General features: G+C 40.2%; 1 protein-coding gene across 1 annotated transcript; it reads left to right on the top strand.

Moving 5' to 3' along the window:
• The first annotated feature begins 35,213 nt into the window (after nt 1-35,213).
• LOC139753524 (glutamate receptor ionotropic, delta-1-like) lies at nt 35,214-104,289 on the top strand. Its single transcript, XM_071670171.1, has 9 exons — nt 35,214-35,398; nt 41,909-42,151; nt 42,658-42,785; nt 80,479-80,600; nt 83,256-83,487; nt 101,448-101,593; nt 102,817-102,915; nt 103,916-104,082; nt 104,172-104,289. Exons 1-9 carry the CDS (start codon nt 35,214-35,216, stop codon nt 104,287-104,289), a joined length of 1,440 nt encoding a protein of 479 aa, XP_071526272.1.
• Nucleotides 104,290-135,469: the final 31,180 nt, after the last annotated feature.

Here is a 135,469-nt window from a genome sequence, read left to right as displayed (position 1 = left end):
CTGTCATGTAATAATGCCCGAAACCACAGCTGCCTTTCCAACTCCTGGCCCGACACAACTTTCCATGGTTTACCCCAGACGCTTCACATGCCCTGATTCATTCCACTGACAGCACGTCAACCCCGGTATACCACATCGATCCAATTCACTCTATTCCTTGCCCTCCTTTGACCCTCCTGCATGTTCAGGCCCCGATCACACAAAATCTTTTTCACTCCATGTTTCCACCTCCAATTTGGTCTCCCACTTCTCCTCGTTCCCCCCACCTTCGACACATATATCCTCTTGGTCAATCTTTCCTCATTCATTCTTCCCATGTGCCCAAACCATTTCAAACACCCTCTTATGCTCTCTCAACCACGCTCTTTTTATTTCCACACATCTCTCTTACCCTTACATTACTTACTCGATCAAACCATCTCACACCACAAATTGTCCTCTAACATCTCATTTCCAGCACATCCACCCTCCTGCGCAGAACTCTATCCATAGTCCACGCCTCGCAACCATACAACATTGTTGGAACCACTATTCCTTCAAACATACCCATTTTTGCTTTCCGAGATAATGTTCTCGATTCCACACATTCTTCAAGGCTCCCAGGATTTTCTCCCCCTCCCCCACCCTATGATTCACTTCCGCTTCCATGGTTCCATCCGCTGCCAGATCCACTCCCAGATATCTAAAACACTTTACTTCCTCCAGTTTGGTGGATGTGCTGGAAATGAGATGTTTAAGGACAATGTGTGGTGTGAGGTGGTTTGATCGAGTAAGTAACGTAAGGGTAAGAGAGATGTGTGGAAATAAAAAGAGCGTGGTTGAGAGAGCATAAGAGGGTCTTTTGAAATGGTTTGGGCACATGGGAAGAATGAATGAGGAAAGATTGACCAAGAGGATATATGTGTCGGAGGTGGAGAGAACGAGGAGAAGAGGGAGACCAAATTGGAGGTGGAAAGATGGAGTGAAAAAGATTTTGTGTGATCGGGGCCTGAACATGCAGGAGGGTCAAAGGAGGGCAAGGAATAGAGTGAACTGGAGCGATGTGGTATACCGGGGTTGACGTGCTGTCAGTGGATTGAATCGGGGCATGTGAAGCGTCTGGGGTAAACCATGGAAAGCTGTGTAGGTATGTATATTTGCGTGTGTGGACGTATGTATATACATGTGTATGGGGGTGGGTTGGGCCATTTCTTTAGTCTGTTTCCTTGCGCTACCTCGCGAACGCGGGAGACAGCGGCAAAAAAAAAAAAAAAAAAAAAATATATATATATATATATATATTTATATATATATATATATATATATATATATATATATATATATATATATTTTTTTTTTTTTTTTTTTTTTTCAAACTATTCGCCATTTCCCGCGTTAGCGAGGTAGCATTAAGAACAGAGAACTGGGCCATTGAGGGAATATCCTCACCTGGCCCCCTTCTCTGTTCCTTCTTTTGGAAAATTAAAAAAAAAAATTGAGAGGGGAGGATTTCCAGCCCCCCGCTCCCTTCCCTTTTAGTCGCCTTCTACGACACGCAGGGAATACGTGGGAAGTATTCTTTCTCCCCTATCCCCAGGGATAATATATATATATATATATATATATATATATATATATATATATATATATATATATATATATATATATATATATATATAAATATATATATATATACATATATATATATATATATATATATATATATATATATATATATATATATATATATATTGCCATAGCCAGAGTATGAACCATTATGTGACATTCATTTTTTTTCATTCATTTCAAGCTAAAAGTTTGTTTTCTAAATTGTTTCTTACATTTTTCATATGTATATATATGTATGTGTGTGTGTGTGTGTGTATGTGCATATGTGTGTGTGTGTGTGTGTGTGTGTATATGTATATATATATGTATATTATCCCTGGGGATAGGGGTGAAAGAATACTTCCCACGTATTCCTCGCGTGTCGTAGAAAGCGACTAGAGGGGACGGGAGCGGGGGGCCGGAAATCCTCCCCTCCTTGTATTAACTTTCTAAAATGGGAAACAGAAGAAGGAGTCACGCGGGGAGTGATCATCCTCCTCGAAGGCTCAGAGTGGGGTGCCTAAATGTGTGTGGATGTAACCAAGATGTGAAAAAAGGAGAGATAGGTAGTATGTTTGAGGAAAGGAACCTGGATGTTTTGGCTCTGAGTGAAACGAAGCTCAAGGGTAAAGGGGAAGAGTGGTTTGGAAATGTCTGGGGAGTGAAGTCAGGGGTTAGTGAGAGGACAAGAGCAAGGGAAGGAGTAGCAATACTCCTGAAACAGGAGTTGTGGGAGTATGTGATAGAATGTAAGAAAGTAAATTCTCGATTAATATGGGTAAAATTGAAAGTTGATGGAGAGAGGTGGGTGATTATTGGTGCATATGCACCTGGGCATGAGAAGAAAGATCATGAGAGGCAAGTGTTTTGGGAGCAGCTAAATGAGTGTGTTAGCGGTTTTGATGCACGAGACCGGGTTATAGTGATGGGTGATTTGAATGCAAAGGTGAGTAATGTGGCAGTTGAGGGAATAATTGGTATGCATGGGGTGTTCAGTGTTGTAAATGGAAATGGTGAAGAGCTTGTAGATTTATGTGCTGAAAAAGGACTGATGATTGGGAATACCTGGTTTAAAAAGCGAGATATACGTAAGTATACTTATGTAAGTAGGAGAGATGGCCAGAGAGCGTTATTGGATTACGTGTTAATTGACAGGCGTGCGAAAGAGAGACTTTTGGATGTTAATGTGCTGAGAGGTGCAACTGGAGGGATGTCTGATCATTATCTTGTGGAGGCTAAGGTGAAGATTAGTATGGGTTTTCAGAAAAGAGGAGTGAATGTTGGGGTGAAGAAGGTGGTGAGAGTAAGTGAGCTTGGGAAGGAGACCTGTGTGGGGAAGTACCAGGAGAGACTGTGTACAGAATGGAAAAAGGTGAGAACAATGGAAGTAAGGGGAGTTGGGGAGGAATGGGATGTATTTAGGGAATCAGTGATGGATTGCGCAAAAGATGCTTGTGGCATGAGAAGAGTGGGAGGTGGGCTGTTTAGAAAGGGTAGTGAGTGGTGGGATGAAGAAGTAAGAGTATTAGTGAAAGAGAAGAGAGAGGCATTTGGACGATGTTTGCAGGGAAAAAATGCAATTGAGTGGGAGAAGTATAAAAGAAAGAGACAGGAGGTCAAGAGAAAGGTGCAAGAGGTGAAAAAAAGGGCAAATGAGAGTTGGGGTGAGAGACTATCAGTAAATTTTAGGGAGAATAAAAAGATGTTCTGGAAGGAGGTAAATAGGGTGCGTAAGACAAGGGAGCAAATGGGAACTTCAGTGAAGGGCGTAAATGGGGAGGTGATAACAAGTAGCGGTGATGTGAGAAGGAGATGAATGAGTATTTTGAAGGTTTGTTGAATGTGTCTGATGATAGAGTGGCAGATATAGGGTGTTTTGGTCGAGGTGGTGTGCAAAGTGAGAGGGTTAGGGAAAATGATTTGGTAAACAGAGAAGAGGTAGTAAAAGCTTTGCGGAAGATGAAAGCCGGCAAGGCAGCAGGTTTGGATGGTATTGCAGTGGAATTTATTAAGAAAGGGGGTGACTGTATTGTTGACTGGTTGGTAAGGTTATTTAATGTATGTATGACTCATGGTGAGGTGCCTGAGGATTGGCGGAATGCGTGCATAGTGCCATTGTACAAAGGGAAAGGGGATAAGAGTGAGTGCTCAAATTACAGAGGTATAAGTTTGTTGAGTATTCCTGGTAAATTATATGGGAGGGTATTGATTGAGAGGGTGAAGGCATGTACAGAGCATCAGATTGGGGAAGAGCAGTGCGGTTTCAGAAGTGGTAGAGGATGTGTGGATCAGGTGTTTGCTTTGAAGAATGTATGTGAGAAATAATTAGAAAAGCAAATGGATTTGTATGTAGCATTTATGGATCTGGAGAAGGCATATGATAGAGTTGATAGAGATGCTCTGTGGAAGGTATTAAGAATATATGGTGTGCGAGGCAAGTTGTTAGAAGCAGTGAAAAGTTTTTATCGAGGATGTAAGGCATGTGTACGTGTAGGAAGAGAGGAAAGTGATTGGTTCTCAGTGAATGTAGGTTTGCGGCAGGGGTGTGTGATGTCTCCATGGTTGTTTAATTTGTTTATGGATGGGGTTGTAAGGGAGGTAAATGCAAGAGTCCTGGAAAGAGGGGCAAGTATGAAGTCTGTTGGGGATGAGAGAGCTTGGGAAGTGAGTCAGTTGTTGTTCGCTGATGATACAGCGCTGGTGGCTGATTCATGTGAGAAACTGCAGAAGCTGGTGACTGAGTTTGGTAAAGTGTGTGGAAGAAGAAAGTTGAGAGTAAATGTGAATAAGAGCAAGGTTATTAGGTACAGTAGGGGTGAGGGTCAAGTCAATTGGGAGGTGAGTTTGAATGGAGAAAAACTGGAGGAAGTGAAGTGTTTTAGATATCTGGGAGTGGATCTGTCAGCGGATGGAACCATGGAAGCGGAAGTGGATCATAGGGTGGGGGAGGGGGCGAAAATTTTGGGAGCCTTGAAAAATGTGTGGAAGTCGAGAACATTATCTCGGAAAGCAAAAATGGGTATGTTTGAGGGAATAGTGGTTCCAACAATGTTGTATGGTTGCGAGGCGTGGGCTATGGATAGAGATGTGCGCAGGAGGATGGATGTGCTGGAAATGAGATGTTTGAGGACAATGTGTGGTGTGAGGTGGTTTGATCGAGTAAGTAACGTAAGGGTAAGAGAGATGTGTGGAAATAAAAAGAGCGTGGTTGAGAGAGCAGAAGAGGGTGTTTTGAAATGGTTTGGGCACATGGAGAGAATGAGTGAGGAGAGATTGACCAAGAGGATATATGTGTCGGAGGTGGAGGGAACGAGGAGAAGAGGGAGACCAAATTGGAGGTGGAAAGATGGAGTGAAAAAGATTTTGTGTGATCGGGGCCTGAACATGCAGGAGGGTGAAAGGAGGGCAAGAAATAGAGTGAATTGGAGTCATGTGGTATACAGGGGTTGACGTGCTGTCAGTGGATTGAAGCAAGGCATGTGAAGCGTCTGGGGTAAACCATGGAAAGCTGTGTAGGTATGTATATTTGCGTGTGTGGACGTGTGTATGTACATGTGTATGGGGGGGGGGGTTGGGCCATTTCTTTCGTCTGTTTCCTTGCGCTACCTCGCAAACGCGGGAGACAGCGACAAAGTAAAAAAAAAAAAAAAAAAAAAATATATATATATATATATATATATATATATATATATATATATATATATATATATATATATATATATATATATATATATGTATATTTTATTCACTTTTATTATTTCATTTAATTTGCTTTGTCGCTGACTCCCGCGTTAGCGAGCTAGCACAAGGAGGCACACGAAAAAATGGGCCAACCCACCCACATACACATATATATACATACACGTCTACACACACAAATATACATAATTATACACCTCAACGTATACATATATATATACACACACAGACATACACATGTATACACATTTAAATAATTCACACTGTCTGCCTTTCTTCATTCCCATCGCCACCTCGCCACACATGAAATAACTGCCCCATCCCCCCCCCCCCCTTATGTGTGCGAGGTAGCGCTAGGAAAAGACAACAAAGGCCCCATTCGTTCACACTAAATCTCTAGCTGTGATGTAATAATGCACCGAAACCACAGCTACCTTTCCACATTCAGGCCCTACAAAACTTTCCATGGTTTACCCCAGACGCTTTACATGCCCTGGTTCAAACCATTGAGAGCACGTCGACCAAAGTATACCACATCGTTCCAATTCACTCTATTCCTTGCACGCCTTTCACCTTCCTGCATGTTCAGGCACCGATCGCTCAAAATCTTTTTCACTACATCTTTCCACCTCTAATTTGGTCTCCCACTTCTCCTCGTTCTCTCCACCTCTGACACATATATCCTCTTTGTCAATCTTTCCTCACTCATTCTCTCCATTCGACCAAACCATTTCAAAACACCCTCTTCTGCTCTCTCAACCACACTCTTTTTATTACCACATATCTCTCTTACCCTATTATTACTTACTCGATCAAACCACCTCACACGACATATGGTCCTCAAACGTCTCATTTCCACCACATCCACCATCCTATGGACAACTCTATCTATAGCCCACGCCTTGCAACCATACAACGTTGTTGGAACCACAATTCCTTCAAACATACCCACTTTTCCTTTTAGAGATAATGTTCTCGAGAGGCAATTCTTCAAGGCTCAAAAAATTTACGCCCCCCACCCCACCCAATGATTCACTTCCGCTTCCTTGGGTCCATACGCTGCCAAAACCACTCCCAGATACTAAAACAATTCACATCCTCCAGTTTTTCTCCATTCAAACTTACCTCCCAATTGAATTGAACCTCAACCCTACTGTACGTAATAACCTTGCTCTTATTCACATTTACTCTCAACTTTACTCTTTCACACACTTTACCAAACTCAGTAACCAGCTTCTGCAGTTTCTCACATGAATCAGACACCAGTGCTGTATCATCAGCGAACAACAACAGACTCACTTCCCAAGCTCTCTCAATTACAACAGACTGCATACTTGCCCCTCTTTCCAAACTCTTGCATTCACCTCCCTAACAACCACATACATAAACAAATTAAACAACCATGGAGACATCACACATCCCTGCAGCAAACCTACATTCACTGAGAACCAATCACTTTCCTCTCTTCCTACACGTACACATGCCTTACATCCTCAATAAAAACTTTTCAGTGCTTCTAACAACTTGTCTCCCGCACCATATATTCTTAATTCCTTCCACATAGCATCTCTATCAACTCTATCATATGCCATCTCCAGATCCATAAATGCTACATACATATCCATTTGCTTTTCTAAGTATTTCTAACATATATTCCTCAAAGCAAACACCTGATCCACACATCCTCTACCACTTCTGAAACTACACTGCTCTTCTCCAATCTGAAGCTCTGTACATGCCTTTACCCTCTCAATCAATACCCTCCCATATAATTTCCCAGGAATACTCAACAAACTTATACCTCTGTAATTTGAGCACTCACGTTTGTCCCCTTTGCCTTTGTACAATGGCGCTTTGCAAACATTCCGCCAATTCTCAGGCACCTCACCATGAATCAGGAATACATTAAATAACCTTACCAACCAGTCAACAGTACAGTCACCCCCTTTTTAATATACTCCACTGTAATACCATCCAAACCTGCTGCCTTGCCGGCTTTCATCTTCCGCAAAGCTTTTCCTACCTCTTCTCTGTTTACCATATCATTTTCCCTAACCCTCTCACTTTGAACACCACCTCCATCAAAACACCCTTCAAATGCCACTCTATCATCAAGCACATTCAACAAACCTTCAAAATAATCACTCCACCTCCTTCTCATATCATCACTACTTGCTATCACCTCACCATTAGTATGTTTAGTATGTTTGAGGGAAAGGAACCTGGATGTTTTGGCTCTGAGTGAAAAAAAGTTTAAGGGTAAAGGGGAAGAGTGGTTTGGGAATGTCTTGGGAGTAAAGTCAGGGGTTAGTGAGAGGACAAGAGCAAGGGAAGGAGTAGCACTACTCCTGAAACAGGAGTGGTGGGAGAATGTGATAGAGTGTAAGAAAGTAAACTCTAGATTGATGTGGGTAAAACTGAAAGTTGATGGAGAGTCATAGGTGATTATTGGTGCATATGCACCTGGGCATGAGGAGAATGATCACGAGAGGCAAGTATCTGGGAGCAGCTGAATGAGCGTGTTAGTGGTTTTGATGCACGAGACCGGGTTATAGTGATGGGTGATTTAAATGCAAAGGTGAATACTGTGACAGTTGAGGGAATAATTCGTATATATGTGGTGTTCAGTATTGTAAATGGAAATGGTGAAGAGCTTGTAGATTTATTGCCTGAAAAAGGATTGGTGATTGGGAATACCTGGTTTAAAAAGAGAGATTTACATAAGTATACGTATGTAAGTAGGAGAGATGTCCAGAGAGTGTTACTAGATTACGTGTTAATTGATAGGCGCGCGAAAGAGAGACTTTTGGATGTTAATGTGCTGAGAGGTGTAACTGGAGGGATCTCTGATCATTATCTTGTGTATGTGGGTGAGTTGGGCAATCTTTAGTCTGTTTCCTCGCGATACCTCGCTAACGCGGGATACAGCGACAAAAAAAATGAATAAATAAATAAATAAATATATATATATATATATATATATATATATATATATATATATATATATATATATATATATATATATATATATATATATATATATATATATATATATATTTGTATATATATATTTATATATATACATATATAAATATATATATATATATATATATATATATATATATATATATATATATATATATATATATATATATATATATATATATATATATATATATATATATATATATTTCTGGATCAGGTGTTTGCTTTGAAGAATGTATGTGAGAAATACTTAGAAAAGGAAATGGATTTGTATGTAGCATTTATGGATCTGGAGAAGGCATATGATAGATTTGATAGAGATGCTCTGTGGAAGGTATTAAGAATATATGGTGTGAGAGGCAAGTTGTTAGAAGCAGTGAAAAGTTTTTATCGAGGATGTAAGGCATATGTACGTGTAGGAAGACAGGAAAGTGATTGGTTCTCAGTGAATGTAGGTTTGCGGCAGGGGTGTGTGATGTTTCCATGGTTGTTTAATTTGTTTATGGATGGGGTTGTTAGGAGGTAAATGCAAGAGTTTTGGAAAGAGGGGCAATTCTGAAGTCTGTTGTGGATGAGAGAGCTTGGGAAGTGAGTCAGTTCTTGTTCGCTGATGATACAGCGCTGGTGGCTGATTCATGTGAGAAACTGCAGAAGCTGGTTACTGAGTTTGGTAAAGTGTGTGAAAGAAGAAAGTTAAGAGTAAATGTGAATAAGAGCAAGGTTATTAGGTACAGTAGGGTTGAGGGTCAAGTCAATTTGGAGGTAAGTTTGAATGGAGAAAAACTGGAGGAAGTAAAGTGTTTTAGATATCTGGGAGTGGATCTGGCAGCGGATGGAACCATGGAAGCGGAAGTGAATCATAGGGTGGGGGAGGGGGCGAAAATCCTGGGAGCCTTGAAGAATGTGTGGAAGTCGAGAACATTATCTCGGAAAGCAAAAATGGGTATGTTTGAAGGAATAGTGGTTCCAACAATGTTGTATGGTTGCGAGGCGTTTGCTATGGATAGAGTTGTGCGCAGGAGGGTGGATGTGCTAGAAATGAGATGTTTGAGGACAATGTGTGGTGTTAGGTGGTTTGATCGAGTAAGTAATGTAAGGGTAAGAGAAATGTGTGGAAATAAAAAGAGCGTGGTTGAGAGAGCAGAAGAGGGTGTTTTGAAAATGTTTGGGCACATGGAGAGAATGAGTGAGGAAAGATTGACCAAGAGGAGACATGTGTCGGAGGTGGAGGGAACGAGGAGAAGTGGGAGACCAAATTGGAGGTGGAAAGATGGAGTGAAAAAGATTTTGAGTGATCTGGGCCTGAACATGCAGGAGGGTGAAAGGCGGGCAAGGAATAGAGTGAATTGGATCGATGTGGTATGCCGGGGTTGACGTGCTGTCAGTGTGTTGAATCAGGGCATGTGAAGCGTCTGGGGTAAACCATGGAAAGTTGTGTAGGGCCTGGATGTGGAAAGGGAGCTGTGGTTTCGGGCATTATTGCATGACAGCTAGAGACTGAGTGTGAACGAATGGGGCCTTTGTTGTCTTTTCCTAGCGTTACCTCGCACACATGAGGGGGATGGGGATGGTATTCCATGTGTGGCGGGTGGCGATGGGAATGAATAAAGGCAGACAGTGTGAATTGTGTGCATGGGTATATATGTATGTGTCTGTGTGTGTATACATATGTGTACATTGAGATGTATAGGTATGAATATTTGCGTGTGTGGACGTGTATGTATATACATGTGTACGGCGGTGGGTTGGGCTATTTCTTTCGTCTATTTCCTTGCGCTACCTCGCAAACGCGAGAGACAGCGACAAAGCAAATATATATATATATATATATATATATATATATATATATATATATATATATATATATATATATATATATATATATATATATATATATATATATATATATATATATATATATATATATATATATATATATTGAAAAGGATCACAATTTTGCGCGTGATCAAGATATTCCTATGAGTCCAAGGGGAAAATGAAACACGAAAAGTTCCCAAGTGCACTTTCGTGTAATGATCACATCATCAGGAGAGAAACAAGAGAGAAATATAACAGTCAGTTGATATACATCGAGGAGACGAAGCTAGAACGCCTTTTGGTAAACATGTGATTGTCCAAGACATACAACGAGCGTTCATAAACTTTTCATTTTACAAATCTTATCAACAATAAAGTTATCTAATTTGTATAGACCATCACTAATATTAAGATTATAATTCTTTGTGTATTTAATGATAGAAGATTCAGTGATATTTCTCCTGGTAATAGAGTTAGAGCTAATGACTGAGATGGCGTTACTGTAGTCAATTCAATGATCATCGTTTTTAACATGATTAAACAAGGCATTTGATTCTTGTCCCGTTCTTATACTATATCTATGTTGCTTAAGTCTAAAAGAAAGATCCTTACTAGTCTGATCAACGTAAAACGTATCACAGTTTCCGCAAGGAACTTTATAGATGCAAACAAGAGAATTTTCTGGTGAATTCCTGATTAAGATATTCTTTATACTATTATTGTTGCTAAAGGCAACATTTACATTAAAGGATTTAAGCAACATGGGAAGCAAAGTAAAATCATTATTAAAAGGGAGAACTAAAAGATTCTTGTTGTCAATGGGAGGTTTGGGCTCAACTCTATAAAATGATTTCTTTGCTAACTTAAGGGATTTATCAATGAAAGATCTAGGGTACTTTAATTTAGATCCAATAGAATATATCTTCTCAAACTCATCATCAATAAACCCTGGACTGCAAATACTTAATGCCTTAAGGAACATAAATTGAAATGATGATAATTTAACTCTGTCATGTTGAGATGAGTAATAATAGATATATTAGCATACATTGGTGGGTTATCTGTATATGCTAAACTTAAACTTGTTTCCTTGTCTATGGATCATGTAATCTAAAAATGGTAACGTACCAATATTTTCATTTTCTACAGTAGATTTGATGGAAGGTGCTAAATTGTTAAGTAAGGGGAGAAATATTTGTAAATTTTCATTTGTTGGCCAAACACAAAGAACGAAATATTTGTAAATTTTCATTTGTTGGCCAAACACAAAGAACATCATCTACATACCTAAACCAAATTGCATTTGAAGGTAAGATATCCTTTCGTAATTTTGTTTCAAAAAATTCCATATAAAGATTACTTAGTACAGGTGAAAGATGGTTACCCATTGCCATATCAAATTTTTGAGCATAATAATCTCCATTAAATTGAAATACACAGTCTTTTATACACAATTTTATCAGTTCAATGAAACTAGACTTTGAAATAGGTAAATGAATATCATCCAAGACATCAAATGAATATTCTAAAAGGTCATCAACTGGAACTTTAGTGAAAAGTGATGAAACATCAAAGCTAACAAGTTTGAAATCAAAATGAACATTGATATTGTTTAGCTTGTTGACTAAATCTACATTGTTCATGATATTAGAATTTGATACCTTACCCACTAAAGGGCTTAATAAAGAAACTAACCATTTTGACAATTTATATATGATCGAGCCTACTGAACTCACTATAGGTCTTGATGGAAAATTTTGTTTATGTGTTTTGATAAGTCCATACATATATGGCAATGAAGGGGGCAAAAATAACAAACTTTTGATAAGAGAAATGTTACCTTTCAACAACAACTTCATTTCTTTATTGAAGTGAGAATTAACTGCTTCTAAGAGATTTTTACTAAGTTTAGAATATGTTGTGTTATCATTTAGAATATCATTGATTTTAGATAAATAGTTACTTTTGTCTAAAATCACAACAGTGTTAGCCTTATCTCCTTTAGTAATATGTATATCCTTGTCGTTTTTTAAGGTGTAAATATATCTTATGAATCTTTTAGGGCAACTAGCTTCCACTGGTTTTGACAAACTGGCATACACTAAACCGTTACAGATATTGATATCATCATTACTTAAATTACTGTATCTTTCTAAATTACAAAAAGACTTTTTGACATCAACACAGCTGGCTTCTCTGTTAGAGCACACAAAACTTAAACCATAGCCTAATGCACACAAGGAATCTTTATCTAGTTGTTTATTAGACAGGTTCACCACAAAAGATGGGTTTGTGTTCCTGGTCCAGTCGCTGTTTTCAATGAGATGGTCCAACTTACGATCTAGTGACACTTGTAGCTTATTGCGTTCTTTTCTTAATTCCTCATAGCAATAGTCCAACATCCGGTTCTTCCAGTGTGTCGGTATTGCCATTTGAAAGGCACGTGTCTTCTCTCTTGAAATGCGAAAAGCCTCATCCATTTCAAGTTTCTTTAATCAAATGTTATTCTTTAAAATAATATTTTGAAATTGGTCAAATGGTCGACCAGACAGCTGCAAAAAAACGTTGAGGTAGGACCGATCTTTGCATCACTTGTTCATCAAGGCATTTCCTAAGGAATTCAAATCGTAACTTCACTTGGTTTGCCTTGATAAGCGATTTGGAGAAAACATGAAAGAACAAGAAAGAAATATAACAGTCAGTTGATATACATCGAAGAGATGAAGCTAGGACGCCAATTGGTAAACATATGATTGTCCAAAACATACAATGAGCGTTCATGAATTTATTTTACAAATCTTATCAACAATAAAGTTATCTAATTTGTATAGACCATCACTAACATTAAGACTATAATTTTTGTGTATTTGATAATAGAAGATTCAATGATATATCTCTTGGTAATAGAGTTAGAGTTAATAACTGAGATGGCGTTACTTCAGTCAGTACAATGATCATAGTTTTTAACATGATTAAACAAGGCATTTGATTATTGTCCCGTTCTTATACTATATCTATGTTGCTTAAGTCTAAGAGAAAGATCCTTACCAGTCTGATCAACATAAAATTTATCACAGTTTACACAAGGAACTTAATAGATACAACCAAGAGAATTTTCTGGTGAATTCCTGATTAAGATATTCTTTATAGTATTATTGTTGCTAAAGGCAACATTTACATTAAAGGATTTAAGCAACATGGGAAGCAAAACGAAATCATTATTAAAAGGGAGAACTAAAAGATTCTTGGTGTCAATGGGCTCAACTCTATAAAATGATTTCTTTGCTAACTTAAGAGATTTATCAATGAAATATCTAGGGTACTCTAACTTAGATACAATAGAATATATCTTCTCAAACTCATGATCAATAAACTCTGGACTGCAAATACATAATGCCCTAAGGAACATAGATTGAAATGATGATAATTTAACTCTGTCATGTTGAGATGAGTAATAATGGGTATGTGAGCATACATTGGTGGGTTTTCTTTATATGCTACACTTAAACTTGTTTCCTTGTCTATGGATCATGCAATCTAGAAATGGTAACATACCATTATTTTCATTTTCTACAGTAAATTTGATGTAAGATACTAAATTGTTGCATAAGGGAGAAATATTTGTAAATTTTCATTTGTTGGCCAAACACAAAGAACATGATCTACAAACCTAAACCAAATTGCATTAGAAGGTAAGACATCCTTTAGTAATTTTGTTTCAAAAAATTCCATATAAAGATAGCTTAGTGCAGGTGAAAGAGGGTTATCCATTGCCATACCAAATTTTTGAGCATAATAATCTCCATTAAATTGAAATACAGTCTTTTATACACAATTTTATCAGATCAATGAAATTAGACTTTGAAACAGGTAAATGAAAATCATCCAAAATATCAAATAAATATTCTAAAAGGTCATCAACCGGAATGTTCTCGACTTCCATACATTCTTCAAGGCTCCCAGAATTTTCGCCCTCTCCCCCACTCTATGAGTTACTCACGCTTCCATGGTTCCATCCGCTGCTAAATCCATTCACAGATATCTAAAACACTTCACGTCCTCCAGTTTTTCTCCATTCAAACTTACCTCCAGTTTGACTTAACCCTCAACCCTACTGTACCTAATAACCTTGGTGTTATTCACATTTACTCTCATATTTCTTCTTTCACACACTTTACCAGACTCAGTCACCAGCTTCTGCAGTTTCTCACATGAATCAGCCACCAGCGCTGTATCATCAGCGAACAACAACTGACTCACTTCCCAAGCTCTCTCATCCACAACAGAATGCATACTTGCCCCTTTTTGCAAAACTCTTGCATTTACCTCCCTAACAACCCCATCCATAAACAAATCAAACAGCCATGGAGACATCACACACCCCTGCTGCAAACCTACATTCACTGAGAACCAATCACTTTCCTTTCTTCATACACGTACACATGCCTTACATCCTCGATATAAACATTTTACTGCTTCTAACAACTTATATCCCACACCATATATTCTTCATACCTTCAACACACCATCTCTATCAAGTTTATCACATACCTTTCTGGAGATCCATATATATATATATATATATATATATATATATATATATATATATATATATATATATATATATATATATATATATATTTTTTTTTTTTTTTTTTTTTTTTATACTTTGTCGCTGTCTCCCGCGTTTGCGAGGTAGCGCAAGGAAACAGACGAAAGAAATGGCCCAACCCCCCCCCCCATACACATGTACATACACACGTCCACACACGCAAATATACATACCTACACAGCTTTCCATAGTTTACCCCAGACGCTTCACATGCCTTGCTTCAATCCACTGACAGCACGTCAACCCCGGTATACCACATCGCTCCAATTCACTCTATTCCTTGCCCTCCTTTCACCCTCCTGCATGTTCAGGCCCCGATCACACAAAATCTTTTTCACTCCATCTTTCCACCTCCAATTTGGTCTCCCTCTTCTCCTCGTTTCCTCCACCTCCGACGCATATATCCTCTTGGTCAATCTCTCCTCACTCATTCTCTCCATGTGCCCAAACCATTTCAAAACACCCTCTTCTGCTCTCTCAACCACGCTCTTTTTATTTCCACACATCTCTCTTACCCTTACGTTACTTACTCGATCAAACCACCTCACACCACACATTGTCCTCAAACATCTCATTTCCAGCACATCCATCCTCCTGCGCACATCTCTATCCATAGCCCACGCCTCGCAACCATACAGCATTGTTGGAACCACTATTCCCTCAAACATACCCATTTTTGCTTTCCGAGATAATGTTCTCGACTTCCACACATTTTTCAAGGCTCCCAAAATTTTCGCCCCCTCCCCCACCCTATGATCCACTTCCGCTTCCATGGTTCCATCCGCTGACAGATCCACTCCCAGATATCTAAAACACTTCACTTCCTCCAGTTTTTCTCCATTCAAACTCACCTCCCAATTGACTTGACCCTCACCCCTACTGTACCTAATAACCTTGCTCTTATTCACATTTACTCTCAACTTTCTTCTTCCACACACTTTACCAAACTCACTCACCAGCTTCTGCAGTTTCTCACATGAATCAGCCACCAGCGCTGTATCATCAGCGAACAACAATTGACTCACTTCCCAAGCTCTCTCATCCCCAACAGACTTCATACTTGCCCCTCTTTCCAGGACTCTTGCATTTACCTCCTTTACAACCCCATCCATAAACAAATTAAACAACCATGGAGACATCACACACCCCTGCCGCAAACCTACATTCACTGAGAACCAATCACTTTCCTCTCTTCCTACACGTACACATGCCTTACATCCTCGATAAAAACTTTTCACTGCTTCTAACAACTTGCCTCCCACACCATATATTCTTAATACCTTCCACAGAGCATCTCTATCAACTCTATCATATGCCTTCTCCAGATCCATAAATGCTACATACAAATCCATTTGCTTTTCTAAGTATTTCTCACATACATTCTTCAAAGCAAACACCTGATCCACACATCCTCTACCACTTCTGAAACCGCACTGCTCTTCCCCAATCTGATGCTCTGTACATGCCTTCACCCTCTCAATCAATACCCTCCCATATAATTTAACAGGAATACTCAACAAACTTATACCTCTGTAATTTGAGCACTCACTCTTATCCCCTTTGCCTTTGTACAATGGCACTATGCACGCATTCCGCCAATCCTCAGGCACCTCACCATGAGTCATACATACATTAAATAACCTTACCAACCAGTCAACAATACAGTCACCCCCTTTCTTAATAAATTCCACTGCAATACCATCCAAACCTGCTGCCTTGCCGGCTTTCATCTTCCGCAAAGCTTTTACTACCTCTTCTCTGTTTACCAAATCATTTTCCCTAACCCTCTCACTTTGCACACCACCTCGACCAAAACACCCTATATCTGCCACTCTGTCATCAGACACATTCAACAAACCTTCAAAATACTCATTCCATCTCCTTCTCACATCACCGCTACTTGTTATCACCTCCCCATTTACGCCCTTCACTGAAGTTCCCATTTGCTCCCTTGTCTTACGCACCCTATTTACCTCCTTCCAGAACATCTTTTTATTTTCCCTAAAATTTACTGATAGTCTCTCACCCCAACTCTCATTTGCCCTTTTTTTCACCTCTTGCACCTTTCTCTTGACCTCCTGTCTCTTTCTTTTATACTTCTCCCACTCAATTGCATTTTTTCCCTGCAAAAATCGTCCAAATGCCTCTCTCTTCTCTTTCACTAATACTCTTACTTCTTCATCCCACCACACACTACCCTTTCTAAACAGCCCACCTCCCACTCTTCTCATGCCACAAGCATCTTTTGCGCAATCCATCACTGATTCCCTAAATACATCCCATTCCTCCCCGACTCCCCTTACTTCCATTGTTCTCACCTTTTTCCATTCTGTACACAGTCTCTCCTGGTACTTCCCCACACAGGTCTCCTTCCCAAGCTCACTTACTCTCACCACCTATATATATATATATATATATATATATATATATATATATATATATATATATATATATATATATATATTTTCTTTGTCGCTGTCTCCCGAGTTTGCGAGGTAGCGCAAGGAAACAGACGAAAGAAATGGCCCAACCCACCCCCATACACATGCCTTGATTCAATCCACTGACAGCACGTCAACCCCGGTATACCACATCGCTCCAATTCACTCTATTCTTTGCCCTCCTTTCACCCTCCTGCATGTTCAGGCCCCGATCACACAAAATCTTTTTCACTCCATCTTTCCATCTCCAATGTGGTCTCCCTCTTCTCCTCGTTCCGTCCACCTCCGACACATATATCCTCTTGGTCAATCTTTCCTCACTCATTCTCTCCATGTGAGCAAACCATTTCAAAACACCCTCTTCTGCTCTCTCAACCACGCTCTTTTTATTTCCACACATCTCTTTTACCCTTACGTTACTTACTCGATCAAACCACCTCACACCACACATTGTCCTCAAACATCTCATTTCCAGCACATCCATCCTCCTGCGCACAACTCTATCCATAGTCCACGCCTCGCAACCATACAACATTGTTGGAACCACTATTCCTTCAAACATACCCATTTTTGCTTTCCGAGATAATGTTCTCGACTTCCACACATTCTTCAAGGCTCCCAGAATTTTCGCCCCCTCCCCCACCCTATGAACCACTTCCGCTTCCATGGTTCCATCCGCTGCCAGATCCACTCCCAGATATCTAAAACACTTCACTTCCTCCAGTTTTTCTCCATTCAAACGCACCTCCCAATTGAATTGACCCTCAACCCTACTGTACCTAATAACCTTGCTCTTATTCACATTTATATATATATATATATATATATATATATATATATATATATATATATATATATATATATATATATATATATATATATATATATATATATATACATATATTTGTTCATACTATTCGCCATTTCCCGCATTAGCGAGGTAGCGTTAAGAACAGAGGACTGAGCCTTCGAGGGAATATCCTCACTTGGCTCCGTTCTCTGTTCCTTCTTTTGGAAAATTAAAAACGAGAGGGGAGGGTTTCCAGGATCCCGCTCCCTTCCCTTTTAGTCACCTTCTACGACACGCAGGGAATACGTCAGAAGTATTCTTTCTCCCCCTTTCTCTCTCTCTCTCTCTCTCTCTCTCTCTCTCTCTCTCTCCTTATATATATATATATGTGTGTATATATATATATATGTGTGTATATATATATATATGTGTGTATATATATATATATATATATATATATATATATATATATATATATATATATATATATATATATATATATATATATATATATATATATATACACACATATATATATATATATATATATATATATATATATATATATATATATATATATATATATATATATATATATATATATATATATATATATATATATATATATATATATATATATATATATATATATATATATATATATATATATATACACACATATATATATATATATATATATATATATATATATATATATATATATATATATATATATATATATATATAAGTTTGTTGAGTATTCCTGGTAAATTATATGGGAGGGTATTGATTGAGAGGGTGAAGGCATGTACAGAGCATCAGACTTGGGAAGAGCAGTGTGGTTTCAGAAGTGGTAAAGGATGTGTGGATCAGGTGTTTGCTTTGAAGAATGTATGTGAGAAATACTTAGAAAAGCAAATGGATTTGTATGTAGCATTTATGGATCTGGAGAAGGCATATGATAGAGTTGATAGAGATGCTCTGTGGAAGGTATTACGAATATATGGTGTGGGAGGAAAGTTGTTAGAAGCAGTGAAAAGTTTTTATCGAGGATGTAAGGCATGTGTACGTGTAGGAAGAGAGGAAAGTGATTGGTTCTCAGTGAATGTAGGTTTGCGGCAGGGGTGTGTGATGTCTCCATGGTTGTTTAATTTGTTTATGGATGGGGTTGTTAGGGAGGTAAATGCAAGAGTTTTGGAAAGAGGGGCAAGTATGAACTCTGTTGGGGATGAGAGAGCTTGGGAAGTGAGTCAGTTGTTGTTCGCTGATGATACAGCGCTGGTGGCTGATTCATGTGAGAAACTGCAGAAGCTGGTGACTGAGTTTGGAAAAGTGTGTGGAAGAAGAAAGTTAAGAGTAAATGTGAATAAGAGCAAGGTTATTAGGTACAGTAGGGTTGAGGGTCAAGTCAATTGGGAGGTGAGTTTGAATGGAGAAAAACTGGAGGAAGTGAAGTGTTTTAGATATCTGGGAGTGGATCTGGCAGCGGATGGAACCATGGAAGCGGAAGTGGATCATAGGGTGGGGGAGGGGGCGAAAATCCTGGGGGCCTTGAAGAATGTGTGGAAGTCGAGAACATTATCTCGGAAAGCAAAAATGGGTATGTTTGAAGGAATAGTGGCTCCAACAATGTTGTATGGTTGCGAGACGTGGGCTATGGATAGAGTTGTGCGCAGGAGAATGGATGTGCTGGAAATGAGATGTTTGAGGACAATGTGTGGTGTGAGGTGGTTTAATCGAGTGAGTAACGTAAGGGTAAGAGAGATGTGTGGAAATAAAAAGAGCGTGGTTGAGAGAGCAGAAGAGGGTGTTTTGAAGTGGTTTGGGCACATGGAGAGGATGAGTGAGGAAAGATTGACCAAGAGGATATATGTGTCGGAGGTGGAGGGAACAAGGAGAAGAGGGAGACCAAATTGGAGGTGGAAAGATGGAGTGAAAAAGATTTTGTGTGATCGGGGCCTGAACATGCAGGAGGGTGAAAGGAGGGCTAGGAATAGAGTGAATTGGAGCGATGTGGTATACCGGGGTTGACGTGCTGTCAGTGGATTGAAGCAGGGCATGTGAAGCGTCTGGGGTAAACCATGGAAAGCTGTGTAGGTATGTATATTTGCGTGTGTGGACGTATGTATATACATGTGTATGGGGGGGGGTTGGGCCATTTCTTTCGTCTGTTTCCTTGCGCTACCTCGCAAACGCGGGAGACAGCGACAAAGTATAATAAAATAGAAAATATATATATATATATATATATATATATATATATATATATATATATATATATATATATATATATATATATATATATATCTCACCCTTACGTTACTCACTCGATCAAACCACCTCACACCACACATTGTCCCCAAACATCTCATTTCCAGCACATCCACCCTCCTGCGCACAACTCTATCCACATATATATATATATATATATATATATATATATATATATATATCCTTGGGGATAGGGGAGAAAGAATACTTCCCACGCATTCCGCACGTGTCGTACAAGGCGACTGAAGGGGAGGGGAACGGCTAGAAACCCTCCCCTCCTTGTAATCTAACTTTCTAAAAGGGGTAACAGAAGAAGGAGTCACGCGGGGAGTGCTCATCCTCCTCGAAGGCATAGATTGGGGTGTCTAAATGTGTGTGGATGTAACCAAGATGAGAAAAATGGAGAGATAGGTAGTATCTTTGAGGAAAGGAACCTGAATGTTTTGGCTCTGAGTGAAACAAAGCTCAAGGGTAAAGGGGAAGAGTGGTTTAGGAATATCTTGGGAGTAAAGTCAGGGGTTAGTGAGAGGACAAGAGCAAGGGAAGGAGTAGCACTACTCCTGAAACAATAGGGGTGAGAGTATATGATGGAGTGTAAGAAAATATACTCTAGATTGATATGGGTAAAAGTGAAAGTTGATGGAGAGAGATGGGTGATTTGAATGCAAAGATGAGTAATGTGGCAGTTGAGGGAATAATTGGTATACATGGAGTGTTCAGTGTTGTAAATGGAAATGGTGAAGAGCTTGTAGATTTATGTGCTGAAAAAGGACAGGTGATTGGGAATACCTGTTTCAAAAATAGAGATATACGTATTATACATAAGTAAATTGGAGAGATGGCCAGAGAGCGTTTGTGGATTACGTGTTTATTGATAGGCGCTCGAAAGATTGCTTTTTAGAAGTTAATGTGGTGAGAGGTGCAATTCGAGGGATGTCTGATCATTATCTTGTGGAGGCGAAGGTGAAGATTTCTAGAGGTTTTCAGAAAAAATGAGAGAATTTTTGGGTGAAGAGAGTGGTGAGAGTAAGTGAGCTTGAGAAGGAGACTTTTGTGAGGAAGTACCAGGAGAGACTGAATACAGAATGGGAAAAGGTTAGAACAAAGGAGGTAAAAGGAGTGGGGGAGGAATGGGATGTATTTACGGAAGCAGTGAGGGTTTGCGCAAGGTATGCTTGTGGCATGAGAAGCGTGGGAGGTGGGCAGATTAGAAAGGGCAGTGAGTGAAGGTAGGAAGAAGTAAGATTATTAGTGAAAGAGAAGAGAGAGGCATTTGGACGATTTTTGCAGGGAAATAATGGAAATGAGTGGGAGATTTATAAAAGAAAGAGGCAGGAGGTCAAGAGAAAGGTCCAAGAGGTGAAAAAGAGGGCAAATGAGAGTTGGAGTGAGAGAGTATCATTAAATTTTAGGGATAGTAAAAAGATGTTTTGGAAGGAGGTAAATAAAGTGCGTCAGACAAGGGAACCAATGGGAACTTCAGTGCAGGGGGCAAATGGGAAGGTGATAGCAAGTACTGGTAACAATAGAAAGAGATGGGATGAGTATTTTGAAGGTTTGTTGAATGTGTTTGATGATAGAGTGGCATATATAGGGTGTTTTGGTCGAGGTGGTGTGCAAAGTGAGAGGGTTAGGGAATGTGATTTGGTAAACTGAGAAGAGGTAGTAAAAGCTTTGCGGAAGATGAAAGCCGGCAAGGCAGTGGGTTTGGATGGTATTAAAAAAAATGGGGTGATTACATCGTTGACTGGTTGGTAAGGTTATTTAATGTATGTGTGATTCATGGTGACGTGCCTGAGGATTGGCAAAATGCTTGTATGGTGCCATTCTAAAAAGGCAAAGGGGATAAGAGTGAGTGCTCAAATTACAGAGGTATAAATTTGTTGAGTATTCTTAGGAAATTATATGGGAGGGCATTGATTGAGAGGGTGAAGGCATGTACAAAGCATCAGATTTCGGAGGAGCAGTGTGGTTTCAGAAGTGATAGAGGATGTGTGGATCAGGTGTTTGCTTTGAAGAATGTATGTGAAAAATACTTAAAATAGCAAATGGATTTGTCTGTAGCATTTATGGATCTGGAAAAGGCATATGATAGTTTTGATAGAGATTCTCTGTGGAAGGTATTAAGAATATATGGTGCGGGAGGCAAGTTGTTAGAAGCAGTGAAAAGATTTTATCGAGTATGTAAGGCATATGGACGTGTAAGAAAAGAGGAAAGTGATTGGTTTTCAGTGAATGTAGGTGTGCTGCAGGGGTGTATGATGTCTCCATGGTTGTTTAATTTGTGTATGGATGGGGTTATTAGGGAGGTGAATGCAAGAGTTTTGAAAAGAGGGGCAAGTATGCAGTCTGTTGTGGATGAGAGAGCTTGGGAAGTGAGTCAGTTGTTGTTCGTTGATCACACAGCGCATGTGGCTGATTCATGTGAGAAATTGTAGAAGCTGGTGACTGAGTATGGTAAAGTGTGTTAAAGAAGTTTGAATGGAAAAAAAGCTGGAGGAAGTGAAGTGTTTTAGATATCTAGGAGTGGATCTGGCAGCGGATGGAACCATGGAAGCGGAAGTGAATAATAGGGTGGGGGAGGGGGCGAAAATTCTGGGAGCCTTGAAGAATGTTTGGAAGTCGAGGACATTATCTCGGAAAGCAAAAATGGGTATGTTTGAAGGAATAGTGGTTCCAACAATGTTGTATGGTTGCGAGGCGTGGGCTATGGATAGAGTTGTGCGCAGGAGGGTGGATGTGCTGGAAATGAGATGTTTGAGGACAGTATGTGGTGTGAGGTGGTTTGATCGAGTAAGTAATGTAAGGGTAAGAGAGATGTGTGGAAATAAAAAGAGCGTGGTTGAGAGAGCAGAAGAGGGTGTTTTGAAATGGTTTGGTCATATGGAGAGAATGAGTGAGGAAAGATTGACCAAGAGGATACATGTGTCGGATGTGGAGGGAACGAGGAGAAGTGGGAGACCAAATTGGGGGTGGAAAGATTTAGTGAAAAAGATTTTGAGTGATCGGGGCCTGAACATGCAGGAGGGTGAAAGGCGTGCAAGGAATAGAGTGAATTGGATCGATGTGGTATACCCTGGTCGACGTGCTGTCAATGGATTGAATCAGGGCATGTTAAGCGTCTGGGGTAAACCATGGAAAGTTCTGTGGGCCTGGATGTGGAAAGGGAGCTCTGGTTGCGGGCATTATTGCATGACATCTAGAGACTGAGTTTGAATGAGTGGGGCCTTCTTTGTCCTTTCCTAGCGGTACCTCGCACACATGAGGGGGGAGGGGGATGTTATTCCATGTGTGGCGAGGTGGCGATGGGAATAAATAAAGGCAGACGGTGTGAATTGTGTGCATGGGTATATATGTATGTGTCTGTGTGTGTGTATATATATGTGTACATTGAGATGTAGGGGTATGTATATTTGCGTGTGTGGACGTGTATGTATATACATGTATATGGGGGTGGGTTTGGCCATTTCTTTTGTCTGTTTCCTTGCGTTACTTCGCAAACGCGGGAGACAGCGACAAAGCAAAATAATAATAGTAATAATATATATATATATATATATATATATATATATATATATATATATATATATATATATATATATATATATATATATATATATATATATATATATACATATTTATATATATAAATATATATATATATATATATATATTTTTTTTTTTGCCGCTGTCTCCCTCGTTTGCGAGGTAGCGCAAGGAAACAGACGAAAGAAATGGCCCAACCCACCCCCATACACATGTATATACATACGTCCACACACGCAAATATACATACCTACACAGCTTTCCATGGTTTACCCCAGACGCTTCACATGCCCTGATTCAATCCACTGACAGCACGTCAACCCCGGTATACCACATCGATCCAATTCAATCTATTCCTTGCCCTCCTTTCACCCTACTGCATGTTCAGGCCCCGATCACACAAAATCTTTTTCACTCCATCTTTCCACCTCCAATTTGGTCTCCCACTTCTCCTCGTTCCCTCCACCTCCGACACATATATCCTCTTGGTCAATCTTTCCTCACTCATTCTCTCAATGTGCCCAAACCATATAAGCGACTACGGGGACGGGAGAGAGGGGCTAGAAACCATCCCTTCCTTGTATTCAAACTTTCTAAACAGGGAAACAGAAGTCACGCGAGGAGTGCTCATTCTCCTCGAAGGCTCAGATTGGGTTGTCTAAATGTGTGTAGATGTAAACAAGATGAGAAAAAAGGACAGATAGGCAATGTGTTTGAGGTAAGGAACCTGGATGTTCTGGCTCTGAGAGAAACAAATCTCAAGGGTAAAGGGGAAAAGTGGTTTGGGAATGTCTTGGGAGTAAAGTCAAAGGTTAGTGAGAGGACAAGAGGAAGGGAAGGAGTAGCACTACTCCTGAAACAGGCGTGGTGGGAGTTTGTAATAAAGTGTAAAAAAGGAAACTCTATATTGGTATGGGTAAAACTCAAAGATAATGGAGAGATATGGATGATTATTGGTACATATGCACTTGGGCATGAGAAAAAGGATTATGAGAGGCAAGTGTTTTGGGAGTGTTAGTAGTTTTGATGTACGAGACCTGGTTACAGTGATAGGTGATTTCAATGCAAAGGTGAGTAATGTGGCAAATGAGGGAATGATTGGTGGACATGGGATGTTCAGCGTTGTAAATGGAGATGGTGAAGAGCTTGTAGATTTATGTGCTGAAAAAGGACTGGTGATTGGGAATACCTGGTTTTAAAAAGAGATATACATAAGTATACATATGTAAGTGGGAGAGATGGCAAGAGAGCGTTATTTGATTACGTGTTAATTGATAGGTGCGCTAGAGAGAGACTTTTGGATGTTAATGTGCTGAGAGGTTCAACTGGAGGGATATGTGATCTTTATCTTGTGGAGTCGAAGGTGAAAATTTTTAGAGGATTTCAAAAAAGAAGAAAGAACGTTGGGGTAAAGAGAGTGGTAAGACTAAGTGAGCTTGGGAAGGAGACTTGTGTGAGGAAGTACCAGGAGAGACTAAGTACAGAATGAATAAGGTGAGAACAAAGAACGTAAGGGAGCTGGGGGAGGAATGGGAAGCATTTAGGGAAGCAGTGATGGCCTTTGCAAAAGATGCTTGTGGCATGAGAAGTGTGGGAGGTAGGCAGATTAGAAAGGGTAGTGAGTGGTAGGATGAAGAAGTAAGAATATCAGTGGAAGAGAAGAGAGAGGCATTTAAACGATTTTTGCTGGGAAATAATGCAAATGACTGGGAGTTGTGTAAAAGAAAGGTCAAGAGAAAGATGCAAGAGGCAGAAAAGAGGGAAAATGAGAGTTGGGGTGAGAGTATCACTAAATTCTAGGAAGAATAAAAAGATGTTTTGGAAGGCGGTAAATAAAGTGCGTAATACAAGGGAAGAAATGGGAACATCAGTGAAAGGGGCAAATGGGGAGGTGATAAGTAGTGGTGATGTGAGAAGGAGATGGAGTGAGTATTTTGAAGGTTTGTTGAATATGTTTCGTGATAGAGTGGCAGATGTAGGGTGTTTTGGTCGAGGTGGTGTGCAAAGTGAGAGGTTTAGGAAGAATGATTTGGTAAACAGAGGCAGTAAAAGCTTTGCGGAAGATGAAAGCCGGGAAGGAAGAGGGTTTGGATGATTTTGCAGTGAAATCTATTAAGAAAGGGGGTGAATGTATTATTGACTGGTTGGTAAAGACATACAATGTTTATATGACTCAGGGTAAGGTGCCTGAGGACTGGAGGAATGCTTGCATAGTGCCATTGTACAAAGGCAAAGGGGATAAGAGTGAGGGCTCAAATTACAGAGGTATAAGTTTTTTTAATATTCCTGGGAAATTATATGGGAAATTATTGATTGAGAGGGTGAAGGCATGTACAGAGCATCAGATTGGGGAAGAGCAGTGGGGTTTCAGAAGTAGTAGAGGATGTGTGGATTAGGTGTTTGCTTTGATAAATGTATGTGAGAAACACATAGAAAGGCAAATGGATTTGTATGTAGCATTTATGAATCTGAAGAAGGCATATGATAGAGTTGACAGAGATGCTCTGTGGAAAGTATTAAGAATGTATGGTGTGGGACGTAAGTTGTTAGGAGCACTGAAAGGTTTTTATCGAGAATGTAAGGCATGTGTACGTGTAGGAAGAGAGGAAAGTGATTGGTTCTCAGTGAAAGTAGGTTTGAGGAAGGGGTGTGTGATGTCCATGGTTGTTTAATTTGTTTATGGATGAGGCTGTTAGGGAGGTGAATGCAAGAGTTTTGGAAAGAGCGCCAAGTATGCAATCTGTTGTGGATGAGAGAGCTTAGGAAGTGAGTCAGTTTTCGCTCCCTGATGATACAGTGCTGGTGGCTGATTTGGGTGAAAAACTGAGCAAGACGGTGACTTAGTTTGGTAAAGTGTGTGAAAGAAGAAATCTGAGAGTAAATGTGAATAAGAGGAAGGTTATTAGGTACAGTAAGGTTGAGGGACAAGTCAATTAGGAGGAAAGTTTGAATGGAGAAAAACTGGAGGAAATGAAGTGTTTTAGATATCTGAGAGTGGATTTGGCAGCTGATGGAACCATGGAAGCGGAAGTGAATCATAGTGTGGGGGAGGAGCCGAAAGCTCAGGGAGCGTTGAAGAATGTGTGGAAATCGAGAACATTATCTCTGGAAGCAAAAATGGGTATGTTTGAAGGAATAGTGGTTCCAACAATGTTATATGGTTGCGAGGGGTGGGCTATAGATAGAGTTGTAAGCAGGAGGGTGGATGAGCTGGAAATGAGATGTTTGAGGACAAAATTTGGTGTGAGGTGGTTTGATCAAGTAATCAATGAGAGGGTAAGACAGATGTGTGGCAATAAAAAGAGTGTGGTTGAGAGAGCAGAGGAGGATGTTTTAAATGGTTTGGTCATATGGAGAGAATGAGTGAGGAAAGATTGACCAGGAGGATATATATGTTACAGGTGGAGTGAACGAGGAGAAGTGTAAGATGAGATTGTAGGAGTAAAGATGGTGAAAAAGATTTTGCGTGATCGGGTCCTAAACATGCAGGAGGGTGAAAGGCGTGCAAGGACTAGAATGAATTAGAAACATGTGGTTTAAAAAGCGAGATATACATAAGTATACATATGTAAGTAGGAGAGATGGCCAGAGAGCGTTATTGGATTCCGTGTTAATTGATAGACGCACGAAAGAGAGACTTTTGGATGTTTATGTGCTGAGAGGTGCAACTAGAGAGATGTCTGATCATTATCTTGTGGAGGCGAAGGTGAAGATTTGTGGGGCTTTTCAGAAAAGAAGAGATAATGTTGGGGTGACGAGAGTGGTGAAGGTAAGTGAGCTTGGGAAGGAGACTTGTGTGAGGAAGTACCAGGAGAGACTGAGTACAGAATGGAAAAAGGTGAGAACAAAGGAGATAAGGGGAGTGGGGGAGGAATGGGATGTATTTAGGGAAGCAGTGATGGCTTGTGCAAAAGATGCTTGTGGCATGAGAAGCGTGGGAGGTGGGTTGATTAGAAAAGGTAGTGAGTGGTGGGATGAAGAAGTAAGATTATTAGTGAAAGAGAAGAGAGAGGCATTTGGACGATTTTTGCAGGGAAAAAATGCAAATGAGTGGGAGAGGTATAGAAGAAAGAGGCAGGAGGTCAAGAGAAAGGTGCAAGAGGTGAAAAAGAGGGCAAATGAGAGTTGGGGTGAGAGAGTATCATTAAATTTCAGGGAGAATAAAAAGATGTTTTGGAAGGAGGTAAATAAAGTGCGTAAGACAAGGGAGCAAATGGGAACTTCAGTGAAGGGGGCTAATGGGGAGGTGATAACAAGTAGTGGTGATGTGAGAAGGAGATGGAGTGAGTATTTTGAAGGTTTGTTGAATGTGTTTGATGATAGAGTGGCAGATATAGAGTGTTTTAGTCAAGGTGGTGTGCAAAGTGGGAGGGTTAGGGAAAATCATTTGGTAAATAGAGAAGAGGTAGTAAAAGCTTTACGGAAGATGAAAGCCGGCAAGGCAGCAGGTTTGGATGGTATTGCAGTGGAATTTATTAAAAAAGGGGGTAACTATATTGTTGACTGGTTGGTAAGGTTATTTAATGTATGTATGATTCATGGTGAGTTGCCTGAGGATTGGCGGAATGCTTGCATAGTGCCATTGTACAAAGGCAAAGGGGACAAGAGTGAGTGCTCAAATTTCAGAGGTATAAGTTTGTTGAGTATTCCTGGTAAATTATATGGGAGGGTATTGAATGAGAGGGTGGAGGCATGTACGGAGCATCAGATTAGGGAAGAGCAGTGTGGTTTCAGAAAAGGTAGAGGATGTGTGGATCAGGTGTTTGCTTTGAAGAATGTATGAGAGAAATACTTAGAAAAACAAATAGATTTGTATGTAGCATTTATGGATCTGGAGAAGGCATATGATAGAGTTGATAGAGATGCTATGTGGAAAGTTTTAAGAATATATGGTGTGGGAGGCAAGTTGTTAGAAGCAGTGAAAAGTTTTATCGAGGATGTAAGGCATGTGTACGGGTAGGAAGAAAGGAAAGTGATTGGTTCTTAGTGAATATAGGTTTGCGGCAGGGGTGTGTGATGTCTCCATGGTTGTTTAATTTGTTTATGGATGGGGTTGTTAGGGAGGTGAATGCAAGAGTTTTGGAAAGAGGGGCAAGTATGCAGTCTGGTGTGGATGAGAGAGCTTGGGAAGTGAGTCAGTTGTTGTTCGCTGATGATAAAGCGCTGGTGGCTGATTCATGTGAGAAACTGCAGAAGCTGGTGACTGAGTTTGGTAAAGTGTGTGAAAGAAGAAAGTTAAGAGTAAATATGAATAAGAGCAAGGTTATTAGGTACAGTAGGGTTGAGGGCCAAGTCAATTGTGAGGTAAGTTTGAATGGAGAAAAACTTGAGGAAGTAAAGTGTTTTAGATATCTGGGAGTGGATCTGGCAGCAGATGGAACCATGGAAGCGGAAGTGAATAATAGGGTGGGAGAGGGGGCGAAAATTCTAGGAGCCTTGAAGAATGTTTGGAAGTCGAGAACATTATCTCGGAAAGCAAAAATGGATATGTTTGAAGGAATAGTGGTTCCAACAATGTTGTATCGTTGCGAGGCGTGGGCTATGGATAGAGTTTTGCGCAGGAGGGTGGATGTGCTGGAAATGAGATGTTTGAGGACAGTATGTGGTGTGAGGTGGTTTGATCGAGTAAGTAATGTAAGGGTAAGAGAGATGTGTGGAAATAAAAAGAGTGTGGTTGAGAGAGCAGAAGAGGATGTTTTGAAATGGTTTGGTCACATGGAGAGAATGAGTGAGGAAAGATTGACCAAGAGGATATATGTGTCAGAGGTGGAAGGAACGAGGAGAAGTGGGAGACCAAATTGGAGGTGGAAAGATGGAGTGAAAAAGATTTTGAGTGATCGGGGCCTGAACATGCAGGAGGGTGAAAGGCGTGCAAGAAACAGAGTGAATTGGAACGATGTGGCATACCGGGGTCGACGTGCTGTCAATGGATTAAACCAGGGCATGTGAAGCGTCTGGGGTAAACAATGGAATATGTGTGGGGCCTGGATGTGGAAAGGGAACTGTGGTTTCGGTGCATTATTTACATGACAGCTAGAGACTGAGTGTGAACGAATGGGGCCTTTGGTGTCTTTTCCTAGCGCTACCTCGCACACATGAGGCGGGAGGGGGTTGTTATTCCATGTGTGGCGAGGTGGTGATGGGAACAAATAAAGACAGACAGTATGAATTATGGACATGTGTATATATGTATATGTCTGTGTGTGTACATGTGTACATTGAGATGTATAAGTATGTATATTTGCGTGTGTGGACGTGTATGTATATACATGTGTATGTGAGTGCGTTGGGCCATTCTTTCGTCTGTTTCCTTGCGCTACCACGCTAACGCGGGAGACAGCGACAAAGCAAAATAATTAAACAAATAAATATAATATATATATATATATATATATATATATATATATATATTTTTTTTTTTTTTTTTTTTTTTTTTTTTTATACCTCGTCGCTGTCTCCCGCGTTTGCGAGGTAGCGCAAGGAAACAGACGAAAGAAATGGCCCAACCCTCCCCCCATACACATGTACATACACACGTCCACACACGCAAATATACATACCTACACAGCTTTCCATGGTTTACCCCGGACGCTTCACAAGCCTTGATTCAATCCACTGACAGCACGTCAACCCCTGTATACCACATCGCTCCAATTCACTCTATTCCTTGCCCTCCTTTCACCCTCCTGCATGTTCAGGCCCCGATCACACAAAATCCTTTTCACTCCATCTTTCCACCTCCAATTTGGTCTCCCTCTTCTCCTCGTTCCCTCCACCTCCGACACATATATCCTCTTGGTCAATCTTTCCTCACTCATTCTCTCCATGTGCCCAAACCATTTCAAAACACCCTCTTCTGCTCTCTCAACCACGCTCTTTTTATTTCCACACATCTCTCTTACCCTTACGTTACTTACTCGATCAAACCACCTCACACCACACATTGTCCTCAAACATCTCATTTCCAGCACATCCATCCTCCTGCGAACAACTCTATCAATAGCCCACGCCTCGCAACCATACAACATTGTTGGAACCACTATTCCTTCAAACATACCCATTTTTGCTTTCCGGGATAATGTTCTCGACTTCCACACATTTTTCAAGGCTCCCAAAATTTTCGCCCCCTCCCCCACCCTATGATCCACTTCCGCTTCCATGGTTCCATCCGCTGACAGATCCACTCCCAGATATCTAAAACACTTCACTTCCTCCAGTTTTTCTCCATTCAAACTCACCTCCCAATTGACTTGACCCTCAACCCTACTGTACCTATTAACCTTGCTCTTACTCACATTTACTCTTAACTTTCTTCTTCCACACACTTTACCAAACTCCGTCACCAGCTTCTGCAGTTTCTCACATGAATCCGCCACCAGCGCTGTATCATCAGCGAACAACAACTGACTCACTTCCCAAGCTCTCTCATCCCCAACAGACTTCATACTTGCCCCTCTTTCCAAGACTCTTGCATTTACCTCCCTAACAACCCCATCCATAAACAAATTAAACAACCATGGAGACATCACACACCCCTGCCGCAAACCTACATTCACTGAGAACCAATCACATTCCTCTCTTCCTACGCGTACACATGCCTTACATCCTCGATAAAAACCTTTCACTGCTTCTAACAACTTGCCTCCCACACCATATATTCTTAATACCTTCCACAGAGCATCTCTATCAACTCTATCATATGCCTTCTCCAGATCCATAAATGCTACATACAAATCCATTTGCTTCTCTAAGTATTTCTCATATACATTCTTCAAAGCAAACACCTGATCCACACATCCTCTACCACTTCTGAAACCACACTGCTCTTCCCCAATCTGATGCTCTGTACATGCCTTCACCCTCTCAATCAATACCCTCCCATATAATTTACCAGGAATACTCAACAAACTTATACCTCTGTAATTTGAGCACTCACTCTTATCCCCTTTGCCTTTGTACAATGGCACTATGCACGCATTCCGCCAATCCTCAGGCACCTCACCATGAGTCATACACACATTAAATAACCTTACCAACCAGTCAACAACACAGTCACCCCCTTTTTTAATAAATTCCACTGCAATACCATCCAAGCCTGCTGCCTTGCCGGCTTTCATCTTCCGCAAAGCTTTTACTACCTCTTCTCTGTTTACCAAATCATTTTCCCTAACCCTCTCACTTTGCACACCACCTCGACCCAAACACCCTATATCTGCTACTCTGTCATCAGACACATTCAACAAACCTTCAAAATACTCATTCCATCTCCTTCTCACATCACCACTACTTGTTATCACCTCCCCATTTACGCCCTTCACTGAAGTTCCCATTTGCTCCCTTGTCTTACGCACCCTATTTACCTCCCTCCAGAACATCTTTTTATTCTCCCTAAAATTTACTGATAGTCTCTCACCCCAACTCTCATTTGCCCTTTTTTTCACCTCTCGCACCTTTCTCTTGACCTCCTGTCTCTTTCTTTTATACTTCTCCCACTCAATTGCATTTTTTCCCTGCAAAAATCGTCCAAATGCCTCTCTCTTCTCTTTCACTAATACTCTTACTTCTTCATCCCACCACTCACTACCCTTTCTAAGCAGCCCACCTCCCACTCTTCTCATGCCACAAGCATCTTTTGCGCAATCCATCACTGATTCCCTAAATACATCCCATTCCTCCCCCACTCCCCTTACTTCCATTGTTCTCACCTTTTTCCATTCTGTACACAGTCTCTCCTGATACTTCCTCACACAGGTCTCCTTCCCAAGCTCACTTACTCTCACCACCTTCTTCACCCCAACATTCACTCTTCTTTTCTGAAAACCCATACTAATCTTCACCTTAGCCTGCACGAGACCGGGTTATAGTGATGGGTGATTTGAATGCAAAGGTGAGTAATGTGGCAGTTGAGGGAATAATTGGTATGCATGGGGTGTTCAGTGTTGTAAATGGAAATGGTGAAGAGCTTGTAGATTTATGTGCTGAAAAAGCACTGATGATTGGGAATACCTGGTTTAAAAAGCGAGATATACATAAGTATACTTATGTAAGTAGGAGAGATGGCCAGAGAGCGTTATTGGATTACGTGTTAATTGACAGGCGTGCGAAAGAGAGACTTTTGGATGTCAATGTGCTGAGAGGTGCAACTGGAGGGATGTCTGATTTTTATCTTGTGGAGGCTAAGGTGAAGATATATATATATATATATATATATATATATATATATATATATATATATATATATATATATATATATATATATATATATATATATATATATATATATATATATATATATATATATATATATATATATATATATATATATATATATATGTATGTATATATATATATATATATTCTTTTTTTTTTTTTTTTTTTTGCTTTGTCCATGGTTTACCCCAGACGCTTCACATGCCCTGATTCAATCCACTGACAGCACGTCAACCCCGGTATACCACATCGCTCCAATTCACTCTATTCCTTGCCCTCCTTTCACCCTCCTGCATGTTCAGGCCCCGATCACACAAAATCTTTTTCACTCCATCTTTCCACCTCCAATTTGGTCTCCCTCTTCTCCTCGTTCCCTCCACCTCCGACACATATATCCTCTTGGTCAATCTTTCCTCACTCATTCTCTCCATGTGAGCAAACCATTTCAAAACACCCTCTTCTGCTCTCTCAACCGCGCTCTTTTTATTTCCACACATCTCTCTTACCCTTACGATACTTACTCGATCAAACCACCTCACACCACACATTGTCCTCAAACATCTCATTTCCAGCACATCCATCCTCCTGCGCATATATATATATATATATATATATATATATATATATATATATATATATATATATATATATATATATATATATATATATATATATATATATATATATATATATATATACACACACACACGACGTCTTATGGAAGGTCACTTATTTCGCAAAGTCGCATATTTGGCTTTTCATCTGATTCAAAGCGGGTGGGAGGGGGAAGGGGGTGCACCCCCACCCACAGCCAACCCGCGCCCGGAGAGAGAGAGGTGTTGCCGGACTCCGCCTGCTTGTGGTTACGCTGCGGGCGGAGACGCACCTTCGGGAGGGCTGCGACGTAGGAGTGCACACTGCGTCTAAGAATGTATCAAAAGGAATGAAATAATCCCTTTTCCTGCTACTGACGGTAGCGCAGCTTTGAAGACACAACGGGTCCTGGGATACACACACACACACACACACACACACACACACACACACACACACACCCACATATATATCTTTCTTTCAAACTATTCGCCATTTCCCGCGTTAGCGAGGTAGCGTTAAAAACAGAGGACTGGGCCTTTGAGGGAGTATCCTCACCTGGCCCCCTTCTCTGTTCCTTCTTTTGGAAAATTAAAAAAAATTAAAGAATTTAAAAAAATAAAAAACGAGAGGGGAGGATTTCCAGCCCCCCGCTCCCTCCCCTTTTAGTCGCCTTCTACGAAACGCAGGGAATACGTGGGAAGTATTCTTTCTCCCCTATCCCCAGGGAAATATATATATATATATATATATATATATATATACATACATATATATATATATATATATATATATATATATATATATATATATATATATATATATATATATATATATATATATATATATATATATATATATATATATATATATATATATATATATATATATATATCAGCAATGACCTTGGCAAAATGCACTTTTGGAGATTCAACAATAAGCATAAATATGATTTATATGATTCATATGCATGAACCTATACAAACTTCATATTAAAACGTATGTTTGTTTTACTTTCCTTAAAATCGTTAGGACGAGTCTGATATGTTTGAATATTAAGACTAAATATGATCTAATGATGGATCACGATGACGGCTTTTCATTCATTTGATCTTTTATTTTCGTTCATGTCATACCGCAGGTGTGAACCAACAGTATGTATAAAAATTTAGGGAAGTATATGTTCAAACTCCTTTATAGTATATCAGTTTGTCAGGTTAATTGAAAAGGAAAATTTTTCTTATATGGAAAGTCTTATTCAAAGTTAGCTAACAGTATCCAATTAACAAAACCCTGAAACGCAGCTTGGAAACAAGATGCACAACTGTTACACCATCAGTATTTCTGTTCAGATACGAACGTAGGAACATCTACGAGGAGGCCAGGAGTGGGCACGTGACAGTGAACGTTTGGGGGTGGCTCTCCTGCATGGTATTGCAGACCCGGCCAGGATTGAGGGCAGGTTTACTGCCGCAAAATGTATTAATATTTTGAAATATTTTTCCTTCCCTCACTCCAGGGGTGGAACTTCCCATTTCCCGCCGGCCCCATTCTCTTTCTCCACGACCGCTGCCCTATCCACACGGCCCGGGCAGTTCAGTAATGGCTTGCTGGCAGAGAGGACCTGTAGTAGCTCGAGTGGTCAAGCAAGGGGTGCGATATGAGCCCCATTGAAAATATCTGGGCAATTATCGTATACTACTGGAAGCCGGAGAGGGAGCGGACACCAGACGAACTTTTGGCCAACATTAGTAATCAATGGGAACTGTTCAGGAACCAGCCTCACCTCGTCCGCAACCATGTCTCCTCTGTGCCACACAGCAAAGTGCTGTGCTTGACAAGGAGGTTGGTTGAACTCGCTACTAAGAAAGTAGATGGGGAAGAACATACTAAGTTGTCTGAGTATCCTACTAACTTGCCTCTATTGAAATTTTCTAAACGTTACAGATGTTTCCGTGAAAAGTATGATAAACACTCTGAATACATGAATTAAGTAACGAATCTGTCACATGTTATCAGCGTAATATGATCGTTTGTCTTAATCATTACGTAGAAGTAAAACAAATTATCTCTGATGCCTCACTGAGTGACTGGGTTAGAGTGGACTGCCAGGGGATGGCAGGGGTCGATGCCAGTACTACAAAACAACGGAGATGTAAAGAAAACTTATGTGACGGTTGCTGTTACCACACTCCTGCAGGAGTTTTATTCTGGCATTGCTGCTCTTTGCCTACTCTCTTCCTGCATCAATATCTTTTTCTTGCTAATCAACATTTCATGACGCAAAAATAAATTGCTGTAATGTTTTATTCTGCTGATGGCATTACAGCACTAAAGATACTATTGTGTAAGGAAAGACTTTGTTAAATACAGTATCTGAATTATTCAAAACTAATGTTTCCACTCCATCCACCAACTGGTTATCAGTGGAGGGTTCTTTATTAAGCCGACAACGATTTTTAAACTATGTCTTTTTAAACTTTATTCCAAGTGGGACTAATGCTGGTAGTTGTGTGGCGCCTCTCATATTCAAGCCCCTCCCTCACCCCAACCCCAAACACCACCACCACCAGCGCACCAATACTCCCACAGCAGTCTTCCGTTCCCTTATGGCCTATATTGTCTTGAGACATAGAGCAGTAGATCGTATGTTCTCTATATACCTCATTTCCCTCAACTGCTCAGAGTGCTGCACTGTTCTAGTTTGAGCTACAAATATTTGAGCTTGAATATGTCAATCCTCAATCAACACTACAGTCACTAGAAAAATGGTTTTTGTCCAGCTTTCATTGTTTGCCAGTGATATGGAGAAAATATAGGACTATGAACGGAAGAATATTGAATCGACCACTCTGGCCTTCTCTCATCAGAAAACTTAGTTTTTTTTAACTTGTTTGATGGTAGTTAGACAAACTAATTGCATGTTGCTAACTCTGATTCGAATTCACCTTAGCTATATCAAGAATAATCCTTATTACCTACCATAAAACCTGAATATGGGAACTCTACTTGACCCTGATATATGAAGCAACAATATACCATAATTATGGCTTTAATATGTTCATACTGCTGTTAGATGATGCACCTGCCTCTTGTAGGCTAAATACAGAATGATAGGTTAAATGGCTCTAGAGCAACTGACCAAGCTTTCCACATAGTCTCCCAGGTGTACGTAGGGGAGATTCCTATAACAAAGTTACATTGTTATAATTAAGGTGAAGTACATTTGAAATGTTACGGTAAACCTCACTTGCAGGTGAGTCAGTGATCGTAATATCTAATCTTATCAACTAATACCAACAAGGATAAGTATGAACCGATCATGATCTCTCTAACACAATATCACCGAGTGATTGACGACCTAACGAAAACGATTCATATCTTATTTTGTTGGATATTCAGGCCAATTGAAATATCAATAAACACAAAGGTAGGGATGTTATTTGTTACATGTAGTTAAGCGTTAGCTATCATACAGGGAAAGGTGAGGTTCTAATGGCAAATGGAATTTACTTTTCTTCAAGCTCTGATATTTAAGAAAATGTAGATTTCAGAGTATTTCCCGTAGTTCCTTTGAAACCTGCCTTTCATAGGGATCATCAACGGGTTTCATGACTGCTATTTATTCACAAGGAACACTTCAGTGGTTCAGTGTTAAAACGCAAACGAGCACACCGATACAATGAGAGAGAGACCTGGGTGGTTAAACACATCCTTTAATCTACTGAGCCATAATGATGATCGTGTAATCAACTGTATGGGAAGCTCGTTAGGTGTATGAGCCACTACAAACGTTGTTGGACATATGCAGAGGATGTAACAGTGATAGAATAACTACTGGAGTGCCGAGTTTATGAGGTGTTGCAGTGATGGTAGTCACTGCGCAAAGAGGTATGTATTAGCTCGTCATTATGTATGTGAAAGGTGAAAAGGATTACAGTTACCAGGATTATGTAGACTGTAAACAAGTCTCTCATTAATCAAAGTCATCTTGTCGTAAAATGATCAACCCACTATCATTATCACCCTTCGAATACGTTGCATTTTTTTAGTTTCCAAATGTAGAAAAAAAACATGCACGAACATGGCAAGAGAGAGAGAGAGAGAGAGAGAGAGAGAGAGAGAGAGAGAGAGAGAGAGAGAGAGAGAGAGAGAGAGAGAGAGAGAGAGAACAGCATATGACATATAATCGTTAATACTTGTTAGAATTCATTATTTCTTTTGCTCTCGTATTTATTACTCACACCTTCGTTTAGCTCTACGATGCAGACATGATGTAATCGTAATCAGGAATCGTAATAATTGGATTCGATTCCATGTTTTGGGAGGGGGAATCATAATCGTACTCGATTCCATTGTCTTAAAATCCAAAGCAATAGTAATCGATTATACTGTAAAAGTTATCGTAATCATAATTACATTATGATTACGTGCCAGCTGTGTAGCGCAAGCTTATGTTCTTCACAGAAAATAGTAAATTTGGGGGAAAATAAGAAATTGGAATAATAGGTCTACACTAAGATTGTAAATGTGACTTAACTATAAAGATTATATATAAAAGTACTCAAGAAAAGTGTATAATCCAAGTGATACACTTAACAGAGGACGGGAGAGCTGAGGATGAGACTCGATTACGTTCAGTTGGGTCCTGTAGCTGGCCAATCAGATATTGTAGGTTTGAAAATATAGAGTTACTTACGTCAAGTTACATTGAATCTAGCTATAATCTTGCGGTTTTGGCCTTATTTTGAAGATCATAACTTTTACTTCTTATTATGCCTGATATTCATAGTCACATTTCAGTCAACGAAACTTCTGTTTGGTCCTGTTTTCCTCTGATAATGTAATTTGTAATCGTAATCAATTACAAACCTTCGGAAGCGTAATCGCACTCGATTCCAACTCTTTGTGGGTGGAATCGGAATCGTACTCACAGTCTTAAGTAATCGTAATCGCTTCCATGAGTGAAGGAATCGTGACATGTGTGCTACGTTGTGTAATTTCACCACTGTCTCTGCTAACCCCCTAACCTCTCTGGCCCTCCCTTACCTCCACCATTATCCCCCCCCCCTCCGGTGCCCCTGTCGCCTGCCTCTCCCTTGTAAATGATTCGGATCTACGAGTCGATCCCTCCGAGGTTCACACCTACCACAATGTTAAGACTGACAACACTAACTGTACCACGCAGGACTGTGAGCAACTGTACATATGAACGCGCACTTTCGTAGAACACATAGCGCCCCTCAAAGACAGGGATTCGAACCTCGTATCATTTGTGTGGTAGCTGAATACTCTAAGCACTCGTTACGAAACGTAAACGCCGCAAGGTAACAGAGTAGAGGTTTGTGAGGCAGATGGCATCAAAGTTAGGAGACTCAAGATCCACTTGGCGAGGAATAAGTATTATTGTCTTACAGTAAGCAGGCATAAACTCCGTCCTTGAAGCGCAAACGACGATAGAGATTATAGATGCAAAGGAGAAGCAGCCTTACACACCTGAGTTTCAGAGAGAAGAAAAACATCGAATGGGACGAGGTAATCAGGTGGTGTTCACCGGAGGGAAAGTTGGAATTTAGCTCGAGTATGTTTAGGAGCTATGGCTATGGTCGTGGGTTTTATCCCAGTCCCATGATGGCGCTCAAGTGATCCCTGGGATCTGTTCAACCCTTCTCGACTGGTGGGACATCTAAGAATTACTAGGTGGATGTACTGTCATAGATTCTTAAGAATTTGGAAGGTAAGGAAAATCAGCAGAATATAAAGATATGAGTTATAGGTTCTCAAGTGTTCTTTATAAGAAAAAGTGATTCTGGGATTGAGGGTAAAAACCATCACCTTGAATGTAGATGATGCAAGGGGAAAAAAAAAGTGATCTGGGCCAGAGAGGAAGTACGCAACAAACGCCGCAGTGCTATCTCACACTGCTCCGCTGCCACTATACCCTACGTGATCCAGGTCAGTGGTTGCCTGCCACCCATTATTGCTATCACAAAATTGCATCAGACAGTGCCACTCACTATGTCTAGAAATTAGTTTGTGTATGGCAGTAATATCAGGCGAAATCAACGAATGACAAAGTCAAGTGTGATTGTGGTCAGTATTCAAAGGACGCGCATCACCTGATACTGAGATCAGATACATAAGGTTACTTGTCAGATAGGATGATCACAGGAGGCAGTGGGTGTGATGGTCATTTCCAAGAACACTTACAGTAACACTCGTCATCAGATGAAGTAAACTCATCAGTTGACACAGGTGGTCAGCTCACATGAAAACACCAGGCAAGTTGCACGAATGAGATAACAATGGTGGTCATACTGATGATACTGATGATCTAATCAGGTGAGTGAATGACGTGACACAAACGACTTGGTCGTATGAACATAACTATCAGATTACGATGATAATCGCATCACGTGCACACAATACATGAGAGTGGATTATAAGATTCAGATCATCTCTTAGACATGAATAGTTCGGATGAAGACAGTAAGCGTTTGACGTTCGAAGAATCAGGTCAGAATATACTCAATATGAGAGGCCATTGTAGGACAAGAAGGAAAATTGGTGGTTAGATTGGATGATGTACATAGGTTATGATGAAAACCACATCAGGTGACTAAATTAGGTGAATAAAGATGCTTAGCTTATGTGAAAGATATATAAGACTCTATCAGTGGGTAAATAAGATGAACATCTTACGTGACGCTGAGGTTGAAAAGCATGCATAGGATAGAGCGAATTGGAATGATATGGTATACTCAGGTTATTGTGCTATGAAATGAATGATTTGACCGTAAAACAGACATGAACAACAGACTACAGTTGATGAGACAGTGTGTCACCCTGCGGTAGTCCTGGTGGGCCAAGTCCACACACATAAGCATCGGCTGGGAAAGTTCGAGGTTACATGCTGGGTGTTGGGTAGGCTAGTCATAGTTATAATGTCATCCCTCAAACAGAGTCGTAATCCAATTATTTGCTGACTAAAGGAAGGATGAACAGAAGGATGTGATTCAGTGGTCAGCAACACCAAGCACTTTGTGACGTTAAGTTGACAGTAATGTTCTGTATAAGCGACGCTCGATAATGGAACCAGCTGACAAGATTAATGGACACTGAAGGTGACAATTAAAAGCTAATCAGGTGAATTCATCATGTGATCACAGTGTCACACATTCAAGTTTGAACAAGGTTAACTCATATTATACTAAATATTAGTGGGGTGAAAATATCGAGTCTCTGATAGTTAAGGTGATAACATCGCTCGACACGTGTTTGATTAAGGAGGACAAATATATTGGTTGACATTCTTGCTTATTGTAAACACATCGGTTGATGTCGGGAGTAAGAGGTCAGGGAATATGAACTAGCAGTCCTGTTCTTGGCTCCAAGATTTTTCTTGTTTTCAATAGTTAGGTTGGTTGGTTATTTGGGAGCTAAGCCTATTAACTACCAGGGTCATTAAGGATGTCATAGTCACTTCATAGCCACCAATAGAGTAATCTTCAATATATTCCTCGAGTGTTTGTGATCAGTCTCATTGCATATATATTCCTTGATTTTCATTTACAGCTGCTGGTCTGTCAGAATATACCATTTGGCTTAGGTAAAGGTAGGGCACACATGTAGCCAGCTCAAGGTAGCAAAAACCATTGTAACAAGAACAGAAGAGGAAAAGTGAACCGACGTTTCGGCGTAAGGCAAATGGATCAAGTTGGACGTTATCTTGGGTGAGTTTATAAGTCAGACTGCTTTCGACTGAACTGAGCTAAGTAAGGATAAAGAGATAAAAACACGCCACCCTAATAACAGAAAATAGTATCATCATTTCGTCGGAAAAATCTTCATTTACATTCATTCAAATAGTTATAAGGCATCCAAATATTGCAATAGACTGCAAATTATGTGCACATTTATGGATAAATGAAACTGAATAAACCTATACGAAAATAACCATTAAAGGTTCTTTTAACCGTACAGTTAGTGTATTGTCTCCTTCGTATTTCGTATATAGTATTTCGTTCTTTTCACTGAATAAAATCATAGATTACCCACCATCCATAACATCGCTACCTAGTAGTATGTTATTCACTATTATCAAGCAAAGTTCTCCTACAGAACCTTCTGCATTGTCGTGATTCATCTATTGGTTACGATGCCATGAAATGAGGTAATCTATGGCATGATCATTAAGGATATTATCTGTGATAGCAAGGGAGATCGGGGGGTAATAGTTCGAAGGAGACCTTGTAATCATTAACAGTTGATATTCTAAGCTAAAGCAGAATCTCGTTCATGTGATAAGATCTCATCTAGATTAATGAAATATATGACAACACATTGTTTCCGCAGGTTCCACCAAGTGTGGTCATGGTCTGTGGGTGACGTATGTATCAAGACCCACCAGGTGAAGGGTAAACTCGTCCCAGACCCCCATCAACTTTACTCTGACTTCAATGGGCGCCATCTGGTGGTCACCACTGTCAATTTCTGGCCATATTTAAAAACCATAACACTCCAGAATGGCACCATCTCTCCAATATCAGGGATTGACTTCAGTGTTATCAACAGCCTCAGTGAAATACTTAACTTCACGTTAGTACAATTAGCTCGTATGTTGAAGAAATCTTGATGTTTAGCGAGGAGAGGAAGGGGTCTTGTGGAATCGTAACATGATACTATGTATAGATGTAGTTTTGACATATGTCAGTGTACTGTTGTCAAATCATGTTATCGATAAGGATGGATTGTGTCAAAGGGAGATTATGGAAGATATTACACTCCTCAATCCCAATTACACATATATCAAACTGATGATGCAATTTGTGTCATTTGTCTTAAGGTAACTCACCTTATGCCTTAGTGGACTAAGGTCATCATTCTTTTTTCGAAGTGTATCAGTTACGTGTATCCAACACACTCGCTCAAACTTTCTTCTAAAACACATTTATGCAAATATACTTCATATGCAAAACGTATGTCTCATTTGCCAACCTGTGTCATAGGAATCTCATAGCTGAAATAATTCTGACATGAGAGAGTAAGGTGCTGTAGGGAGGCATGTGTACAGTGTGACGTGTGACAGTTGTGTGTCTTGGCAGGTACCACATTGTACTTTCTCCTGACGGCAACTGGGGTGGTCCGCAGCCAGATGAAACTATAACAGGCCTTGTGGGGCAGGTGGCCAGATATGAGGCTCACGCAGCAATCTGTGGGGTCACCATTACAGGTACGTCATCCCTTCGTAATAAAGTCAAGTATTCTACAATCTCTATTAACATATCTTAGTGTAGTGTGCACCACTTCCAGCAGCAAACTTCATAGCCTTAAGAATATTTCCATTACAGTTTTCATTTCTTCAACAATATGTTATTTGCATTATTTTCAACAACGTATTGTATATTCTAATATTTGTGGTCCATCTCAAAGAGAAATTACATACACCTTTCCCTGTTCCCAAACTATACCTAACAGAGAGATTATTTCTTTTCATTATTATTAAAAGGGAGAACTAAAAGATTCTTTGTTTTAATGGGAGGTTTGGATTCAACTCTATAAAATGATTTCTTTGTTAACTTAAGGGATTTATCAATGAAAGATCTAGGTCACTTTAACTTAGATGAAATAGAATATATCTCCTCAAACACATCATTAATAAACTCTGGACTGCAAATACGTAATGCCCTAAGCAACATAGAGTGAAAGGATGATAATTCAACTCTGTCATATTGAAATGAGTAATAATGGACAAATGATCCATAGGCAAGGAAATAAGTATTAGTTTAGCATATACAGAAAACCTACCAACGTATGATTAAATCCTTTAATGAAAATGCTGCAGTTAGGAATAATAATACATTAAAGAATATCTTAATCAGGAATACACCAGAAAATTCTCTTAATGCATCTATAAAGTACCATGTGGAGAATGTGATAAATTTTATGTTGGTCAGACTGGTAAGGATCTTTCTGTTAGACTTAAGCAACATAAATATAGTATAAGAACGGGACAAAAATCAAATGCCTTGTTTAATCACATTAAAAACTATTATCACTGTATTGACAGGAGTAATGCTATCTAAGTTTTTAACTCTAATTCTATTACCACCAGAAATATCATTGAATCTTCTATTATGAAATACACAAAAAATGATAATTTTAATATTAGTGATGGTCTATACAAATTAGATAACTTTATTGTTGATAAAATTTGTAAAATTACAAGTTTATGAACGCTTGTTGTATATCTTGGACAGGCGCATGTTTACCAAATGGCTTTCTAGCATCGACTCTTCGATATATATCAACTGACTTATTCTCTCTCTTGTGTCTCACCAGATGATGTGATCATTACACAAAAGTGCACTTGGGAACTTATCGTGTCTCATTTTTCCCCGTGGACTCATAGGAATATTTTTTTTTTTTTGCTTTGTCGCTGTCTCCCGCGTTTGCGAGGTAGCGCAAGGAAACAGACGAAAGAAATGGCCCAACCCACCCCCATACAAGTGTATATACATACACGTCCACACACGCAAATATACATACCTACACAGCTTTCCATGGTTTACCCCAGACGCTTCACATGCTCTGATTCAATCCACTGACAGCACGTCAACCCCGGTATACCACATCGATCCAATTCACTCTATTCCTTGCACTCCTTTCACCCTCCTGCATGTTCAGGCCCCGATCACACAAAATCTTTTTCACTCCATCTTTCCACCTCCAATTTGGTCTCCCACTTCTCCTCGTTCCCTCCACCTCCGACACATATATCCTCTTGGTCAATCTTTCCTCACTCATTCTCTCCATGTGCCCAAACCATTTCAAAACACCCTCTTCTGCTCTCTCAACCACGCTCTTTTTATTTCCACACATCTCTCTTAACCTTACGTTACTTACTCGATCAAACCACCTCACACCACACACTGTCCTCAAACATCTCATTTCCAGCACATCCATCCTCCTGCGCACAACTCTATCCATAGCCCACGCCTCGCAACCATACAACATTGTTGGAACCACTATTCCTTCAAACATACCCATTCTTGCTTTCCGAGATAATGTTCTCGACTTCCAGACATTCTTCAAGGCTCCCAGGATTTTCGCCCCCTCCCCCACCCTATGATTCACTTCCGCTTCCATGGTTCCATCCGCTGCCAGATCCACTCCCAGATATATATATATATATATATATATATATATATATATATATATATATATATGTATATATATATATATATATATATATATATATATATATATATATATATATATATATATATATATATATATATATACGAATAAAGTGTATATGAACGCGCACCTTCATAGAACATACAAAGCTCCATCAGCCAGGATCGAACCTGGGACCCATTGTGCAAGAGGCAGGCATGCTAACCGCTAGGCTAAGGGACTGTATAATAGGAAACAACTATTCGAAATACTAAGTACTCGAATACCCTTCGTCTCAGTATGGTGAGCAACGGGGTCTATCGGTTGTTTCCAAACAGAACACATAGCCAGCTGAAAGCGTTTTACCGAACCTGACTGTACAACTGTAGTATTTCGAATAGTTGTTTCCTATTATACAGTCCCTTAGCCTAGCGGTTAGCATGCCTGCCTCTTGCACAAGGGGTCCGAGGTTCGATCCTGGCTGATGGAGCTTTGTATGTTCTATGAAGGTGCGCGTTCATATACACTTTATTCGTATTCATATAACTCCGCGTTGTACTGTCAGGTTCGGTAAAACGCTTTCAGCTGGCTATGTGTTCTGTTCGGAAACAACCGATAGACCCCGTTGCTCACCATAGTGAGACGAAGGGTATTCGAGTACTTAGTATTTCGAATAGTTGTTTCCTATTATACAGTCCCTTAGCCTAGCGGTTAGCATGCCTGCCTCTTGCACAAGGGGTCCCAGGTTCGATCCTTGCTGATGGAGCTTTGCATGTTTTATATATATATATATATATATATATATATATATATATATATATATATATATATATATATATATATATATATATATATATATATATATATATATGTATTATTGACTGGTTGGTAAGGTTATTTAATGTATGTATGACTCATGGTGAGGTGCCTGAGGATTGGCGGAATGCGTGCATAGTGCCATTGTACAAAGGAAAAGGGGATAAGAGTGAGTGCTCAAATTACAGAGGTATAAGTTTGTTGAGTATTCCTAGTAAATTATATGGGAGGGTATTGATTGAGAGGGTGAAGGCATGTACAGAGCATCAGATTGGGGAAGAGCAGTGTGGTTTCAGAAGTGGTAGAGGATGTGTGGGTCAGGTGTTTGCTTTGAAGAATGTATGTGAGAAATACTTAGAAAAGCAAATGGATTTGTATGTAGCATTTATGGATCTGGATAAGGCATATGATAGAGTTGATAGAGATGCTCTGTGGAAGGTATCAAGAATATATGGTGTGGGAGGCAAGTTGTTAGAAGCAGTGAAAAGTTTTTATCGAGGATGTAAGAAATGTGTACGTGTAGGAAGAGAGGAAAGTGATTGGTTCTCAGTGAATGTAGGTTTGCGGCAGGGGTGTGTGATGTCTCCATGGTTGTTTAATTTGTTTATGGATGGGGTAGTTAAGGAGGTGAATGCAAGAGTTTTGGAAAGAGGGACAAGTATGAAGTCTGTTGGGGATGAGAGAGCTTGGGAAGTGAGTCAGTTGTTGTTCGCTGATGATACAGCGCTGGTGGCTGATTCATGTGAGAAACTGCAGAAGCTGGGGACTGAGTTTGATAAAGTGTGTGAAAGAAGAAAGTTAAGAGTAAATGTGAATAAGAGCAAGGTTATTAGGTAGAGTAGGGTTGAGGGTCAAGTCAATTGGGAGGTAAGTTTGAATGGAGAAAAACTGGAGGAAGTAAAGTGTTTTAGATATCTGGTAGTGTATCTGGCAGCGGATGGAACCATGGAAGCGGAAGTGGATCATAGGGTGGGGGAGGGGGCGAAAATCCTGGGAGCCTTGAAGTCGATAACATTATCTCGGAAAGCAAAAATGGGTATGTTTGAAGGAATAGTGGTTCCAACAATGTTGTATGGTTGCGAGGCGTGGGCTATGGATAGAGTTGCGGACAGGAGGATGGATATGCTGGAAATGAGATGTTTGAGAACAATATGTGGTGTGAGGTGGTTTGATCGAGTAAGTAACGTAAGGGTAAGAGAGATGTGTGGAAATAAAAAGAGCGTGGTTGAGAGAGCAGAAGAGGGTGTTTTGAAATGGTTTGGGCACATGGAGAGAATGAGTGAGGAAAGATTGACCAAGAGGATATATGTGTCGGAGGTGGAGGGAACGAGGAGAAGTGGGAGACCAAATTGGAGGTGGAAAGATGGAGTGAAAAAGATTTTGTGTGATCGGGGCCTATACATGCAGGAGGGTGAAAGGCGGTCAAGGAATAGGGTGAATTGGATCGATGTGGTATACCGGGGTTGACGTGCTGTCAATGGATTGAATCAGAGCATGTGAAGCGTCTGGGGTAAACCATGGAAAGCTGTGTAGGTGTGTATATTTGCGTGTGTGGACGTATGTATATACATGTGTATGGGGGTGGGTTGGGCCATTTCTTTCGTCTGTTTCCTTGCGCTACCTCGCAAACGAGGGAGAGAGCGACAAAGCAGAAAAAAAAGAATATATATATATATATATATATATATATATATATATATATATATATATATATATATATATATATATATATATATATTTTTATACTTTTTTATATATATATATATATATATATATATATATATATATATATATATATATATATATATATATATATATATATATATATATATATATATATATATATATATATATATATATATATATATATGGCCCAACTCACCAACATACAGATGAATATACCTGCACGTCCACACACGCAAATATGCATGCCTATGCATCTCAATTTACACATGTATATATACGCACACAGGCATATGCATATATACACGTGTACATAATTCATACTGTCTGCCTTTATTCACTCCCACCGAAAGCCCGCCACACATGAAATAACAGCCCCCTCCCCCTCATATGTGCGAGGCAGCGCTAGGAAAAAACAACTAAGGCCACATTCGTTCACACTCAGTCTCTAGCTGTCATGTATAATGCACTGAAGCCACAGCTCCCTTTCCGCATCCAGGCCCCACAGAACTTTCCATGGTTTAAACTGGACGCTTCACACACCCTGATTCAATCCTTTGAGAGCACGTCGACCTGGAATACAACATCGTTCCAATTCACTCTTTTACTTGCACGCCTTTCACCCTCCTGCATGTTCAGGCCCCGATATCTCAAAATCTTTTTCCCTCCATCTTTCCACCTCCAATTTGGTCTTCAACTTCTCGTTCCCTCCACCTCTGGCACATATATTTTCATGGTCAATCTTTCCTCACTCATTCTCTCCATGTGACAAACAATTTCAAAACAACCTCTTCTGCTTTCTAAACCACACTCTTTTTTTACCACACATCTCTCTTACCTTATTATTACTCACTTGATCAAACACCCTCACACCATATATTGCCCTTAAAAATCTCATTTCCAGCACATCTACCCTCCTCCTCCCAACTCTATCTATAGCCCACGTCTCGCAACTATATAACATTGTTGGAACCAATATTCCTTCAAAAATACCAATTTTGGCTTTCTGAGTTTATGTTCTCGACTTCCACACATTTTTCAACGATCCTAAAACTTTCGCCCCCTCTCCCACCATATGATGCACTTCCGCTTCCATGGTTCCACCCGCTGCCAAATCCACTCCCAGATATCTAAAACACTTCATTTCCTCCACTTTTTCTCCATTCAAACATGCCTCCCAATCGACTTGTCCCTCAACCCTACTGTACCTAATAACCTTGCTCTTATTCACTTTTACTCTCAGCTTTCTTCTTTCACTCACTTTTCCAAGCTCAGTCACCAGCTTCTGCAGTTTCTCACATGAATCAGCCACCGGCATTGTATCATCACGGAACAATTCACTCACTTTCCAAGCTCTCTCATCCACAACAGACTGCATACTTGCCCCTCTTTCCAAAACCCTTGCATTCACTTCCCTAACAACCCCATTCATAAACAAATAAAAAACCATGGAGACATCACACATCCCTACCGCAAACCGACATTCACTGAGAACCCATCACTTTCCTCTCTTCCTACATGTACACATGCCTCACATCCTCGATAAAAACTTTTCACTGCTTCTAACAACATGCCCCCATACCATATATTCTTAATACCTTCCACAGAGAATCTCTATCAACTCTATCATATGCCTTTCCCAGATCCATAAATGTTACATTCAAATCCATTTGTTTTTCTAAGTATTTCTCACATATATTCTTCAAAGCAAATACCTGATCCCCATATCCACTACCACTTCTGAAACCAGACTGCTCTTCCCCACTCTGATGCTCTATACATGCCTTCACCCTCTCAGTCAATATCCTCCAATATAATTTGATGACTCGCTTTTATCCCCTTTGCCTTTGTACAATGGCGTTATACAAGCATTCCTCCAATCCGCAGGCACCTCACCATGAGTTATACATACATTAAATAACCTTACCAACGAGTCAACAATACAGTCACCCCCTTTTTTAATAAATTCCTCTGCAATACCATACAAACCCGCTGCCTTGCCGACTTTCGTCTTTCACAAAGATTTTTCTTCCTATTCTCTGTTTACCAAATCATTCTCCCTAACCCTTTCACTTTGCACACCACCTCGACCAAAAGACCCTATATAAGCCACTCTATCATGAAACACATTCAACAAACCTTCAAAATACTCACTCCATCTCCTTCTCACATCAGCACCACTAGTTTTCACTTCCCCATTCGGCCCCTTCACTGAAGTTCCCATTTGTTCCCTAGTCTTACGCACTTTTTTTACCTCCTTCCAAAACATCTCTTTATTCTCCCTAAAATTTAATGATACTCTTTCACCCCAACTCTCATTTGACCTGTTTTTCATCACTTGCATTTTCCTCTTGACCTCCTGACTCTTTCTTTTATACATCTCCCAGTCATTTCCATTATTTCCCTGCAAAAATCGTCCAAATGCCTCTCTCTTCTCTCTCACTAATAATCTTACCTATTCATCATACCACTCACTACCCTTTCTAATCTGCCCACTTGCCACGGTTCTCATGCCACAAGCATATTTTGCGCAAGCCATCACTGATTTCCTAAATACATCCCATTCCTCCGACACTCCCTCTTTTGTTCTTACATTTTTCCATTCTGTACTCAGTCCCTCCTGGTACTTCCTCACACAAATCTCCTCCACAACCTCTCTTACTCTTACCCCTCCTTTCACCCCAACATTCTCTCTTCTTTTCTGAAAACCTCTACAAATCTTCTCCTTTGCCTCCACAAGACAATGATCAAGCATCCCTTTAGTTGCACCTCTCAGCAAATTAACATCCAAAAGTCTCTGTTTCTCACGCCTATCAATTAACACGAAATCCAATGACACTCTCTGACCATCTCTCCTACTTACATATATATATCTACGTACATCTCTCTCTTTAAGCCAGTTATTCCCAATCACCAGTCCTTTATCAGGAAATAAATCTACAAGTTCTTCATTTCCATTTACCGTACTGAATATCCCATATATTCCAATTATTCCCTCAACTGCCACATTACTCACCTTTGCATTCAAATCACCGATCACTATAACCCGGTCTCGTGCATCAAAACTACTAATACGCTCACTCAGCTGCTCCCAAAACACTTACCTCTCATGATCTATCTTCTCATGCCCTGGTACATATGCACCAAAAATCACCCATCTCAATCCTTCAACTTTCAGTTTTACCAATATCAATCTATTACATACTCCTACCACTCCTGTTCCAGCAGTCGTGCTCCTCATTCTCTTGCTCTTGTCTTCTCACTAACCCCTCACTTTAATCCCAAGACATTCCCCAACCACTCTTCCCTTTTACCAATGAGCTTCGTTTCACTCAGAGCCAGAACGTCCAGGCTCGTTTTCTCAAACATATTACCTATTTCTCCTTTTTTCTCATCTAGGTTACATGCACACATATCTAGAAACCCAATATGAGCCTTTGATGAGGATGAGCACTGCTCGCGTGACTCTTTCTGTTTCCTGATTTAGAAAGTTAATATATATATGTACATATATATATATATATATATATATATATATATATATATATATATATATATATATATACATATATATATTTTTTTTTTTTGCTTTGTCGCTGTCTCCCGCGTTTGCGAAGTAGCGCAAGGAAACAGACGAAAGAAATGGCCCAGCCCACCCCCATACACATGTATATACATACGTCCACACACGCAAATATACATACCTACACAGCTTTCCATGGTTTATTCCAGACGGTTCACATGCCCTGATTCAATCCACTGACAGCACGTCAACCCCGGTATACCACATCGATCCAATTCACTCTATTCCTTGCCCTCCTTTCACCCTCCTGCATGTTCAGGCCCCGATCATACAAAATCTTTTTCACTCCATCTTTCCACCTCCAATTTGGTCTCCCACTTCTCCTCGTTCCCTCCACCTCCGACACATATATGCTCTTGGTCAATCTTTCCTCACTCATTCTCTCCATGTGCCCAAACCATTTCAAAACACCCTCTTCTGCTCTCTCAACCACACTCTTTTTATTTCCACACATCTCTCTTACCCTTATGTTACTTACTCGATCAAACCACCTCACACCACACATTGTCCTCAGACATCTCATTTCCAGCACATCCATCCTCCTGCGCACAACTCTATCTATAGACCACGCCTCGCAACCATACAACATTGTTGGAACTACTCTTCCTTCAAACGTACCCATTTTTGCTTTCCGAGATAATGTTCTCGACTTCCACACATTCTTCAAGGCTCCCAGAATTTTCGCCCCCTCCCCCACCCTATGATCCACTTCCACTTCCATGGTTCCATCCGCTGCCAGATCCACTCCCAGATAACTAAAACACTTTACTTCCTCCATTTTTTCTACATTCAAACTTACCTTACAGTTGACTTGACCCTCAGCCCTACTGTACCTAATAACCTTGCTCTTATTCACATTTACTCTTAACTTTCTTCTTTCACACACTTTACCAAACTCAGTCACCAACTTCTGCAGTTTCTCACATGAATCAGCCACCAGCGCTGTATCGTCAACGAACAACAACTGACTCACTTCCCAAGCTCTCTCATCCCCAACAGACTTCATACTTGCCCCTCTTTCCAAAACTCTTGCATTCACCTCTCTAACAACCCCATCCATAAACAAATTAAACAACCATGGAGACATCACACACCCCTGCCGCAAACCTACATTCACTGGGAACCAATCACTTTCCTCTCTTCCTACACGTACACATGCCTTACATCCTCGATAAAAACTTTTTACTGCTTCTAACAACTTGCCTCCTACAACATATATTCTTAATACCTTCCACAGAGCATCTCTATCAACTCTATCATATGCCTTCTCCAGATCCATGAATGCTACCTACAAATCCATTTGCTTTTCTAAGTATTTCTCACATACATTCTTCAAAGCAAACACCTGATCCACACATCCTCTGCCACTTCTGAAACCACACTGCTCTTCCCCAATCTGATGCTCTGTACATGCCTTCACCCTCTCAATCAATACCCTCCTATATAATTTACCAGGAATACTCAACAAACTTATACCTCTGTAATTTGAGCACTCACTCTTATCCCCTTTGCCTTTGTACAATGGCACTATGCACGCATTCCGCCAATCCTCAGGCACCTCACCATGAGTCATACATACATTAAATAACCTTACCAACCAGTCAATAATACAGTCACCCCCTTTTTTAATAAATTCCACTGCAATACCATCCAAACCTGCTGCCTTGCCGGCTTTCATCTTCCACAAAGCTTTTACTACCTCTTCCCTGTTTACCAAATCATTTTCCCTAACCCTCTCGCTTTGCACACCACCTCAACCAAAACACCCTATATCTGCCACTCTATCATCAAACACATTCAACAAACCTTCAAAATACTCACTCCATCTCCTTCTCACATCACCACTACTTGTTATCACCTCCCCATTTGCGCCCTTCACTGAAGTTCCCATTTGCTCCCTTGTCTTACGCACTTTATTTACCTCCTTCCAGAACATCTTTTTATTCTCCCTAAAATTTAATGATATTCTCTCACCCCAACTCTCATTTGCCCTCTTTTTCACCTCTTGCACCTTTCTCTTGACCTCCTGTCTCTTTCTTTTATACATCTCCCACTCAATTGCATTTTTCCCTGCAAAAATCGTCCAAATGCCTCTCTCTTCTCTTTCACTAATAATCTTACTTCTTCATCCCACCACTCACTACCCTTTCTAATCAACCCACCTCCCACTCTTCTCATGCCACAAGCATATATATATATATATATATATATATATATATATATATATATATATATATATATATATATATATATATATATATATATATATATATATATATATATATATATATATATATATATATATATATACATATATATATATATATATATATATATATATATATATATATATATATATATATATATATATATATATATATATATATATATATATATATATATATATATATATATCCCTGGTGATAGGGGAAAAAGAATACTTCCCACGTATTCCTCACGTGTCGTAGAAGGCGACTAAAGGGGAGGGGAGCGGGGGGCTGGAAACCCTCCCCTTCTTGTATTTTAACTTTCTAAAAGGGGAAACAGAAGAAGGATTCACAAGGGGAGCGCTCACACTTCTCGAAGGCTCAGATTGGGGTGTGTAAATGTGTGTGGATATAACCAAGATGAGAAAAAAGGAGAGATATGTGGAATGTTTGAAGAGAGGAACCTGTATTTTTTTGGTCTGAGTGACACGAAGCTCAAGGGTAAAGGGGAGGAGTGGTTTGGGAATGTTTTTGAGTAATGTCAGGGGTTAGTGAGAGGACAAGAGCAAGGGAAGGAGTAGCACTACTCCCGAAACAGGAGTGGTGGGAGTAGGAAAGTAAACTCTAGATTGATATGGGTAAAACTGAATGTTGATGGAGAGAGATAGGAGATTATTGGTGCATATGCACCTAGGCATGAAAAGAAAGATCATGAGAGGCAAGTGTTTTGGGAGCAGCTGAGTGAGTGTGTTAGTAGTTTTGATGCACGAGACCGGGTTATAGTGACGAGTGATTTGATTGCAAAGGTGAGTAATGTGGCAGTTGAGGGAATAATTGGTGTATTTTCGGTGCTCAGTATTGTAAATGGAAATGGTGAAGAGCTTGTAGATTTATGTGCTGAAAAAGGACTGGTGATTGGGAATAATTGCCTTAAAAAGAGAGATATACGTACGTATACGTATGTAAGTAGGAGAGATGGCCAGAGACCGTTATCGGATTATGCGCTAATTGATAGGCGCGCGAAAGAGAGACTTTTGGATGTTAATTTGCTGAGAGGTGGAACTAGAGGGATGTGTGATCATTATCTTGTGGAGGCAAAGATGAAGATTTGTAGAGGTTTTAAGAAAAGAAAAGAGAATTTCGGTGTGAAAAAGAGTGGTGCGAGTAAGAGAGCTTGTGAAGAAGACTTGTGTGAGGAAGAACCAGGAGAGACTGAGTACAGAATGGAAAAAGGTGAGATCAAAGGGCGTAAGGGGAGTGGGGGAGGAATGGAATGTATTTAGGAAAGCAGTGTTGGTTGGCGCATAAGATGCTTTTGACATGAGAAGCGTGGGAAGAGGGCAAATTAGAAAGAGTAGTGAGTGGTGGGATGATGAGGAAAGATTATGAGTGAAAGAGAAGATAGAGGCATTTGCACGATTTTTGCAAGCAAATGATACAAATGACTGCGAGATGTATGAAAGAAAGAGGCAGGAGGTCAAGAGAAAGGAGCAAAAGGTGAAAATAGGGCATATGAGAGTTGAGGTTAAGAGTATCAATAAATTTTATGGAGAATAAAAGGATGTTTTGCAAGGAGGTAAATATAGTGCGTAAGACGAGGGAACAAATGGGAACTTCAGTTAAAGGGGCTGATGGAGAGGTGATAACAAGTAGTGGTGATGTGAGGAGATGGAGTGAGTATTTTCAAGGTTTGTTGAATGCGTTTGATGATAAAGTGGCAGATATAGGGTGCTTTGGTCGAGGTGGTGTGCAAAGTGAGAGGGTTTGGGGAAAATAGTTTGGTAAACAGAGAAGAGGTAGTAAAACCTTTGCGGAAGATGAAAGCCGGCAAGGCAACGGTTTTGGATGTTATTGCAGTGGAATCTATTAAAAAAGGGGGTGACTGTGTTGTTGACTGGTTGGTAAGGTATCTAATAAAAAATGTATGACTCATGTTCAGGTGCCTGAGGATTGGCTAAATGAGTGCATAGTGCCATTGTACAAAGGAAAAGGGGACAAAATTGAGTGCTCAAATTACAGAGATATAAGTTTGTTGAGAATTCCTGGGAAATTATATGGGAGGGTATTGATTTAGAGGGTGAAGGCATGTACAGAGCATCAGATTAGGGAAGAGCATTGTTTTTTCAGAAGTGGTGGAGGATGTTTGGATCAGGTGTTTGCTTTGAAGAATGTATGTGAGAAATACTTAGAAAAGCAAATGGATTTTCATGTAGCATTTATGGTTCTGGAGAAGGCATATGCTAGAGTTGATAGAGATGCTCTGTGGAAGGTATTAAGAATATGTGGTGTGGGAGGCAAGTTGTTAGAAGCAGTGAAAAGTTTTTATTCAGGATGTAAGGCATGTGTACGTGTAGGAAGAGAGGAAAGTGATTGGTTCTCAGTGAATGTAGGTTTGCGGCAGGGGTGTGTGATGTCTCCATGGTTGTTTAATTTGTTCATGGATGGGGTTGTTAGGTAGGTGAATGCAAGAGTTTTGGAAAGAGGGGCAAGTATGAAGTCTGTTGGGGATGAGAGAGCGTGGGAAGTTACTCAGTTGTTGTTCGCTAATGATACAGCGCTGTTTGCTGATTCATGTGAGAAACTGCAGAAGCTGGAAACTGCAGAAGCTGGTAGGGTTGAGGGTCAAAGTCAATTGGGAGGTAAGTTTGAATGGAGAAAAAATTGAGGAAATGAAGTATTTTAGATATCTGGGAGTGGATTTGGCAGGGGATGGAAACATGTAAGCCGAATTGAATCAAAAGTATTTAAGTATGTAAGTAGGAGAGATGGCCAAAGAGCGTTATTGGATTACGTGTTAATTGATAGGCGCTCGAAACAGAGTCTTTTCGATGTCAATGTGCTGCGAGTTGCAACTACAGGAATGTCTCATCATTATCTTGTGGAGGCAAAGGTGAGAATTTGTAGAGGTTTTCAAAAAAGAGGAGAGAATTTTGGTTTGAAAAGAGTGGGGAGAGTAAGTGATCTTGGAAAGGAGACTTGTGTAAGGAAGTACCAGGAAAGACTGAGTACAGAATAGAAAAAGGTGAGAAAAAAGGACGTAAGGGGAGTGGGGGAGAAATGGGATGTATTTAGAGAAGCAGTGTTGGCTTGCGCAAAAGATGCTTGTGGCATGAGAAGCCTGGGAGGTGGTCAGATTAGTGAGTGGTCAGGGTAGTGAGTGGTGGGATGAAGAAGCAAGATTAATCGTGAAAGAGAAGAGAGAGGCATTTGGACGATTTGGCAGGGAAATGATGCAAATGAGTGGGAGATGCATAAAAGAAAGAGGCAGGAGGTCAAGAGAAAGGTGCAAGAAGAGAAAAATAGGGCAAATGAGAGTTGTGGTGAGAGAGTATCATTAAATTTTAGGGAGAATAAAAAGATGTTTTGGAAGGAGGTAAAAAAAGTGTGTAAGAATAATGGGGAGGTGATAACAAGTAGTGGTGATGTGAGAAGGAGATGGAGTGAGTATTTTGAAGGTTTGTTGTGTGTTTGATGATAGAGTGTCAGATATAGGGTGTTTTAGTCGAGGTGGTGTGCAAAGTGAGAGTGTTAGAGAAAATGATTTGTTAAACAGAAAAGAGGTACTAAAGGTTTTGCGGATGATGAAAGCGGGCAAAGCAGTCGATTTGGATATTATTGCAGTGGAGTTTATTAAAAAGCGGTGACTGTATTATTGACTCGTTGGTAAGGACATTTAATGTATGTGTGACTCATGTTGAGGTGCCTGGGGATTGGCGGAATGCATGCTTAGTGCCATTGTACAAAGGTAAAGGGAATAAAAGTGAGTGCTCAAGTTACAGAGGTATAAATTTGTTGAGCATTCCTTGGAAATTATATGGGAGGGTATTGATTGAGAAGGTGAAGGCATGTACAGAGCATCAGACTGGGGAAGGGCAGTGTGGTTTCAGAAGTGGTAGAGGAAGTGTAGATTAGGTGTTTGCTTTGAAGAATGTATGTGAAAAATAATTAGAAAAGCAAATGGATTTGTATGTAGCATTTATGAATCTAAAGAAGACATATGATAAAGTTGATAGATTGTTCTGTGGAAGGTGTTAAGAGTATATGGTGTTGAAGGCAAGTTGTTGGAAGTAGTGAAAAGTTTTTATCGAGGATGAAAGGCATGTGTACGTGTAGGAAGATAGCAAAGTGATTGGTTTTCGGTGAATGCAGGTTTGCGGCAGGGGTGTGTGATGTCTCCATGGTTGTTTAATTTGTTTATGGATGGGGTTGTTAGGGAGGTGAATGCAAGAGTTTTGGAAAGAGGGGCAAGTATGAAGTCTGTTGTGGATGAGAGAGCTTGGGAAGTTAGTTAATTTTCGTTCGCTGATGATGCAGCGCTGGTGGTTGATTCATGTGAGAAACTACAGAAGCTGGTGACTGAGTCTGGTAAAGTGTGTGACAGAAGAAAGCTGAGAATAAAAGTGAATAAGAGCAAGGGTAATAGGTACAGTAGGGTTGAGGGTCAAGTAAATTGGGAAGTAAGTTTGAATGGAGAAAAACTGGAGGAAGTGAAGTATTTTAGATATCTTGGAGTGGATTTGGCAGCAAATGGAACCATGGAAGCGGAAGTGAATTATAAGGTGGGGGAGGGGGCGAAAGTTCTGGGAGCATTGAAGAATGTGTGGAAGTCGAGAACATTATCTCCGAAAGCAAAAATGGCTATATTTAAAGGAATAGTGGTTCCAACAAAGTTATATGGTTGCGAGGCTTGGGCTATGGATAGATTTGTGCGGAGGAGGGTAGATGTTCTAGAAATGAGATGTTTGAGGACAATATGTGATGTGAGGTGAATTGATCGTGTAAGTAATAATAGGGTAAGAGAGATGTGTGGTAATAAAAGGAGTGTGGTTGAGAGAGGAGAAGAGGGTGTTTTGAAATGGTTCGGTCACATGGAGAGAATGAGTTAGGAAAGGTTGACCAAGAGGATATATGTGTCAGAGGTGGAGGGAAGGAGAAGTGGGAGACCAAATTGAAGGTGAAAAGATGATGTGAAAAAGATTTTCAGTGATCGGAGCCTGAATATGCCGGAGGGTGAAAGGCGTGCAAGGAATACAGTGGATTGGTGAACGATGTGGTATACCGGGGTCGACGTGCTGTCAATGGATTGAACTAGGGCATGTGAAGCGTCTGCGGTAAACCAAGAAGAGTTCTGTGGGGCCTGGATGTGGAAGGAAGATGTGGCTTCAGAGCATTATATATGACAGCTAGAGAGTGAGTGTGAACGAATGTGACCTTTCTTGTCTTTTCCTAGCGCTACCTCACGCACATGCGGGGAGAGAGGGTTATCATTTCATATGTGGCGGGCTGACGATGGGAATGAATAAAGGCAGATAGTATAAATCATGCACATGTATATATATGTATATGACTGTGTGTGTGTTTATATATATATATATATATATATATATATATATATATATATATATATATATATATATATACGAATAAAGTGCATATGAACGCGCACCTTCATAGAACATACAAACCTCCAACAGCCAGGATCGAACCTGGGACCCCTGTGCAAGAGGAAGGCATGCTAACCGCTAGGCTATAGGACTGTATAATAGGAAACAACTAATCGAAATACTAAGTACTCGAATACCCTTCGTCTCACAATGGTGAGCAACGGGATCTATACTTGGTTGTTTCCGAACAGACACACATAACAAGCTGATAGCGTTTTACCGAACCTAACTGTAAAACGCGGAGGTATATGAATACGAATAAAGTGCATATGAACGCGCACCTTCATAGAACATACAAACCTCCAACAGCCAGGATCGAACCTGGGACCCCTGTGCAAGAGGCAGGCATGCTAACCGTTAGGCTATGGGACTGTATAATAGGACTGTTTAATGGGACTGGCAGCGGATAGAACCATGGAAGCGGAAGTGAATAATAGGGTGGGGGAGGGGGCGAAAATCCTGGGAGCCTTGAAGAATGTGTGGAAGTCGAGAACATTATCTCGGAAAGCAAAAATGGGTATGTTTGAAGGAATAGTCGTTCCAACAATGTTGTATGGTTGCGAGACGTGGGCTATGGATAGAGTTGTGCGCAGGAGGGTGGATGTGCTGGAAATGAGATGTTTGAGGACAATGTGTGATGTGAGGTGGTTTGATCGAGTAAGTAATGTAAGGGTAAGAGAGATGTGTGGAAATAAAAAGAGCGTGGTTGAGAGAGCAGAAGAGGGTGTTTTGAGGTGGTTTGGGCACATGGAGAGAATGAGTGAGGAAAGATTGACCAAGAGGATATATGTGTCGGAGGTGGAGGGAACGAGGAGAAGAGGGAGACCAAATTGGAGGTGGAAAGATGGAGTGAAAAAGATTTTGAGTGATCGTGGCCTAAACATGCAGGAGGGTGAAAGGCGGGCAAGGAATAGAGTGAATTGGATCGATGTGGTATACCGGGGTTGACGTGCTATCAGTAGATTGAATCAGGGCATATGAAGCGTCTGGGGTAAACCATGGAAAGTTGTGTGGGGCCTGGATGTGGAAAGAGAGCGGTGGTTTCGGGCATTATTGCATGACAGCTAGAGACTGAGTGTGAACGAATGAGGCCTTTGTTGTCTTTTCCTAGCGCTTCCTCGCACACATGAGGGGGGAGGGGGATGGTTTTCCATGAGTGGCGAGGTGGGAATGAATAAAGGCAGGCAGAGTGAATTGTGTGCATGGGTATATATGTATGTGTCTGTGTGTGTATATATATGTGTACATTGAGATGTATAGGTATGTATATTTGCGTGTGTGGACGTGTGTGTATATACATGTGTATGGGGGTGGGTTGGGCCATTTCTTTCGTCTGTTTCCTTGCGCTACCTCGCAAACGCGGGAGACAGCGACAAAGCAAAATGAAAAAAAGAAATAATATATATATATATATATATATATATATATATATATATATATATATATATATATATATATATATATATATATATATATATATATATATATATATATATATGCAAGAGGGACAAAGGTAGTGTTCAAATTAAGAGAGTTGTATGTCTGTTAAGTGTAGCAAGTAGGTTATATGGAAGAATTTTGATTGAGTGTATGGTGGCAGGCACAGAGCATCAGACTGGGTTGGAACAATATGGTTTTAGGAGTGGAAGAGGTTCTGTGGATCAAATGTTTGCCTTGATGAATATATGTGAGAGATACATAGAGACAGATGGATTTGTATATTCTATTTATGGACCTGAAGAAAGCACATGGTAGGGTTGATAGAGAAGCTTTGTGGAAGGTTCTACAAATATATGATGTGGGAAGAAAGCTATCAGAAGCAGTGAGGAGTTTCTATCAAAAGAATAAGATGTGTGTGCAAATAGCTAGAAAGGAGGGTGAGTGGTTCTAGGTGAAGATGGGTCTGTGGCAAGGGCATATGATATCACCATTGTTGTTTGATTTGTTTATGGATGGAGTGATGAAGGAGGTAAATGAAAGGGTCTTGGAGAGAGAGGCAGGTGTGCAGTCTTTAGTGAGTGAGAAGAGTGTAGGAGGTGAGTCAGTTGTTGCTTGCTGATGTGAGCTACTGCAGAAGTTGGTGTCTGATTTTGGGAGTGTGTGTGAAGGGAGAAAGTTGAATAAGGACAGGGTTATTAGGTTTAGCAGAGCAGGGAGACAAGTTAGTGGTTAAGATGCAATAGAGAAAAACTGGAAGAAGTGAAGTGTTTTAGATTCCTGGGAGAATAGAACCATGATAGTGGTACTGAGTCAGGGAAGTCAGGAGAAGGGGGTGAAGCTATAGATGAACCAAGGGACTTGAAGCAGCTGGGGGAAATCGTAGATTGGTCTGTGTGGCCTGATTGTGGATAGAGGAAGCTATGGTTCTGGTGCATTACTCATGACAACTAGGGAATGGATGTGAATGAATGAAGCCTTTTCTTTGCCTGTTCTTACCACTACTTTACCAACACAGAAAACAGCAAACAAGTATGAAGGAATGAAGAAAAAAGATGAATAAGAGTATTGTTTTCACAATTAAGACACAAATACTTCCATATTCTCCCACATTAGGCAGCTAATCTCCCTTACACTGAATCTTAATGTGAAAGGTCTGATATTTCTAGATATATACCAAATTGGAGGTGGAAAGATGGAGTGAAAAAGATTTTGTGTGATCGGGGCCTGAACATGCAGGAGGGTGAAAGGAGGGCAAGGAATAGAGTGAATTGGAGCGATGTGGTATACCGGGGTTGACATGCTGTCAGTGGATTGAATCAAGGCATGTGAAGCGTCTAGGGTAAACCATGGAAAGCTGTGTAGGTATGTATATTTGCGTGTGTGGACGTATGTATATACATGTGTATGGGGGTGGGTTGGGCCATTTCTTTCGTCTGTTTCCTTGCGCTACCTCGCAAACGCGGGAGACAGCGACAGAGCAAAAAAAAAAAAAAAAATATATATATATATATATATATATATATATATATATATATATATATATATATATATATATATATATATATATGGGAGAGGTACAAAAGAAAGAGGCAGGAGGTCAAGAGAAAGGTGCAAGTGGTAAAAAAGAGGGCAAATGAGAGTTAGGGTGAGAGAGATTCATTAAATTTCAGGGAGAATAAAATGTTTTGGAAGGAGGTAAAGAAAGTGCGTAAGACAAGGGAGCAAATGGGAACTTCAGTGAAGGGGGCTAATGGGTAGGTGATAACAAGTAGTGGTGATGTGAGAAGGAGATGGAGTGAGTATTTTGAATGTTTGTTGAATGTGTTTGATGATAGAGTGGCAGATATATGGTGTTTTGGTCGAGGTGGTTTGCAAAGTGAGAGGGTTTAGGGAAAATGATTTGGTAAATAGAAAAGAGGTAGTAAAAGCTTTACGGAAGATGAAAGCCGGCAAGGCAGCAGGTTTGAATGGTATTGCAGTGGAATTTATTAAAAAAGGGAGTGACTGTATTGTTGACTGGTTGCTAAAGTTATTTAATGTATGTATGATTCATGGTGAGGTGCCTGAGGATTGGCGGAATGCTTGCATAGTGACATTGTACAAAGGCAAAGGGGATAAGAGTGAGTGCTCAAATTACAGAGGTATAAGTTTGTTGAGTACTGCGGGTAAATTATATGGGAGGGTATTGATTGAGAGGGTGAAGGTATGTACAGAGCATCAGATTGGGGAAGAGCAGTGTGGTTTCAGAAGTGGTAGAGGATGTGTGGATCAGTTGTGTGCTTTGAAGGATGTATGCGAGAAATACTTAGAAAAACAAATGGATTTGTATGTAGCATTTATGGATCTGGAGAAGGCATATGATAGAGTTGATAGAGATGCTCTGTGGAAGGTATTAAGAATATATGGTGTGGGAGGCAAGTTGTTAGAAGCAGTGAAAAGTTTTTATCGAGGATGTAAGGCTCGTGTACGTGTAGGAAGAGAGGAAAGTGATTGGTTCTCAGTGAATGCAGGTTTACGGCAGGGGTGTGTGATGTCTCCATGGTTGTTTAATTTGTTTATGGATGGGGTTATTAGGGAGGTAAATGCAAGAGTTTTGGAAAGAGGGGAAAGTATGAAGTGTGTTGTTGATGAGAGAGCTTGGGAAGTGAGTCAGCTGTTGTTCGCTGATGATACATCGCTGGTGGCTGATGCATGTAAGAAACTGAAGAAGCTGGTGACTGAGTTTAGTAAAGTGTGTGAAAGAAGAAAGTTAAGAGTAAATGTGAATAAGAGCAAGGTTATTAGGTACAGTAGGGTTGAGGGTAAAGTCAATTGGGAGGTAAGTTTGAATGGAGAAAAACTGGAGGAAGTAAAGTGTTTTAGATATCTGGGAGTGGATCTGGCAGCGGATGGAACCATGGAAGCGGAAGTGAATCATAGGGCAGGGGAGGGGGCGAAAATTCTGGGAGCCTTGAAGAATGTTACGAAGTCGAGAGCATTATCTCAGAAAGCAAAAATTGGTATTTTTGAAGGAATAGTGGTTCCAACAATGTTGTATGGTTGCGAGGCGTGGGCTATGGATAGAATTGTGCGCAGGAGGGTTTATGTTCTGGAAATGAGATGTTTGAGGACAATATGTGGTGTAAGGTGGTTTGATCGAGTAAGTAATGTAAGGGTAAGAGAGATGTGTGGAAATAAAAAGTGTGGTTGAGAGATCAGAAGAGGGTGTTTTGAAATGGTTTGGTCACATGGAGAGAATGAGTGAGGAAAGATTGACCAAGAGGATATATGTGTCGGAGGTGGAGGGAACGCGGAGAAGTGGGAGACCAAATTGGAGGTGTAAAGATGGAGTGAAAAAGATTTTGAGTGATCGGGGCCTGAACATGCAGGAGGGTGAAAGGCGTGCAAGGAATAGATTGAATTTGAACGATGTGGTGTACCGGGGTCGACGTTTGTCAATGGATTGAACCAGGGCATGTGAAGCGTCTGGGGTAAACCATGGAAAGTTGTGTGGGGCCTGGATGTGGAAAGGGAGCTGTTGTTTCGGAGCATTATTACACTACAGCTAGAGACTGAGTGTGAACGAATGGGGCCTTTGTTGTCTTTTACTAGCGCTACCTCGAACACATGAGGGGGGAGGGGGTTGTTATTCCATGTGTGGCGAGGTGGCGATGGGAACAAATAAAGGCAAATAGTATGAATTATGTACATGTGTATATATGTATATGTCTGTGTGTGTATATATATGTGTACATTGAGATGTATAGGTATGTATATTTGCGTGTTTGGACGTGTATGTATGTACATGTGTATGTGGGCGGGTTGGGCCATTGTTTCCTCTGTTTCCTTGCGCTACCACTCTGACGCGGGAGACAGGGACAAAGCAAAATCTAATAAAAATATAAATTTTATATATATATTTATTCATTTATTTCATTTGGTTTTGTCGCTGTGTCCCGTGTTAGCGAGGTAGTGCAAGGAAACAGACGAAAGAATGGCTCAACCCACCCACATACACATCTATATACATACATGTCCATAAAAGCATATATACATACCAATACATCTCAACGTATACATATATATAGGCACATAGACATATACATCTATACACATGTACATAATTCATACTGTCTGCCTTTATTTATTTCAATCGTCACCTCGCCACACATGGAATAACAACCCCCTCCCCCCTCATGTGTGCGAGGTAGCGCTAAGAAAAGACAACAAATGCCCCATTAGTTCACGCTAAGTCTCTAGCTGTCATGTAATAATCCACCGAAACCACAGCTCCCTTTCCACATCCAGTCCCCACACAAGTTTCCATGGTTTACCCCAGACGCTTCACATGCCCTGGTTCAATCTATTGAAAGCACCGCGACCCCGGTATACCACATCGTTCTAATTCATTCTATTCCATGCACGCCTTTCACCCTCCTTCATGTTCAGGCCCCGATCACTCAAAATCTTTTTCCCTACATCTTTCCAACTCCAATTTAGTCTCCCAGTACTCCTCGTTCCCTCCACCTCTGACACATATATCCTCTTGGTCAATCTTTCCTCACTCATTTTCTCCATATGACCAAACCATCTCAAAACAACCTCTTCTGCTTTCTCAACCACACTCTTTTTATTTCCACACATATCTCTTACCCTTACATTATTTACTCGATCAAACCACCTCACACCAAATATTGTCCGCAAATATCTCATTTCCAGCACATCCACCCACCTGCGCACAAATCTATCCATAGCCCAGGCCTCTCAACCATAAAACATTGTCGGAACCACTATTCCTTCAAACACCCACATTCCTGCTTTCCGAGGTAATGTTCTCGACTTCCAAACATTCTTCAAGGCTCCCAGAATTTTCGCCCCGTCCCCCAACCTATGATTCACTTCCGCTTCCATGGTTCCATCCGCTGCCAGATCCACTCCCAGATATCTAAAACACTTTACTTCCTCCAGTTTTTCTCCATTTAAAGTTACCTCCCAATTGACTTGACCCTCAAACCTACTGTGCCTAATAACCTTGCTCTTGTTCATATTTACTCTCATCTTTCTTCTTTCACACACTTTACCAAACTCAGTCACCAGCTTCTGCAGTTTGTCATATGAGTCAGCCACCAGCGCTGTATCATCAGCGAACAACTGAATCACTTCCCAAGCTCTCTCATCCACAACAGACTGCATACTTGCCCCTCTTTCCAAAACTCTTGCATTCACCTCCTTAACAACTCCATCCATAAACAAATTAATCAACCATGGAGACATCACACACCCCTGCCGCAAACCTATATTCACTGAGAACCAATCACTTTCCTCTCTTCTTACACGTACACATGCCTTACATCCTCGATAAAAACTTTTCACTGCTTATAACAACTTTCCTCCCACACCATATATTCTTAATACCTTCCACAGAGCATCTCTATCAACTCTATCATAAGCCTTCTCCAGATCCACAAATGCTACATACAAATCCATTTGCTTTTCTAAGTATTTCTCAAATGCATTCTTCAAAACAAACACCTGATCCACACATCTTCTACCACTTCTGAAACCACACTGCTGTTCCCCAATCTGATGCTCTGTACATGCCTTCACCCTCTTAATCAATACCCTCCCATATAATTTTCCAGGAATAATCAACAAACTTATACCTCTGTAATTTGAGCACTCATTCTTATCCCCTTTGCCTTTGTACAATGGCACTATGCACGCATTCCGCCAATCCTCAGGCACCTCACCATGAATAATACATAAATTAAATAACCTTACCAACCAGTCAACAATACAGTCACCCCCCTTTTTAATAAATTTCCCTGCAATACCATCGAAACCTGCTGCCTTGCCGGCTTTTATCTTCCGCAAAGGTTTTGCTACCTCTTCTCGGTTTACCAAATCATTTTCCCTAACCCTCTCACTTTGTACACCTCCTCGACCTAAACACCTTATATCTGCCACTCCATCATCAAACACATTCAACAAACCTTCAAAATACTCACTCCACCTCCTTCTCACATCACCATTACTTGTTATCACCTCCCCATTAGCCCCCTTAACTGAAGTTCCCATTTACTCCCCTGTCTTACGCACTTTATTTACCTCCATCCAAAAAATCTTTTTATTCTCCCTAAATTTTAATGATACTCTCTCACCCCAACTCTCATTTGCCCTCTTTTTCACCTATTGCACCTTTCTCTTGTCCTCCTGCCTCTTTGTTTTATACATCTCCCACTCATTTGCATTGTTTCCCTGCAAAAATCGTTCAAAGGCCTCTCTCTTCTCTTTCACTAATACTCTTACTTCTTCATTCCACCAACCACTACCCTTCCTAGTCATCCCCCTTCTCACGCTTCTGATGCCACATGGATCTTTTGCGCAAGACATCACTGCTTCCCTAAATACATCCCATTCCTCCCCCACTCCCCTTACCTCCGTTGTTCTCACCTTTTTCCATTCTGTACTCAGTTTCTCCTGGTACTTCCTCACACAAGTCTCCTTCCCAAGCTCACTTACTCTCACTACTCTCATCACCCCAACATTCTCTCTTCTTTTCTGAAAGCCCCCACAAATCTTCACCTTCGCCTCAAAAGATAATGATCAGACATCCCTCCAGTTGCACCTCTCAGCACATTAACATCCAAAAGTCTCTCTTTCGCGAACCTATCAATTAACACGTAATCCAATAACGCTCACTGGCCATCTCTCCTACTTACATACATATACTTATGTATATCTCTCTTTTTAAACCAGTTATTCCCAATCATCAGTCCTTTTTCAGCACATAAATCTACAAGCTCTTCACCATTTCCATTCACAACACTGAACACCTAATGTATACCAATTATTTCCTCAATTGCCACATTAATTACCTTTGCATTGAAATCTCCCATCACTATAACCCGGTCTTGTGCATGAAAACCCCTAACGCATTGATGCAGCTGCTCCCAAAACACTTGCCTCTCATGATCTTTGTTCTCATGCCCAAGTGCATATGCACCAATAATCACCCATCTCTCTCTATCAACTTTCAGTTTTACCCATATTAATTCAGAATTTACTTTCTTACACTCAGTCACATACTCCCACAACTCCTGTTTCAGGAGCAGTGCTACTCCTTGACTTGTTCTTGTCCTCTCACTAACCCCTGACTTTATTCCCAAGACATATGTGTGTGTATATATATATATATATATATATATATATATATATATATATATATATATATATATATATATATATATATATATATTTTTTTCTGTTTTTTTGCTTGGTCGCTGTCTCCCGCGTTTGCGAGGTAGCGCAAGGAAACACACGAAAGAAATGGTCCAACCCACCCCCATACACATGTATATACATACGTCCAAACACGCAAATATACATACCTACACAGCTTTCCATGGTTTACCCCAGACGCTTCACATGCCCTGATTTAATCCACTGACAGCACGTCAAGCCCGGTATACCACATCGATCCAATTCACTCTATTCCTTGCCCTCCTTTCACCCACCTGCATGTTCAGTCCCCGATCACACAAAATCTTTTTCACTCCATACTTCCACCTCCAATTTGGTCTCCCACTTCTCCTAGTTCCCTCCACCTCTGACACATATATCCTCTTTGTCAATCTTTCCTCACTCATTCTCTCCATGTGCCCAAACCATTTCAAAACACGCTCTTCTGCTCTCTTAACCACGCTCTTTTTATTTCCACACATCTCTCTTACCCTTACGTTACTTACTCGATCAAACCACCTCACACCACACATTGTCCTCAAACATCTCATTTCCAGTACATCCATCCTCCTGCGCAAAACTCGATCCATAGCCCACGCCTCGCAACCATACAACATTGTTGGAACCACTATTCCTTCAAACATACCCATTTTTGCTTTCCGAGATAATGTTCTCGACTTCCACACATTCTTCAAGGCTCCCAGAATTTTCGCCCCCCCCCCCACCCTATGATCCACTTCCGCTCCCATGGTTCCATCCGCTGCCAGATCCACTCCAAGATATCTAAAATACTTTACCTCCTCCAGTTTTTCTCCATTCAAACTTACCTCCCAATTGACTTGACCCTCAACCCTACTGTACGTAATAACCTTGCTATTATTCACATTTACTCTTAACTTTCTTCTTTCACACACTTTACCAAACTCAGTCACCAGCTTCTGCAGTTTCTCACATGAATCAGCCACCAGCGCTGTATCATCAGCGAACAACAACTGACTCACTTCCCAAGCTCTCTCATCCACAACAGACTTCATACTTGCCCCTCTTTCCAAAACTCTTGCATTCACCTCCCAAACAAACCCATCCATAAACAAATTAAACAACCATGGAGACATCACACACCCCTGCCGCAGACCTGCATTCACTGAGAACCAATCACTTTCCTCTCTTCCTACACGTACACATGCCTTACATACTCGATAAAAACTTTTCACTGCTTCTAAGAACTTGCCTCCCACACCATATATTTTTGATACCTTCCACAGAGCATCTCTATCAACTCTATCATATGCCTTCTCCAGATCCATAAATCCTACATACAAATCCATTTGCTTTTCTAAGTATTTCTCACATACATTCTTCAAAGCAAACACATGATCCACACATCCTCTACCACTTCTGAAACCACACTGCTCTTCCCCAATCTGATGCTCTGTACATCCCTTCACCATCTCAATCAATACCCTCCCATATAATTTACCAGGAATACTCAACAAACTTATAACTCTGTAATTTGAGCACTTACTCTTATCCCCTTTGCCTTTGTACAATGGCACTATGCACGCATTCCGCCAATCCTCAGGCACGTCACCATGAGTCATACATGCCTCGAATAACCTTACCAACCAGTCAATAATACAGTCACCCCCTTTTTTAAGAAATTCCCCTGCAATACCATCGAAACCTGCTGCCTTGCCGGCTTTCATCTTCCGCAAAGCTTTCACTACCTCTTCTCTGTTTACCAAATCATTTTCCCTAACCCTCTCACTTTGCACACCACCTCTACCAAAAACCCTATATCTGCCACACTATCATCAAACACATTCAACAAACCTTCAAAATAGTCACTCCATATATATATATATATATATATATATATATATATATATATATATATATATATATATATATATATATATATATATATATATATATATATTCTTTTTTTTTTTCGTACTATTCGCCATTTCCCGCGATAGCGAGGTAGCGTTAAGAACAGAGGACTGGGCCTTCGAGGGAATATTCTCACCTGGCCCCCTTCTCTGTTCCTTCTTTTGGAAAATTGAAAAAAACGAGAGGGGAGGATTTCCAGCCACCCGCTCCCTCCCCTTTTAGTCGCCTTCTACGACACGCAGGGAATACGTGGAAAGTATTCTTTCTCCCCTACCCCCAGGGATAATATATATATATATATATATATATATATATATATATATATATATATATATATATATATATATATATATATATATATATATATATATATATATATATATATATATATATTTTTTTTTTTTTTTTTTTTTATACTTTGTCGCTGTCTCCCGCGTTTGCGAGGTAGCGCAAGGAAACAGACGAAAGAAATGGCCCAACCCCCCCCCCCCATACACATGTACATACACACGTCCAGACACGCAAATATACATACCTACACAGCTTTCCATGGTTTACCCCAGACGCTTCACATGCCTTGCTTCAATCCACTGACAGCACGTCAACCCCTGTATACCACATGACTCCAATTCACTCTATTTCTTGCCCTCCTTTCACCCTCCTGCATGTTCAGGCCCCGATCACACAAAATCTTTTTCACTCCATCTTTCCACCTCCAATTTGGTCTCCCTCTTCTCCTCGTTCCCTCCACCTCCGACACATATATCCTCTTGGTCAATCTCTCCTCACTCATTCTCTCCATGTGCCCAAACCATTTCAAAACACCCTCTTCTGCTCTCTCGACCACGCTCTTTTTATTTCCACACATCTCTCTTACCCTTACGTTACTTACTCGATCAAACCACCTCACACCACACATTGTCCTCAAACATCTCATTTCCAGCACATCCATCCTCCTGCGCACATCTCTATCCATAGCCCACGCCTCGCAACCATACAGCATTGTTGGAACCACTATTCCCTCAAACATACCCATTTTTGCTTTCCGAGATAATGTTCTCGACTTCCACACATTTTTCAAGGCTCCCAAAATTTTCGCCCCCTCCCCCACCCTATGATCCACTTCCGCTTCCATGGTTCCATCCGCTGACAGATCCACTCCCAGATATCTAAAACACTTCACTTCCTCCAGTTTTTCTCCATTCAAACTCACCTCCCAATTGACTTGACCCTCACCCCTACTGTACCTAATAACCTTGCTCTTATTCACATTTACTCTCAACTTTCTTCTTCCACACACTTTACCAAACTCAGTCACCAGCTTCTGCAGTTTCTCACATGAATCAGCCACCAGCGCTGTATCATCAGCGAACAACAATTGACTCACTTCCCAAGCTCTCTCATCCCCAACAGACTTCATACTTGCCCCTCTTTCCAGGACTCTTGCATTTACCTCCTTTACAACCCCATCCATAAACAAATTAAACAACCATGGAGACATCACACACCCCTGCCGCAAACCTACATTCACTGAGAACCAATCACTTTCCTCTCTTCCTACACGTACACATGCCTTACATCCTCGATAAAAACTTTTCACTGCTTCTAACAACTTGCCTCCCACACCATATATTCTTAATACCTTCCACAGAGCATCTCTATCAACTCTATCATATGCCTTCTCCAGATCCATAAATGCTACATACAAATCCATTTGCTTTTCTAAGTATTTCTCACATACATTCTTCAAAGCAAACACCTGATCCACACATCCTCTACCACTTCTGAAACCGCACTGCTCTTCCCCAATCTGATGCTCTGTACATGCCTTCACCCTCTCAGTCAATACCCTCCCATATAATTTACCAGGAATACTCAACAAACTTATACCTCTGTAATTTGAGCACTCACTCTTATCCCCTTTGCCTTTGTACAATGGCACTATGCACGCATTCCGCCAATCCTCAGGCACCTCACCATGAGTCATACATACATTAAATAACCTTACCAACCAGTCAACAATACAGTCACCCCCTTTCTTAATAAATTCCACTGTAATACCATCCAAACCTGCTGCCTTGCCGGCTTTCATCTTCCGCAAAGCTTTTACTACCTCTTCTCTGTTTATCAAATCATTTTCCCTAACCCTCTCACTTTGCACACCACCTCGACCAAAACACCCTATATCTGCCACTCTGTCATCAGACACATTCAACAAACCTTCAAAATACTCATTCCATCTCCTTCTCACATCACCGCTACTTGTTATCACCTCCCCATTTACGCCCTTCACTGAAGTTCCCATTTACTCCCTTGTCTTACGCACCCTATTTACCTCCTTCCAGAACATCTTTTTATTCTCCCTAAAATTTACTGATAGTCTCTCACCCCAACTCTCATTTGCCCTTTTTTTCACCTCTTGCACCTTTCTCTTGACCTCCTGTCTCTTTCTTTTATACTTCTCCCACTCAATTGCATTTTTTCCCTGCAAAAATCGTCCAAATGCCTCTCTCTTCTCTTTCACTAATACTCTTACTTCTTCATCCCACCACTCACTACCCTTTCTAAACAGCCCACCTCCCACTCTTCTCATGCCACAAGCATCTTTTGCGCAATCCATCACTGATTCCCTAAATACATCCCATTCCTCCCCGACTCCCCTTACTTCCATTGTTCTCACCTTTTTCCATTCTGTACACAGTCTCTCCTGGTACTTCCCCACACAGGTCTCCTTCCCAAGCTCACTTACTCTCACCACCTTCTTCACCCCAACATTCACTCCTCTTTTCTGAAAACCCATACTAATCTTCACCTTAGCCTCCACAAGATAATGATCAGACATCCCTCCAGTTGCACCTCTCAGCACATTAACATCCAAAAGTCTCTCTTTCGCACGCCTGTCAATTAACACGTAATCCAATAACGCTCTCTGGCCATCTCTCCTACTTACATAAGTATACTTATGTATATCTCGCTTTTTAAACCAGGTATTCCCAATCATCAGTCCTTTTTCAGCACATAAATCTACAAGCTCTTCACCATTTCCATTTACAACACTGAACACCCCATGCATACCAATTATTCCCTCAACTGCCACATTACTCACCTTTGCATTCAAATCACCCATCACTATAACCCGGTCTCGTGCATCAAAACCGCTAACACACTCATTTAGCTGCTCCCAAAACACTTGCCTCTCATGATCTTTCTTCTCATGCCCAGGTGCATATGCACCAATAATCACCCACCTCTCTCCATCAACTTTCAATTTTACCCATATTAATCGAGAATTTACTTTCTTACATTCTATCACATACTCCCACAACTCCTGTTTCAGGAGTATTGCTACTCCTTCCCTTGCTCTTGTCCTCCCACTAACCCCTGACTTCACTCCCCAGACATTTCCAAACCACTCTTCCCCTTTACCCTTGAGCTTCGTTTCACTCAGAGCCAAAACATCCAGGTTCCTTTCCTCAAACATACTACCTATCTCTCCTTTTTTCACATCTTGGTTACATCCACACACATTTAGGCACCCACACACATTTAGGTATAAGTTTGTTGAGTATTCCTGGCAAATTATATGGGAGGGTATTGATTGAGAGGGTAAAGGCATGTACAGAGCATCAGATTGGGGAAGAGCAGTGTGGTTTCAGAAGTGGTAGAGGATGTGTGGATCAGGTGTTTGCTTTGAAGAATGTATGTGAGAAATACTTAGAAAAGCAAATGGATTTGTATGTAGCATTTATGGATCTGGAGAGGGCATATGATAGAGTTGATAGAGATGCTCTGTGGAAGGTATTAAGAATATATGGTGTGGGAGGAAAGTTGTTAGAAGCAGTGAAAAGTTTTTATCGAGGATGTAAGGCATGTGTACGTGTAGGAAGAGAGGAAAGTGATTGGTTCTCAGTGAATGTCGGGTTTGCGGCAGGGGTGTGTGATGTCTCCATGGTTGCTTAATTTGTTTATGGATGGGGTTGTTAGGGAGGTGAATGCAAGAGAGTTTTGGAAAGAGGGGCAAGTATGAAGTCTGTTGGGGATGAGAGAGCTTGGGAAGTGAGTCAGTTGTTGTTCGCTGGTGATACAGCGCTGGTGGCTCATTCATGTGAGAAACTGCAGAAGCTGGTGACTGAGTTTGGTAAAGTGTGTGAAAGAAGAAAGTTAAGAGTAAATGTGAATAAGAGCAAGGTTATTATTAGGTACAGTAGGGTTAAGGGTCAAGTCAATTGGGAGGTGAGTTTAAATGGAGAAAAACTGGAGGAAGTGAAGTGTTTTAGATATCTGGGAGTGGGTCTGGCAGCGGATGGAAACATGGAAGCGGAAGTGGATCATAGGGTGGGGGAGGGGGCGAAAATTCTGGGAGCCTTGAAGAATGTGTGGAAGTCGAGAACATTATCTCGGAAAGCAAAAATGGGTATGTTTCAAGGAATAGTGGTTCCAACAATGTTGTATGTTGCGAGGCGTGGACTATGGATAGAGTTTTGCGCAGGAGGATGGATATGCTGGAAATGAGATGTTTGAGGACAATGTGTGATTGGAGGTGGTTTGATCGAGTAAGTAACGTAAGGGTAAGAGAGATGTGTGGAAATAAAAAGAGCGTGGTTGAGAGAGCAGAAGAGGGTGTTTTGAAATGGTTTGGGCACATGGAGAGAATGAGTGAGGAAAGATTAACCAAGAGGATATATGTGTCGGAGGTGGAGGGAACGAAGAGAAGTGGGAGACCAAATTTGAGGTGGAAAGATGGAGTGAAAAAGATTTTGAGTGTTCGGGGCCTGAACATGCAGAAGGGTGAAAGGCGGGCAAGGAATATAGTGAATTGGATCGATGTGGTATACCGGGGTTGACGTGCTGTCAGTGGATTTAATCAGGGCATGTGAAGCGTCTGGGGTAAACCATGGAAAGTTTTGTGGGGCGTGGATGTGGAAAGGGACCTGTGGTTCCGGGCATTCTTGCATGACAGCTAGAGACTGAGTGTGAACGAATGGGGCCTTTGATGTCTTTTCCTAGCGCTACCTCGCACATATGAGGTGGGAGGATGGTATTCCATGTGTGGTGAGGTGGCGATGGGAATGAATAAAGGCAGACAGTGTGAATTGTGTGCATGGTTATATATATATGTGTCTGTGTGTGTATATATATATGTGTGCATTGAGATGTATAAGTATGTATATATGCGTGTGTGGACGTGTATGTATATACATGTGTATGGGGGTGGGTTGGGCCATTTCCTTCGTCTGTTTCCTTGCGCTACCTCAAAAACGCGGGAGACAGCGACAAAGCAGAATAAATAAATAAATGAAATATATATATACATATATATATATATATATATATATATATATATATATATATATATATATATATATATATATATATATATATATATATATATATATATATATATATATATATATATATCATTATTATTATTTTATTATACTTTGTCGCTGTCTCCCGCGTTTGCGAGGTAGCGCAAGGAAACTGACGAAAGAAATGGCCCAACCCCCCCCCATACACATGTATATACATACGTCCACACACGCAAATATACATACCTACACAGCTTTCCATGGTTTACCCCAGACGCTTCACATGCCTTGATTCAATCCACTGACAGCACGTCAACCCCGGTATACCACATCGCTCCAATTCACTCTATTCCTTGCCCTCCTTTCACCCTCCTGCATGTTCAGGCCCCGATCACACAAAATCTTTTTCACTCCATCTTTCCACCTCCAATTTGGTCTCCCTCTTCTCCTTGTTCCCTCCACCTCCGACACATATATCCTCTTGGTCAATCTTTCCTCACTCATCCTCTCCATGTGCCCAAACCACTTCAAAACACCCTCTACTGCTCTCTCAACCACGCTCTTTTTATTTCCACACATCTCTCTTACCCTTACGTTACTCACTCGATCAAACCACCTCACACCACACATTGTCCTCAAACATCTCATTTCCAGCACATCCATCCACCTGCGCACAACTCTATCCATAGCCCACGCCTCGCAACCATACAACATTGTTGGAACCACTATTCCTTCAAACATACCCATTTTTGCTTTCCGAGATAATGTTCTCGACTTCCACACATTCTTCAAGGCCCCCAGGATTTTCGCCCCCTCCCCCACCCTATGATCCACTTCCGCTTCCATGGTTCCATCCGCTGCCAGATCCACTCCCAGATATCTAAAACACTTCACTTCCTCCAGTTTTTCTCCATTCAAACTCACCTCCCAATTGACTTGACCCTCAACCCTACTGTACCTAATAACCTTGCTCTTATTCACATTTACTCTTAACTTTCTTCTTCCACACACTTTACCAAACTCAGTCACCAGCTTCTGCAGTTTCTCACATGAATCAGCCACCAGCGCTGTATCATCAGCGAACAACAACTGACTCACTTCCCAAGCTCTCTCATCCCCAACAGACTTCATACTTGCCCCTCTTTCCAAAACTCTTGCATTTACCTCCCTAACAACCCCATCCATAAACAAATTAAACAACCATGGAGACATCACACACCCCTGCCGCAAACCTACATTCACTGAGAACCAATCACTTTCCTCTCTTCCTACACGTACACATGCCTTACATCCTCGATAAAAACTTTTCACTGCTTCTAACAACTTGCCTCCCACACCATATATTCTTAATACCTTCCACAGAGCATCTCTATCAACTCTATCATATGCCTTCTCCAGATCCATAAATGCTACATACAAATCCATTTGCTTTTCTAAGTTTTTCTCACATACATTCTTCAAAGCAAACACCTGATCCACACATCCTCTACCACTTCTGAAACCACACTGCTCTTCCCCAATCTGATGCTCTGTACATGCCTTCACCCTCTCAATCAATACCCTCCCATATAATTTACCAGGAATACTCAACAAACTTATACCTCTGTAATTTGAGCACTCACTCTTATCCCCTTTGCCTTTGTACAATGGCACTATGCACGCATTCCGCCAATCCTCAGGCACCTCACCATGAGTCATACATACATTAAATAACCTTACCAACCAGTCAACAATACAGTCACCCCCTTTTTTAATAAATTCCACTGCAATACCATTCAAACCTGCTGCCTTGCCGGCTTTCATCTTCCGCAAAGCTTTCACTACCTCTTCTCTGTTTACCAAATCATTTTCCCTAACCCTCTCACTTTGCACACCACCTCGACCAAAACACCCTATATCTGCCACTCTATCATCAAACACATTCAACAAATCTTCAAAATACTCACTCCATCTCCTTCTCACATCACCACTACTTGTTATCACTTCCCTATTTGCGCCCTTCACTGAAGTTCCCATTTGCTCCCTTGTCTTACGCACTTTATTTACCTCCTTCCAGAACATCTTTTTATTCTCCCTAAAATTTAATGATACTCTCTCACCCCAACTCTCATTTGCCCTTTTTTTCACATCTTTCACCTTTCTCTTGACCTCCTGTCTCTTTCTTTTATACATCTCCCACTCAATTGCATTTTTTCCCTGCAAAAATCGTCCAAATGCCTCTCTCTTCTCTTTCACTAATACTCTTACTTCTTCATCCCACCACTCACTACCCTTTCTAATCAACCCACCTCCCACTCTTCTCATGCCACAAGCATCTTTTGCGCAATCCATCACTGATTCCCTAAATACATCCCATTCCTCCCCCACTCCCCTTACTTCCATTGTTCTCACCTTTTTCCATTCTGTAGTCAGTCTCTCCTGGTACTTCCTCACACAGGTCTCCTTCTCAAGCTCACTTACTCTCACCACCCTCTTCACCCCAACATATATATATATATATATATATATATATATATATATATATATATATATATATATATATATATATATATATATATATATATATATATATATATATATATATATATATATACATATATATATATATATATATATATATATATATATATATATATATATATATATATATATATATATATATATGTATATATATATATATATATATATATGTATATATATATATATATATATATATATATATATATATATATATATATATATATATATATATATATATATATATATATATATATATATATATATATATATATTGTTTATGCGTTTTCATAAGTCCATACATATATGGCAATGAAGGGGACAAAGATGACAAATTTTTGATAAGAGAAAAGTTGCCTTTCAACAACAACTTCATTTCTTTATTGAAGTGAGAATTAACTGCTTCTAAGGGATTTTTACTAAGATTAGAATATGTTGTGTTATCATTTAGAAGATCATTCATTTTAGATAAATAGTTACTTTTGTCTAAAATCACAACAGTGTTAGCCTTATCTGCTTTAGTAATATGTATATCCTTGTCTTTTTTTAAGGTGTTGATAGCTCTTATGAATCTTTTAGTTCAATCAGCTTCCACTGGTTTTGACAAACTGGCATACACTTTCTTCCCATGTTGCTTAAATCCTTTAATGTAAATGTTGCCTTTAGCAACAATAATACTATAAAGAATATCTTAATCAGGAATTCACCAGAAAATTCTCTTGGTTGCATCTATAAAGTTCCTTGTGGAAACTGTGATAAATTTTATGTTGGTCAGACTGGTAAGGATCTTTCTGTTAGACTTAAGCAACATGAATATAGTATACGAACGGGACAAGAATCAAATGCCTTTTTTAATGATGTTAACAACTATGATCATTGTATTGACTGGAGTAACGCCATCTCAGTTGTTAACTCTAACTCTATCACCAAGAGAAATATCATTGAATCTTCTATTATCAAATACACAAAGAATTATAATCTTAATGTTAGTGATGGTCTGTACAAATTAGATAACTTTATTGTTGATAAGATTTGTTTATGAACGCTCGTTGTATGTTTTGGACAATCACATGTTTACCAAATGGCGTCCTAGCTTCGTCTCTTCGATGTATATCAACTGACTGTTATATTTCTCTCTTGTGTCTCCACTGATGTGACTATTACACGAAAGTGCACTTGGGAACTTTTCATGTTTCATTTTCCCCGTGGACTCATAGGAATATCTTGATCACGCGCAAAATTGTAATGCTTTCCAATATATATATATACATATATATATATATATATATATATATATATATATATATATATATATATATATTTTTTTTTTTTTTTTTTTTTTTCATACTATTCGCCGTTTCCCGCGATAGCGAGGTAACGTTAAGAACAGAGGATTGGGCCTTTTTTGGAATATCCACACCTGGCCCCCTCTGTTCCTTCTTTTGGAAAATTATAAAAAAAAAAAAGAGAGGGGAGGATTTCCAGCCCCCCGCTCCCTCCCCTTTTAGTCGCCTTCTACGACACGCAGGGAATACGTGGGAAGTATTCTTAATCCCCTATCCCCAGGGATAGTATATATATATATATATATATATATATATATATATATATATATATATATATATATATATATATATATACATAAGGCATGTGTACGTGTAGGAAGAGAGGAAAGTGATTGCTTCTCAGTGAATGTAGGTTTGCGGAAGGGGTGTGTGATGTCTTCATGGTTGTTTAATTTGTTTATGGATGGTGTTGTTAGGGAGGTGAGTGCAAGAGTTTTGGAAAGAGGAGCAAGTATGCAGTCTGTTATGGATGAGAGAGCTTGTAAAGTGAGTGAGTTGTTGTTCGCTGATGATACAGCGCTGGTGGCTGATTCATATAAGAAAATGCAGAAGCTGGTGACTGAGTTTGGTAAAGTGTATGAAAGAAGAAAGTTAAGAGTAAATGTGAATAAGAGCAAGGTTATTAGGTACAGTAGGGTTGAGGGTCAAGTCAATTGGGAGGTAAGTTTGAATGGAGAAAAACCGGAGGAAGTAAAGTGTTTTAGATATCTGGGAGTGGATCTGGCGGCGGATGGAACCATGGAAGCGGAAGTAAATTATAATGTGGGGGAGGGGGCGAAAATTCTGGGAGCCTTGAAGAATGTGTGGAAGTCGAGAACATTATCTCGGAAAGCAAAAATGGGTATGTTTGAAGGAATAGTGGTTCCAACAATGTTGTATGGTTGCGAGGCGTGGGCTATGGATAGAGCTGTGCGCATGAGGGTGGGTGTGCTGGAAATGAGATGTTTGAGGACAATGTGTGGTGTGAGGTGGTTTGATCGAGTAAGTAATGTAAGGGTAAGAGAGATGTGTGGAAATAAAAAGATCGTGGTTGAGAAAGCAGAAGAGGGGGTTTTGAAATGGTTTGGCCACATGGAGAGAATGAGTGTGGAAAGATTGACCAATAGGATATATGTGTCGGAGGTGGAGGGAACGAGGAGAAGTGGGAGACCAAATTGGAGGTGGAAAGATGGAGTGAAAAGATTTGAGTGATCGGGGCCTGAACATGCAGGAGGGTGAAAGGCGGGCAAGGAATAAAGTGAATTGGATCGATGTGGTATACCGGGGTCGACGTGCTGTCAGTGGAATGAATCAGGGCATGTGAAGCGTCTGGGGCAAACCATGGAAAGTTGTGTGGGGCCTGGATGTGGAAAGGGAGCTGTGGTTGCGGGCATTATTGCATGACAGCAGGAGATTGAGTGTGAGCGAATTGGGCCTTTGTTGTCTTTTCCTGGCGCTGCCTCGCGCACATGAGGGGGGAGGAGGATGTTATTCCGCGTTTGGCGGGGTGGCGATGGGGGTGAGTAGGGGCAGACAGTGTGAATTGTGTGTATGTGTGTATATGTGTGTGTCTGTCTGTGTATATATGGGTGTACGTTGGGATGTGTGGGTGTGTATGTTTGGGTGGTTGGACGTTTGTGTGTGTGCATGTGTGTGGGGGGTGGGTTGGGCCATTTCTTTTGTCTGTGTCCTTGCGCTACCTCGCAAGCGCGGGACACAGCGACAAAGCAAAATGAATATTATATATAATAAAAAAATATGTATATATATATATATATATATATATATATATATATATATATATATATATATATATATATATATATATATCCCTGGGGATAGGGGATTAAGAATACTTCCCACGTATTCCCTGCGTGTCGTAGAAGGCGACTAAAAGGGGAGGGAGCGGGGGGCTTTTAATCCTCCCCTCTCGTTTTTTTTTCTTTTTTTTCCAAAAGAAGGAACAGAGGGGGCCAGGTGAGGATATCCCAAAAAAGACCCAGTCCTCTGTTCTTAACGCTACCTCGCTAACGCGGGAAATGGCGAATAGTTTAAAAGAAAGAAAAAAGATATATATATGTATATATATATATATATATATATATATATATATATATATATATATATATATATATATATATATATATATATATATATATATATATATATATATATATATTGTGATCATCGTGTATTTCATCACTATTGTTACATTAATGATCAGCCTAACTGGGGAAGACAACTAGTATCTAATCACAAAGCTGTTTCCCAAATCCTCAACTTTTAATGCGTGCTCTTGCTCCTTTTAGAAAGCCGCGAGACTGTTGTGGACTTTACAGCACCTTACTACTTTGAAGCCGCGACACTAGTTTCCCCCGCACCTAAGGAAAAGAACCGATCCTTTGCCATCTTATCTCCCTTCACAGTCGAGGTATGTGTCTTTAAGGATCTACAGTGTACACATTAATAGTGAGAAAGAGTCATTTTCATCAAGAGGTATATATATGTCATAGACTATGTTTACTTTCAAATTTCATCATCATATATTAATTTCATAATCTGCCCCTGCCCCAGAAGTCCTTTTATCTCTATGAGGCTTATGCAACGCTCAGGAAGCCGTACATGTTCTCCGGCCGGGACTGTCATAAAGTACAGTGATGTGTATTTTTATGTAGAGAAAGAGAGTACAGGGAAATTGAGTAGTACGTACTTAGTGTCTTCGTTGTGGCGATTGTATTGTGGTCATGACCGACCGTGGGATATGCTGAAACGGTGTTTGTGGTATTGTCTGAATGATAAAACTTCAGAGCGTTAGCAGTAGAGTGTGGCGTATTTTTCTGGGAAATGTGATTTCTGGCGGTTGTTTTTTTGGTTGGAAAGAATTCAAAATTGTGTAGTTCTTTTTGGATTGATCCAGTGTGTATGTGTTTGGTCAGACTTATATTTGGTGACGGGGTGGGGGGGTTATGCCTGTGAGTAGTGATTACTGAAGTGGAAGGGGTGGGCCTTTTATTTCTATTTAGGGTTTGGCGTCTGTTGTAGGGTGGCTTGTGTGGGAGAATCTAAAGCTGTTGCGTAAAAGTAAATGCTGAGCATTTTAGAATTGCATTTGGAAAAATCGTTTTTTCGTCATAAAGGCGTCGCAGGTGGGAATGATTGCGTGTAGCTAAGTGAGCCGTATAATGTGTGTAAGCCGACATGCATGTATCGTGTGTTTATTGACTGTTACGTGGCGCGGGAGCACCTAACTGTAGTATTCTGCCTTGGACCAGGTTCTAATTATTGACATTAGGTTTCTGTTTCTTGATGATTAGGGCTTCGGTGATATGTAGGCAACTTGTGTCTTTTTCGCGACGTAGAGTCCCTACAGAATAAACAACTGTCGCATGTGAAGGCAATTGTATGCTTCTTGGTAATGTGTATTTTGCTGGAGCCTTCTTGTAGGTGTAGGGTGAGTGTACAGGTTGTGCCTCCCACATAGGTCATTTTGGTAAGGAACTTACAGTCTCCTTGTTGGCATTTGAATGTATAAACTATGTTGGATTCTTGTTATGTGCCTTGTTTTTATATAGCTAACCAGTTATGATGAGGTCTCATTTTTTCCTGTAGTAGATAACTATCTTGACTTAGTTGTTTTGTGTTCGGTTAATTTTTCTGAGAGGATGACTCGTAACACGCATTCAACAGTCTCGTATGCAGTTGGCATCTAGCTGTAATAACATATCTTATGCGTCGTTGTGTTGCTTAGAGTTTCTGCTGCTGATAGTGTGTTTTGCATTGAATATCTTAGTCGTTTGTTGAAGTCGGAGCTCCTGTAGCCGTTGATGATGAGGGTCAGTTTGATCCGCTGTTCGTCTGTGAGGAAGATACGTCAGTTACATGCAGTGTTATATGTTCGGTGTAACGTTGCTTCGATGCCTCTAGTTATGTAGCGCTGAGGACATTCTCTATTTCTGTATAAACACCAGTCGAGCTGTGCTAGTTTCTTGTGAATGAAGGTTGAATAGCCATCAGCACCGCCGTTCACCATGGCATCTAGGAGCGGCATCTTGTTGTTGTAGATCAAATTATGAGTCAATTTCAGCTGTCTTGAGATGAGCTACTGACGCATATCTAGACGATGCTGGTCAGTCCTACAGGCGCAAGTGACTCATGCTGTATTGAGCCATTTTTTTCATAGCAGATCTAATGATATATTTCTTGTGACTGATACTAGTATTATGATTACGGATGCTTGTATGTACTGACACACACTACAGTTGTCACCATCGACCTGTTTGTTCTCTATAGACGTAATTATCACTTCTGGAGCAGCTGTGGGTCCACTGCTCCACCTAATGACTGATGTTATTCAGTAAATGTATCAGCAGATGTGGGACATCTGCTCCTCCTGCTGAGTTATAGTAAATAAATGCATCAGCAGATGGTGAGGGTGCTTGTGTTGCTACTGCTGTACCTGGTGACTTGTATTATAATCAACTCTGCTACCAGCAGGGTTGACAAACTATCTTCTTGGTCATGGTATTGCTGTGTCTACAACTGTACTTGGTGACTCAACCCTCGTGCCAGTAGGTACAACTAAGTATCTTCCTGGTGTCGGTTCTGGTGGGTCTACTGCAGTACCTGGTGACTCGAGTTATACTAAACCCTTGCACCAGCAGGTGTGATTAAGCAACTTCCTTGTGACTGTTCTGGGTTGTTTGTAGATGTACCTGTTAAACCTTGTTATGATTATCACTTGCCCCAACGGATGTGACCGAGTATCCTCACGATACATTAAGCATTTATCTTAGCAGGTGTAATTGTGTACCTTATTGGTAATGGTATGTGATAGCCTGATGGCGTGCTCCTTTTGCCCCTTGACAGACTTACCTGACCAATTTTCTAATCAAGAATAACTACCTTGTTAATAATTGTGCCAGAGGACCTCCTACAATATGTCCGACTAATGAACATTACTTGTCATAGCAAATGGGAACATTATCTTCCCAGCGGCAATGACAGTAAGCCCTGTGCTCTTTCTCTGCTTATGAAACTGAGACAACAAGCCTCATCAAGCATGACTTAGTTCCACATGTGCTGGCAGGTTTGGCTGTGTATCATCATAGTGACTGTGTTGGTGGGGCCGCTGCTTTACTTGGTGAGTCGTCTACTAGTGGTGTGTACCGGTGAGGAAGAAGGGGCACAATACTCCTTGCAAAGCCTGAGTTTCAACATGTACAGGAGCCTAATGTTGCAGACTAATCTTATGAACTCCAGTCGCTGGTCACTACGCATTATCTCCTTCAGCTGGTATCTCTTCTGCTTATACATATACGGTGAGATAAAGCTAAAATATCAAGCCTATACAGCACCTTTATTACTGATATATATTTATATTCATCTATTCATACTTTGTTACTGCCTCCCGCGTTAGCGAGGTAGCGCAAGGAAACAGACGAAAGAATGGCCCAACCCAACCACATGCACATGCATAAACATAAACGCCCACATACTCACATATACACACTTACACATTTCAAGGTATACATACATACACATACACAGACATATACATATATACACATGCACATATTCATATTGCTACCTTCATCCATTCTCGTCGCCATCCCACCACACACGAAATGTTACCACTCTCCCAACGCGCGCGTGCGAAGTAGAGCAACAAAAAGACAACAAAGGCCACATTCGTTCACACTCTGTCTCTAGCTGTCATGTATGATGCACCGAAACCACAGCTCCCTTTCCAAATCCAAGCCCCACAAAACTTTCCATGCTTTATCCCAGACGCTTCATATGCCCTGGTTCAATCCAGTGAAAGCACATCTACCCCGGTATACCACATCGTTCCAATTCACACTATTCCTTAAACGCCTGTCACCCTCCTGTATGTTCAGGCCCGATCATTCAAAATCTTTCTCACTCGATCCTTCTACCTCCAATTTGGTCTCCCGCATCCCGTTCCCTCCACCTCTGCCACTTATATCCTCTTTGTCAAATTTTCCTCACTCGTTCTCTCATGTGACCAAACCATTTCAATACACCCTCTTCTGCTCTCTCAACCACTCTTTTTATTACCACACATCTCTCTTACCCTTTCATTACTTACTCGATCAAACCACCTCACACCACATATTGTCCTCAAAAATCTCATTTCCAACACTTCCATCCGCCTCCGCACGACCCTATCTATGCCCATTCTTCACAACCATACAATATTGTTGGAACCACTATTCCCTCATACATACCCATTTTTGCTCTCCGCGATAACGTTCTCGCCTTCCACACATTCTTTAACGCTCCAAGAACTTTCGCCCCCTACCCCACCCTGTGACTCACCTCCACTTCCATGGTTCCATCCGCCGCCAATTCCACTCCCAGATATCTAAAACACTTCACTTCCTCCAGTTTTTCCCATTCAAATTTATCTCCCAATCGACTTGTCCCGCAACCCTACTGAACCTTATAACCTTGCTCTTATTCACATTTACTCTCAGCTTTCTTCTTTCACTCACTTTACCAAACTCAGTCACTAGCTTCTGCAGTTTATCATCCGAGTCAGCCACCATCACTATATCATCAGCGAACAACAAATGATTCACTTTCGTGGCCCTCTCATCCACAACAGACTGTATACTTGCCCCTCTCTCCAAAGCTCTTGCATTTACCTCCCTAACAACCCCATCCATAAACATATCAAACAAGAATGGAGACATCACGCACCCCTGTCGCAAAACAACATTTACTGAGAACCAATCACTCTCCCCTCTTCTTACTCGAACACATGCCTTGCACCCTCGATAAAATCTTTTCACGGCTTCTAGCAACTTACCTCCTACACCGCATACTCTTAATACCTTCCACAGAGCATCTTTATCAACTATCGTATGCCTTCTTCAGATCCATAAATGCTACATAGATATCCATGTTTTTCTAAGTATTTTTCACACACATTCTTCAAAGCAAACACCTGGTATACACATCCTCTACCACTTCTGAAACAACACTGCTTTCTCAAGTCTGATCCTCTGTACATTCCTTCACCCTCTCAATCAATACCCTCCCATATAACTTCCCAGGAATACTCAACAAACTTATACCTCTGTAATTTCAACACTCACCTTGTCCCCTTTGCCTTTGTATAATGGCACTATGCATGCATCCACCAATCCTCAGGCACCTCACCATGAGCCATACATACACTGAATATCCTAACCAACCAGTCACCAGCACAGTCACCCCTTTTCTAATAAATTCCACTGCAAAACCATCAAAACCCACCGCCATGCCGGCTTTCTTCTTCCGCAAAGCTTTCACATACTTCTTCCCTGTTTACCAAATCATTCTCACTGACCCTCTCACTTCACGCACCACCTCGACCGAAACACCTTATATCTGCAATTTATCATCAAACCCATTCAACAAATCTTCGAAATAATCGCTACATCTCCCTCTCACTTCACCACTTTTTGTTATTACCACCCCAATCGCCCCCTTCACCGTTGCACTTATTTGTTCTCTTGTCTTACGCACTTTATTTACCTTCTTCCAAAACATCTTTTTATCCTCCCTAAAATTAAATGGTACTCTCTCACCCCAAATCTCAAGGGCTCTCTTTTTCACATCTTGCACCTTTCTCTTGAACTCCTACCTCTTTCTCTTATACACCTCCCAGTCATTTTAACTATTTCCCTACAAAATCCGTCCAAATGTTTCTTTAAGTGGTGTACATGTGGTGTTCAGGGTTGTAATGGGAAATGGTGAAGAGCTACTTGATTTGTGTGCTGAAAAAGGACGGGTAATTGGGAATACATGGTTTACAAAAGAGAGATATCCGTATATAAATAGGAGAGATGGCCAAAGAGCGTTATTGATTACTTGTTGATTGATAGCCGCGGAAAAGAAACACTTTTGGATGCTAATATGCTCAGAAGGGCAACTAGAGGGATGTCTCATCATCATCTTGTGGAGGCAAAGGTGGAGATATGTAGAGTTTTTTAAGAAAAGAAGAGAGAATGTTGGGGTGAAGAGAGTGGTGAGAGTAAGTGAGCTTGGAAAGTAGACTTATGTGAGGAAGTATCAGGAGAGATTGAGGTAGAATGGAAAAATATAAGATCAAATAACGTAAGGGGAGTTGGGGAGGAATAGGATGTTTTAGGGAAGCAGTGATGGGTTATGCAAAAGATGCCTGTGGCATGAGAAAGGTTGGGTGGGCACATTAGAAAGAGTTGTGAGTAATGGGATGAAGAAGTAAGATTGTTAGTGAAACAGAATGAATACAATACATATATATATATATATATATATATATATATATATATATATATATATATATATATATATATATATATATATATATATATATATATATATATATATCTTTCTTTCAAACTATTCGCCATTTCCCGCATTAGCAAGGTAGCGTTAAGAACAGAAGACTGGGCCTCTGAGGGAATATCCTCACCTGGCCCCCTTCTCTGTTCCTTCTTTTGGAAAATTAAAAAAAACAAGAGGGGAGGATTTCCAGCTCCCCCCTCCCTCCCCTTTTAGTCGCCTTCTACGACACGCAAGGAATACGAGGGAAGTATTCTTTCTCCCCTATCCCCAGGGATAATATATATATATTATATATATATATATTATATATATATTATATATATAATATATATATAATATATATATATTGAGTGGGAGAAGTATAAAAGAAAGAGACAGGAGGTCAAGAGAAAGGTGCAAGAGGTGAAAAAAAGGGCAAATGAGAGTTGGGGTGAGAGACTATCAGTAAATTTTAGGGAGAATAAAAAGATGTTCTGGAAGGAGGTAAATAGGGTGCGTAAGACAAGGGAGCAAATGGGAACTTCAGTGAAGGGCGTAAATGGGGAGGTGATAACAAGTAGTGGTGATGTGAGAAGGAGATGGAATGAGTATTTTGAAGGTTTGTTGAATGTGTCTGATGACAGAGTGGCAGATATAGGGTGTTTTGGTCGAGGTGGTGTGCAAAGTGAGAGGGTTAGGGAAAATGATTTGGTAAACAGAGAAGAGGTAGTAAAAGCTTTGCGGAAGATGAAAGCCGGCAAGGCAGCAGGTTTGGATGGTATTGCAGTGGAATTTATTAAAAAAGGGGGTGACTGTATTGTTGACTGGTTGGTAAGGTTATTTAATGTATGTATGACTCATGGTGAGGTGCCTGAGGATTGGCGGAATGCGTGCATAGTGCCATTGTACAAAGGCAAAGGGGATAAGAGTGAGTGCTCAAATTACAGAGGTATAAGTATGTTGAGTATTCCTGGTAAATTATATGGGAGGGTATTGATTGAGAGGGTGAAGGCATGTACAGAGCATCAGATTGGGGAAGAGCAGTGCGGTTTCAGAAGTGGTAGAGGATGTGTGGATCAGGTGTTTGCTTTGAAGAATGTATGTGAGAAATACTTAGAAAAGCAAATGGATTTGTATGTAGCATTTATGGATCTGGAGAAGGCATATGATAGAGTTGATAGAGATGCTCTGTGGAAGGTATTAAGAATATATGGTGTGGGAGGCAAGTTGTTAGAAGCAGTGAAAAGTTTTTATCGAGGATGTAAGGCATGTGTACGTGTAGGAAGAGAGGAAAGTGATTGGTTCTCAGTGAATGTAGGTTTGCGGCAGGGGTGTGTGATGTCTCCATGGTTGTTTAATTTGTTTATGGATGGGGTTGTTAGGGAGGTAAATGCAAGAGTCCTGGAAAGAGGGGCAAGTATGAAGTCTGTTGGGGATGAGAGAGCTTGGGAAGTGAGTCAGTTGTTGTTCGCTGATGATACAGCGCTGGTGGCTGATTCATGTGAGAAACTGCAGAAGCTGGTGACTGAGTTTGGTAAAGTGTGTGGAAGAAGAAAGTTAAGAGTAAATGTGAATAAGAGCAAGGTTATTAGGTACAGTAGGGTTGAGGGTCAAGTCAATTGGGAGGTGAGTTTGAATGGAGAAAAACTGGAGGAAGTGAAGTGTTTTAGATATCTGGGAGTGGATCTGTCAGCGGATGGAACCATGGAAGCGGAAGTGGATCATAGGGTGGGGGAGGGGGCGAAAATTTTGGGAGCCTTGAAAAATGTGTGGAAGTCGAGAACATTATCTCGGAAAGCAAAAATGGGTATGTTTGAAGGAATAGTGGTTCCAACAATGTTGTATGGTTGCGAGGCGTGGGCTATGGATAGAGTTGTGCGCAGGAGGATGGATGTGCTGGAAATGAGATGTTTGAGGACAATGTGTGGTGTGAGGTGGTTTGATCGAGTAAGTAACGTAAGGGTAAGAGAGATGTGTGGAAATAAAAAGAGCGTGGTTGAGAGAGCAGAAGAGGGTGTTTTGAAATGGTTTGGGCACATGGAGAGGATGAGTGAGGAAAGATTGACCAAGAGGATATATGTGTCGGAGGTGGAGGGAACGAGGAGAAGAGGGAGACCAAATTGGAGGTGGAAAGATGGAGTGAAAAAGATTTTGTGTGATCGGGGCCTGAACATGCAGGAGGGTGAAAGGAGGGCAAGGAATAGAGTGAATTGGAGCGATGTGGTATACAGGGGTTGACGTGCTGTCAGTGGAGTGAATCAAGGCATGTGAAGCGTCTGGGGTAAACCATGGAAAGCTGTGTAGGTATGTATATTTGCGTGTGTGGACGTGTGTATGTACATGTGTATGGGGGGGGCCATTTCTTTCGTCTGTTTCCTTGCGCTACCTCGCAAACGCGGGAGACAGCGACAAAGTATAAAAAAAAAAAAAAAAAAAAAAAAAAAATATATATCTTTCTTTCATACCATTCGCCATTTCACGCATCAGCGAGGCAGCGCCAAAAAACAGAGGTCTGGGCCCCTGAGGGAACATCGTCTGCCGCCCCCACCCCCTCTGTTCCCCCCCTGGATAATTATTTGTATATATGTATATATATATATATATATATATATATATATATATATATATATATATATATATATATATATATATATATATATATATATACATATATATATATATATATATATATATATATATATATATATTATCCCTGGGGATAGGGGAGAAAGAATACTTCCCACGTATTCTCTGCTTGTCGTAGAAGGCTACTGAAAGGGGAGGGAGCGGGGGGCTGGAAATCCTCCCCTCTCAATTTTCTTTAATTTTCCAAAAGAAGGAACAGAGAAGGGGGCCAGGTGAGGATATTCCCTCAGGGGCCCAGTTCTCTGTTCTTAACGCTACCTCGCTAACGCGGGAAATGGCGAATAGTTTGAAAAAAAAAAAAAAAATATATATATATATATATATATATATATATATATATATATATATATATATATATATATATATATATATATATATATATATATATAAGACAAGGGAGCAAATGGGAACTTCAGTGAAGGGCGCTAATCGGGAGGTGATGACAAGTAGTGGTGATGTGAGAAGGAGATGGAGTGAGTATTTTGAAGGTTTGTTGAATGTGTTTGATGATAGAGTGGCAGATATAGGGTGTCTTGGTCGAGGTGGTGTGCAAAGTGAGAGGGTTGGGGAAAATGATTTGGTAAACAGAGAAAAGGTAGTAAAAGCTTTGCGGAAGATGAAAGCCGGCAAGGCAGCAGGTTTGGATGGCATTGCAGTGGAATTTATTAAAAAATGGGGGGACTGTATTGTTGACTGGTTGGTAAGGTTATTTAATGCATGTATGACTCATGGTGAGGTGCCTGAGGATTGGAGGAATGCGTGCATAGTGCCATTGTACAAAGCCAAAGTGGATAAGAGTGAGTGCTCAAATTACAGACGTATAAGTTTGTTGAGTATTCTTGGTAAATTATATGGGAGGGTATTGATTGAGAGGGCGAAGGCATGTAAAGAGCATCAGATTGAGAAAGAGCAGTGTGGTTTCAGAAGTGGTAGAGGATGTGTGGATCAGGTTTTTGCTTTCAAGAATGTATGTGAGAAATACTTAGAAAAGCAAATGGATTTGTATGTAGCATTTATGGATCTAGAGAAGGCATATGATAGAGTTGATAGAGATGCTCTGTGGAAGTTATTAAGAATATATGGTGTGGGTGGGAAGTTGTTAGAAGCAGTGAAAAGTTTTTATCGAGGATGTAAGGCATGTGTACGTGTAGGAGGAGAGGAAAGTGATTGGTTCTCAGTGAATGTAGGTTTGCGGCAGGGGTGTGTGATGTCTCCATGGTTGTTTAATTTGTTTATGGATTGGGTTGTTAGGGAGGTGAATGCAAGAGTTTCGGAAATAGGGGCAAAAATGAAGTCTGTTATGGATGAGAGAGCTTGGGAAGTGAGTCAGTTGTTGTTCGCTGATGATACAGCGCTGGTGGCTGATTCATGTGAGAAACTGCAGAAGCTGGTGACTGAGTTTGGTAAAGTGTGTGAAAGAAGAAAGTTAAGAGTAAATGTGAATAAGAGTAAGGTTATTAGGTACAGTCGGGTTGAGGGTCAAGTCAATTGGGAGGTAAGTTTGAATGGAGAAAAACTGGAGGAAGTAAAGTGTTTTAGATATCTGGGAGTGGATCTGGCAGCGGATGGAACCATGGAAGCGGAAGTGAATCATAGGGTGGGGGTGGGGGTGAAAATCCTGTGAGCCTTGAAGAATGTGTGGAAGTCGAGAACATTATCTTGGAAAGAAAAAATGGGTATGTTTGAAGGAATTGTGGTTCGAACAATGTTGTATGGTTGCGAGGCGTGGACTATGGATAGAGCTGTGCGCAGGAGGGTGGATGTGCTGGATATGAGATGTTTGAGGACAATGTGTGGTGTGAAGTGATTTGATCGAGTAAGTAATGTAAGGGTAAGAGAGATGTGTGGAAATAAAAAGAGCGTGGTTGAGATAGCAGAAGAGGGTGTTTTGAAATGGTTTGGGCACATGGAGAGAATGAGTGAGGAAAGATTGACCAAGAGGATATATGTGTCGGAGGTGGAGGGAACGAGGAGAAGTGGGAGACCAAATTGGAGGTGGAAAGATGGAGTGAAAAAGATTTTGTGTGATCGGGGCCTGAACATGCAGGAGGGTGAAAGGCGGGCAAGGAATAGAGTGAATTGGATCGATGTGGTATGCCGGGGTTGACGGGCTGTCAGTGGATTGAATCAGGGCATGTGAAGCGTCTGGGGTAAACCATGGAAAGCTTTGAAGGGCCTGGATGTGGAAAGGGAGCTGTGGTTTCGGGAATTATTGCATGACAGGTAGGGACTGAGTGTGAACGAATGAGGCCTTTGTTGTCTTTTCCTAGCGCTACCCCGCACACATGAAGGGGGAGGGGGATGGTATTCCATATGTGGCGAGGTGGCGGTGGGAATGAATAAAGGCAGACAGTGTGAATTGTGTGCATGGGTATATATGTATGTGTCTGCGTGCGTAATATATATGTGTACATTAAGATGTATAGGCATGTATATTTGCGTGTGTGGACGTGTGTGTATATACATGTGTATGGGGGTGGGTTGGGCCATTTCTTTCGTCTGTTTCCTTGCGCTACCTCGCAAACGCGGGAGACAGCGACAAAGCAAAATAAACAAATAAATAAATAAATAAATATATATATATATATATATATATATATATATATATATATATATATATATATATATATATATATATATATATATATATATATATATATACATATATATATATATATATATATATATATATCTATATATATATATATATATATATATATATATATATATATATATATATATATATATATATATATATATATATATATATATATATATATATATATATTTTTATACTATTCGCCATTTCCCGCGTTAGCGAGGTAGCGTTAAGAACAGAGGACTGGACCTTTGAGGGAATATCCTCATCTGTCCCCCTTCTCTGTTCCTTCTTTGAGAAAAAAAAAAAAAAACAAGAGGGGGAGGATTTCCAGCCCCCCGCTCGCTTCCCTTTTAGTCGCCTTTAACGACATGCAGGAAATACGTGGGAAGTATTCTTTCTCCCCTATCCCCAGGGATATATATATATATATATATATATATATATATATATTCTTTTCTTTCTTTCAAACTATTCGCCATTTCCCGCATTAGCGAGGTAGCGTTAAGAACAGAGGAGTGGGCCTTTGAGGGAATACCCTCACCTGGCCCAATTCTCTGTTCCTTCTTTTGGAAAATTAAAAAAAAACAAGAGGGGAGGATTTCCAGCCCCCCGCTCCATATATATATATATATATATATATATATATATATATATATATATATATATATATATATATATATATATATATATATTACCCCTGGGAAGTCGGCAAGTTAGATCCGTAACTTCGGGAAAAGGATTGGCTCTGAGGATTGAGCCAGTCGGGCCTGTGCAGGAAGCGGGCCTGGGTTCAGGCGCAGGACTGGACGAGGTGAAGGAGGTTGTAGTGGTGGTGTTGGACTTACTTTTGGTGTTGTTGATTTTGTGTGCAAGCCTTCTGCATCATCAGAGCAAGGTTCTTCTTCCTCCTCACCCGCCACCCATTGTTGGCTGGCACATCTCCGTGTTGCCCCTGTACTGTGTTTCTGCTACTTCTTTTTCTGTGCTGCTGCTGATGCTGTTGTCGTATGACTAGGCATACACGCGTGCAGGCAGGGCTGTAGTAGTCAAGTGGTGCAGGCAAGCAAGGCAGTAGTAATGTGTCTGTCTTTGGTGTGGTTGCCTAAGGTGAAGGAAGGGTGTGGAATTTTGTGATGCACGGCTTCTCACTGATGACACCGAGAGTAGTAATAGTCGTAATAATAATATATATATATATATATATATATATATATATATATATATATATATATATATATATATATATATATATATATATATATATATATATATATATATATATATATTTATATATATATATATATATATATATATATATATATATATATATATATATATATATATATATATATATATATATATATATATATATATATATATATATATATATATATATATATATATATATATGTACATGAGATTGCCCAAAACAATCACATGTTTACCAAATCTCGTCCTAGCTTCGTCTCTTCGATGTACATCAACTGACAGTTATATTTCTCTCCTGTGTCTCCCCTGATGATGTGATTATTACACGAAAGTGCACTTGGGAACTTTTCGTGTTTCATTTTCCCCGTGGACCCATAGGAATTTATATATATATATATATATATATATATATATATATATATATATATATATATATATATATATATATATATATATATATATATATATATATATATATATATATATATATATATATATATATATATCCCTGGGGATAAGGGAAAAAAGAATACTTCCCACGCATTCCTCACGTGTCGTAGAAGGAGACTAAAGAGGACGGGAGAGGGGCACTGGAAACCCTCCCCTACTTGTATTTCAAATTTCTAAAAGGAGAAACAGAAAATGCGTCACGCGGGAAGTGCTCATTCTCCTGAAAGGCTCAGATTGGGGTGTCTAAATGTGTGTGGATGTAACCAAGATGAGAAAAAAGGAGAGATAGGTCGTATGTTTGAGGAAAGGAACCTGGATGTTTTGCCTCTGAGTGAAACGAAGCTTAAGGGTAAAGGAAAAGAGTGGTTTGGGAATGTCTTGAGAGTAAAGTCAGGGTTAGTGAGAGGACAAGAGCAAGGGAAGGAGTAGCACTACTCCTGAAACAGGAGTGGTGGGGGTTTGTGATAAAGTGCAAGAAAGGAAACTCTAGATTGATATTGGTAAACCTAAAGCGGATGGAGAGAGTTGGGTGATTATTAGTGCATATGCACCTGGGCATGAGAAGAAAGATCATGAGAGGAAGTGATCTGGGAGCACCTGAGTGAGTGTGTTATTAGGCTTGATGCACGAGACCGGGTTATAGTGATGGGTGATTTGAATGCAAAGGTGAGTGATGTGGCAGTTGAGGGAATAATTGGTTTAAAAAGAGAGATATACATAAGTATACGTATGTAAGTAGAAGAGATGGCCAGAGAGCGTTATTGGATTACGTGTAAATTGATAGACGCGGGAAAGAGAGAATTTTGGATATTAATGTGCTGAGAGGTGCAACTGGAGGGATGTCTGATCATTATCTTGTGGAGGCGACGGTGAAGATTTGTAGAGGTTTTCTTGAAAATAGAGAGGAAGTTGGGGTGAAGAGAGTGGTGAGAGCAAGTGAGCTTGGGAAGAAGACTTCTGTGAGGATGTTCCAGGAGAGACTGAGTACAGAATGTAAAAAGGTGAGAGCAAAGGACTTAATGGGAGTAGGGGAGGAATGGGATGTATTTAGGGAAGCAGTGATGGCTTGAGGAAAAGATGCTCGTGGCATGAGAAGCATGGGAGATGAGCAGATTAGAAAGCGTAGTAAGTGGTGGGACGAAGAAGTAAGATTATTAGTGAAAGAGAAGAGAGAGACATTTGGAAGGTTTTTGCAGGGAGATAATGCAAATGAGTGGGAGATGTATAAAAGAAATAGGCAGGAGGTCAAGAGAAAGGTACAAGAGGTGAAAAAGAGTGTAATGAGAGTTGTGAGGAGAGAGTGTTATTGAATTTTAGGGAGAATAAAAAGATGTTTTGGAAGGAGGTAAATAAAGTACGTAAAACAAGGGAAGAAATGGGAACTTCAGTGAAAGGGGCTAATGGGGAGATGATAACAAGTAGTGGTGATGTGACAAAGTGATGAACTGGGTATCTTCAAGGTTTGTTGAATGTGTTTGATGATAGAGTGGCAGATATAGGGTGTTTTGGTCGAGGTGGTGTGCAAAGTGACAAGGTTAGGGAGAATGATTTGGCAAACAGACAAGAGGTAGAAAAAGCTTTGTGGAAGATGAAAGATGGCAAGGCAGCGGGTTTGGATCGTATTGCAGTGAAATTTATTAAAAAAGGGGGTGACTGTATTGTTGACTGGTTGGTAAGGTTATCTAATGTATGTATGACTCATGATGAGATGCTGCGGATTGGAGGAGTCCTTGCAAAGTGACATTGTACAAAGGCAAAGGGGATAAAAGTGAGTGCTCAAGTTACAGAGGTATAAGCTTATTGAGTATTCCTGGAAAGTTATATGGGAAGGTATTGATTCAGAGGGCGAAGTCGTGTGCTGAGCATGAGACAGGGTAAGAGCAGTGTGGTTTCAGAAGTGGTAAAGGATGTGTGGATCAGATGTTTCCTTTGAAGAATGTATATGAGAAAAACTTAGAAAAGGAAATGGATTTGTTTGCAGCATTTATGGATCTAGAGAAGGCATATGATAGAGTTGATAGAGATGCTCTGTGGAAGGTATAGATTATATATGAGGTGGGGGGGGAAATTAGAAGCAGTGAAGTTTTTATCGAGAATGCAAGGCATGTGTACGTGTAGGAAGAGAGGAAAGTGATTGGTTCTCAGTGAATGAAGGTTAAGGACAGGGGTGTGTGATGTCTCCATCGTTGTTTAGTTTGTTTATGGATGGGGTTGTTAGGGAGGCGAATGCAAGAGTTTTGGAAAGAGGGGCAAGTATGCAGTCTGTTGTGGATAAGTGAACTTCGGAAGTGAGTCAATTGTTCTTCACTGATGATACACCGATGATGGCTGATTCGAGTGAGAAACAGCAAAAGCTTATGACTGAGTTTGGTAAAGTGTGTGAAAGAAGAAAGCTGAGAGTAAATGTGAATAAGAACAAAGTTATTCGGTAGAGTAGGGTTGAGGGGCAAGTCAACTGGGAGGTTAGTTTGAATGGAGAAAAACTGGATGAAGTGAAGTCTTTTAGATATCTGGGAGTGGATTTGGCAGCGAATGGAATCATGGAAGCGGAAGTGAATCGTAGGGTGGGGGAGGGGGGCGAAAGTTCTGGGAACGTTGAAGAATGTGAGGAAGTCGAGAACATTATCACGGAAAGCAAAAGTGGGTATGTTTGAAGGAACAGTGGTTCCAAAAATGTTAAATGGTTGCGAGGCGTGGGTTATAGATAGAGTTATGCGGAGGGGGTGGATGTGCTGGAAATGAGATGTCTGAGGACAGAGTGTGGAGTGAGGTGGTTTGTTTGAGTAATAATGAAACGGTAAGAGAGATGTGTGGTAATAAAATGAATGTGGTTGAGAGAGCATAAGAGGGTGTTTTGAAATGGTTTGGTCACATGGAGAGAATGAGTGAGGAAAGATTGACCAAGAGGATATATGTGTCAGAGGTGGAGGGAACGAGAAGTGGGAGACCAAATTGGAGGTGGAAAGATGGAGTGGAAAAGATTTTGAGTGATCGGGGCCTTAACATGCAGGAGGGTGAAAGGCGGGCTAGGAATGGTGTGAATTGGAACGATGCGGTATACAGGGATCCACGTGCTGTCAATGGATTGAACCAGGGTATGTGAAGCGTCTGGGGTAAACCATGGAAAGTTGTGTGGGGCCTGGATGTGGAAAGGGAGCTGTGGTTTCGGTGCATTATTACATGACAGCTAGAGTCTGAGTGTGAACGAATGTGGCCTTTGTTGTCTTTTCCTCGCACTATCTCGCACACATGTGGGGGAGGGGGTTGTTGTTTCATGTGTGGCGGGGTGGCGATGGGAAATGAATAAAGGCAGAAAGTTTGAGTTTTGTACATGTGTATATATGCATATGTCTGTGTATGTATATATATGTATACGTTGAGATGTATACGTATGTATATGTGCCTGTGTGGATGTGTATGTATATAAATGTGAATGTGGGTGGGTTGGGCCATTCTTTCGTCTGTTTCCTTGCGCTACGTCGCTAATTCGGGAGACAGGGATAAAAAAAATGTTAATGAATATATATATATATATATATATATATATATATATATATATATATATATATATATATATATATATATATATATATATATATATATATATATATATATATATATATATATATATGTATATATATATATATATATATATATATATATATATATATATATATATATATATATATATATATATATATATATATATATATATATATATATATATATAAATATATATATATATATATATATATATATATATATATACATATATATATATATATATATATATATATATATATATATATATATATATATATATATATATATATATATATATATATATATATATATATATATATATATATATATATATATATATATATATTCATTAATATTTTCTTTATCGCTGTCTTTTTTCTTTTCTTTCAAACTATTCGCCATTTCCCGCATTAGCGAGGTAGCGTTAAGAACAGAGGACTGGGCCTTTGAGGGAATACCCTCACCTGGCCCAATTATCTGTTCCTTCTTTTGGAAAATTGAAAAAAAAAAAAAAAAACGAGAGGGGAGGATTTCCAGCCCCCCGCTCCCTCCCCTTTTAGTCGCCTTCTACGACACGCAGGGAATACGTGGGAAGTATTCTTAATACCCTATCCCCAGGGATATATATATATATATATATATATATATATATATATATATATATATATATATATATATATATATATATATATATATATATATATATATATATATATATATATATATCTATACATTACTCATTTTACTTTGTCGCTGTGTCCCGCATTAGCGAGGTAGCGCAAGGAAACAGACGAAAGAAATGGCCCAACCCACCCACATACACATGTATATACATACACGTCCACAGTGGCAAATATACACCAATGCCTATTCATTAGTTTATTTATTTTGCTTTGTCGCTGTCTCCCGCGTTAGCGATGTAGCGCAATGAAATAGACGAAAGAATGGCCCAACCCATCGACATACACATGTATATACATACTCGTCCACACACTCAAATATATATACTTATACATATCAATGTACACATATATATACACACACAGACATATACATTTATACACATGTACATAACTCACACAGTCTGCCTTTATTCATTCCATCGCCACCTCGCCAAACATGATATAACAAACCCCTCCCCCTCATGTGTGAGAGGTAGCGCCAGGAAAAGACAACAAAGGCCCCATTCGTTCACACTCCCTCTCTAACTGTCATGTAATAATGCACCGAAACCACAGCTCCCTTTCCACAACTAGGCCCCACAGAACTTTCCATGGTTTACCCCTAGACGCTTCACATACCTGGTTAAATCCATTGACAGCAGGTCGACCCCGGTATACCACATCGTTCCAATTCACTCTATTTCTTGCACGCCTTTCACCTTCCTGCATGTTCATGCCCCGATCACTCAAAATCTCTTCTCACTCTATGTTTCCACCTCCAATTAGGTCTCCCATTTCTCCTCGTTCCCTTCACCTCAGACACATATATCCTCTTGGTCAATCTTTCCTCACTCATTCTCTCCATGTGGCCAAACCATTTCAAAACACCCTCTTCTGCTCTCTCAACCACACTCTTTTTATTACCACACATCTCTCTTACCCTATTATTACTTACTCGATGAAACCACCTCACACCATATATTGTCCTCAGGCATCTCATTTCCAGCACATCCACCTCAATCCCCTACACCTTACACCTCAATCCATAGCCTACGCCTCGCAACCATACAACATTGTTGGAACCGCTATTCCTTCAAACATACCCATTTTTGCTTTCTGACATAATGTTCTCCACTTCCACACATTCTTCAAGGCTTCTCCATTCAAACTTACCTCCCAATTGACTTGACCCTCAACCCAACTGTACTTAATAACCTTGCTCTTTCTTACATTTACTCTTAACTTTCTCCTTTCACATGCCTCACCAAACTCGGTCACCAGCTTCTGCAGTTTCTCACATTAATCAGCCACCAGCGCTATATCATCAGCGAACAACAACTGACTCACTTCCCAAGCTCTCCCCATCCACAACAGATTGCATACATGCCCCTCTTTCCAAAACTCTTTCATTCACCTCCCTAACAACCCCATCCATAAGCAAATTAAACAACCATGGAGACATCACACACCCCTGCCGCAAACCTACATTTACTGAGAACCAATCACTTTCCTCTCTTCCTACACGTACGCTTGCCTTACAACCTCGAAAAAACTTTTCACTGCTTCTAACAACTTGCCTCCCACACCATATATTCTTAATACCTTTCACAGAGCATCTCTATCAACTTTATCATAGTCCTTCACAAGATCCATAAATGCTACATACAAATCCATTTGCTTTTCTAAGTATCTCTCACATACATTCTTAGAAGCAAACACCTGATACACACATCCTGTACTACTTCTGAAACCACACCGCTCTTCCCTAATCTGATGCTCTGTACATGCCTTCACCCTCTCAATCAGTACCCTCCCATATAATTTCCCAGGAATACTCAACAAACTTATACCTCTGTAATTTGAGCACTCACCTTTGTCCCGTTTGCCTTTGTACAATGGCACTATACAAGCATTCCACCAATCCTCAGGCACCTCACCATGAATCATACATACATTAAACAACCTTATCAACCAGTCAACTGTGCAGTCACCCTCTTTTTTGATAAATTCCACTTCAATGCCATCCAAACCCGCTGACTTGCCGCCTTTCATCTTCCGCAAAGCTTTTTACTACCTCTTCTCTGTTTACTAAATCATCCTCCCTAACCCTCTCACTTTGCACACCACCTCGACCATGGAACCTTATATCTGCCACTCTGTCATGAAACACATTCAACAAACCTTCGAAATACTCACTCCATCTCCTTCTTAAATAACCACTACTTGCTATCACCTCCCCATTAGCCGCCTTCACTGAAGTTCCCATTTGTTCCCTTGTCTTACGCACTTTATTTACCTCCTTCCACAGTATCTTTTTAATATCCCTAAAATTTAATGATACTCTCTCACCCCAACTCTCATTTGTCCTCTTTTTCACCTATTGCGCCTTTCTCTTCACCTCCTGCCTCTTTCTTTTATACATCTCCCACTCATTTGCATTATTTCCCTGCAAAAATCGTCCAAATGCCTCTCTCTTCTCTTTCACTAATGATCTTACCTCTTCATCCACCACTCACTACCCTCTCTAATCTGCCCACCCCCCACGCTTCTCATGCCACTAGCATATTTTCCGCAAGCCATCACTGCTTCCCTAGATACATCCATTTCCTCCCCCACTTCCCTTACCTCCTTTGTTCTCACCTTTTTCCATTATATATATATATATATATATATATATATATATATATATATATATATTTTTTTTTTTTTTTTTTTTTTTTTTTTTTTTTTTTTTTTTATACTTTGTCGCTGTCTCCCGCGTTTGCGAGGTAGCGCAAGGAAACAGACGAAAGAAATGGCCCAACCCCCCCCCCCCCATACACATGTACATACACACGTCCACACACGCAAATATACATACCTACACAGCTTTCCATGGTTTACCCCAGACGCTTCACATGCCTTGCTTCAATCCACTGACAGCACGTCAACCCCTGTATACCACATCGACTCCAATTCACTCTATTTCTTGCCCTCCTTTCACCCTCCTGCATGTTCAGGCCCCGATCACACAAAATCTTTTTCACTCCATCTTTCCACCTCCAATTTGGTCTCCCTCTTCTCCTCGTTCCCTCCACCTCCGACACATATATCCTCTTGGTCAATCTCTCCTCACTCATTCTCTCCATGTGCCCAAACCATTTCAAAACACCCTCTTCTGCTCTCTCAACCACGCTCTTTTTATTTCCACACATCTCTCTTACCCTTACGTTACTTACTCGATCAAACCACCTCACACAACACATTGTCCTCAAACATCTCATTTCCAGCACATCCATCCTCCTGCGCACATCTCTATCCATAGCCCACGCCTCGCAACCATACAGCATTGTTGGAACCACTATTCCCTCAAACATACCCATTTTTGCTTTCCGAGATAATGTTCTCGACTTCCACACATTTTTCAAGGCTCCCAAAATTTTCGCCCCCTCCCCCACCCTATGATCCACTTCCGCTTCCATGGTTCCATCCGCTGACAGATCCACTCCCAGATATCTAAAACACTTCACTTCCTCCAGTTTTTCTCCATTCAAACTCACCTCCCAATTGACTTGACCCTCACCAATATATATATATATATATATATATATATATATATATATATATATATATATATATATATATATATATATATATATATATATATATATATATATATATATATATATATATAAACAACAGTTTAATTTCCGACTTAAAATATTCACACTCATACTAAAAAGAACTTCCCCTCCCCTGCCTCATTTGTACATTTGGAAATATCTCTCACCTCTATCTTTTTGTCTCTGTTTTTGACTGTTTTCCGATTATGTTAAGTCACTAAGATTGTAAGTTGGACATTCGTCTTCAGCAATGTACTCAGGGACACTGACGGCAGCGCTGGCTATCAGAGACTACGAGAAGCCCATCGACTCGTTATATGATCTCGCTCAGGCCCACCGGGACGGCTACACAATAGCCACCACCAGGGACAGCAGCTACGACGCTGCCTTCAAGGTGATATTTGGCGATTTCATTTGCAATTTGCCAACCATACACAAGTGATAGCCACAGAGTTGATTTACTGTACTAAGATCTAGATTGATCTATACAAGACTTACTTAAGTTTATGGCTTGAAATATATATACTATGATTGAAAACAGAATAGTCTGCATTAGATTTTCCTGAAATCTGGTGTAATTCATGCGTTTCTATATGTAAATGAGTCATCTTTCATAGGAAAAATACTGAGAAGAGACTGCATGAAAAAATCGTAATATTCTTATTGCAGGTGACATTATGGATTAGGCATAGGAAGAACTCTTATATGTGTGTCGTAAACATAACCATGTTTTTAGAAAATAAGATTTTTCATTGAAAAAAATGAATGTGTTGCAGTTAGGTTTCTTCTGCTAGGAGGGAAAACTTCTTATTGTGCATCATTTTCTTTTTCCTTTCTGGCACCTAAGGTGAGTGGCATACCTTTAGCAGAGACGCTGGAACAAGAACAATCACTCAGCTACGAAGAGAAGGCTAACTTATGTTTTCTGACACCTACTGAAACTTGGCGTTCGAGTATAGTTTCATTTTCTTATAAAAGCTGACTACTGTAGACTCTGGTGAAGTTGAAATATATTTGTTTATATCTTACCTCATCTACACTATACTCAGGTTAAATGAGAATCATATGAATAAAGTATCAAGCAGTATATGTAAAAAATTGTTTTCAGATTTGCTTTCAACAGTGTTTCAACTAAGTGCCTGAAATAAAGACATGTTTATACTACATTCAATATCTAACTTTGACGATTGAGTCATACATTTCAGGAAAAACATAGTGAGCCAGATAAGGTTTCTAACGTCGCATCTGTTATCTTATTTTAAAAGTTTTACTGAAAAAAATAGATTAGATAAACATTTTATATCACTGTGCTGTTGTCCAGTAGTTCAATAAATCTACAGTCTCGCTCAAGCCCAATTAAAGGTTGATAGTTCTGTTCATCATACGTAAACTGTTACATCTATCTACATCTGACAACTGTGCTGCTATACGTAACGTTTATATACCATAAATACATTAAAACTGGTGGAAATCTATTGGCAGTAAGTCCTACGAGAGGTGAAGGGAACGATGTAGGTAACACCTCGATGAAATACGTAACAATTGTATATATTAAAGTAACAGGGTTTTGGTTTGTGCTGAGATTTAAAAGAATACAAAAAAAAAATTTTTTTTCAGAGTGCCAAAGGAGGAATCTACCAGGATGTGTGGAAGCTTTTCAATCATGAGGAACCAAGCAAAAGCTTCCTTCCTAACCCAGATACTGGCATCGAAATGGTGAGGCAGCAGTGTTAAGTGGCCGGGTTCTTCAGTTACACACACACACACACACACACACACACACACACACACACACACACACACACACACACACACACACACGCTTTCTCTCTTTGCAATGAAGTGCATCTTATCCTTTATTTTTGCTCCAGACTCCATAAGATATAAGATACGTGTGCTATTTTTCTTTTTACTTGATCAAAACACGTATATCCTAATTGATTGCGTAATTAAAAGAGTGAATAGTGACATAAGAAAGCTTCACCCCTATCTGCTGTCACCAATGTCTTATGAATGAATCTTAGATTTAAGGCAAAGCCTTCTTCAGTTTTCTTACTATCACGCTGCGTTTGCACAAGTCCTCAACCGTATATTGTCCATTTGGTGTTGTTATAATTGAGTTTGGTACTTTGTGTTAAAGGTTAGTCCTATCTATCTATCTATATATCTTTCTATCTATCTATCTATAGATAGATAGATCTCTAGATAGATAGATCTATAGATAGATAGATAGACAGATAGAGAATGAGAGAGAGATAGATAGATTATCAATCAGCAAGGGTCATATGAATCTATCATTCATCACAAAGGGTTAACTGAGTAATGAGTGTGGCATACCTGACGACCTGTTTAGAATGGAGTTACGGTTTGATTTAGAGAAACTTAAGATTATATTCATAAGCTACATAATAAGAGAGTCCTTTCTTGTCTTTTAAGAAACAGAATACATGAAAAAGAAATTTACATCTGCACAAAATCATATTTTGATATCTGGTGCTTTATCTATTGTTGTGAAGACGGACTGAGATTATCAGAGAATTGTAATATTCGTTGTGATCTTGAGAGTTTACTCTTAATGCTACACCTCTGGTGCATCTTCACCATGTCCTTAAGTTACCTAGTAGATTCAGTCAAGATATAAGAAGAAATCAGTAACATGTAAAGGTTATCAGTACGTATAAAGTATTTTGCAGTAACAGGTTTTTCTTCTTGGCAGGTCCTGAGGCAGAAGTATGTGTTCATCAATTCTCTGCTGAGCACCAAGCTGAAGGCCGCCCAGCGGGGACGCGAGAAGTTCTACCTCGCGCGCCAGACCTTCCTTCCTCAGGGATACGGCATCGTCTGCAGTATTGGCTCACCCTTCAAGGACGTCTTCAGTAAAGTGTGAGTTTACTCTAAAAATTCAATTTACGAAGTCCAAATCTTCTGCCATTTTTATTTATACCTTATAATTAATCATATCTCTAACTCAGATTACTGGAAATCAAAGATATTCATAGATTGACAATAGCTCGTGCACTGACGTTAGACTCTGTCACCTCCACATCAAACTCCCCTTCTAAACAATTTGGAGTGAGTGATAGATTTTAAAGATAAGGTTATCATATTGCATTATACATACGGGTAAAACATTACTTTCTGATATGTAAATTTTCAATTTCTCTGTAAGAACATTTATAGCATTTTTGGCGTGAAATGTTCTCAGAGCAAAGTGTAAAGTTTTTAGTTCATACCACAGCCTGCGACGCCTCTCAGTGCCTGATAGAAGAGCTTTATTGCATCTGATCGTCACTGTTACATTGCGCAGATAACTCACTTTGTCTTTTCGTTCATCTGCAGGATATACCCCTTAAGATGATGACACACCTTTCATATGGTTTCACTTTAGTGAAGGAATAGTTTATTATATTCATAACTCTTATGCCTGTGTGTGCTCGTATGGATAATGGTACTACGAAAAGAGAGAATAAGAGTTTTTAGAGATATGAACTGATCGTGTGTAGTACATGTGATTCCTGTGTGATATTGCAGGTAAAGACATTATGTTTCCTTAACATATCAATTTATTCCATGAAAATGTTAGAATAGAAATGAATATGTTTAACAGTATAAAAGCCTTTGTGAGTTCTGCTCATTGGAAATAGATTGATTATGTGTGTGACTGAACTAAGACTACGGCATTTGATACTAGCTATGTAAATCAACTGTACAATTAGACATGACGTATAGAAAAATAGAAAAATGGACGCATTTTGTCGTTTTCAGTAAAACTTAAGTAGTCTAAGAAAGGAACATATTTATTCGTTGTCAATATCATTTACGTAATTTGGTCTACATAACCGGAGGAGAAGGCTGATTCGTATGTTGATGTATAGAATACAGGACGACATCAGGTCGTGTTGATGTCGTCCTGTATTCTATACATCAACATTCGAATCTACACTCTCCTCTGGTTATATAGAACACATTACGTGTATATGTCTGAAACCGAAAAAATGTCTCTTTCATAGATTTCTTACATTGCTGAAAAAGAATATTTTCGTCTCTTTCTATATTTTTCCTTTACTATAACTTCTTTATGTGTCCAATCGTACACAAGAAGACGCATTTTGTATTTTCTTATAATTCAATTCATTCTATTTTTGCATTTCTTTCAAAGGTCAGCAGTCTTTGGCTTTTCTCTTTGACCCGTAAGAACCAGGTCTAAGACCAGTGGTGTCAAGGGTGTAGTTAGGATGAGGGTAGAGTGAGGATGGCTTTTGACCCGACATGTATGGATCAAATCAGAGGTCAGTGGTGTTGAAGATGGGTTTGTCGTGGGTCAGGTGAATTTAGGTTGCAATGACACTAGTTGTGTTCCCCTCACTAATGAGTGAATTGGATAGTGATGGTGAGGAAGGAATCATTTTGTGAGTGTTGGTGTTTCCTGTTTCATCTGAAATGGTTGTGAAAGATAGTCATCCTAGTCTACAGAGAGCATCACGTGTGTAAAGGCTCTCATTTCGTTCACAAATTTTCCTCAGTCACGTGACGCCATTGATTTATGTAAAAGTCTTTACGTTAATCAAGTGAGATTTACGTCTCGTCTCACATACCCACTCTCATGGCACATTATCATCATTCCTTCTCTACTATTTTCCTTTGCAATACTTCAAGTCTTCGTGTATTACTTAGACTACTTTCTATCTGTACCTTCAACTGTACCACATCACACATAATCTTAACATGTGAAGTCTTAACTTGTCTCTGATGATTCTTTTCTTCATTCTCCTAATTCCAGTCATATGACAAGTGTTATGTATTCCTAATGCTGTTGTATTTTCTCACATCAGAGCCTATGAACACTATGCCACTGCATCGATATATGTAACACCTAAGACAATCAAGTCACGCAGACTCTTCATCATTCTATGGAAGTATTCCTCGTTAACCTGAATTCTAGACATATAAGATTTCCTCACGTGAATATGTTGATCTTTACTTCCACATATATAAACAGATGTCATATAAGTATGTTTCTCTACTGAAACTACATTGTACTGGAACTGCCTAATCTCACCTTAAAGAAATAAGATCCTTGCACCTGCATCTGTTTTTAAACCATTATCTTCCTATACGTATCGTCTAGGCAACGACCTGATCATTCAACATATTTCCTCTACTGGTTCATCTAAGGAAACAATATCTAGTACACGTAACAAATGTGCGTCTTCATTCACATTTCTCCCTGATGGTGCAGCTGTAATTCACAGCCACAATTCTCACTTTCATCTGCCATATTGTTCCATTCAGATGAACATTAAGCAACCATGGTAGCATTATCCACCCTTGATGCACTCATATCTTTTATAATATACCAAATACTCTCACACAACTCTTTAGTTCATAACAGATGATCTTAATAGGGCTGATCATTTTGTATGTACGTCATAGATCTGTATAATTTCCTGACGTAATTTACTATAAATCCTTTCATATAGGCGATCATCGCGAAAATCAGATATACTGGACAAGCTTTATAGCTTTCTCGGCTACTCCTATTAAGGCAAATTTGTACAATTTTCACACCTCTGTTCTTCACTGTTATGGAGTTCTTCAGATATCTTTTTCTTTGAAGAATCACTGGTTTACCAGACACCATACTAAGCTAAGATGTTCCTCTGTATATTCTGCTACAATATCTTTCACTATTCTATCATATTTCAACAGCAAACTTATTACTTAATCCATTCAGTCAACAGTTGCATGACTGCTTCTCAATATCTAATACAGAGACCTAGTGCATCTTCGTTTCAAATAAGTTCCTCTAAGTCTTTATTCCAAATTTGCCTCCGATGCAGGTGTTGACATTTTGCTCTACCATGTGAACCCAAGATTAACATTATGACCAATGATGACGGAGTTGGCATAAATGTGAAGTATGTTGCCCATTTTCAGGAACTGATCTTTAAATGCTTGCTCAAGACATGTGCACTAACCGTGCGATATTTGGAGGATTATTGTCCGTTCATGCCGAACAAGGAGACCTGAAAGTATTTTCTTTTCCGAACACTTTACTATTTAGGGAAAAAACGTTTACATAAATTGCTTCTTAGAAATAGGTAAGGTAAGAATACAGCAAGTGTCCAGAACATGAGGCAGATGAAAGAAAATAGTTACTTATTAAACTGTACGCATGTAATGTTGTCCACCAATAGCTAGATCCCTCGACCAATATTCAGAAGTCTCAGAAATAAGAAGAGCAGGTAATCCTTTTATGTTGATTTGGTATCAACCTTACTTCTGTGTGAGCCTTGGGAGACTGGTGGTCCCAGCCTCCGTGTAAGCCGTCAGCGGATCAACAATCGTTTTCCAAGCCATGGGTCTCTCCAGATTTACCTCGTTGGACCATCATTCCAAATCCATACATATGATCCTTCGTCTTGTTCTGCCGCTAAGGGTTTAGTTGAAACCGATCCTGGAGGAGCCTCCATTTGACATTTGAATGAGAATGGTTGGTAGGGCCTGTTGCAAAAGTGAGGAATGTCTGCCAAGTTATACTTCTGATCTGCGCTACCGTCTAAAGTGAGCCTGCTTTGCCCTCTTAGACATACTTCATCCCAGTTGGATAATTCTTTTGGCTTCAAATAACCATTCTTTTGTTTTTGGATAATTTCCACTGCTTGAATCATCTTTCTCAGGCCGATTGTCTTCATTACTATTTAGATTTTCATCCAAGGCTTAGGCTCTTACTGCAAAGAGAAGCCTTGATGGGTAAAGGTAGAATTCTAAAGCGTTTTACTTTGACTAATTCCTATCGGACATGGCAACCTAAGAGTAGTTCCGCAAAATTATAATTCTTAGGCATTTGGAAGGGATAAAGTTCTGATTCACTTATCTTGAATGATTAGACAATACTTTATGGTAAGAATCAATATCGGGGTTGTATAGGTATTTCTTGATGGAGGTATCTTTATTTTCCTGTGTTTTTGGATTGTTTCACACTAAGTAAGGAACGATGCTGAAACGTGTCGAAAGCGGGTGGGCCACTGGTTCACCTGGTCGAGATGATTGCCTCTCATCGGGACGGTCAACCAGGTAGTTCACTCTACTAGACTAGTTGTTCAATATGCCATCATTACTAGGACCACTCGACAGATTTTGTCGAGATCACCTAAGATCCACCCTGAGGAAAATGTCTCATGAATCAATATGTACAGAGATGATACAGTAAGAGAACCAAGTGGGAGTGCGTCAACCCAGAAGCTTTCATAGCACATAAACCCAGTCATTGTTGCTGTACTCCTCGACTCTTGAGTTAAGGTCATCTGGTATCCCTGAGTCAGCGTTAGGTCCCACCAAGACAAACTTGGGGGCCTAAGGTCCCGTACCTGACAGGTGTACGGTGCTATGCCAAGGAAATCAAGTTCAGGTTGTCTTCCCACAGAGAAAGAATGCAAAACTTCATACACTGTTCCTATTGAAAATCTTGACAAGGTTCTGATTGCTTGTAATTTATAGAGTCTAGTTGCTGGTGCCCTTTTTATGTCTCGGGTAGTCAGAGAACGTTTAACCAGAGACAATTTCGGCTACGAAACCTCAGCAGGCTGTCTTCGGTGTTTTTCTATCTCAATGGTAGATGGTGTCGCATCCCAATTCCAGGTGTAGTTTCCCCAGTTGCAGGTAGTGTTGTGTCCAAGTGGAAGGCGGTGTCGTGTTGTAATAGCAGGTGTTGAGTCACAGTGGTAGATGGTGTGTTTCATTAGCAACTAGCATCGTGTCCCAGATGCAATTGGTGTCATGTTCCAGTGGAAGGTGGTGCAATGTCCAAGTGGTAGGCAGCGTCGTGTACTATTGGCAGGTGGTGAGGCACACTGGTAAATGATGTTGTCCTCGAGTGGTAGGTGGTCTCGTGTCCCCGTACTTGTGGCAGGGAGTATCATGACTCAGTAGTATGAGAGTTTGTGTCACAGTAGCAGATGGTGTCGTGTCCCAGTGGCAAGTGGTGTCGTATACTGGGGGAAGGTGTTAACGGTAAGTATTAGTGTTTCAGAATGGTTGGCAGCAAAACGTCTTTACCAAGTGGTGGGTTCCTGCAGCAAGTGGCATTAGTTCCAGTGACATGTAGTGTCGTATCATACGCGGTGGTTTAATGTTCCAGTGGTAATTAGCGCCGTATCCAAGAGTCTGTAGAAAAAACGAAAAACACACTAGTATGGCCTGAATTTTGTCTTTAATGAGCATTACAGGTCCATCAAAGAAAAAGGTCATATACATGTAACTGGAGTGGTAACTATAAAAATCATAGTGTTTCATTGCCCTCGAGGTTTTATATATATATATATATATATATATATATATATATATATATATATATATATATATATATATATATATATATATATATATATATATATATATATATATATATATATATATATCGAGGATGTAAGGCATGTGTACGTGTAGGAAGAGAGGAAAGTGATTGGTTCTCAGTGAATGTAGGTTTGCGGCAGGGGTGTGTGATGTCTCCATGGTTGTTTAATTTGTTTATGGATGGGGTTGTTAGGGAGGTGAATGCAAGAGTTTTGGAAAGAGGGGCAAGTATGAAGTCTGTTGGGGATGAGAGAGCTTGGGAAGTGAGTCAGTTGTTGTTCGCTGATGATACAGCGCTGGTGGCTGATTCATGTGAGAAACTACAGAAGCTGGTGACTGAGTTTGGTAAAGTGTGTGAAAGAAGAAAGTTAAGAGTAAATGTGAATAAGAGCAAGGTTATTAGGTACAGTAGGGTTGAGGGTCAAGTCAATTGGGAGGTGAGTTTGAATGGAGAAAAACTGGAGGAAGTGAAGTGTTTTAGATATCTGGGAGTGGATCTGGCAACGGATGGAACCATGGAAGCGGAAGTGGATCATAGGGTGGGGGAGGAGGCGAAAATTCTGGGAGCCTTGAAGAATGTGTGGAAGTCGAGAACATTATCTCGGAAAGCAAAAATGGGTATGTTTGAAGGAATAGTGGTTCCAACAATGTTGTATGGTTGCGAGGCGTGGGCTATGGATAGAGTTGTGCGCAGGAGAATGGATGTGCTGGAAATGAGATGTTTGAGGACAATGTGTGGTGTGAGGTGGTTTGATCGAGTAAGTAACGTAAGGGTAAGAGAGATGTGTGGAAATAAAAAGAGCGTGGTTGAGAGAGCAGAAGAAGGTGTTTTGAAATGGTTTGGGCACATGGAGAGAATGAGTGAGGAAAGATTGACCAAGAGGATATATGTGTCGGAGGTGGAGGGAACGAGGAGAAGAGGGAGACCAAATTGGAGGTGGAAAGATGGAGTGAAAAAGATTTTGTGTGATCGGGGCCTGAACATGCAGGAGGGTGAAAGGAGGGCAAGGAATAGAGTGAATTGGAGCGATGTGGTATACCGGGGTTGACGTGCTGTCAGTGGATTGAATCGGGGCATGTGAAGCGTCTGGGGTAAACCATGGAAAGCTGTGTAGGTATGTATATTTGCGTGTGTGGACGTATGTATATACATGTGTATGGGGGTGGGTTGGGCCATTTCTTTCGTCTGTTTCCTTGCGTTACCTCGCAAACGCGGGAGACAGCTACAAAGCAAAAAAAAAAAAAAAAAAAAAAAAAAATATATATATATATATATATATATATATATATATATATATATATATATATATATATATATATATATATATATATATATATATATATATATATATTCCATTGTTCTCACCTTTTTCCATTCTATACTCAGTCTCTCCTGGTACTTCCTCACACAAGTCTCCTTCCCAAGCTCACTTACTCTCACCACCCTCTTCACCCCAACATTCACTTTTCTTTTCTGAAAACCCATACAAATCTTCACCTTAGCCTCCACAAGATAATGATCAGACATCCCTCCAGTTGCACCTCTCAGCACATTAACATCCAAAAGTCTCTCTTTCGCGCGCCTGTCAATTAGATAGAGTTGTGCACAGGAGGGTGGATGTGCTGAAAATGAGATGTTTGAGGACAATGTGTGGTGTGAGGTGGTTTGATCGAGTAAGTAATGTAAGGGAAAGAGAGATGTGTGGAAATAAAAAGAGCGTGGTTGAGAGAGCAGAAGAGGGTGTTTTGAAATGGTTTGGGCACATGGAGAGAATGAGTGAGGAAAGATTGACCAAGAGGATATATGTGTCGGAGGTGGAGGGAACGAGGAGAAGTGGGAGACCAAATTGGAGGTGGAAAGATGTGGTGAAAAAGATGTTGAGTGATCGAGGCCTAAACATGCAGGAGGGTGAAAGGCGTGCAAGGGGTAGAGTGAATTGAAACAATGTGGTATGCCGGGGTCGACGTGCTGTTTATGGATTCAACCAGGGCATGTGAAGCGTTTGGGGTAAACAATGGAAAGTTCTGTGGGTCCTGGATGTGGAAAGGGAGCTGTGGTATCGATGCATTATTATATGAAAGTTAGAGACTGAGTATAAACGAATGGGGCCTTTGTTGTCTTTTCCTAGCGCTACCTCGCACGAATGAGGGGAGGGGGTTTTTATTCCATGTGTGGCGAGGTGGCGATGGGAATGAATGAAGGCAAACTGTATGATTTTTGCATATGTGTATATACGTATATGTCTGTGTGTGCATATATATGTGTATATTTTGAGATGTATAGTTATGTATATATGCGTGTGTGGATGTATATGTATATACATGTGTATGGGGGTGGGTTGGGCAATTTCTTTCGTCTGTTTCCTTGCGCTACCTCGCAAACGCGGGAGACAGCGACAAAGCAAAATAAATAAATGAAATAATATATATATATATATATATACATATATATATATATATATATATATATATATATATATATATATATATATATATATATATATATATATATATATATATATATATATATATATATATATATATATATATATATATATATATATATATATATATATATATATATATATATATTTTTTTTTTGCTTTGTCGCTGTCTCCCGCGTTTGCGAGGTAGCGCAAGGAAACAGACGAAAGAAATGGCCCAACCCACACCTATACACATGCCTTGATTCAATCCACTGACAGCACGTCAACCCCGGTATACCACATCGCTCCAATTCACTCTATTCTTTGCCCTCCTTTCACCCTCCTGCATGTTCAGGCCCCGATCACACAAAATCTTTTTCACTCCATCTTTCCACCTCCAATTTGGTCTCCCTCTTCTCTTCGTTCCCTCCACCTCCGACACATATATCCTCTTGGTCAATCTTTCCTCACTCATTCTCTCCATGTGACCAAACCATTTCAAAACACCCTCTTCTGCTCTCTCAACCACGCTCTTTTTATTTCCACACATCTCTCTTACCCTTACGTTACTTACTCGATCAAACCACCTCACACCACACATTGTCCTCAAACATCCCATTTCCAGCACATCCATCCTCCTGCGCACAACTCTATCCATAGTCCACGCCTCGCAACCATACAACATTGTTGGAACCACTATTCCTTCAAACATACCCATTTTTGCTTTCCGAGATAATGTTCTCGACTTCCACACATTCTTCAAGGCTCCCAGAATTTTCGCCCCCTCCCCCACCCTATGATCCACTTCCGCTTCCATGTTTCCATCCGCTGCCAGATCCACTCCCAGATATCTAAAACACTTCACTTCCTCCAGTTTTTCTCCATTCAAACTCACCTCCCAATTGAATTGACCCTCAGCCCTACTGTACCTAATAACCTTGCTCTTATTCACATTTACTCTTAACTTTCTTCTTTCACACACTTTACCAAACTCAGTCACCAGCTTCTGCAGTTTCTCACATGAATCAGCCACCAGCGCTGTATCATCAGCGAACAACAACTGACTCACTTCCCAAGCTCTCTCATCCCCAACAGACTTCATACTTGACCCTCTTTCCAAAACTCTTGCATTAACCTCCCTAACAACCCCATCCATAAACAAATTAAACAACCATGGAGATATCACACACCCCTGCCGCAAACCTACATTCACTGAGAACCAATCACTTTCCTCTCTTCCTACACGTACATATGCCTTACATCCTCGATAAAAACTTTTCACTGCTTCTAACAACTTGCCTCCCACACCATATATTCTTAATACCTTCCACAGAGCATCTCTATCAACTCTATCATATGCCTTTTCCAGATCCATAAATGCTACATACAAATCCATTTGCTTTTCTAAGTATTTCTCACATACATTCTTCAAAGCAAACACCTGATCCACACATCCTCTACCACTTCTGAAACCACAGTGCTCTTCCCCAATCTGATGCTCTGTACATGCCTTCACCCTCTCAATCAATACCCTACCATATAATTTGCCAGGAATACTCAACAAACTTATACCTCGTATTTGAGCACTCACTCTTATCCCCTTTGCCTTTGTACAATGGCACTATGCACGCATTCCGCCAATATACATATATATATATATATATATATATATATATATATATATATATATATATATATATATATATATATATATATATGTATATATATATATATATATATATATATATATATATATATATATATATATATATATATATATATATATATATATATATATATATATATATATATACATATATTTTTTTTTTTTTTTTTTTTTGCTTTGTCGCTGTCTCCCGCGTTTGCGAGGTAGCGCAAGGAAACAGACGAAAGAAATGGCCCAACCCACCCCCATACACATATATATACATACGTCCACACACGCAAATATACATACCTATACAGATTTCCATGGTTTACCCCAAACGCTTCACATGCCTTGATTCAATCCACTGACATCACGTCAACCCCGGTATACCACATCGATCCAATTCACTCTATTCCGTGCCCTCCTTTCACCCTCCTGCATGTTCAGGCCCCGATCACACAAAATCTTTTTCACTCCATCTTTCCACCTCCAATTTGGTCTCCCACTTCTCCTCGTTCCCTCCACCTTCGACACATATATCCTCTTGGTCAATCTTTCCTCACTCATTTTCTCCATGTGTCCAAACCATTTGAAAACACCCTCTTCTGCTCTCTCAACCACGCTATTCTTATTTCCACACATCTCTCTTACCCTTACGTTACTTACTCGATCAAACCACCTCACACCACACATTGTCCTCAAACATCTCATTTCCAGCACATCCATCCTCGTGCGCACAACTCTATCTATAGCCCACGCCTCGCAACCATACAACATTGTTGGAATCACTATTCCTTCAAACATACCCATTTTTTGCTTTCCGAGATAATGTTCTCGACTTCCACACATTCTTCAAGGCTCCCAGAATTATCGCCCCCTCCCCCACCCTATGATCCACTTCCGCTTCCATGGTTCCATCCGCTGCCAGATCCACTCCCATATATCTAAAACACTTTAATTCCTCCAGTTTTTCTCCATTCAAACTTACCTCCCAATTGACTTGACCCTCAACCCTACTGTACCTAATAACCTTGCTCTTATTCACATTTACTCATAACTTTCTTATTTCACACACTTTACCAGCTTCTGCAGTTTCTCACATGAATCAGCCACCAGCGCTGTATCATCAGCGAACAACAACTGACTCACTTCCCAAGCTCTCTCATCCACAACAGACTTCATACTTGCCCCTCTTTCCAAAACTCTTGCATTCACCTCCCTAACAACCCCATCCATAAACAAATTAAACAACCATGGAGACATCACACACCCCTGCCGCAAACCTACATTCACTGAGAACCAATCACTTTCCTCTCTTCCTACACGTACACATGCTTTACATCCTCGATAAAAACTTTTCACTGCTTCTAACAACTTGCCTCCCACACCATATATTCTTAATACCTTCCACAGAGCATCTCTATCAACTCTATCATATGCCTTCTCCAGATCCATAAATGCTACATACAAATCAATTTGCTTTTCTAAGTATTTCTCACATACATTCTTGAAAGCAAACACCTGATCCACACATCCTCTACCACTTCTGAAACCACACTGCTCTTCCCCAATCTGATGCTCTGTACATGCCTTCACCCTCTCAATCAATAACCTCCCATATAATTTACCAGGAATACTCAACAAACTTATACCTCTGTAATTTGAGCACTCACTCTTATCCCCTTTGCCTGTGTACAATAGCACTATGCACGCACTCCGCCAATCCTCAGGCACCTCACCATGAGTCATACATACATTAAATAACCTTACCAACCAGTCAATAATACAGTCACCCCCTTTTTAATAAATTCCACTGCAATACCATCCAAACCTGCTGCCTTGCCGGCTTTCATCTTCCGCAAAGCTTTTACTACCTCTTCTCTGTTTACCAAATCACTTTCCCTAACCCTCTCACTTTGCACACCACCTCAACCAAAACACCCTATATCTGCCACTCTATCATCAAACACATTCAACAAACCTTCAAAATACTCACTCCATCTCCTCACATCACCACTACTTGTTATCACCTCCCCACTTGCGCCCTTCACTGAAGTTCCCATTTGCTCTCTTGTCTTACGCACTTTATTTACCTCCTTCCAGAACATCTTTTTATTCTCCATAAAATTTAATGATACTCTCTCACCCCAACTCTCATTTGCCCTCTTTTTCACCTCTTGCACCTTTCTCTTGACCTACTGTCTCATTCTTTTATACATCTCCCACTCAATTGCAATTTTTACCTGCAAAAATCGTCCAAATGCCCCTCTCTTCTCTTTCACTAAATATCTTACTTCTTCATCCCACCACTCACTACCCTTTCTAATCAACCCACCTCCCACTCTTCTCATGCCACAAGCATCTTTTGCGCAATCCATAACTGATTCCCTAAATACATCCCATTCCTCCCCCACTCCCCTTACTTCCATTGTTCTCACCTTTTTCCATTCTGTACTTAGTCTCTCCTGGTACTTCCTCACACAAGTCTCCTTCCCAAGCTCACTTACTTTCACCACCCTCTTCACCCCAACATTCACTCTTCTTTTCTGAAAACCCATACAAATCTTCACCTTAGCCTCCACACCCGAAAGGCCACTTGCGTCCTGCATATACTTAACTGGCGGTCGGGAACACGAAGGCCAGTGCCTATGCTGTGTCCTCCCCCACACACACTTCTCCCCATAAGCTGGAATTAACGTTTTTCGTGACGTCTTCAGTCTGTCTTCATTTGAGAGAATGTTTGCTACAGATGGAGATTTAGCTATCCAAGAACTTCAAGAACTCTTGGCTAATCCAAATATTGAAGTTGCAGTGAGGCAGGGTGACATATTTACAGTCATAGCAGAGTATTACACGCTCACTCATGTCCCAAGTTATTCTTATACATTCACAACTTGCAATGCAAGACCACTTGATTAAGCGTCGCGTCATGAGAAGAACCATCATAATGTAGTTGCACGGACTGTAATCCTTGCTGTGGTTACAAGAATGTTCTTCAGCCCACCAATGATGCTACTACGTTTGTTAATCAAGAACCATTGCAACACAAACCTCGCCAGGTGGTAGAGTTTCAAGCAGTGTATCGAGACAGACTTCCCAAGAACTTTTTTAAAGGGGAAGTAAATGTTTATAGTTGTGTCACTGGAGTGATAGTTTTCATACATGGTCCTTTGACAAGAAAATAGTGAAATTGGAAAAAATGTACCTTAGACATTTAAGCTTATTGATACAGTGGTTAAATTGATGAGGACTAATATTGACGTTTGTGTAAATAAATTATACATTTCCCTTTTCCATAGCCAGATGTTGAACCATTATGTGACATTCATTTTCTCATTTCATTCCAAGCTAGAAGTTTCAGTTTTCTAAAATATTTCTTACATTTTTCATATGTATATATATGTATATGTGTGTGTGTGTGTGTATGTGCGTGTGTATGTGTATGTATATATATATATATATATATATATATATATATATATATATATATATATATATATATATATATATATATATATATATATATATGTATATATATATATATATATATATATATATATATATATATATATATATTATATTATACTTTGTCGCTGTCTCCCGCGTTTGCGAGGTAGCGCAAGGAAACAGACGAAAGAAATGGCCCAACCCACCCCCATACACATGTATATACATACGTCCACACACGCAAATATACACACCTACACAGCTTTCCATGGTTTACCCCAGACGCTTCACATGCCTTGATTCAATCCACTGACAGCACGTCAACCCCGGTATACCACATCGCTCCAATTCACTCTATTCCTTGCCCTCCTTTCACCCTCCTGCATATTCAGGCCCCGATCACACAAAATCTTTTTCACTCCATCTTTCCACCTCCAATTTGGTCTCCCTCTTCTCCTCGTTCCCTCCACCTCCGACACATATATATATATTTTTTTTTTTTTTGCTCTGTCGCTGTCTCACGCGTTTGCGAGGTAGCGCAAGCAAACAGACGAAAGAAATGGCCCAACCCACCCCCATATACATATATATACATACGTCCACACACGCAAATATACATACCTATACAGCTTTCCATGGTTTACCCCAGACGCTTCACATGCCCTGATTCAATCCACTGACATCACGTCAACCCCGGTATACCACATGGATCCAATTCACTCTATTCCTCGCCCTCCGTTCACCCTCCTGCGTGTTCAGGCCCCGATCAAACAAAATCTTTTTCACTCCATCTTTCCACCTCCAATTTGGTCTCCCACTTCTCGTCGTTCCCTCCACCTCCGACACATATATCCTCTTGGTCAATCTTTCCTCACTCATTTTCTCCATGTGCCCAAACCATTTGAAAACACCCTCTTCTGCTCCCTCAACCACGCTCTTTTTATTTCCACACATCTCTCTTACCACCTCACACCACACATTGTCCTCAAACATCTCATTTCCAGCACATCCATCCTCCTGCGCACAACTCTATCTATAGCCCACGCCTCGCAATCATACAACATTGTTGGAACCACTATTCCTTCAAACATACCCATTTTTGCTTTCCGAGATAATGTTCTCGACTTCCACATATTCTTCAAGGCTCCCAGGATTTTCGCCCCCTTCCCCACCCTATGATCCACTTCCGCTTCCATGGTTCCATCCGCTGCCAGATCCACTCCCAGATATATAAAACACTTTACTTCCTCCAGTTTTTCTCCATTCAGACTTACCTCACAATTCACTTGACCCTCAACCCTACTGTACCTAATAGCCTTGCTCTTTTTCACATTTACTCTTAACTTTCTTCTTTCACACACTTTACCAAACTCAGTCACCAGCTTCTGCAGTTTCTCACATGAATCAGCCACCAGCGTTGTATCATCAGCGAACAACAACTGAACAACAACTGAACAACAACATACTTGCCCCTCTTTCCAAAACTCTTGCATTCACCTCCCTAACAACCCCATCCATAAACAAATTAAACAACCATGGAGACATCACACACCCCTGCCGCAAACCTACATTCACTGAGAACCAATCACTTTCCTCTCTTCCTACACGTACACATTCCTTACATCCTCGATAAAAACTTTTCACTGCTTCTAACAACTTGCCTCCCACACCATATATTCTTAACACCTTCCACAGAGCATCTCTATCAACTCTATTATATGCCTTCTCCAGATCCATAAATGCTACATACAAATCCATTTGCTTTTCTAAGTATTTTTCACATACATTCTTCAAAGCAAACACCTGATCCACACATCCTCTACCACTTCTGAAAACATACTGCTCTTCCGCAATCTAATGCTCTGTACATGCCTTCACCCTCTCAATCAATACCCTCCCATATAATTTACCAGGAATACTCAACAAACTTATACGTCAGTAATTTGAGCACTCACTCTTATCCCCTTTGCCTTTGTACAATGGCACTATGCACGCATTCCACTAATCCTCAGGGACCTCACCATGAGTCATACATACATTGAATAACCTTACCAACCAGTCAATAATACAGTCACCGCTGGGCACCTGGGCATGAGAAGAAAGATCATAAGAGGCAAGTGTTTTGGGAGCAGCTGAATGAGTGTGTTAGTGGTTTTGATGCACGAGACCGGGTTATAATGATGGGTGATTTGAATGCAAAGGTGAGTAATGTGGAAGTTGAGGGAATAATTGGTATACATGGGGTGTTCAGTGTTGTAAATGGAAATGGTTAAGAGCTTGTAGATTTATATGCTGAAAAAGGACTGGTGATTGGGAATACCTGGTTTAAAAAGCGAGATATACATAAGTATACGTATGTAAGTAGGAGAGATGGCCAGAGAGCGTTATTGGATTACGTGTTAATTGACAGGTGCGCGAAAGAGAGACTTTTGGATGTTAATGTGCTGAGAGGTGCAACTAGAGGGATGTCTGATCATTATCTTGTGGAGGCTAAGGTGAAGATTTGTAGGGTTTTTTTGGAGAGTTTATGTTGGGGTGAAGAGGGTGTTGAGAGTAAGTGAGCTTAGGAAGGAGACTTGTGTGAGGAAGCACCAGGAGAGACTGAGTACAGAATGGAAAAAGGTGAGAACAATGGAAGTTAGGGGAATGGGGGAGGAATGGGCTGTATTTAGGGAATCAGTGATTGATTGCGCAAAAGATGCTTGTGGCATGAGAAGCGTGGGAGGTGGGTTGATTAGAAAGGGTAGTGAGTGGTGGGATGTAGAAGTAAGATTATTAGTGAAAGAGAAGAGAGAGGCATATGGACGTTTTTTGAGGGGAAAAAATGCAATTGAGTGGGAGATGTATAAAAGAAAGAGACAGGAGGTTAAGAGAAAGGTGCAAGAGGTGAAAAAGAGGGCAAATGAGAGTTGGGGTGAGAGAGTATCATTAAATTTTAGGGAGAATAAAAAGATGTTCTGGAAGGAGGTAAATAAAGTGCGTAAGTCAAGGGAGCAAATGGGAACTTCAGTGAAGGGCGCAAATGGGGAGGTGATAACAAGTAGTGGTGATGTGAGAAGGAGATGGAGTGAGTATTTTGAAGGCTTTTTGAATGTGTTTGATGATAGAGTGGGAGATATAGGGTGTTTTTGTCGAGGTTGTGTGCAAAGTCAGAGTGTTAGGTAAGATGATTTGCTAAACAGAGAAGAGGTAGTAAAAGCTTTGCGGAAGATGAAAGCCGGCAAGGCAGCAGGTTTGGATGGTATTGCAGTGGAATATATATATATATATATATATATATATATATATATATATATATATATATATATATATATATATATATATATATATATATATATATATATATATATATATATATATATATATATATATATATATATATATATATATATATATATATATATATATATATATATATATATATATATATATATATATATATATATATATATATATATATATAATATATATACATATATATATATATATATATATATATATATATATATATATATATATATATATATATATATATATATATATATATATATATATATATATATATATATATATATATATATATATATATATATATTTCTTTTTTTTTCTTTCAAACTATTCGCCATTTCCCGCGTTAGCGAGGTAGCGTTAGGAACAGAGGACTGGGCCTTTGAGGGAATATCCTCACCTGGCCCCCTTCTCTGCTCCTTCTTTTGGAAAATAAAAAAAAAATATGATGGGAAGGGAGGATTTCCAGCCCCCCGCTCCCTATATATATATATATATATATATATATATATATATATATATTTAGGGAATCAGTGATGGATTGCGCAAAAGATGCTTGTGGCATGAGAAGAGTGGGAGGTGGGCTGTTTAGAAAGGGTAGTGAGTGGTGGGATGAAGAAGTAAGAGTATTAGTGAAAGAGAAGAGAGAGGCATTTGGACGATTTTTGCAGGGAAAAAATGCAATTGAGTGGGAGAAGTATAAAAGAAAGAGACAGGAGGTCAAGAGAAAGGTGCAAGAGGTGAAAAAAAGGGCAAATGAGAGTTGGGGTGAGAGACTATCAGTAAATTTTAGGGAGAATAAAAAGATGTTCTGGAAGGAGGTAAATAGGGTGCGTAAGACAAGGGAGCAAATGGGAACTTCAGTGAAGGGCGTAAATGGGGAGGTGATAACAAGTAGCGGTGATGTGAGAAGGAGATGGAATGAGTATTTTGAAGGTTTGTTGAATGTGACTGATGACAGAGTGGCAGATATAGGGTGTTTTGGTCGAGGTGGTGTGCAAAGTGAGAGGGTTAGGGAAAATGATTTGGTAAACAGAGAAGAGGTAGTAAAAGCTTTGCGGAAGATGAAAGCCGGCAAGGCAGCAGGTTTGGATGGTATTGCAGTGGAATTTATGAAAAAAGGGGGTGACTGTATTGATGACTGGTTGGTAAGGTTATTTAATGTATGTATGACTCATGGTGAGGTGCCTGAGGATTGGCGGAATGCGTGCATAGTGCCATTGTACAAAGGCAAAGGGGATAAGAGTGAGTGCTCAAATTACAGAGGTATAAGTTTGTTGAGTATTCCTGGTAAATTATATGGGAGGGTATTGATTGAGAGGGTGAAGGCATGTACAGAGCATCAGATTGGGGAAGAGCAGTGCGGTTTCAGAAGTGGTAGAGGATGTGTGGATCAGGTGTTTGCTTTGAAGAATGTATGTGAGAAATACTTAGAAAAGCAAATGGATTTGTATGTAGCATTTATGGATCTGGAGAAGGCATATGATAGAGTTGATAGAGATGCTCTGTGGAAGGTATTAAGAATATATGGTGTGGGAGGCAAGTTGTTAGAAGCAGTGAAAAGTTTTTATCGAGGATGTAAGGCATGTGTACGTGTAGGAAGAGAGGAAAGTGATTGGTTCTCAGTGAATGTAGGTTTGCGCCAGGGGTGTGTGATGTCTCCATGGTTGTTTAATTTGTTTATGGATGGGGTTGTAAGGGAGGTAAATGCAAGAGTCCTGGAAAGAGGGGCAAGTATGAAGTCTGTTGGGGATGAGAGAGCTTGGGAAGTGAGTCAGTTGTTGTTCGCTGATGATACAGCGCTGGTGGCTGATTCATGTGAGAAACTGCAGAAGCTGGTGACTGAGTTTGGTAAAGTGTGTGGAAGAAGAAAGTTGAGAGTAAATGTGAATAAGAGCAAGGTTATTAGGTACAGTAGGGGTGAGGGTCAAGTCAATTGGGAGGTGAGTTTGAATGGAGAAAAACTGGAGGAAGTGAAGTGTTTTAGATATCTGGGAGTGGATCTGTCAGCGGATGGAACCATGGAAGCGGAAGTGGATCATAGGGTGGGGGAGGGGGCGAAAATTTTGGGAGCCTTGAAAAATGTGTGGAAGTCGAGAACATTATCTCGGAAAGCAAAAATGGGTATGTTTGAGGGAATAGTGGTTCCAACAATGTTGTATGGTTGCGAGGCGTGGGCTATGGATAGAGATGTGCGCAGGAGGATGGATGTGCTGGAAATGAGATGTTTGAGGACAATGTGTGGTGTGAGGTGGTTTGATCGAGTAAGTAACGTAAGGGTAAGAGAGATGTGTGGAAATAAAAAGAGCGTGGTTGAGAGAGCAGAAGAGGGTGTTTTGAAATGGTTTGGGCACATGGAGAGAATGAGTGAGGAGAGATTGACCAAGAGGATATATGTGTCGGAGGTGGAGGGAACGAGGAGAAGAGGGAGACCAAATTGGAGGTGGAAAGATGGAGTGAAAAAGATTTTGTGTGATCGGGGCCTGAACATGCAGGAGGGTGAAAGGAGGGCAAGAAATAGAGTGAATTGGAGTCATGTGGTATACAGGGGTTGACCTGCTGTCAGTGGATTGAAGCAAGGCATGTGAAGCGTCTGGGGTAAACCATGGAAAGCTGTGTAGGTATGTATATTTGCGTGTGTGGACGTGTGTATGTACATGTGTATGGGGGGGGGGGCCATTTCTTTCGTCTGTTTCCTTGCGCTACCTCGCAAACGCGGGAGACAGCGACAAAGTATAAAAAAAAAAAAAAAAAAAAAAAAATATATATATATATATATATATATATATATATATATATATATATATATATATATATATATATATATATAATATATATTTGGGTGGTAATTGGGAGGTAAGTTTGAATGGAGAAAAATTGGAGGAAATAAAGTGTTTTAGATATCTGGGAGTGGATCTGGCAGCAGATGGAACCATGGAAGCGGAAGTGAATCATAGGGTGGGGGAGGGGGCGAAAATTCTGGGAGCCTTGAAGAATGTGTGGAAGTCGAGAACATTATCTCGGAAAGCAAAAATGGGTATGTTTGAAGGAATAGTGTATCCAACAATGTTTTATGGTTGCGAGGCGTGGGCTATGGATAGAGTTGTGCGCCGGAGGGTGGATGTGCTGGAAATGAGATATTTGAGGACAATGTGTGGTGTTAGGTGGTTTGATCGAGTAAGTAATGTAAGGGTAAGAGAAATGTGTGGAAATAAATAGAGCGTGGTTGAGAGAGCAGAAGAGGGTGTTTTGAAATGGTTTGGGCACATGGAGAGAATGAGTGAGGAAAGATTGACCAAGAGGATATATGTGTCGGAGGTGGAGGGAACGAGGAGAAGAGGGAGACCAAATTGGAGGTGGAAAGATGGAGTGAAAAAGATTTTGTGTGATCGGGGCCTGACCATGCAGGAGGGTGAAAGGAGGGCAAGGAATTGAGTGAATTGGATTGATTTGTTATACCGGGGTTGACGTGCTGTCAGTGGATTGAATCAGGGCATGTGAAATGTCTGGGTAAACCATGGAAAGTTGTGTGGGGCCTGGATGTGGAAAGGGAGCTGTGGTTTCGGGCATTATTGCATGACAGCTAGAGACTGAGTGTGAACGAATGGGGCCTTTGTTGTCTTTTCCTAGTGCTACCACGCACACATGAGGGGGGAGGGGGCTGGTATTCCATGTGTGGCGAGGTGGCGATGGGAATGAATAAAGGCAGACTGAATAGTGTGCATGGGTATATATGTATGTGTCTGTGTGTGTATATATATGTGTACATTGAGATGTATAGGTATGTATATTTGCGTGTGTTGACGTGTATGTATATACATTGTGTATGGGGGTGAGTTGAACCATTTCTTTCGTCTGTTTCCCTGCGCTACCTCGCAAACGCGGGAGACAGCGACAAAGCAAAAAAAGAAAAAAAAATTTATATATATATATATATATATATATATATATATAAATAGATAAATATATATATATATATATATATATATATATATATATATATATATATATATATATATATATATATATATATATATATATATATATATATATATATATATTAGATTTACAGGAATTGTAGAATGATTCTTTCATAGATGTAACAGTATAGTTCCATATTAGTGCGTAGGTAATTGAGATATATTGATTAAGGCTCTAGTAATGTATCATTGAAAATGTGGAGTTACTCAAAACGGTTAATACACTTGAAAAACCAACAGAACTTATGAAAACATCTGAAAACCACTTTGAAAGTGAAGTATTTCATATTCTACTTGAAATATACCAAGTCATACCCGTGATTCTCAACCGTGCAACTGGCATCAGATGCCAACGAATTAATGGCACTGGGAGTGGCCAATGTGACACATAGCAGTGGTGGAATTTCATGTAGGTATATTTCTTATTATCCCTGGGGATAGGGGAGAAAGAATACTTCCCACGTATTCCCTGCGTGTCGTAGAAGGCGACTAAAAGGGGAGGGAGCGGGTGGCTGGAAATCCTCCCCTTTCTTTTTTTTTTTTTTTTTCCAAAAGAAAGAACAGAGAAGGGGCTCAGGTGAGGATATTCCCTCTAAGGCCCAGTTCTCTGTTCTTAACGCTACCTCGCTAACGCGGGAAATGGCAAATAGTATGAAAAAAAAAAAAAAAAAAATATATATATATATATATATATATATATATATATATATATATATATATATATATATATATATATATATATATATATATATATATATATAAGTTTACTAAGTCGCTGTATGCCGCGTTAGCGAGGTAGCGCAAGGAAACAGACGAAAGAATGGCCCAACCCACTCACATACACATGTATATACACACACGTTAACACACACGCACATATATATTCCTATTCATCTCAACGTATACATATATATATATGTATATATATATATATATATATATATATATATATATATATATATATATATATATATATATATATATATATATATATATATATATATATATATATATATATATATATATATATACATATATATATATATATATATATATATATATATATATATATATATATATATATATATATATATATATATATATATATATATATAAGTATATATATGTATGGTTGCGAGGCGTGGGCTATGGATAGAGTTGTGCGCAGGAGGATGGATGTGCTGAAAATGAGATGTTTGAGGACAATGTGTGGTGTGAGGTGGTTTGATCGAGTAAGTAACGTAAGGGTAAGAGAGATGTGTGGAAATAAAAAGAGCGTGGTTGAGAGAGCAGAAGAGGGTGTTTTCAAATGGTTTGGGCACATGGAGAGAATGAGTGAGGAAAGATTGACCAAGAGGATATATGTGTCGGAGGTGGAGGGAACGAGGAGAAGAGGGAGACCAAATTGGAGGTGGAAAGATGGAGTGAAAAAGATTTTGTGTGATCGGGGCCTGAACATGCAGGAGGGTGAAAGGAGGGCAAGGAATAGAGTGAATTGGAGCGATGTGGTATACCGGGGTTGACGTGCTGTCTGTGGATTGAATCAAGGCATGTGAAGCGTCTGGGGTAAACCATGGAAAGCTGTGTAGGTATGTATATTTGCGTGTGTGGACGTATGTACATACATGTGTATGGGGGTGGGTTGGGCCATTTCTTTCGCCTGTTTCCTTGCGCTACCTCGCAAACGCGGGAGACAGCGACAAAGCAAAAAAAAAAAAAAATATACACACACAGACATACACATATCTGCACATGTACATACTTCATATTGTCTGCCCTTATTCATTCTCGTCGCCATCCCGCCACCCATGAAATGACAACCCCCTCAGCCCTCATCTGTGCGAGGTAGCGCTAGGAAAAGACAACAAAGGCCACATTCGTTCACTCGTAGTCTCTAGCCGTCATGTATAATGCAGCGAAACCACAGCTCCCTTTCCACATCCAGACCCCACAAAAATTTTCATGGTTTACCGCAGACGCTTCATATACCCTGGGTCAATCCATTGACAGCACGTCGAACCCGGTAAACTACATCGTTCCAATTCACTGTATTCCTTGCACGCCTTTCACCCTCCTGTATGTTCAGGCCTCGATCACTGAGAATCATTTTCACTCGATCTTTCCATCTCCAATTTGGTCTCCCATTTCTCCTCATTCCCTCCACCTCTGACACATATATCCTCTTGGTCAATTTATTCTCACTCATTCTCTCTATGTGAGAGGACCATTTCAAAACACCCTCTACTGCTCTCTCAACCACACTACTTTTATTACCACATATCTCTCTTACCCTTTCATTATTTATTCGATCAAACAACCTCACACCACATATTGTCCCCAAACATCTATTTTCCAGCACATCCACCCTCTTCCTTACACCTCTATCTATAGCCCCCGCCTCGTAACCATATAACATTGCTGGAACCACTGTTCCTTCAAACATACCCATTTTTGCTTTCCGAGATAACGTTCTCACCTTCCATACATATTTCAACACTCCCAGACTTTCGCCCCCTCCCCCACTAAATGACTCACTTCCGCTTCCATGTTTCCATCTGCTGCCAAACCCACTGGCAGATATCTGAAACGCTTCACTTCCTCCAGTTTTTCTACGTTCAAACTTACCTCCCTATTAAGATGTCCCTCAACCCTACTTTACCTGATAACCTTGCTCTTATTCACATTTACTCTCAGCTTTCTTCTTTCGCACACTTTACCAAATTCAGTCATCAGCTTTTGCAGTTTCTCACCCGAATCAGCCACCAGCGGTGTATCATGAGCGAACAACTGACTCACTTCCTCAAGCTCTCTCATCCACAACAGACTGCACACTTACCCTTCTTTCCAAAACTCTTGCATTCACCTCCCTATAAACCCCATCCATAAACAAATTAAACAACACCAAGGAGACATCAAACACCCCTGCCGCAAACCTACATTCACAGACAACCAATCCCTTTCTTCTCTTCCTACTCATACACATGACTTACATCCTTGATAAAAACTTTTCACCGCTTCTAACAACTATATATATATATATATATATACATATATATATATATATATATATATATATATATATATATATATATATATATATCTTTCTTTCAAACTATTCGCCATTTCCCGCGTTAGCGAGGTAGCGTTAAGAACAGAGAACTGGGCCTTTGAGGGAATATCCTCACCTGGCCCCCTTCTCTGTTCCTTCTTTTGGAAAAATTAAAAAAAAAAAGAAAAATAATGAGAGGGGAGGATTTCCAGCCCCCCGCTCCCTCATATATATATATATATATATATATATATATATATATATATATATATATATATATATATATATATATATATATATATATATATATATATAAATATATATATAGATATATATATATCCCTTGGGATAGGGGATTAAGAATACTTCCCACGCATTCCTCACGTGTCGTAGAAGGCGACTAAAAGGGACGGGAGAGGGGCCAGAAACCCTCCCCTCCTTGTATTTAACTTTCTAAAAGGGGAAACAGAAGAAGGAGTCACGCGAGGAGTGCTCGTCCTCCTCGAAGGCTCAGATTGGGATGTCTAAATGTGTGTGGATGTAACCAAGATGAGAAAAAAGGAGAGATAGGTAGTATGTTTGAGGAAAGGAACCTGGATGTTTTTGCTCTGAGTGAAACGAAGCTAAAGGGTAAAGGGGAAGAGTGGTTTGGGAATGTCTTAGGAGTAAAGTCAGGGGTTAGTGAGAGGACAAGAGCAAGGGAAGGAGTAGCACTACTCCTGAATCATGAGTTTTGGGAGTGTGTGATACAGTAAGTTCTAGATTGATATGGGTAAAACTGAAAGTTGATGGAGAGAGATGAGTGATTATTGGTGCATATGCACCTGGGTATGAGAAGAAAGATCATGAGAGGCAAGTGTTTTGGGAGCAGCTGAATGAGTGTGTTAGTGGTTTTGATGAACAAGACCGGGTTATAGTGATGGGTGATTTGAATGCAAAGGTGAGTAATGTGGCATTGAGGGAATAATTGGAATACATGGAGTGTTCAGTGTTGTACATGGAAATGGTGAAGAGCTTGTAGATTTATGTGCTGAAAAAGGACTGGTGATTGGGAATACCTGGTTTAAAAAGCGAGATATACATAAGTATACGTATGTAAGTAGGAGAGATGGCCAGAGAGCGTTATTGGATTACGTTTTGATTCATAGACGCACGAAAGAGAGACTTTTGGATGTGCTGAGAGGTGCAAAAGGAGGGATGTCTGATCATTATCTTGTGGAAGCGAAGGTGAAGATTTATGGGTGTTTTCAAAAAAGAAGAGAGAATGTTGGGGTGAAGAGGGTGGTGACAGTAACTGAGCTTGGGAAGGAGACTTGTGTGAGGAAGTACCAGGAGAGAATGAGTACAGAATGGAAAAAGGTGAGAACAAAGGATGTAAGGGGAGTGGGGGAGGAATGGGATGTATTTAGGGAAGCAGTGATGGCTTCCGCAAAAGATGCTTGTGGCATGAGAAGCGTGGGAGGTGGGTTGATTAGAAAAGGTAGTGAGTGGTGGAATGAAAAAGTAAGATTATTAGTGAAAGAGAAGAGAGAAGCATTTGAACGATTTTTGCAGAGAAAAATGCAAATGAGTGGGAGATATATAAAAGAAAGAGGCAGGAGGTCAAGAGAAAGGTGCAAGAGGTGAAAAAGAGGGCAAATGAGAGTTGGGGTAAGAGAGTATCATTAAATTTTAGGGAGAATAAAAAGATGATTTGGAAGGAGGTAAAAAAAGTGCGTAAGACAAGGGAGCAAATGGGAACTTCATTGAAGGGGGCTAATGGGGAGGTGATAACAAGTAGTGGTGATGTGAGAAGGAGATGGTTTGAGTATTTTGAAGGTTTGTTGAATGTCTTTGATGATAGAGTGGTATATGTCGGATGTCTTGGTCGAGGTTGTGTGCAAAGTGAGAGGGTTAGGGAAATGATTTGGTAAATAGAGAAGAGGTAGTAAAAGCTTTACGTAAGATGAAAGCCGGCAAAGCAGCAGGTTTGGATGGTATTGCAGTGGAATTTATTAAAAAAGGGGGTGACTGTTTTGTTGACTGGTTGGTAAGGTTATTTAATGTATGTATGATGGATTGCGCAAAAGATGCTTGTGGCATGAGAAGAGTGGGAGGTGGGCTGTTTAAAAAGGGTAGTGAGTGGTGGGATGAAGAAGTAAGAGTATTAGTGAAAGAGAAGAGAGAGGTATTTGGGCGATTTTTGCAGGGAAAAAATGCAATTGAGTGGGAGAAATATAAAAGAAAGAGACAGGAGGTCAAGAGAAAGGTGCAAGAGGTGAAAAAAAGGGCAAATGAGAGTTGGGGTGAGAGACTATCAGTAAATTTTAGGGAGAATAAAAAGATGTTCTGGAAGGAGGTAAATAGGGTGCGTAAGACAAGGGAGCAAATGGGAACTTCAGTGAAGGGCGTAAATGGGGAGGTGATAACAAGTAGTGGTGATGTGAGAGGGAGATGGAATGAGTATTTTGAAGGTTTGTTGAATGTGTCTGATGACAGAGTGGCAGATATAGGGTGTTTGGGTCGAGGTGGTGTGCAAAGTGAGAGGGTTAGGGAAAATGATTTGGTAAACAGAGAAGAGGTAGTAAAAGCTTTGCGGAAGATGAAAGCCGGCAAGGCAGCAGGTTTGGATGGTATTGCACTGGAATTTATTAAAAAAGGGGGTGACTGTATTGTTGACTGGTTGGTAAGGTTATTTAATGTATGTATGACTCATGGTGAGGTGCCTGAGGATTGGCGGAATGCGTGCATAGTGCCATTGTACAAAGGCAAAGGGGATAAGACTGAGTGCTCAAATTACAGAGGTATAAGTTTGTTGAGTATTCCTGGTAAATTATATGGGAGATAATTGATTGAGAGGGTGAAGGCATGTACAGAGCATCAGATTGGGGAAGAGCAGGGTGGTTTCAGAAGTGCCAGATCCACTCCCAGATATCTAAAACACTTCACTTCCTCTAGCTTTTCTCCATTAAAACTTACCTCCCAATTGACTTGACCCTCAACCCTACTGTACCTAATAACCTTGCTCTTATTCACATTTACTCTTAACTTTCTTCTTTCACACACTTTACCAAACTCAGTCACCAGCTTCTGCAATTTCTTACATGAATCAGCCACCAGCGCTGTATCATCAGCGAAAAACACTGACTCACTTCCCAAGCTCTCTCATCCACAACAGATTGCATACTTGCCCCTCTTTCCAAAACTCTTGCATTCACCTCCCTAACAACCCCATCCATAAACAAATTAAACAACCATGGAGACATCAGACACACTTGCCGCAAACCTACATTCACTGAGAACCAATCACTTTCCTCTCTTCCTACACGTACACATGCCTTGCATCCTCGATAAAAACTTTTCACTGCTTCTAACAACTTGCCTCCCACACCATATATTCTTAAAACCTTCCACAGAGCATCTCTATCAACTCTATCGTATGCCTTCTCCAGATCCATAAACGCTACATACAAATCCATTTGTTTTTCTAAGTATTTCTCGCATACATTCTTCAAAGCAAACACCTGATCCACACAGCCTCTACCACTTCTGAAACCACACTGCTGTTCCCCAATCTAATGCTCTGCACATGCCTTCACCCTCTCAATCAATACCCTCCCATATAATTTGCCAGGAATACTCAACAAACTTATAGCTCTGTAATTTGAGCACTCACTCTTATCCCCTTTGCCTTTGTACAATGGCACTATGCAAGCATTCCGACAATCCTCAGGCACCTCAGCATGAATCTTTTTTTTTTTTTTTTTTTTATACTTTGTCGCTGTCTCCCGCGTTTGCGAGGTAGCGCAAGGAAACAGACGAAAGAAATGGCCCAACCCCCCCCATACACATGTACATACACACGTCCACACACGCAAATATACATACCTACACAGCTTTCAATGGTTTACCCCGGACGCTTCACATGCCTTGATTCAATCCACTGACAGCACGTCAACCCCTGTATACCACATCGCTCCAATTCACTCTATTCCTTGCCCTCCTTTCACCCTCCTGCATGTTCAGGCCCCAATCACACAAAATCCTTTTCACTCCATCTTTCCACCTCCAATTTGGTCTCCCTCTTCTCCTCGTTCCCTCCACCTCCGACACATATATCCTCTTGGTGAATCTTTCCTCACTCATTCTCTCCATGTGCCCAAACCATTTCAAAACACCCTCTTCTGCTCTCTCAACCACGCTCTTTTTATTTCCACACATCTCTCTTACCCTTACGTTACTTACTCGATCAAACCACCTCACACCACACATTGTCCTCAAACATCTCATTTCCAGCACATCCATCCTCCTGCGCACAACTCTATCCATAGCCCACGCCTCGCAACCATACAACATTGTTGGAACTACTATTCCTTCAAACATACCCATTTTTGCTTTCCGGGATAATGTTCTCGACTTCCACACATTTTTCAAGGCTCCCAAAATTTTCGCCCCCTCCCCCACCCTATGATCCACTTCCGCTTCCATGGTTCCATCCGCTGACAGATCCACTCCCAGATATCTAAAACACTTCACTTCCTCCAGTTTTTCTCCATTCAAACTCACCTCCCAATTGACTTGACCCTCAACCCTACTGTACCTAATAACCTTGCTCTTATTATATATATATATATATATATATATATATATATATATATATATATATATATATATATATATATATATAAATATATATATATATTTATATATATATTTATATATATATATATATATATATATATATATATATATATATATATATATATATATATATATATATATATATATATATATATATGTATATATATATATATATATATATATATATATATATATATATATATATATATATATTCTCCCCTATCCCTAGGGAGAGGGGAGAAAGAATACTTCCCACGCATTCCTCACGTGTCGTAGAAGAGGACTAAAGGGGACGGGAGCGAGGGGCCAGAAACCCTCCCCTCCTTCTATTTTAACTTTCTAAAAGGGGAAACAGAAGAAGGAGACACGCGGGGCGTGCTCATCCTCCACGAAGGCTGAGATTGGGGTGTCTAAATGTGTGTGGATGTAACCAGGATGAGAAAAAAGGAGAGATAGGTAGTATGTTTGAGGAAAGGAACCTGGATGTTTTGGCTCTGAGGGAAATGAAGCTCAAGGGTAACGGGGAAGAGTGGTTTGGGAGTGTCTTGGGAGTAAAGTCAGGGGTTAGTGACAGGACAAGAGCAAGGCAAGGAGTAGCACTACTCCTGAAGCAGGAGTTGTGGAAGTATGTGATAGAGTGTAAGAAAGTAAATTCTAGATTGATATGGGTAAAACTGAAAGTAGATAGAGAGAGATGGGTGATTATTGGTGCATATGCACCTGGGTATAAAAAGGAAGATCATGAGAGGCAAGTGTTTTGGGAGCAGCTAAATGAGTGTGTTATTGGTTTTGATGCACAAGACCGGGTTATAGTGATAGGTGATTTGAATACAAAGGTGAGCGATGCGGCAGTTGAGGGAATAATTGGTATACATGGGGTGTTCAGTGTTGTACATGGAAATGGTGAAGAGCTTGTAGAGTTATGTGCTGAAAAAGGACTGGTGATTAGGAATACATGGTTTAAAAAGCGAGATATACATAAGTATACGTATGTAAGTAGGAGAGATGGCCAGAGAGCGTTATTGGATTACGTGTTAATTGACAGGCGCGCGAAAGAGAGACTTTTTTGTGTTAATGTGCTGAGAGGTGCAACTGGAGGGATGTCTGATCATTATCTTGTGGAGGCGAAGGTGAAGATTTATAGGGGTTTTCAGAAAAGAGGAGAGAATGTTGAGGTGAAGAGAGTGGTGAGAGTAAGTGATCTTGGGAAGGAGACTTGTGTGAGGAAGTACCAGGAGAGAATGAGTACAGAATGGAAAAATGTGAGAACAAAGGAGGTTAGGGGAGTGATGGAGGAATGGGATGTATTTAGGGAATCAGTGATGGATTGCGCAAAAGATGCTTGTGGCATGAGAATCGTGGGAGGTGGGTTGATTAGAAAGGGTAGAGAGTGGTGGGATGAAGAAGTAAGATTATTAGTGAAAGAGAAGAGAGAAGCATTTCAATGATTTTGGAAGGAAAAAAAATGCAAATGAGTGGGAGATGAATAAAAGAAAGAGGCAGGAGGTCAAGAGAAAGGTGCAAGAGGTGAAAAAGAGGGCAAATGAGAGTTGGGGTGAGAGAGTATCATTAGGTGTTTGGGAAAATAAAAATGTGTTTTGGAATGAGGTAAATAAAGTGCATAAGACAAGGGAGTAAATGGAAACTTCAGTGAAGGGGGCTAACGGGGAGGTGATAACAAGTAGTGATGATGTGAGTAGGAAATGGAGTTAGTATTTTGAAGGTTTGTTGAATGTGTTTGATGATAGAGTGGCAGATATAGGGTGTTTTGGTCGAGGTGGTGTGCAAAGTAAGAGGGTTAGGGAAAATGATTTGGTAAACTGAGAAGAGGTAGTAAAAGCGTTGCGGAAGATGAAAGCCGGCAAGGCAGCAGGTTTGGATGATATTGCAGTGGAACTTATTAAAAAAGGGAGTGACTTTATTGTTGACTGATTGCTAAGGTTATCTGATTTATGTATGATTCATGGTGAGGTGCCTGAGGATTGGCGGAATGCTTGCATAGTGCCATTGTACAAAGGCAAAGGGGATAAGACTGAGTGCTCAAATTACAGAGGTATAAGTTTGTTGAGTATTCCAAGTAAATTATATTTGAAGGTATTGATTGAAAGGGTGAAGGCATGTACAGAGCATCAGATTGAGGAAGAGCAGTGTGGTTTCAGAAGTGGTAGAGGATGTGTGGATCAGGTGTTTGCTTTGATGAATGTATGTGAGAAATACTTAGAAAAGGAAATGGATTTGTATGTAGCATTTATGGACTTGGAGAAGGCATATGATAGAGTTGATAGAGATGCTCTGCGGAGGGTATTAAGAATATATGGTGTGGCAGGCAAGTTGTTAGAAGCCGTGAAAAGTTTTTATCAAGGATGTAACGCATGTGTACGTGTAGGAAGAGAGGAAAGTGATTGGTTCTCAGTGAATGTAGGTTTGCGGCAGGGATGTGTGATGTCTCCATGGTTCTTTAATTTGTTTATGGATTGGGTTGTTAGGGATGTGAATGCAAGAGTTTTGGAAAGAGGGGCAAGTATGCAGTCTGTTGTGGATGAGAGAGCTTGGGAAGTGAGTCAGTTGTTGTTCGCTGATGATACAGCGCTGGTGGTTGATTCATGTGAGAAACTACAGAAGCTTGTGACTGAGTTTGGTAAAGTGTGTGAAAGAAGAAAGTTAAGAGTGAATGTGAATAAGAGCAAGGTTATTAGGTACAGTAGGATTGAGGGTCAAGTCAATTGCGAGGTAAGATTGAATGGAGAAAAACTGGATGAATTAAAGTGTTTTAGATATCTGGTAGTGGATCTGGCAGCGGATGGAACCATGGAAGCGGAAGTGAAGCGTAGGGTGGGGGAGAGGGCGAAAATTTTGGGAGCCTTGAAGAATGTGTGGAAGTCGAGAACATTATCTCGGAAAGCAAAAATGGGTACGTTTGAGGGAACAATTGTTCGAACAATTTTTTATAATTGCGAGGCGTGGGCTATGGATAGAGTTGTGCGTAGGAGGGTGGATGTGCTGGAAATGAGATGTTTGATAACAATATGTGGTGTGAGGTGGTTTGATCGAGTAAGTAATGTAGGGGTAAGAGAGATGTGCGGTAATAAAAAGAGTTTGGTTGAGAGAGCAGAAGAGGGTGTTTTGAAATGGTTTGGTCACATTTAGAGAATGAGTGAGGAAAGATTGAGCAAGAGGATATATGTGTCGGAAGTGGAGGGAACGAGGAGAAGTGGGAGACCAAATTGGAGGAGGAAAGATGGAGTGAAAAATATTTTGTGTGATCGGGGCCTGAACATGCAGGAGGGTGAAAGGCTGGCAGGGAATAGAGTGAATTGGATCGATGTGATATACCGGGGTCGACGTGCTGTCAATGGATTGAATCAGGGAATGTGAAGCGTCTGGGGTAAACCATGGAAAGTTGTGTGGGGCCTGGATGTGGAAAGGGAGCTGTGGTTTCGGGCATTATTGCATGACA

This window comes from Panulirus ornatus, chromosome 14, assembly GCF_036320965.1.
Source record: "Panulirus ornatus isolate Po-2019 chromosome 14, ASM3632096v1, whole genome shotgun sequence".
NCBI lineage: Eukaryota > Metazoa > Arthropoda > Malacostraca > Decapoda > Palinuridae > Panulirus > Panulirus ornatus.
The sequence above is the reverse complement of the archived record's forward strand: the minus strand, read 5'-3'. Positions and strand labels throughout refer to the sequence as shown.

Bases quoted from the DNA above. Each gene is read 5' to 3' on its own strand.
- LOC139753524 (XM_071670171.1), top strand. From the start codon at position 35,214: ATGAGCCCCATTGAAAATATCTGGGCAATTATCGTATACTACTGGAAG. The intron at 35,399-41,908 runs GTTGGTTGAACT...TTGTTTCCGCAG, and splicing joins GTGCTGTGCTTGACAAGGAG to GTTCCACCAAGTGTGGTCAT. The intron at 83,488-101,447 runs GTGAGATAAAGC...ATTCGTCTTCAG, and splicing joins CTTCTGCTTATACATATACG to CAATGTACTCAGGGACACTG.